The 144,179-nt window shown below is 39.4% G+C and overlaps 1 protein-coding gene and 1 long non-coding RNA gene across 2 annotated transcripts; one reads left to right on the top strand and one right to left on the bottom strand.

The window, feature by feature from the left end:
- Positions 1 to 41,972: 41,972 nt before the first annotated feature.
- On the bottom strand, positions 41,973 to 45,224 carry LOC124141147. Its single transcript, XR_006862014.2, has 3 exons — positions 45,095 to 45,224; positions 43,602 to 43,806; positions 41,973 to 43,140 (listed from the first exon to the last, which is right to left on the bottom strand). It is a non-coding gene; the product is annotated as an uncharacterized LOC124141147 (long non-coding RNA).
- A 49,824-nt stretch (positions 45,225 to 95,048) lies between these two features.
- Positions 95,049 to 140,474, top strand: LOC124141148. The gene is made up of 3 exons (XM_046509059.2): positions 95,049 to 95,918; positions 139,135 to 139,272; positions 139,673 to 140,474. The coding sequence occupies exons 1-3, from the start codon at positions 95,603 to 95,605 to the stop codon at positions 139,738 to 139,740; spliced, it is 522 nt and encodes a 173-aa protein (XP_046365015.1). The 5' UTR covers positions 95,049 to 95,602; the 3' UTR covers positions 139,741 to 140,474.
- The last annotated feature ends 3,705 nt before the right edge of the window (positions 140,475 to 144,179 follow it).

Raw genomic sequence — 144,179 nt, 5'->3', positions numbered from 1 at the left:
GAAATTCATTTGTTTGAATATGATAATTACAGAATAACAAAACGAAACAACATATATTTTTTCCCGAGTAAATGACTGATGTGAGCTTCGAGCCCCTGGTGAAGAACATTACTTCATAGTTTCGAGAAGGAGAACATATATTTTACCCATTGTAATTTAGAAAGAAAGAAAACAAAGAACGTATGAGCTATCAAGATGAACACGTCAGTGAGGCACTGTGTTTAGATGGCTTTATGTGTTACGTTTTAGACGTAACAAATAATGAATGACGTCCTCTCATATTGTTCTCAAGAATGAAACAATGTGGCATAATATCGCTTCAACTAATCAGACAGCACTGACAATGGCTAAAATCTACATGTACACATTTAGTAATTTTTTACACTCGGTCTTTTTAGTACCCTTATGAATAATACATATAATGCTGTTCGTAACGACAGCTCGTGGTCTGACGTGCCAGTTGGACATTACATTTTGTCCCCACGAAGAAAGCAGGCAATGCATGGTGGATTGATGATGACCGGAATATTCCAGAAGAGTGGATGACCGCTGCACTTGCTGCATTATCTGATGTTGACATTAGGAGGAATGTTTCTCCAAGAAATCGGATTCACCACAACAGAGGTTTTGCCAGGGTTCGGCGTGTGAGACAACCTTTCGAAACATTTGTTTCTCTGAAAGGAGATGCCAAACAGTTTTGCATTTACCTAAATGGCTTGATCTTTTCAGAACATCCAGCACGACCAGTAAAAGTCCTTAGCTGTCTTATCTGGAGATTGTTCAATAGGGTTTCACTATCAAGCAGTTCTAGCCAACATGTTAGGCGTGACCTTTGTGATTGTCATCATGACAAGACCATGAACTCAATCGGGTAAACTGCTTGACGTTTATGAATCAGGTTAATTGCTTGGCATGTAGAACAAACATTACAGTTTGAAATTGAAGTATCATAGATATTATACGTCTATGCACAGGCCTTTTTACAAAGTTGAAATCAAGGCATGATTTTGATGCAATAGATTTTGATATTTCTTTGATTTACTGTTCTGGTAGATACATTACGGATGACTTGAATGTACAGTCCATTACTTGGCTGTTATTCATGATGTCTGCCATTCGATATTAAGAGTATTTTTCATTTTTTCCTGAGATAACTTTCAAAAATATCTTTAGGATTTAACCAAACTGGCCATGGTCAATAAAGACGAAGATGGCTGTGGATTTTGTTTCGCCTGGCGAACTTGTTATTTGTTAAAATTCCATTTTACATTGGAGGCAAATAGGGCAATCACTCAACATTGTATGCATAGAATTAACATTGTAGCTGCCGAAAGAGATTTGATTCGGTATAAAAGGCAATATAGCCGTTAAAATTATATGCATTGGTCATTGGAAATCGGTGATGACACCAGGTATTCACGAAAAGGGATGCATTAACTTCACCCTAAATAGCTGGAATCCAATATGATGTGTGAGGGAAAAAGTGTAATATAAACCAGCCTTACTTTATGCTAGGTTTGGATGTGATAAACCCGTGTTTTTCTCAGCAGTACAGGAGTGAACACAGGAAGCTCACTTAATCTACTTGTATATGATGATGTGGAATATTGCTATGTTAATGTCTGTCGTGGTCAACTGCGTGGAGATTGTTATGTTTTATCTTACATTTTGCCTAACTATGGGAATGACAATACACGTATTGCATTGTCAGTGATTGATTTCCTCACACTTGGGGTCACGAGGAACGGGAGTGGCACACGTGGAGAATCTACCTAATCTTCGTCATGTTGATATAACACATACGGCTCCATAAGGCTCCACCTCACCCTTCTAATCCGATTTTGGAAATTTGTTAGACTTTTGGGTTGAATGATAAAGGATAACAACATAAACAGAGAGAAATACGTACACATATACATACACAGGAAAGAGAACATGTACGAAACTGATCACCGAAAATCTGTGAATTGTACCGCACCTCGGTATATCTGCAAGTTCAAGTCACCATGATTGATTGAGTGAGTGAGCATTGATTTACGCCGCTCTTAGCAATATTCCAGCAATATCACCAGACACCAGAAATGGGCTTCACACATTGTACCCATGTGGGTTGGGGAATCGAACCCGGGTCTTCGGCGTAACCACTAAGCTACTTCACCGTATCCTCACCGTGATTGAAGATTGCATATCAGAAGAAGATAGAAGGACTCTGGCAAGTCGATAAGGAGATGAAGTAAAAGGGGATCGTTGTTCCACTCCCACTTCTTTCGGTCTGTTATCTAATTTCCCCTTTCTCTGTTGACACGATGACTCCACAAACCTCACAATCAATAGGAAGCATTCCTCCCCGTATAGATCCCGGGCTTAAGTAACGAAGGTTTCACGCAACAGCGTAGACTAATTAGTACTCTAGAAACGTACCGACTGACTTGAGATTGGACTCATATCGAATAGACAGCAAGGGTTGCTTGATTTTGTGAATACGTCTTCCAGATTACTGTCTTTACAGTAAATACAAGTTGGAACCCGATTTATATTGATCGATTTACCCCATGGTACATCCTTGAATGTGCACCTTTAACTGTTTCTTTAGGCAACGACTTGCAAACGAGGAATGAAAAACAGAATTGAAAAGACAGCCAATAACCAGACCTTTCTGTTGCATCCAACAACTTAGTCATGTGTCATGGCAGTCTGACCTGACTTCTGCATGCAACCATTTGGTCATATGTGAACTTATCCAATGGCCTGACCTCTGCATGCAACCGCTTGATTATGTGTTAACTACATACTGAACCACGTGACATACTGAACCACGTGCATCACGGCTGTGACACACAACATCACGTGAATTACGGCTGTCATATCACACGTGAATCACGTCTGTCATATCTCACGTGATTCACGGCTGTCCAATACATGTATCGGGTGAAGCACAGCTGTCATATCTCACGTGAATCACGGCTGTCCCATACATGTATCAGGTGAATCACGCCTGTCACATATATGTAACACGTGAATCACGCTTGGCACATACATTTATCACGTTAATAACGGCTGTCACATGTATCATGTGAATCACGGCTGTCACATACATGTATCAGGTGAATCACGGCTGTCCCATACATGTATCAGATGAATCACGGCTGTCACATACATGTATCATGTGAATCACGACAGTCACATACATGTATCAGGTGAATCACGGCTGTCACATACATGTATCAGATGAATCACGGCTGTCACATACATACATCACGTGAATCACATGCATCTATCACGTAAATCACGGCCGTCGCATTAAATATTTGCTAAAACCTTTGATTCGATTCCCTGCAATTCCTCAGTGTTACAATTTTGAGATTTAAAGTGTCTGTACAATTTCCATTCAGAAGACATAACAATATGAAAAATGTTGACGCACTGCCATATCTTGCATTCTTTACGTCATTAGCTGTGTTAATGCTATTTATTGATCAAACATCTAGAAAATAAATATCTTAAATAGGCTAGAAGATTGGAATGTCTAATGCAATTATATGAGTTGATTCCCAACGCGAAGGTTAACCGAGATATTGGTAGGTTCAGAGCTACACTGTGAAATCAGGAAATAACGACACAAGATCAATGAACAATAAACACATTATATTGAAACGCTCAGGTTTGGGTTCACAATCACAAGAGGCAAAATAATGGATCAAATATGTGGTGGCAGTAATAATTAACATGCACTATAACACGTCAGTGCAAATCACGAATCCTACGCGTCATTGCGGATACTAATACACCTTTCTCAAATCTTCAAATGGATGTGGACCGCCTCCGTGGTCTAATGGTAGAGCGTCCGCCCGGAGAGCGGAAGGTCCGGGGTTCGATCCCCGACCGCGTCATACCAAAAGACGTTAAAAGATAGTACTTGTTGTTACCCTGTCTGGCGCTCGGCATTAAGGGGCTAAAAACAAGGACTGGTCGGCTCGGAGTCAGTATACTGTGTCTGAGTGGGGTATTCATGTTAAACTGCGGCATGGTATCTCAGTGAGCTAGCACTATAAATCGGCATCAGTCCGGAGTAGTACAAGCAGCCACACACATACATACACGTGCATGTACGTCGCTATATAAGTGCAATAATCTTGGACGCGACGTTAAACCCCATTTCACCTCACCTCACCTCAAATGGATGTGTTTACATTCGTTAATATGATACCTGGCAATTTCCAATATAACCTTAACTAGTATTTGTTATACCATTCGTCCTCCTTCACGCGGTATCTAGAATGATTAGGAAAAGTACACATTCACAATACTTGATAAAGCAATCTGTTAAATTGTTATCTGTTCTAACACTAAATAAATCTTATCTCAGGTTCGTCCGTCAGTGAATGTCGGATGTAGCCGCAAAGCGTGTAAAGGATGATGGGAGAGACATTTCATTACCAGAAACCAATTTCCTCGTCTTCTTGAAAGATCATGACACCTTCATTGAAGTGAAATAATGTTAATCGTAATTGAAGTTGGCATCAGCAGGAGCCGAGGTCATGGGTGGCCCAATCGTCTAAGCCAGGATTTGCTGTACAGAATTGCGTCCCTTTCGCATGTCAAAATGTTATTGTTCCTGGTTCGAATCTCAATAAGCCCTGATTATGTCATTAGGTTTGTCAGCAGCTTACTCGTGTGTTTCACCAAAGTCGTAAACATCTTAGAACTGCATTAGTTCGCACTTTCCTCCCAATTCAAACTGACACGACGTAGTATAACTGAATTAATGTTCAAATCAGTGTGAAACAAATCTCACTCATTTAAACATTGTTCATGAAATGAAAAAGTCAGTAACTCCCATAGTTAAGGAGCTGTAAGCAATAGTATGTCACTCTCTCCCAAAGGTAGATATAAACTAAAAACAATCAACCCAAATAGTCCACAAACATGTGGTGTATGAACTGTGGCGTTAACTACTGTAGGTGCCGTATTTAAATATAAGCGGCAATACCCTTTCCATAATCAAATATTATTTTGGCTAAAAGCAAAGTCCATTGATTCCACTATAGTATAAGCATCTGTTTATGAATCACTATCAAATAGTGATGATCCCAGGTGTTCGCAACAAAGGTGACCGTATCCACCGGTGGTACCCGTCACACACATGAGAAGGTAAATCAATTGTCCACCTGAAAAAGACACGGAAACATATGGAGTTTAACTGGTCTCTTTCATTTCCAGTTCAGGTGTGTAAATCAGTGGAAGGCAATTGACTATTTGGCCATTATTGAGCGATATCAGATCAGTGAAATACATGAAACGGAACTTGTTGTCAAAAGTTCCTTGTTTGATTTTGATTTCGAGCAGAATCTCTGACTCGTATGCAAAAAGAAACACATCATTAAGGTGTCCCACGAAAGCGAGAAATGAGTAATGGCTATAAAAACACCGGATTACCTACCTTTCGCCTAGTTGTTCTATCCTCAAATCATCGATTAATTATCTGTTATCTATAGGAAGTCATGCATGTCACATATTGTTCTCTCGGTAAACTTCAGTTGACATGTACTTTCATTTTAGACCAAATGTCCTAAACCTTTAAAGATACATGTAACTTTGACAATGGTCGTCACATTTGGTGACAAATCAAGGAATGAAGTTAATCGTAACGTTTGTCGTGTGGGATAGTGGTGTACAAAGTTGAATAGACCGACTCCGTGGTCTATCGGTCGAGCGTCCGCCCGGAGAGCGGAAGGTCCGGGGTTCGATCCCCAGCCGCGTCATACCTAAAGACGTTAAAATATGGTACTTGTTGTTACCCTGTCTGGCGCTCGGCATTAAGGGGCTAAAACAAGGACTGGTCGGTTGGGAGTCAGTATACTGTGTCTGAGTGCGGTATTCATGTTAAACTGCGGCATGGTATCTCAGTGTGCTAGCACTATAAATCGGCATCAGTCCGGACTAGTACAAGCATCCACACACACACACATACACGTACATCCACGTCGCTATATAAGTGCAATAATCTTGGACGCGACGTTAAACCCCATTTCACCACCTCACCTCACAAAGTTGAACATGCATCTCCCGCTCACAGGTAGCACCCGTCATTCACAGAATTTGCAACACCCTTTCTTTAAATATTATTAATCTTTGAGCTGGGCATTTAGTTGTACATTTGCTGTACCCAGTAATATGTTTTAACGGATTTTTATGGAGCTTTGAAATCCAGTACAAAAGAGGAAATTGACATATCGTTGGGTTTTAGAAGAAGCAAAAGTTAATAGTACTGATAACTAGTCTTATATGTAGCATTATATGATAGGTCAGTTATACTAATTTTTTTATCAAATAATTAATGTAGTGATGATTGCATTTGGTGTGTTATTTGAGGCCTTGTCAGCAGAAACAATTACAACCTTTTCATGTATGGAAACCAAACTTTGGATGACAGCTGGCTGGAGCAGAATGGGTTTATTCTAAATATGTCTCCTCCTTTTCAGTGTGTGCATTCTACTGATGACAGCATCATGCACTGATTTAACCCACTCTCAAAACATATTCAACAGATTCATTTTCTGTAGTACCCCATCGTTTGGTATACGCTTCGACAGCATCAAATATATCTTAATGTGATCCCAATGGATAGCAGAATGGACTGTTTACGATATTGTGGACCATATATGAACAGATAACAAAGGTTGTTATAGTCAACAATAGAGAAGTCACTTGTGATTACATAACCAACAGGTTTGCAGCAGGTTGAAGAATCGTGGCAACTACAAGTAGTGGTCTTTATATCATGAGCTGCCAGTTAAAGCTCTGCAACATGTTCCTATAATTAGACAGTTTGGATGAAATTATGTTTGTTTCGGAGAATAAAACTTTTCATTGTTCGTGAAATGTAATATATTGCAAATTTCACATTCAGGAACAGTCAGTCTTTTTCCAATTTTGAGGAGTTTCTGGTTTGGCAAAACGTATCAAAGCACTACCAAGAACTATACTCTCGATGCACTCACTTTAAGGCGAAAGACAAAAAGGAGAGCATTGCAATTGTCGACACACAATTTTAAAGGTGAGGTACCGAAGTTTGAAAAAGAAACGAAGAAGTTGTTTCCTAGCTTATTGCAGTATTATAGCCATACTGAAGCACTAATTCGGTGACTATATTCTGATATCATGTAGACGAATCTTGTAATGTCCCTTGCTAACAAAACAGTGAATGTTTACAGTGTTTTCTTAAATTTGTGCTAGATATTGACGTATCAAAACTTTTATTGTATCCAGACACAAGAGGCATTGTCTCTGAACGGAACTCTTTCGTCTCATTACCATTAAACAGTAGTCACTCCGTTGCTACCAGGATGTATGTAGATAAAACCTTGCTCCAAACTGTTTCTATACATACACTGAAACACTGAAAATGATTCAGATGCCATTCTCCAACTGGACAAAACTGACAGTTCTATGACTTTAACAGGGACAGGCTCATCACCCATGATCAACTGTACAAAACGCCGTGATAAAAAAAAATGTTCTTTACACAACTGAATTTCAAATTGCGCTGCATCACTTTGACGTGAAACCGTTCACTAGGCGGTACGTTTTTTCTCTCATTACCTCTCATAGTGGGCGTCCAGACATTGCCTGCAAATAGGAAGGAAAACCTTTGAATGGGTATAGATGCTGGCTCAGATATTCAGACTAAAGTTAACGAATTGGATGGATCCACAGTGAGGCGGATGAGTGTAAAGGCTGGTTAGCATTAGGTCGCTGGGTGAACCAGCGACAACGTAATACCAGCATTTGTTGCTGACACCGCAGTGGTGGGACATGGGATGATTGGCAATCGAGTTGGTATTGATGATCATGATATTCACTGGGGACCTGACAGCAGTACACTATGACTTTCAATGAAGTTTGCTTTGCACTTAGACAGGGAAGCGTATTACTCTTTGGCAATCACATTTGAACATTTCGCTCAAAAACACGAAAGAGGGCTTGAGAAGATTATTCAAATCTCTGTCCGATTTTAAAATCAATTATTTCAATCACAAAGGACTAGAATCTGAAATGTGGTTTGCATTTTGTAATGCATTATGTGTAAGCGATTTTCGAGATTAATATTAGTTTTCGTTGCCGAGAGGCAAATAGATACAGTTGGTAGCCTTTAGATGAGTCAATGGATTAGAATGCTATTCTGATATTGAAATGTAAATATTTCATAATTAACCAAGCCTCTTTCACAAGCAATCTATAAAGTTTATGGTTTTACATGAATTAAAAAGAACAGTTGATCATTTTCCTAAACGGATAAGTGGAAAAGCATTCACCATTTATTCAATCCTAGCAGCATGGAGCAGAGGTTGCTTTTAACTATACCCTTATCGCAGCGTATCTGCTTATGTTTCTGCTTATGAAGTTTCCTAAAACATTTAAATGTGGATAACCGAGAATTTATTATCAGAGCAAATCTGGAATTCGATCCCACGAGGTACGAACAGTGATTCCTCGCCTAACAAACCGCGTTGCTTTAAAACACTTGGTCACATGTTCTCATTTGATTCAAACACTAAACATATATTTTCATTAAAGTTACTATTTCAAAGTGAAATTTAAACACCCATGTTTACTCTTCGCAACCAATAATTGCGGATGATTTCTGAAAATGTGTTCTCCCTTAAAGCACAATGGTATTTGAATGCCGTTCGTTTCAACATTGCCGTGGATCCTGAGGGGTTACCATATCACTCGCCGTTACGCATATCAGGACAATGTGTCCCAAATGAAAACAAATGTAACCTGAAGGTTACTGAGGAAATTATGTGAATTGCGGACTTCCTCATCGATAACATCAATGTGAAATTTGGGGATAGGACATTTAGAAGGGAACAACCATTCGATTCTCGGAGGGGTGGGGTGGGTGGGTGGATTTATATATTTAGGAGTTCAGTTAATTTTACAGATTGCTCAATTAATATTTATGAAATCAAATTAGAGCACTGTATTCTATGGACACTTTTCTGTAAATATTAATGGTCAGTGCAGGAGAATTACCAGTCTAGATTATATATATTGTGAGCAAACCGCATGGTTCTTATATGCGAACTATATGTATCGCGAGCATAATAATTGTTTTCGAAAACATTCCGCCTCCCCATCGCCGGAGGGAAAAAGTTCCTCCATTGGGCAAAAAGGATGTATCCCCATGGGTACCAAGTGTGCTGTCCCACCTTGCTGCATTGTTGCTGTATACATACACGGAGCTCGATTTGGCCAAAGTATTTAGGGTTCAGGTTAGCTAATTCCGGTTTCATATTTATGTAATGAGATAAAGAGTGGCAGTTTATGGTAGCAGAGACTCACATTACGTTATCGTTAAAGAGTACCATTGCAATGTATGGTATCAGAAACTCACATTACGTCATTGTAAAAGCATACCATTACAATCTCTGGTATCAGAGACTCACCTTACGTCAACGATTGCAATTATAATGTCGAGTAGAAGTAGTGTGAAGGTATAGACAACATCGGATATTTTCTTTGCGAACAAAAATACCAACACTGGGCTAAGTTGGTTGGTTGGTTTGTTGTTTAACGCCGAACTCAGCAATATTCCAGCTATATGATGGCGGTCTGTACATAAGTTTGCAATAGCAGCTGGAAAACACACTTAAATTGTGATGTCCCTGAACGATATAAATATTGGAACTCTTTTCCCAACCAAGATGATTTTTTAATGTCAATTTCATAATCATAAGCTTTTAATAATATAGTTGCATGCGCGAGTGAGTTGGGTTGAACGCCGTTTTGAACAGTATTACAGTTATATCATGGCGTGTCAGCTTCATATTACTTGACATACCAACGTAACACGTTCACCTTGGCTCATTTCTTGGCACGACGATCTTCGCAATACACAATTTACCTATTCATATATGAACTAACTTCAAAATAAAAATTAACTTTTGTTTAATGCTGCGTTTAACAGTATCCCAGTTATAACACGGTGTGTCAGTATATAGTGGGAGGCAAGCCTGAAGTAGGTCTCAGACGTTTTCCACTTTGGTGAAAGCTAAACGCACAGGTATGGTGCTGGTAACCCAGGACATAATCGGGGCGAACCGCGATCCGAGCCCACAATCATAGGTTTCTGGCGTACCCAAGGGAGCCAACTCTGCACAGCGAATTGTGGCGCCTTAGACTCCCATGCAAACTATGCCCCCTAATCTTGTATGAAAGTCAAAAGCAGAATGAGGATGTCTGTTTTCGCATAACCTAATTAATCTACACCAAAAGCTAAACAAAGACTGTAACAGTTTACACATATTCTTCAAAGCTCTGCGATTCCTAAAACCTGCTTTCGTAGATGTTTCTTTACCAACGGAAATATAAGCTTTAAACATATGTGCTGTGAATCCTCCATGTGGCTATATTTAAATATATCCCAGGATTATCAACCTACGTAAAAGAGAAGAAGCAATCCAAGGATTGAAATCTTGTATAAGTTTTCAATATTGGAAAAATCGCTTTCCTTGCTTAGATAGGTCATGCATTGCACGCTTTTGTCCAAAGAAGCTTTGGGGAAGATGATAAACCAAAGTACTTGTAATATCATGCAACTTCAATTCGTGAACCTTACATTTTGTTTCTGAATTTTGTAAGAACCCACCATTTCTAAAAACTGATACCTTTGTATCATCGGAATTTTCTTTAAGGCCACATTTTTTACAGTAGGATTCTAAGGCCAATTACAATATCATGAACAAGGATCGACATTATCGGCGATCAGTAACAACGTGAATAGTCTTCACAAATATACCTCTTCACCCATCTGGGGCGGTCGGGTAGCCTCGTGGGTAAAGCGTTCAATCGTCACACCGAAGACCCGGGTTCGATTTCCGACATGGGTACAATGTGTGAAGCCCATTTCTGGTGTCCCCCGCCGTGATATTGCTGAAATATTGCTAAAAGCGGCGTAAAACCATACTTACTCACTCACTCACTCGCTTTCATGTACACATTCTTAATAAAAGGTATGAAAATTTCAAACGAATAAACAAATTAAAAATATTTCCTTGAAGTTATCGAATTTCAGACCTAGAAAGCCGTTGCAAGTTAATACTACTGTTTCACCCTATACACATCTATCCCGCATGTTAAATTGTAAGGGAAATTACATTCTGTAATAACCAGGTTTTGTTTCCAAGAAAGGAATTCGAAAATTTTCTTTTATCACAAATTTGACTGGATATTGTCAAATGTGAGTTGCTGGATTTCCTGATCGAAATTACCTTGGCAAATGAAATTACCTGAGTCTCCCTGGGTACTAATTGTGGCCCCCGTCTAGCTGATGTGTAATTCATTGCACACGAACGGATTTTTTACTACTTTAGTTAAATAAAAGAAATGACACATTGCCTCAGTGGGGGCACGGGTGGCCATGTCGTTTAAGGCGCCGCATTTCGCTGTGCAGAGTCGCGTCCCTTGGGCACACCAGAAACCTATGATTGTGGGTTCGAATCCCGGTTCGTCCCAATTATATTTCTAGGTTTGTCAGCACCATACCCGTGCTCGTGGGTTTCACCGAAGTGGTAAACGTCTGAGACCTGCATCACTTCGGGCTTTCCTCCCACATTAAGCTGACACGCCGTGATATAACTGGAATACTGTTCAAAGCGGCGTTAAACCCAACACACTCACTCACTCATTGTTTCATTCAAATATATAAATAACACCATACATTTGCCAAGATAAATGAGTATCTTCAGCTCATCTATCCACCAGAATTGGCAGTCAAAGAAACGACCGTAAAACCTTTTCAGTGTCCGTCTGGATCTTTGCATAGAAATTCAAAATGGTGGCAACCTTTGTACCAAGCTGTATGATAAGACTTCGATTTTCCCTTCGCGAATTTTCCCTTGAGCAATGTTGAGCAATATACCATCAGCTCCAGCTTAAGGAGTCTACATTCCCAAGTTGCTTACACAGTAATTACGAGCATGTACATATTATTCAAATATCATGGAAAGATACTTTTTGCTTACAGCTAAGCTTTGCAATAATGGTTCCCCAAGGAAAGGAAAAGTCAATTCATTCCCCAAAATGCATGGTAGACATTCAGAGGAATTTACTAAAAATGACACGTCGTTGTCAAAAGGCTGCACAATGTTACCCCATGTTATGCCCTTTGCAGGCAGTGTTACACCTTTTTACTTACTGACACTTAGCAATATGGCGTCTTACCCCGACAATGTGGATCAATGCGGCGGGCTGGAACGTGCATCACTTCCATCAACTTTTGAACTGACACGAAAACCTGAAGACATGTCATTTATCTTGTGTAACTGATTTGAAAGCCCCATAAGAATCCATACAAAGAGATATATATTGTTGGGTACAGCAGATGTTGAGATTTGGTGCAATGTTTACACTATGAGAACCCAGAATGAACTAAGTTCCATTCTGTCAAAACATTTGATTTTTCAACTTTGTACACCACAAATTGACACGACAACCTTAAGGGACAACTTCATTCCTTGATCAGTGGGGCATTTGTTACTAAACGTTGTGACCATATATACTAGTTACATCTCTATCCGCGGAAGTTCAGGACAAGTTCCAAAAAACGAAAGCAAATGCCATCAAAAGTTACTGAGAAAACAGTATTTGATAACATCTATGTAAAATTATGGGGCTAGACCTTTTGGCTAGAAATAGGTATCCTCATGGACAGCAGTTGTGATCTCCTTCTTGTTTCTTGAATCGGAATGTCTCGAAATAGCAAAATCAAAACAAGGAATTTGGCGAAGACGTTCAACTTATACTTCAGGACTATCAATGATCTGATATCTTTCAGATATTTCGTTAACTGTGGGGAAAAGACATTTCGGCAAGATATAGGCATCCCCATGGGCACCGTGTGCTCCCCTCCTTGCTACTCTGGCCACGATCTTAAATTCGATGATTTAACAACGTTCAATAATGGCCAAATAGCCAATTCCCCCACTGTGTTACCCACCTGAGATAGAAATAGAAGAGACCAGTGAAACCGCCTCATCTATTTTATATTTAAGCATATGCTTGAAGATTCAGTGTAAAAAGAAGCCTCCCCACAAGACTGTATGACAAGAGGGATGACTTCACCTTTCCAATAGTCGATCCAGCCAGCCAACCACTCCAGCCTTTGGTGTCAACATTTCACAACTTTTGAGATTTAGTCGTGCAACGAAAGATGTAAAATGAAGACACCAAAGGTTGGATCTGCTGGAAAATTGCTCGACATAAAGGTAAAATGGACTATTGGAAATTTGAAGACAATTTCTGCTGTCGGTACATTAGCATACGTGTGTATAATATCAAGAAAAGTAATCACTATTTGACTTGCAGTATCAGAGCTACATCGATTGTTCAAGCCGTCGTTACCAAAGTTATGCCATTTACACCTGACACATTCTGTTTATTTGATGCGATTCATTTTGTAAGTTACATGGACGTTCTGGGACACAAGAAAGAGGTAGATTCACTGATTCAAAAACCCAACAACAATTACTAGTAAGAGCTATGATATTTGGACCATGTGTGATGACTTTATTACCCTTGTTACTAACACATGTAAAACAATCATCTTTTTCACTTTGTGTCCTGAGTTAAACAATATGTATACACCTGTTTCTACATAGTTCAAGTGTTAGCCCAGACATATTAACAATACTGCATGCATACACCTGTGTTGACAGAAAGCGTTACTTGCATATTTATTACCAAAACTGGCTCCCGTAGTAGATATCGCTTGGGTGAGATCAAGCGTTAATCATCATTATCAGTGTCCACATATAGCAGGGATTTCTCTTGAAACTTGTGGTGCGACGCACTTTGGAATCTAAATGGAAGTTCCAGAACACGAGGAAACTGGTAGATAGTGTTTTCGTATGACTGAGAGACGTTGTCTGCTGACGGGTATTTAACTGGACTCGGACTCAGTGGACCACGGTCGTCTTTCTATCCTGAAGAAGCAAAAAGTGGATGAGAGTATTACTGTGAGCAACATCCTACGCCTTCGGGGTACGTTGACAGACAATCAACCAAGTCACCAAACATGACCACCTGAATAACATAGGTCGATTCTTATGACAGGATGCAGAGCTAAGGATCTGTACATCCCGGGTTTCCACGATGTATTTGATTAGGAAATGAAATATCCGACGACACTGATTTAATGGATATGTGTATAATCAACCTTTTATCTCCCAACAATACCATTCATAATACTTAATTAATCACTAGTCCTTATAGCAAGCTCTCACACGTTCACAGGGGAACGTGTGATCCCATCTAACCCACCCGGGGCTCTTCTCCAGGAACACAGTCTGCATCGCTAACGTCACAATCCTGGCATTGGATGTGTTGCCCTCCAGTCAGCAAGGAGACATACATGGCGTTTGTTCATTGCACATGATACATGGTACGTTGCTAGTGTTGAACTATGTCAACGTTACTGTTGTTGACGTTGTCTTTAATCTTGAAATTGCTGCCATCACAGAGAGAACAAATATAATGCCATCTTCCATATCTACGCCCTAAGTATACAAACAAGTAAGTATGGGACACCATTCTTGATATATCCTAACACTGTGTAGTAACATGGATTGCACGGTTGGTCAGATGGGACGTGACTACTCTGATATAATAAACTGATACTCTGATATGATAAAATAACTTATAATATCAGAAACGTAAATTCATTATTTTGTTCACCAAGATAGTGTTACCTGGACATTTAGTGCGTCTCTGACCACTGAGCAAGCTCCTCTTAGCTTTCCTAAAAGCAGCATTCCCAGCACAGGTATTGACTTACCGATCCATCAAGGTATATCACGACAATATTCCGTCTGTCAGAAGGAGTATAATGCTGAGTGATTCATTCGTCACAATACAATGTCAAATATTTTTGTGAGGAAGGTACATAATGGCATTTGTAGTCATTAATTCAAATATACTTTTGATTATAATATTATGTAAAGAATTTGGACATGGCAACAAATTACTTCTTTATTTAGAAATGCGAAAGGAAACCCGTAGATAGAAGGCAGAAGAAGACATTGCCAGAGCATCGCTGTTTGTACATCATACTGTCTAAACTCCTACTCTCACTTCTCAAATAACGATCTTTTCAAAGACAATAGATAATTGCCCCTAAACAACATGACGACGAGGCAATCAAGCTGAACCCAAAGCCTTTCATGTAACTGAAACATGTCAATTGTCACTACAAGGTCATTTAAACTTCATCATTTGCAATTAACAACCCTGCATTCTTATTGGTCCATTATTGATATAGCTAGACAACGATTGTTAATGTGAAGGTTCGATATTTGTTTTGATATTTGTTTTGTTTCAAAACATATCATAATGAAATATATCATTACGAAGTTATTTATTCAGAATGAAGTTGTGACGCTCGCAAAATATACTGAAACACATATGACGGCTTAAAGTGAAATTGATATACTTGATTAACTTGAGGATTAGGTACTAGGTTTCCAAAATCACTTTTGACAGGCTTATTCCCGTCGTGTCTACATTTAATAACAACAATCAACCGTTTCCTTGTGAGGAGACAGATCTATTTACATCATTATTTTGTTCCAAGACAGTACTCTGTATCAAACATAACATGTTGTAGATAACAAAATATTCTAGCAAATGTTATATTTGGGAGAACACTTTCTTAGATTCTAGTACTTTTTTGGGTTGAGTCCCGTCCGGGATTCGAACCCACACTTGCCAGAGTGAGGCACCTAGTCGCCAGCACACTAAGTCAGCGATCTAACCCACTCAGCCGCCGAGGCTTCCACAAAAATGAAAGCCCGACAACTGGTAGTCTAGATAACGTATTTTGAGCACCCCTCTGACAAGTGTAAGATTGTTACCAAATTTTACTTGGTATCTAGTACATAGAGTGATATAGAAGAGAAACTCATGAGTAAGCTAGCTTATCTATTTATAAATATCCCATATTCATGTCCATGTCTTGAAGGTTCTCTTCCCCTACATTTAATTTGGAGTATGAAGTGGCTGTAAATGGCATTTGCTCAGGGATCACATAGCTACTAGATTTTATTTCTTACCTAATCGCCTCCGCGGTCTAGTGGATAGAGCGTCTGTCCGGAGAGGGGAAGGCCGGTGATTTTATCCCCTGGATGGTCATATCAAAATACGTTAAAAGACAGTAATTGTTGTTACCCTCCATGGCGTTCAGAATTGGGGGATAAAACAAGGACTGGTCGACTCAGAGTCAGTATAACGTGTCTGGGTGAGGTATCCATGTTAAACTGCGGCATGATATCTCAGTGGCCCAGCACAATAAAACCGGAATAAGTCTGGACTGGTACAAACAGACACGTGCATGTATGTCGTCATATGAGTGAAATAGTCTTGAACGCGACGTTAAAACCATTTGACACCCCCCACCCCCCCCCCCCCCCCCACCCCTTCTTCATTTGTCGTTGATGTGAATCAAATATGTTTAAACCAAACTAAGCAGTTAACCTGCAGACAATATTTGGCACAAATGGAACCCACTGCTTTATGTAATTTTGGCATCGTTCAAGTCCTTTTTCATACCTGCTGTCCAACCAAGTGTCGAAGAAGCGAGCACATTAAACGCCCAAGTTATTACAAGGCTAACACGACACCAGGTGTCATCCACAAAAGTTATGCATTTTCGGTGTCAACATGCCAGACCTTCCCGCATAATGTTAACATCAGAATTAGATCATAGGTAAATTACGATATCATCGGCGCGGCAACAGGACCAGGTGAAGACGAGCCTTGCAACAAAACCGGGAACTGTTATGAACCGTCCCACCGTCAATAGCTTCGCAAATCATGATAGTAAAACAAAATATTTGGGTACTCTGAAAAAGGTAGCTTCCTACTTTCGACATTAAAAATAGGCAATGTGGCTGCCATTAACTTCAATAATCATTTTACACGTGTACCGTGAATTGCTTGGCGTCTATTCAAAGCAATTACGGCAAAGCAATTTTCAAGTGTCGACAATTATTGTACATCTTTATCTCTTCCTACATGATCAATGATGTCTAGACATACGGTATTTGTGATCAGCGAGGTCATATAGTGCGGCAGCTTACATAAAACCACCGACAATAATTTGTATGGTTTGTATTAACATTAATACACTTGGAAAATAGCTAAGCACCAATATATTATTTCCATATATTCTGACACTTACAATTAGATTAATATAGACTTTTTTTCAGATATATAGATGACCTCATTTCCTTCAACATTGTCAAATGAGCATCTTCACCTCACCGTCCATCAGAGTTGGAAATCAAAGAAACTGAGAAATCATGTCTCATCTGAAACTGTTCATATAAATTCAATATGACGGCAGCCTCTGTACCAAACTGTACGGCAAGCGGGATGATTTCCATAATTCGATCGTGAAGTTCCCCTTCATTTCTATCAAGATAACACCACTTCCAACTTGTGATGTTTAGATTTTTAAATTGCTATTTAAGAGGATGTTTAATTTATTCCAAATCCACGGAAAGAGTCATTGAGATAACAACTAAGCTTTTCAATCAAGGTTTCATTATCATAGCTCTGGTTAAGTCATTCCGAAAATGTTACGAATAATGGAAGACATTCAGAGGAATTCACAACACATAACACGGTTTTGTCAACATGATGCTATGCAATTCACTACAATGACAATTGAATGGAATGGTCACACCTCTTTACTCATTGTCATTTTCGAAAATATGTATGGCGTGTGCTACCGGCAGAGCAGCACACCCTTAGTCTTTTCTCGACTTTCAGTGATTCATTCATATTATCTGCGTTGGTATTTTGCCCTTTACACCCAATGGAATCTGCTTCGGTCCTCTACTCACAGCTCGTCATCGTCAAACGTCTGCAATGGGTCCTTCATCATTGACGTTATCGGCAATGGAAGACCATCGTCTTCACAGATGAAAGCAGGTACTGCATGTCAACTGCAGATGTCAGAGCCAGATGTGGCGATGGTGGGGCGAACAGTTTGCAAATGCATGCGTCATGGAAAGGGGCCCATGGGGAGGACTAAGCATAATGGTTTTGGATGCAATTGGCTTGAACCAAAAAATAGCGTCTGTGGTCTTCCAGAATATCGGTCCGGGCGGGCGTCATTTGGTCACCGATGTTCGGTACATTGACCAGGTTCTGAGACACCATGTTGCGCCCTGACCCAATCACACCTTCCAGCAGGGCAACGCCCGTGCCCACACTGCCAAAGCCCCTGGGGCGTTTCTCCTGCAACATAACATCAGGACCATGCCCTCAGTCCGGACTTGAACGTCATTGACCACTTGTGGGAGGAGATCCAGAGAAGGATTAAGGAGGTGCGCCCAAGGCCGACAACTGCGGCAGAACGTCTTAAGTGTAGCCTGCGTGAGGACATGGGCCCGGATCCCAGTGACGTTTATCAACCGCCTGCTACATTCCATTTACAGGAGATGTGTGTCCCTTAGCAACGTCAATGGTGTCCACACAAGGTATTTGCTTGCGCGCCAAAACTCTGGCCATTGTGTGACCCGCCCAAAAAGCGACCGTTCGCAAAACATTCTACAGCATGTGGCGATTATTCCTGCAAAGAATTGGCTTCCTCAGATGTCCCTAGTCACAGTAAAAAATAAAACTTTTCATACCCTCTCATTATGCGACGTGTCTTACGACCAGCAGAGGTTGCTGATTACAAAACCCTACCTCTAGATGGCACATCACATCATATGATATAAATTTAAAATATTGTTTTCTCAGTAAAATTCAGTTAAGAAATATAACACATTCCCTTTGGATCAAGGAGTGAAGCTTTTCTTTAAGTTTGTCATGTGGGACAGCGGTGTTAATAAAACAAATGTTTTGATATAATAATAACAGTGTAAGGCAACATTGTTTATACTTTGCCACCTGGCTATCTGTGTGCCATCATTGTTCATGCTTTCAACAGCTTTTAATAATAAAAGATCGATTACTTACAGGCTGCAGTGACATATGTACATGTACATACTCACGCATCCTCCAATAAACAAGTAGAATATATAAGGGTAATAACATGGTAAGGATTTATATTCCACATGGGTCAGGTGAATTTTTGCTGGCGACAGAAAACGCCAGAAATTAATAGGTATTTTCGCTATTCACTAATCATGTATTTTATATCCGTTTGGTACCCTGCATATGCGACTAGTGTGCATTTATAAAAACATTGAAAGGTGTGTCCATCATGTGTTTAACTGTGTAAATCAATCAGTTATAAGCTAAAAAAAGGTCAAGCAATCACGTGGTGAAACAAACACTCTCGAAAACTGCACTGTGCCTGTAAGATATAAATCGTGCTCGCATTAATACCACAATAACACTCAACTGCAGACTCCGAGACATCTCGTAAATCTTACCCAGAATTCATCAGCACGAAGTCAACTTAAGTTGGCGCTTTGTCTAATGATGAAAATCAGCAGGAGATAAGTCACACATGAGATCAGCGCAAAACAATTCGGAAGGAGGAATTGTAATTCTGTTGATTTATATACCTCCTTGTTGTCTGATTGGGAAATCGATAGGAAGGAACGGGCCTACAGCCATGTCGATTCTTTATAGAATCAGTTGACTTTTTCTAATGGGGTTGTCTGGTAGGCACTGTGATGGTAGAAACTTGATATGTCTCTATTAATAACGTCGGTATTCATCTGAACGAGGAAGCAGTAACCTGAGCTGTAATCGGCGTGAGAACATTACCCCATAAGAAATAATGAAGGCAAGCTGACCCGAGAACGTCCAATGAGAAATAATTTGGAAATAATTGGAAAGCAGTAAATATACGCAAATATACATTGTTTTGATATTACAAGTCCAATAAACAAATACAAAGATCATATTTGTCTGTCTGTATGCCTGTCTGTCTGTATGTTCATCTCTTCCTTGTCGCCAGCCTGTAGCAACCCTGGCATCTTCGACCATATAGTGCATTAAATCTCCATTGTATTGAGATAAATGCACTGCCCGAATTCGCGTTTTGTTCGAATGACAGCCTAAAAATAGAAGTCCAATCAAATTACCCTCCTGATATCAGCAGCACTCGACTCTACTCTTGCATGTCGCCCCAACAACAACCGGAATGTCTCAAAGCAAACTGATTTCCCCTGTCTTTGTACATCATTTCCAGCTGAAAGTATAACTGCCTTCAGATTTGAATAAATGTAATGAGGGCTCGCTCTGAGGAGGCCGTGGTGTTTGAATGGTGATATACGCCGAACTCGTGTTCGGGAGATGGGAGGTGAGGTGAAATTGGGTTTAACGTCGCGTCCAAGATTATTGCACTAAAATAGCGACGTTGTGCTTAGAAGAAGCATTTGGTTTGCTTACTGATTTCAAGCTAAGGAGCAAGAGCAATTCTGTGCTCAGTAAGTGATAAGAGAGCTGGAGCTGGAGCTGGTCCAGGGTATGTGTCATATCTAATGGTAACATGGATATCTGACACACTGGATAATCAAGGATACAGCACTGGTGTCTGTTTCAGCATTCTCTCATGTCTAAAATAATGTGATAAGACAACCGACTGACCGGCTTGGAGTAACTACAATGTGTGGGAGTGGTGTATCCATGTTGAACGTCGGCATGGCACCTCAGTGGGCTACTCTGTAAACCGGAATAAATCTGGAGTAGTACAAACAGCCACGTACACACGTACACGCACGCTACATAAGTGAAACAGTCTTGAACGCGACTTTTTTTCCTATCTCACCCCCAACCTCCTATGTGGTCTAGTGGTAGAGCGTCTTCCCAGAGAGCGTTGTCGGAGGTTACGTCCTTGCTGCGCCATACCAAAAAACGTTAATAGATGGCACTTGTTATGACCCTGCCTGGCACTCGGTATTAACAATGATCGGAGTCAGTAAACTGTGTCTGAGTGGGGTATTTATGTTAAAGTGCTCTCTCTCTCTCTCTCTCTCTCTCTCTCTCTCTCTCTCTCTCTCTCACACACACACACACACACATATGCATGCATGTACCTTGATAAGTACATATAACATATAACCTCGCCTATTTCACACCCACCCCAACTCACCTGAATAAACTTCCACATTCAGCTTCTTTTCTGATCCAAGGAGACAGGCACGTTACTGACATACTTACACTAACGAATGACTAATTTTCCATTCTTAAATTTGTTATTGTTTATGTTTTATTTCATAAAATCAATATATTCCATTTCCTAAACCGAAATTACAATATATCTCCGTGGCCTATTGGACATAACTTCTTCCCGGAGAGCGGAAGGTCGGTTGTTCGATCCCCTGGCCATACCTAAAGATGTTAAAAGATGGTTCTTGTTGTTACCTTCCTGTGGGTTATCCATGTTAAACTACGGGATGGTTTGGACTAGTAGAAGCCGAAACACACACACTCACACACAGACGCACACGCTCGCGCGCGCGCGCACACGCACGCAGGCACGCACGCACACGTTAAGCCACGAATGTACAATGATGTCATGTCATAGTTTAAAGAACGCTGCAGCGTAAAATTTGATTTCCTTTTCGTTTTGTTTGGAATAATACGCAGTCTGTTTTACGATTTGACTGTAAGGCCTCATTGCTTCATATTGGCGATGGACTGGCCAAAACTATGTCGGTAAAGAACACGACAGTTGTAGTTGCGCAGTGAACACAATATCACATCAGCCATCATTCAGGGAAAGACTTTATGAACACTTAGACGAATAGCCATCTGTAATTTTCACAGCAGGTATTTGTGTTACAATAGCTAAATACAATTAGCAACAGTATTGCAAAATGTTCATTCGTCAAGTTACAAGACAAAATGACATCTGTACTTTGCATTGTTCTGAAATGGTGCCTCCCAGTCATACACAATTTTTGTGTTGCAAGGATTGAATTTCAAATGTCAGATAACGTTGAAATCACAAACGTGTCATTAAGTCAATTTACCGTACTTCCTGTTTCAGGGGGTGGGAAAGCCCAAAGGTTAAAGCGTTTGCTCGTCACGCTTGAGGCCCGGGTTAGATTATCCACAAGGGTGCAATGTGTGAAGCACATTTCTGGTGTTCCCCGGGTGATATTGTTGGATAATTGCTAAAAGCGGCGTTAAACTCCTCTCACTAATTCTTTCCAAAAGACATATATGTCATTGTCAATGTACACTTTGATATCACGCAAACTGGTTAAACACAAATATACAAAAATGGATCTCAAAATCTGTGAGATCATTTGAGAATGGACCTTCGTAAGGTTAGGACTATATTGAACAATTTTTAAACTTATGTTCACATCTGGCGACATTGGCTGCATCAACTTATTAACAATGCCACAATCATTAATGATGATATATGACTGTGCAATAAGATTGAGGAAAAATTGCATGATCCCTGGAATAAAACTATACATGTCCTATTAATATTACTATATTTAAAGAAATTGACAGTGAATGAAATGATAAAGTTGTATTTCACAAGTCGATACTCCGCAACTCTGATATAAACAGTCACGCATTTACTCAAACCTACACGCACGTATCCCTGTAATCGTCATCTGACACATCTGACGGTAAACTGGTCTATTCCATCGATATTTACATGCAATGGGTACCCAATGGTGATCATGTCACCTTTTTCACATAATTCATTCACGTTCATTCATGGTCATTGAAAATGTGTGTTGATAGTTATACCATCATCCCCATAGGGATTCCAGCTTAAAACTGGTCCCCAGCAAGTCAACTGTCATTTGAATTACCTGTGCTTGTCTTTCGAGGCGACAAAAAGGACCGGGTGGTCTGATCCTCGTGCAGCGACGGTGTTGAACGTTGCTCACAATATCAATAAAGGTGTTGTCGTGTTTGCTTTCGACAATTTACAGGTCCCCGTCATAAGACTGTAACATTGCTGAGTGCGACATTAAACAACAAAACCACCCGATCGAAACCTTCAACAAAAGAATTACAAACTTGACAAGCAGGTGTTGATATGTTCAGCAGTGGCATTATGGCTTCAGCTTTTCTTTTTTATGCCTGTTACATATGTTTCCAATGCTACGGGCCCTGGTGGATTCCCAAACTAAACGGTCAATGACCAACAGCGCACAGGACTTCTTCCCAGACAGATCCGATATTCATTTCGGCTAATTAATCCCCTGAAAGGTGATGACCGACCTCTGATTAGATTTTAATCATCATGCGGCAGGCTCTCTTTGTTTGGTCGATACGTCTTCTAAATTGTCATCTGAGCCATCAATATAATCTTGAAGCTTATATTTGGGATTGTTTCTATATATGGATGTGATTATAGCCCATCATCTGTGTCACTGACTATATGTTTCTCGCAGTCACTTTCAGTTGTGGATTAGGCAAACATTAATATATACCCAGGGTACACAAGACCATCACACACTTGTAGTCATTAGATATGCCTTATCAAGATGACCTTCTTGAAGTTAAAACTAAACCATCCCACATGTTTTTTTCTGTCACAAGTGATCAGTGTGTTCCTGTTGTCTGTAGATGACAATGATCAAGAATGGACTTCACACATTGTAGTGTGGGGGAAGTCGAAGCCGGTTCTTCAGCGTGATTACCGACCACTTTTAAACTTCGACTACCCGATCTCACCGATTCATGTTACAGAGCTACGCTTCTATACATGTATGTCAACCTTTTCCCGGTTGTTTCAAAGACATTTCGGGTTCAAGCCCTTTCATTTATTTGTACAAATGGATCCACTTAGTGGGAATATGTAGGCAACTCTCCCACTTACCACGCTTATGTCTTGAAGGGGACTTTCTATTTTATTGACACTGTGTAGCTGAATAGGTCATTAGTTATCGCTAAGTACTGACAATACCATGTCAGAAATGTTGAATCGATTAAATGGAAAATGACGTGCACATGGATCTTTCAGCAGTGGAAATCACAAAACAATCAACCTATTATTTCCCCATCGTTTACTTTCATGTTCGTCTTGTCCTCATCCAGGCATGTACACTGTGGACGTGGTGACCCGCACTGATGAACAAGAACAATATATCAGCAAATAGAAATACTGAAAGTGTTTGAAGGATTCATTTTCATTATGTGACACTCCGTCATATACAATTTCAAGTAATTTACCTAACATATCAATTTATTGTTACGTCCAAATTGAAACAATACGTTAACCCAAAAATCTATACGTAAATAAAGCGACAAAACCCTTTCAATATCCAATAGAAATCTCTGTATTAAGAAGAGTCGATTGTACAATTCCGACTATATCATGAGCATATATTTTTGAATCACTATCAAATAGTAAAGACAGCAGGTGTTCACGAAAAGGTGGGCGTGTCCTGCCCAACCGATAGCACCCGTCACAAACACATGCAAAGGCAAGTCAAATGTTCACTTGAAAATTCACGGGAACATAATACAAGATAAGGAATTGCATCGGACATCATAAAAGAATTCAGTGTAAAAGCTACAAAAACAAAGCAATGGAATACAGTTGTGTTGTAAAATTAACTAGGTTTACAAAACAATACAAATTACTGCACAGCAATTGAAGTGGCAGTACACAATAGAGTAGCAGTACAAAATTCGATGTCAGTATAAAATATAATAGAAGTGGTAATACTATTCAATACTATTCACCGAGCAGCAACAGTGGTCAAGCTTCTAAAATGGACCAAGGGTGCATATCTAGGGCAAAAGCGTGACCTCACACAACCGCTGGTCTTGATGTTATGTGAGATGTAATCCAACAGAAATAATTAAACACATTTGCAACATTATTTAACAATAGATTACACAGGCATATAATATAATTTAGATCATTATCTAAGTTCGGGTTGCATTTGATGACGAAATGGACCACATTTCAGATGTAACCTGGCCAACTGTTTAACTAGTAAAGACCATGTATTTAGACCAAAATCAGTAAGTAACTCACAAATGGACATTACTGGAAGACCCCATTCACTCACTCCATTTTTATGATATTTCTTTTTGTGTAATTACATACCCGAGGTCCATGTTTTAGCACTTCCTGGTTTTCTTTAAACAATGACGACTGTGATATAACATTAGCATGTGTCACATATAGTTACCTCTTTTTAAATTTAAAAAAAGACCAGTCTAGAATATATATGTTATATCCAGATAAAACATAGCTGATATCATGTTTCATTTCTTAATGACAAAGAACACTTCAAACAAATTCCATTGTGTCTTTGATATGATATCAAATTTGAATCTGTTGTTTCCTTAGAATGGTAACCTATATTTTTAAAAGGAAATATCACTATACGGGTTGTCAGTCTGTTTTCTATTTAGCCAGGCGACATAATAATGACGTTTCTGTTTCTGTATAAAGAGGGTGTTTTTTTTCAAATATCACTCGATGTTTGCATCCAGCTTAGACTCTTCGTCTGAACGTTGACACGTCTGAATCTTGAGTACTGTGATTCAAAATATGACTATGCAGACATAGGTGTATTTGCTGAACATTTCCAGATTTTAGAAAACAATAGATATGGAATACACAGGAATAACAACATGTTCGGACTTTAAAACACGACACAGTCCAAATATCGTAAAGTGGCGAGTGCACCGTCCATAACATTTCCATACACACCAGAACGACTACTCATCTACATTTGTAGCTCATAATGCGGTAATGATTTACTTTTGGTGCTCAACCTTTATTTCATGCACGGTTAGAGTTTCTGAAAGAAAAGATTTCAATCCTTCAATAGTCAATGTTAATTTCCGTTTAGGTCAAGAAATATACCCTCAACCTCAGCATTGTGGGTAGCTTTTCACACATATTTGATGGCAAGTTCTTTTTATCTTTGACACCGCACCCGATGTAGTCCTCCATAACGAAATTCTTTTCCACCACAAAATCGAATTTCTGGACATTTCAGTTAATGTACAATTTATCAAAGTAACGCGTCCTTCGGGAAATCTTTGCATCACAGGCAACATTGAGAAATAGCTACTTCGTGGATGTTTTTTGGGTTGGTTGGTTTGTTGTTTAACGCCGCACTCAGCAATATTCCAGATCTATATATTCGATCCAAACAATTGGGATCGATGACATGCATCAACCAAGTCAGCGAGTCTGACCACCCGATCCCTTTAGTCGCCTCTTACGACAAACATGGTCGCCTTTTACGGCAAGCATGGGTTGCTGAGGACCAATTCTACCCCGGATCTTCACGGGTCACTTCATGGATGTGCAATGTTTGTAATATCATCTGGTAAAAGGCATTGTTTTCAGCTGTTTAATTAGTAACCTCTAATATAAGTTGGAGAATAGTATCATCCTCCAATTACTTAAGATGGAAATATTTCCAGGCCTAATGTTTTCTTTGACAACTTGTATATTTATCTCGATCTTCATGTGTGGATCGAGTAGGGCAGGACATGCTAAACCTATCTCTCTGACACATGACATATTTGTCATGCTCAGTTGGTTATTGAGTTTTCTGTACAATTTTGTTTCTTCCATATTTTCTTATTTGATCGATATGCGAATAGGAACCCTAAATGCATTGGCGTTTTAATATAACATACATTTTATGTTGGGTATCCGAAATTAACCTTATTCTTAGTGCCAGGTTCCTCCGTCAGTTTCAAACCACGAAGATGGTGATGAATTCGACTTGTAAAAACCTAGTGACGTGTTTGAATTGTTTTAACCCCTGTGCTTCCTACGTGATCCATGGTAACCATCCCATACCGACAGCGCAACTGCAAACTGCAACAATCTGCACGTTGCACTGTTCACGTATGCATGGAGCAATGAAGTACAACTTAATATCCTGGTTTTGATTTCTATTTTATGTTCCAAGACCCGAGTTCCGTGAGGTCTTATTGCAGCCTGAAAGCGCTTCGTGGTTGAAGACAAAAGTGGAGTAACATTACTGCGTGACAGTGTGTCCTCTGATGGCCAAGCATGGAGAGGCTGAAATATGTGTGCTGCTGGTATTACCTAATATCCATTTTTGGGACGATTGCTAAGAACTGAAGCGAGATGGATTGTGACTGAGCAGGGGATTCGGCAATTACCTTAAGTGATTCCCAAAACAGCTTAATGTTTGACCTTCGTGTATCCAATTTATTTTGGCCTCAGGCTCTGTATCTTGATTCTGGGCATGGAGCTGCTGCAGTATAAGTCTCGGGCCCGTTTGCACTAAAAAGCAGACTTATTGTGACTCGGTCGGCCTCAAAGTAATAAATAGATGCTTCACACTATAATTGATAATTATAATGATTTGAATGTCTTTGCTTGACCTATTTGTACGTCGTTTGTTATGGTAATTCACAATACTGTGCCATCATGAACGTTTTTAATGAACTTGAATGGATGTGGGAGGACCCGAGCAGCTGCTGACATTCACTTGATCATGGAAGACACAAAAAACTGAAACATGGGCACTTAATACTTTTCCTTGGGAATAAGAAGTGGAGAGATGCGGAATACTTAGGTTGAGTTGGAGAAAGGATGAATATACATACGTACTCAAGGGAACGATGCTGAGAAGAGGAAATGATCGTGATTAAAAATGTGTATGAATATTTATTTATCTTCAGGAATATTTTGTCAGTTATTGTCAAATAGCCAATTCCCTTCCAATGATTTACCCACCTGAACTAGAAATAAAATATACTCATCTGTTTTATATTTAGATTGCGCATAAAGCATCAGCGTGAATGACAAGACTTCCACTTTCCAATTGTCAACTTTCTCTTTATGTCGGGAAATATTCCAGTAGCTCCATCCTTTGGTTTCTACATTTCACAACTTTTATTTATATTATTTATATCTCCAAGCTGAACAGAAAACAGACTTTGTGACAGGTTTGAATATGTCCAACCAAGACACAATGAAGTTTGGAATATTTGATGTCATTAAGAAATGCTAAATGATATCAGTTAATGTTTTACCAAACAGTATTTGTTGCATATTTAACGAAAAGCTAGATGGCACATGACAACTTTCTCGCAAATGTGTCATTGTTTAAGGAGAGCAATGTCGTTTTTTTCTGCCACAAGAACATGCGTGTTGTACATACTATAATTATACATTATTACATAATTGACGTCGATACTGCTGGTCAAATGGCGATCATAACCAAGCGATCACCTTTTGTATAACCTGTTGTGTGTAAAACCCTAGACTTACATTTCAATTTACCCTTGAAGATTCGGGTTAGAATAGGTCTTCAGCAACCCATGCTATCGTAAAAGGCGCCTATGCTTGTCGTAAGATGCTAGTAATGGGATTGAGTGGTTAGATTCGCTGACTCTGTTGATCCATGTCATCGTATCCCAATTGCGTAGATCGATGATCATGATATCAATCACTGGATTGTTTGGTCAAGACTCGATTATATTCAGACCGCCGTCATGTAGCTGGAATATTGTTGAGTGCGGCGTTATACATCAAACAAATAAAATAAACAAACAAAACTTTTCTCTACTGGTAGAGCGTTCGATCCCCGGCCGCGTCATACCAAAAGACGTTAAAAGATGGTACTTGTTACCCTGTCTGGCGCTCGGCATTAAGGTGCTAAAACAAGGACTGATCGGCTCGGAGTCAGTATACTGTGTCTGAGTGGGGTATTCATGTTAAACTGCGGCATGGTATCTCAGTGTGCTAGCACTATAAATCGGCATCAGTCCGAACTAGTACATGCAGCCACACAAACACGCACACGTACATGCACGTCGCTCTATAAGTGCAATAATCTTGAACGCGACGTGAAACCCTCATTTCACCTCACCTTTAACGCAAATGTAGAATGTACGCAATGCGTTTGACTCATTGCTCTAAATCGTGCTCAGTTTCCATCAAGGGTGTTGATTTATAAATTGAATATTGTTCATGACAGTTGTTCAGCTGATTTGATTTGCAAACCACTTAAAATATATTGGGTTACATTACCCAAACATATCACGCGAATGAGTTATTGTGCTGTTGACGCAGCATAATTTTTGTATTATTGAGACACGCCCACAAACCTGATGAAAACGATATAACTTAAATCTAGCACTAATGTAATCTTACCGTTAATGGCCAACAAAGATCAGAAGCCACTATACCTTATCCAGCTTTCCAAGGTTCGTTTCAAAACGGCCTTTTCTTCTTCGTACAATTCAATATATCATTCTTAGCATCCATATGATACTAAAGTACATAGTAATATTTATATGAGAAACGTCATGGAATTTTACTGTGTGGAGTAAATGCTTGTTTGTTTCAACATGAAACTCTTACATGCATCCGCATAGTTGTAAACAAATGCGACAAAATCTAACCATATGCATAGGAGTCCGCTTGACTATATTGTGCGTAATTGAATCACCACCAATTGGTGATGATACCAGGGGGTCTATCCTGCCCAACAAGTAGCACCCGTCTGCCATAAAACCTTTTAAAAGCTTTACCAGAGACCATATACCGGTATATGGTCTCTGGCTTTACTGAGGCATTGAATGTTGTCATACTGATTAACTAACTTTTGCTTTCCTAGTCGTCCATCAACCTCATCTGTTCCATGTTTAGATCTATGTATAATATCAGAGTGACAAAACACTCTCCACACGACTGTATGACAAGAGGGATGATTTCAACGTTTCAATAGCCAACTTTCCCTTTATGTCGAGCAATATTCCCGCAGCTCCAGGTATCGGTCTTTACATTTTCCAAACTTTTGAGGTACAATCGAACATGCTCTTTCTTCCAAGCGTTCAATTGCAAAGAACCTCATACGACTCTTGCTCAAAACTTGTTTGATCACGGTTACTACATTCAAGGCCTCAGTAAAGCTCAAAACGTTTTTGGTAGACATGTGGAGGACATTTGCAAATTTGACGCATCAGTGAAAAAAATGATGTCCGATGCAATTCCCTATTTTGACTTGTACCATATGTTTCCGCCTTTTTCTCAGGTGAACAGTTGACTTGCCTTTGCATGTGTTTGTGTTGGGTGCCACCGGTGGGGCAGGATACGCTCACCATTCGCGAACACCTTGTGTCATCACTATTTTGATTCTCAAACAAATGCTCATGATACAGTCGGAGTCGACTCTGCCTTTGGCAGATGTTCTGATATGACTTTATCTGTGCACCAATTGGGTTAGAATTGGTCCCCGGGAAGACGAAATGGATCGGATGGTCGGGCATAGTGACTTTGTTAATAGCGTGTCACCCTACCCCGACGGCGTGATCGTTGTCCATATCACTAGGTTGTCTGGTCTAGACTAGATTATTTGCACGCAGCCGTTATATCGATGGAATACCGGTGAGGGCGGCGTAAAATCAAACTTAACACTCCATTAACGTAGCAGAGAAAGATGTTGTGCAAGTCTTGACGTCTTTATAGTTGGCCACGGTTGTTTATCATCTAGGAAATGTTGACAAAGGTTTTACACAATACAGACATCAAGAATATTTTTAAAGCACATACAATTACAATACACGCACGTAGGGGAGGGAGTATGTATTTAATCCAGTTTAATTATTTCAGTAAAAGCATCAAAGGCTCACTTTGGTATCATTGCCATGTGATAGTGTTTTATAAACACGTGTTCATGTTATAGTCGGATTCGTACAATCGACGCTGCTTTATGCCGATATTTCTATTGGGTTTGGAAATCTGTCGCATTATTTTATATTTCTCAAATTTCCCTTCAGAATAATGGTCAGGCACAAAGTAAAACTAAACTATCGCATATAAAATATCAAACGTCTACTTTACGATATTTTGAACTATATCATGTCCTTCTGAAACCTACATGGATTCTTAAATACTATGGTTTTTGTACATGCCAAACATTTAAATCGTAATGTATTGTTTTATGGTGTACGAAAATATACATTTCGAGTTAATGAATTGTACAATAATTATGTTCTATCGGAACTGAGTGATACTGCTGCACCAATCCATTAGAAAAAAAACAAAACTCACATAAAATAAGTAAGAAAAAGGAAAGTGCATTGAAACACAGAGGGGGCATTACAAAAATAATGGTACACCGGTTCCCTCAAGTGTAATTATAACTCCTTTAAAGTAGAACAATTTAGTATTTGTCTGTAACTTTGTTTCAATCAGCACCAAAATAGACTGGCCTTAAAGATACAGAAGCGGTACTCAGTTACATGCCATCTACTTAACGACATAATGAACACACTTATTATTATATCACCCGATAAATTTGCAACAATTCCAAACAATTCTGCATCAATTGGGATGCTTTAAAAAGTATTTTTTGTCTACTTGTCACGTTATTTCTCCAAAGGGCAGATCAAGATTGATCCAAATAATAACCAAGAAGAGATTATCATTATAAAAACGGGATGTACTTGCTGACAGTAAAATGAAGAAACCTGGCTGCAGTTTTATCCCTATATCGATTTCCCAATCAGACTCAAAAGAAGTATATAAATCAACAGAATTACAATTCCTCCTTCCCAATTGTATTGCGCTAAACTCATGTGTGACTTAGCCCCTGGTGGTTTTTATTATAGACAATTGAAGCTCGCTTCATTCAAATGAAATTTTGCTATGATTTAAGAGATATTGTGTGTAATAGACTTCACGTGTTATTGTAGCTTCGTGTCCACGCCATTTCTCATCTTCCAGACACAGAGCCTCTGGCAGTTGCAGAGATATTCTGATTGGAAATATGTGGGTTGTACCATGTGTTTTCTAGGCTCGCGTTTTAAAGCACAAACATGTCTAACCTGTGTTGTGCTGCAGACAGAATTTCCTGATATATCACAGAGACCAATGTTTATCGGTGACATTCTCAATTTCGATAACATACGTTATTGTCTTCTACTTCTGTACGATTGTAAAAGAAACCTTTACTGTTTATTTATACATGGAAACTATATTTATCTGACAAATACATCCATAATCCACTTGTGTGAAATTACACTTCTGCCGGAACTTCTTTCAGTCCACCTGATATTATCACTATGGGTTCAGACAAAGCCGTGTCATGAACCCGTGTCGTTCATTGCTGTATCATCAAGATGATGTGGAACCATAGTTTTAGGTATAACATTTGAAGTGAATACGAACCTATTTCAGTCGTTGACATTCTCCATTATAATAATAGGTGTCACTGAGCCATAACTTCATTATTGTTTGCTTAAAGCGAACATGAACCCATATGAAGATGTTTCAGTCATCGACATTCTCTATTATAATAACATGGTGATATAGAGCCATAACACTTCTATACACAGTTCGGTTGTTGCTTGCAAAAGGTTTTAGTATTCAACCTGTGTTTCTCAAGGAAAGAAGGGAAAGGAGCATTCCAGAATGGGTTTGTACCCGACTGAAAGTAACTGCCCTTGTGATGTACCTGATCATGGCAGGCGGGATTTCTAGTTTGTGGATGGGACAGTTTTTAACACATGGTTGTATAAGAGCGGCAAGAGAGCCATTCGGTTTTTGTATCATATTTGTTCTAATCTACTTGCAAAATGCAGTTGTAATACCCTTTCGAAAACACCGAATTCCTGGTAGGTTCCAAGGTTTTTTTGTTTGCTTTGTTTGTTGTTGTAATATTCAAGCTATATGACAGCGGTCTGTTAATAATCGAGTCTGGACCAGACAATCCAGTGATTGATATCATGAGCATCAATCCACGCAATTGGTATACGATGACATGCATCAACCAAGTCAGCGAACCTGACCAACCGATCCGTTAGTCGCCTCTTATGACAAGCAAGTCGCCATTTACGAAAAGCATGGGTTGCTGAAGACCTATTCTACCCCGGATCTTCACGGGTCCATTCAAAAGTGATAAAATTGTGAGTAAACTAACATTAATTCTAGGGCCGGTTACTTATTGCTGCTGACATTTATTTGACCCATGTTTTTAGCCGTTTAACCCCATACTGTTTGTATAAATAAAGTTTATTGATTATTCATAATTTCTTCTTGTATGATCATTTACTGATTTCCCAATTTAGTTCTGTGCAAGCTGATTTCTGGGAATGATGAAAACGTGTACGGTGATGATAAACCTCAATTTATGGACATCGCGAATCTCATAATTAATACTTTCGCAAGTTATGACTATTACACACAATTTGTATGCAACCGAGTTCAGCGTGCAGGGTGCCGAATGCCATTATTTAACTATTACGCCGCGTACGCTAGAGTAACGCCTCACCCACAGAGGAGCCACTCGTAATTAGGAAAGGACGTGAATACACACACGTGATTTCGAAAAATAATTAACTGGACAGACCGATTGCATAAGTTCGCATTGACAAAGATGTACCAACTAATATTTCAAGGATTTATTAACACTAATTAACACCTAATCTGAAGCATCAATGATTTACGCAAGCAATTAACAGTTGGACCCTCAACATATTCATAAGTTAGTAGCACTGAAAGTAACATGTCAGTTCAAATACACAAATGACCCGATCTAAACACACAGTAAAATCTACCGAGGTCAATATCTCCTGAACGCCAACCTACATTGATTAACATGCATTGGATCAACCACGTGTTTCGTCACCAGCTTCTGTATGCACAGCTGGACGGCATCTCCCATCTTGAACTTCCGTCGGGCCATCGATGCTGTCGTACGGACTAAAGAGTATGGGAGTATCTCTCAGACACTATGTTATAATAGGTGAGGTAAGGTGAAATTGGGTTTAGCGTCGCGTCAAGATCATTGCATTTATATAGCGACGTGCATGCACGTGTTTGTGTGGCTACTTGTACTAGTCCGGACTGATGCCGATTTGTGGTGCTAGCTTACTGAGATACCATGCCGCAGTTTCACATAAATATCCCACTCAGACACAGTATACAGTCTTTGTTTTAGGCCCTTAATGCCGAGCGCCAGACAGGGTAACAACAAGTACCATCTTTGAACGTTTTTTGGCATGACGCGGCCGGGGATCGAACCCCGGACCTTCCGCTCTACCACAAGACCACAGAGGCGGTCCTAGGTTGAAATAAGCTCCAACACTTGAGAGACAAGAAAGCGCGGAGGTCGGAACTGGCACTTCAAGCAAAGCCAAGACTACTGAGTGTGTTTTTCATCAAACTGTAATCTGATACCATGGGTTAGCCTATTAGTAATGAGACCACCAAGATAAGGTAAGGCCAAAGTGAAACCTCGTCACAACGCATCAATGCAATTATTTCATCCGCAAGAAAAATACCTTTTGCTTAATTCACAGACACGCGCACGCACACACACTAACACACACACACACACACACACACACCATAGTCACACCACAGTCACACAACATACATAGACAGACACTAACAACACACAAACGTATGCATAGAACAAGAAAACGACAAAACATTTCTATATATCAAAAGAAAAACTTTAAAAAAATACCAGTGTATGATTCCTACCATACCAAGAGCCTGTGTTTATGAATAAATGATGATACCAGATCTTCTCGAGAAGGTGAACGTAAAAAAATATCCTGCCCTACCGGTGGCGCAAATCACAAAACACATGCAAAGGTAAGTCAACTGTCAACTGTCCTTCCATAGTCCGCAACTTGAAAAAAAGACACATTCTTCGGAAAGGCAGTAAAGCAAAATAAGAAAGAAGAAATTAATATTCAATAGAACAACCGTTCCCAGTCTAATACAAAACACCATCTTACAGGTATCATGTGTGATTGCATGTATGATGGCTGAGGAATATCACTTTCATGAATGGTGTGTCCAAAAATTGCAAATGACGGTAATTGCGGTTATTCCCTTCCAACGATTTACCGACATGAACTACAAATAACAGATACGAGTGACACCGCCTCATCCGTTTCATATTTAGATCTGCGCATAAAGCGTTAGAGTTAATGACAAGAGGTAAACCAATACTCAACTTTCCCTTTATGAAGAGAGATATTTCAGTAGCTCCAGCCTTTGGTGTCTACATTTACAAGTTTTATATTGATTATTTATATCGCCTGGCGAGAAACTGCCTGACAACCTGAATTGATACTTCCTTTGTAGCATATGTTTCATGTGCCTTTCTAACGAAAAAACAGGTTCAAATGTGATATCTTTCATCAAGACACAATGGAGTTCATTAGGAAATGCAACATGACATTAGAAAAAGTTTTATCAAGATACATTTGTGTCAGATTTTAGAAAAAAATCACAAATGTGTCAGTTCAGAGATATTTGGACCTTTATGTCAAACTTTAATCTTTTTCAGCGCATAATCTAGAGTGGTTATTCTCTTGTGTTATCAATTTATATATATTCAAGGGAGCTATGTCAGTTTTATCTGCTACTAGAACATAGTTATTGCACTTTATATACCCATTATTATATAACTGACTCTGCTGGTCAAAATGGTGATCACTTTTTGTATAACCTGTGGTCTGTAAAACCCTAAACTTACATTTCAATGGAATGTTATTTCTCTTTTCTCTTCATGTGCCTTGAAAACTAATGTACAATGGACTCAGTGCGGTTGACTCATTGTTCTATATCGTGCTCAGTTGCCATAAAGGGTGTTGATTCATAAATTGAATACTGTTCACGACAGTTGTGCATCTGATGTGATTCGCAAATCATTTAAAATATAGCATTAGGTCATTCTTCTTAAACAAACCACGCGATGACGTTATGGTGCTGCTGACAAAACAACATACATTTTGCATTGATAAGACATGCCTACAAACCTTATATACCGATATGACTAACCTAATACACTGATGTAATGTAATCTTAACGTTAATGACCAACAAGTATCTGAAACCGTTCTACCTCTTCCGGGGGCACGGGTAGCCAAGTCGTCTAAGGCGCCGCGATTAGCTGTGCAGAGTTGCGTCCATTAGGCAAGCCAGAAACCTATGATTGTGGTTTCGAATCCCGGTTCGCCCCGATTATGTTTCTAGGTTTGTCAGCACCATACCCGTGCTCGTGGGTTTCACCGAAGTGGTAAACCTCTGAGACCTGCATCACTTCGAACTTTCCTCCAAAAGTAAGCTGACACGCCGCGATACAACTGGAATACTGTCAAAAGCGGCGTTAAACCCAACTCACTCACTCACTCACTCTACCTCTTCCAACATTTCAATGCTCGTTTTCAAACAGCCTTTAGTGTATTATTCAATATCTCGTTCTGAACATCGATATGATACTAAAATAAACAGTATTATTTGGAATGCTTGTTGTGTGGAATAAATTGTTGTTTGTTTCAACATGAAACAGTTACATGCATTTGTATAGCTGTTAGACCTTACCATAAGCATGGGAGTCCACTGTATAATGCTGGCTATGTCATATATCTTTCATATCACGTGTTTATGAGTCTCTATCAATTAGTGATCATATCTAGTGTCACGAAAAGGTGAGATTATCATGCCCTACCGGTGGCACCCGCCTACCATAACATCTTTTGAAAACTTTAAATTAGTAAGGACTTGAATGATGTAACCCTGATTAAATAACTTTTGTTTTAATTTCCTGCTTGTTCACCAACCCCGATCCTTTCAAGTCTCAGGTGTCTATTTTAGAAATATTTCAAACTTGTTCTGCTATCCCAGATGGTCTAAGTCTATGACTTTATCTGTGCATCACGTGGGGATTTCGGGTTAATATTGGTCCACTGACTACTTAATAGATCGGGTGGTCACCCTACCCCAACGGCGTAAATCGGTTTCATATCATTCACTGGATTGTCTGGTCTAGACTAGAATATTTTCACGCCACCGTTATATTGGTGGAAAAGTCCTGAGTGCGGCGTAAAAGCAAACAAACTAAACAAACTTTGAACACTGTGTGTTGGTGTATTCGGTTTTGTTATGCGTTGTTCTGTAACCAGATGTAGCCACATCATACTCCAGAATGGCATACTCCCTCGCAGTTAATTGTGCATTACAAACTTTACACAATATATCAATGCCTGTAACCTTTGCTGATCCCGGATGAATCATTGAACTATGATGTCAGTCAACGCATTGTACATTGAAACCAAATATTGTACCTGTCGGTGAATTGCCAAAACAACTTTTAACGGACTGGACACAATGAGCTCCAAAAGAAAATAACGTATCCGAGAGCGTGACTGTTGTTGTTACCGCACTTGATACCTACCACAATACGTGTACTCCCTACGGAGGAACTTACAACAGCACTGTGAAGGATCCATCTAAATTCTGACTTGTAGTGAGACAGATATATTTACAGCCTGTCTCAAGGGCACGAGTGACGTTCGATGGCTTGGACCAAAGCACCAACGACGATATAAAGGTTCAGCGTCTGCGAACCTGACGATAAGCAAGAATATATTGCCGTGTTATATCAGGATGTTCCTGAAATGAAACAGAAAGTTTGTCGCAAGAAGAGTACTCATTTAGTTTTATATTCATTTTAAGTGAGTTACAATTGGTACATGTTATGAATATGCAAATCGTCTAGATATCCTATCCTGGGGTCAATACAGAACATTGAGAGGGTGAATCTTGTACGTCACAGTCAGATATTCTGGTCACATCAGGCAGACTGTAAATACTGGAACCTGGGACAAGTGCAAATGCGGTTGATGAACAACGACCCACACACTCAGTAGATCAAACATTGCTGACCACCCGCTCTTTATTTTGGATGTCTCTTACGGCAACCATGGCGCACTGAGAACATATACTGCACCTGATAAATAAAGCCGTTTAAATATGGAATCTTTTTCGGAATTGTATGAAGTACCAAAAATCTGTTTATATTTGTTTCGTTCGTGACACAAGAAGAGTTCAATAAATTGTGCAGTGGTAAGGAACGATTTGATGCTACCCGTTGTGCAAGTCATAAAGTCTTTATAGTTGGCCAAGGTTGTTCAGCATCAAGGAAACGACTGCATAGGTTTTACACAATACAGAGATGAAGAATAATTTTAAAGCTCATACAATTACAATAGACGGACGTAGTTGAGGGAGTCTGTATTTAAGCAAGTTTTAATTATCCCGGTAAAAGCGAAATGACTCACGTATATTTCTCAAATATCTCAACAGCATGATTGGTAGGCACTTGGTTAAACTAAAATATGGCATAATCATTATAATTGTAAAATATCAAACGTCTACTTTAATATATTTTGAAATATTTTATGTCCTTCTGAAACCCATATTAATTCTAAAATACTATGGCTATTGTAAATACCAAACATTTGAATCGTAATGCATTGTTTGATGGGTATCAGAAACTATGCATTTCGAGTTAATGGATTGTAAAAAAAAATGTTATATCAGAACTGAGTGATACTGCTAAACCCATAGAACCCATAGCAAAAAACAAGGTACATACCCATTTACACCCAGAGGGCCATTAGAGAAATAATGGTATACCGAATTTCTCGAGTGTAATCAATCACTCTTTAAAAGTAGGACAATTTTATATTGGCTTTAACGTTGTTTCAGTCAGCGCCAACATACACTGGTCTACCAAATACAGAAGCTGTACGAGAACTCAGTTACATGTCATCAAGTTAATGACATAATGGAACACACTTATTATATCACCCGATTAATTTGCAACAATTCCAAACAATTCTGCCCCAAATGAAGCACTTTAAAAAGTGTCATTTGTCTACTTGTCACGTTATTTCTTAGAAAAGTATCCCATTTCCCAAAAGGGCAGATGAAGATTGGCCCAAATAATAGAGTAATATCAGGTTTCTAAATTTGAAAAAGCTATAAGATATAGATTATCATCACAAAATGGGAACGTTTTTGCTGACAGTTTAATGAAGAAACCTGGCTGCAGTTTTATCCCTATATCGATTTCCAAATCAGACAACAAGGAGGTATATAAATCAACAGATTACAATTCCTCCCTCCGAATTGTTTTGCGCCGATCTCATGTGTGATTTATCTTCTACTGATTTTCATCATTAGACAAATACCCAATTGAAGCTCGCTTCTTGTTGATGAAATGTTGCCATGATTTAAGAGATATTGTGTGTGTAATAGATTTCACGTGTTATTGTAGTCTTCGTGTCCACGCTATTTCTCATCTTCCAGACACAGAGCCTCTGGCAGTTGCAGAGATATTCTGATTGGAAATGTGTGGGTTGTACCATGTGTTTTCTAGGCTCATGTTTTAAAGCACAAACATGTCTAACCTGTTTAGTGCTGCACACAGGATTTCCTAATACATCACAGTAACCAATGCTATTCAGTGACATTCCCAATTCAAATAATAAACGAGAAAATCTTCTGTTTGTGTGTCATTATAAAATGAATCTTTACTGTTTATTTAGAGATAAAAACTAAATTTATCTGAAGATATGCATCGATATTTCACTTGTGTGAAATAACACTTTAAGTCGGAACTTCTTTCAGTCCATCTCATTGTCACTATGGTTTTCAGACATGTAATATCACTGCGAAAACACGGTAATAAATAGAACATTTGTTTTTCCGAAACATGTCAATCTCATCGAGCGTCCCGAAAAACAACATAAATCCTGAATATAAGTATCATTTAGCCTGTATTGATAATTTAAGTGAGTTTTAACCAGTGTCGCTGTCAAAATAATATATTATATCTATAATGGCGATGTGACGATATTATGTTAATTGCATTAATAAAGAATTAAAGTTTCACATCAAAGTCCTTTTTATTCCTCATATTAACACAGCAATATACCACAATAGTTAGCTTCATAATCTAGTATCCATTATAACTGATTATACGTTTTAACTGTGAGCAATGTTAGCATACGAACTGAGTGAATCAGGTATTGCACATAATCCCAGCATGTTACACGTATTATACACAATACCTGATTATACCGTTACGTCTTAACTATAACATACTCTCCTGTATACTGTTTAAGGTAGTATGAAACCGTGTCGTTCATTGACATGCAACCAAGTTGATGTAGAACCATAGTACTAGATATAATAGTAAAAGTGAATACGAACCTGTTTTATCCGTTGACGTGCCCTATTATAATAACAAGGTGTTACGAGCCATAAATTCATTATTGTTGTTTAAAGTGAACATGAACCCATATTATAACAAAAATGGATAGCATTATCATTCAACCGCTCGCACGTTATCAGAAATGAGCGGGCCACTGTAACTTTATAATGCCCTCATATTGCTTCACGACGGGCTATTATCAAGCCCGTTGTTAGCTGACGTCATAGGGTAGAGAAAGTGACGTCACGAATTAGTGACGTCATCTGGTTTGTTCTATGACGTTTCCATATTTGTAAAAGTGGGTCAGTGACATTCTAGACTGGTTCCCGTTCGTTCCTGCGACAGACTGGAACGACCGGTATTGGGTAAAACAACCTTCACCTTGACGTTACGGTAAACTGGTTTAGCGCCTTTCCTGGTTATATAGACAGTAACATAGTCAAGACAAGATGGCGACTAATGTGTCGTCTGTCAACAGTAACATAGAAATTGCAAATATTTTGGATCGGGCGAACAGGTACCAATCTTGTAATTTTTTCCAATTAAAGGCTAAACAACGTGATGCTATTTTGGCATGTGCATCAAGGGGTGTTTTGGTGTTCTACCGACTGGTTACGGCAAAACTGTTGTGATACAGTGAACGATTCCGCCAGCACTGTAGTGGTTGTGAATCCACTAAATGCGGTTCTCGAAGAGCAGCACAATCGCCTCCGTAGCCACAGTGTAATAATTATAAATAAATGTATGTTTCATGTTTGGAAAATGGTGCTATTTAATATGTAAACCTCCTGAAAGGGCGATACCTTGACGTGGTCAGGAAGCTTAATTCTCTTTGACTTTGATATGGTCGTGAGGGAAGACCAAAATCGCCTTGTTGTAGTGATTATTTTATTGCACATTTTGTTAAATGTTTTCTTTAAATAAACATGTCTTAGTGTACTGTGTCCCATTATCCTCACCCCATATTCAAATTTCAGATCAGTCACATTATTGTTGATGAGGCGCATTGTGTCATATCATGGGGGAAATCTACCTTTCGACCAGCCTTTCTCAAAGTAGGGGATTTACGTGCAAAGCCCAGTATGAAATTCAGCAGGCTTTGTGCATAGTGACTCCTCTAATTGCAGCTGAAACTCCTGGCAGGTGAAATTTGCAATCAAAATAGATTTATAAACAAAACAGTATACACCAGCGAGGTATCGATACACTTTGTTGATACCCAATTTATGAAAACTTGACATGTTTCGGAAACATTTCCCTAATCTCTATTAAATCTATTTAATAGTATCCCAACTAACATTTAGTACATTGAGTCATTTGATAACACTGATGTAGACATGGAGATTAAGTATAGCCATGGACTTGTATAATTGTATAGGTACAATGCAGCAACCTATAATCTAAAGGGCATCAACATTACTTACAAGGGTCAAAAGGGAAAATACCTCCCAAAAGGGTTATAGATTATTTGTTATTAGACTTTCTGCACATGGTTGACCACTGGACAAAAATGATGTTTTCCATGTACATTTTAGTTCAATAGTTTCACACATACATACATATGAATTTAATAATATTCTTAATGCTATTGGAAATGTGAAGTACATCCAAAGTAGTAGTACTAGTACAGTAAACTGTCATCTCAAGAAGAAAATTAACACCACAACAATTGCACTCAGAAATCTTTCAATATATTTTCGAATATACACACTACAACATGTACAATCTACAGTATGATAAGCTAAGGCAATTCATGCAGCGAAGCACTTTGACAATTACAGATAATCATGACGTGACAAATCCCAAATTTGAACAGTTACCATTCATCTCATCAACTCTTAAAATATGTGATAATAATCACATTTGTTAGTGAAATCATAGAAAAAATTGCTTACTTTTCTTATTCTCCATTCACCAATGTTTAGAAAACATATTGTTCTTAAATGCCAAGTTTAGTATGACAAATGGAAACGTAAAAACAATTTACAAACATTTTTCGTTTGAGAAATGGTAACATAAACTCAATATCCTGATTTTGTTTCACAGTAAATATGAATTATGTATTATTGCTTATGTCTGTATGTTTACACTAGTGATCATCAATCAACATTGTCACTAAAAACAATTGTGAAAGTGAAATTGTAGTCACAGAATAGGTATGTTTTTGCCACGAAATACAGCTGGGATTGATATTAGTTACAAGAATAAATAGTTATAACACTGAAATATCTTTCTTCGATACTGCACAAAACAACAGTACAACATGATCATAGAATTAATATCACACAATCCAATTTGAATGGCCCCAAATATATGGTGAAAATATACAACCAGTGAACAGTAACCTCATTAACAAACATTTGCAAATTGATAACCCATCTCAGCTTTTTCCTGAACTTGTGAAAGTATCCATGCCAAATGGCAAAGAAATCTCTTAATGCGATAATTGAGCATTTATTCATTTTGTTGTACATGAATACCAGTTTGACCAGATGAGTCAAAGATACTCTTCCAGGAACATTTCTTGATTGGTGGGTAAGAAATTCTGCCAATTAAAATTATTTTTTTCTGCCTTTTAATCTTTTTCTTTGATAAGATTTGGGTTCTCTTTTGATTTGCTTAGTTATGCTCAAGCATAATTGAACAACAGACAACTGGTGAGGCTGGTTCACTGACTGTAAGTGGTTGCAAGCAGTTTTGTTTAGGCACCAACGTAGAAGTGGCATCAGTTGACGGTATGTCAGAGACATGGCTGGTCTGTGAGCATATAGCAGGTGAGGCTGGTTCACTGACTGTAAGTGGTTGTGAGTAGTTTTGTTCGGGCACCAACGGAGAAGTGGCATCGGTTGACGGTATGTCAGAGACATGGCAGGTCTGTGAGCGTATGGCGGGTGAGGCTGGTTCACTGACTGATACATTTGATAACATAGATCTAATTAAGGAATGCGAATGAGTGGTATAAAGTGCATGACTGCTACATGCCCAGGTCACTTCAATCATAGGCCCAAAAGTTACATCAGTCTGTACACCCATTTCTCTGGTCTTCGGCACAGTCCTTCCACTCTTTGTATTTGATATTTTCCACCCCCCTGCTCTCCACAAACTGTCAAAAAGTTCTCCTCATCTCTAGTCCATCTCCCATTATAGCATGGTTCCTGCAAAATATTATATATTATTTTTTTTCAAATATTCTAAATTTAGGCAAATGGTGCAACATCAGTATGTTTATACAAAATTTGTGTCAACAGCTTAAAACAAAACTTAGAAAATAATGTAGGGAGTCTCATATAAAACTTGTCAGGATGGCCAATACTGTTTGCTTTGTCTTAATCTTTACCACCTAAACTTTGTATCAAAGACTATGTTATGGTACGGTCAGTCATGACTTCATTCTTATGCAAGTTCCTACAAACAAACATGTATGTGTATGCAGTTTGAATACAACTAATAATTACATGGTAATGAATGATTAAATATTAATAAATATAAATAAATATTACTATAAAGAAATTTTCAAATGAATAAAAAATAATAGTCTGCCGTATCAATATTTGCACGAAATTAGTCAAAAGATACACTGACATCAAATAGCCATTATGTGGGTACTAATACTCACCACTATTACTGCGAAAACTACAATATTTCAAGGCTCTCAAGCCTTGCCCAATGTGTTTTGTCAGCCGCCATCTTGTTTAAGCAGACCATGTTTTATGGTGGGCGATAACGGTCCTTTAATTCCTTGGAAAGCAGAGCAAGAGCAGCGACACCAAGCAGAGGATCCGGGAAACAGTCTATGGCCTTACGCGACATCAGCTGTTAATCTGGAGACAACAGATGTAATTACAGTTACTGTACATGTAGTATATTCACAAAGGCATTCAACAACATATTATTATATCATATGTACCTGCATAGGGCCTATTGTATGTTAAAGTAGTGCAACCTATTCAACTGACTCTTTATGTATTGTAATGCATTGGTTAACATGATCATCAGATCGACACATTTTAAAAGTCACATCAAATGATTAAATATTTATAAATAAAAATAAATATTACTATATAGAACTTTTCAAATAATTTAAAAATAATAGTCTAGTCTGACCCTATAAATATGGACAGATCTTTAATGTCCTTTCAATTAAATATGAAGCATTTGACGATTTATTCATTGTCCTGATTTTTTTCATCAGTTGATCATATTTATAATGTTAATTCTTTGATTTAATCAAGACATAAGGGACCAACCATTTGGTATTCTGGTGGTAGGGCTGGGATTTTATTGAGAAAAATAAATTGTCCCTGAAATATGCTTGAAAAAAATATTCATGCTTCAAACTGTTGAAAAAAAGAAATTGACTGCTACAAAGAATACATTGTTGCAAGAGGCCTATAAAAACATGATTAGTCTCATAGTTGTAATTAAAAGAATATCTGGTATTTCAGCTGTAGCTGATAATACAAATTGTCTCCAAACACAATCCTAGACCCAGACCACCATACTCTACCCCACTCTCCCACCAATATCAAATGGTCCCTCAGTATGCTCAGGAATTTAATAATATACCCACGAAATTAGGGTACATGACCATATCTGACCATAAACATAGCCCAGTTCAAATGATTCCCGTTTCGTAATTATTGTCACGATAAAATATTTGCAGCTAAATATTTATTCGTGCTTTCATTGCCTTTAATTTTTTTGATGCGGAAATCATCAAAACTATTCACAAAATATTTCTAGATATTATTTCGGTCAAAATTCAGTTTCATGTGTTATCATTGACATTTTGGCCGTGTCATGTTGTTGCCTAGAAATGACAATTTCGTACTACCAGACACAATGACAAGCATATGAATTATGAATATAAGTGCATATGTAATAGTCCATGCAACAGATAGTTGACAACACGGCAGTTTCATACAGAATTTCTCAGAAACTTAAATTGTCTTGCGTAAGAACTTCGTGATAATCTGTTCAGAAGGTAAATTCATAAGAGATTCATCGTCCTCCATTTAAAACAAAAACACTGCCGTGTCAATATTTGCACGAAATTAGTCAAAGAATACATTGACATCCCATAGCCGTTATGTTGGTACCAATACTCACCTCCATTACTTGGAAAACTACAATTTTCCAGAGCTCACTAGCTTCGCCCAATGCATTTTGACAGCCGCCATCTTGTTGTAGCAGACGATGTGTCATGGTGGGCGATACCGGTCCTTTGACTGAAAAGCGGAACAAGTGCAGCGACACCAAGCGGAGGATCCGGGAACCAGTCTAGTGACATTCGTGTTCATTGCAGTAAATGTTACAAAACCGATATTGTTGTTTCTTTTTATTTGATAACAAATTCCATCCATTTTAGCTATAGTAACGGTAACGCTCTTTTTCAGGGTATTATCATTTGCAGAAGCCCTCGGTCTTTTCAACTGCCCTCCTTTGTCGGGCAGTTAATGGAAGACCTCGGACTTCTGCAAATGATAATGCCCTGAAAAATAGCGTTACCCTTATATGAACATGCTTCTGTCATCGACATGTCGATTATGATAACATGGTGATAGTCATAACTCGTTCTTGACACATTTCAGTTGTTACTTACTAAAGTGTTTCGTGTTCAATCTTAATGACTTGTGTGGCAAATGCCAACGCGATTCTTAAAGAAATAACAGCTAGTTACAGTTACTAAGTCATGTTTTCACCCCTATGTTTTGTAAAACAGACCAAATCATATGCTTCGCGAAACCGTAATTTTTCTCACTCAGCACACTGAATGAATAAATGCCCATACTCGTATTACCTCATTTGGTTACAGATAGTGTTGTGTAAATAATTTAGTTGCCATAGAAACTGTTGCAGTTATATGTGTAGTAATTGTCAATGGCAGCAAATGTTTGAACAACAAGTTAAGACTATCTATGTCCATGGCCGGATTTGAACAGCAGTCAACGGCAGCGAGTGGAGCTCTCCAGAATGGTTTGTACTAGAATTTGAGTTGCTGCTCTTGTGGTGTACAGGAACATGGCAGGCGTCATCGTTTCTGCCTGAGATAGAAAAAAGAGATACACAATTTGTATGAGCCAAGGATCAGGGCCACCTGCCTCATCATTGCACCACCCCTTCTATAAAGATAAAAGGTCATTTATACATGTTAGTTTTCTAGGAACGTCCAGCTATTGCAGAAATATTTTGTTTGGGGCTATATCTTGTGATAAGAAAAGAAAGTGCTGAAGCTGCTGACACATTATGTCGCTGCTGATAACATCAACGGTCCTTTAGGGTGCACAGTTTGCAGCCCAAAACAGGACATTCTTCTGAAAGACAGAATCGCAAAACAAGACACGACAGAACAAATCATTATTAAGTAACAACTCTTTCCCAGTCTAACACATAACACCGTCTGTCATGTATTATGTATGATTGCATATAAGATGGCTGGGGAATATCACTTGCAACTATGGCGTGGCAACAATTCACTTGGAACATATGAGCAAAATGTTTGTATGAGTGTGATATATGAATATGGGAGCTTTGGATAAGTTCATTTCTTGTAACGCTCTATTCGTGATCTGAGTGAGTGAGTTAGGTTTTACGCCGCTTTTAGCAATATTCCAGATATATCGCGACGGGGAACACCAGAAATTGGCTTCGCACATTAATATTGTACCCATGTCGGGAATCGAACCCGGGTCTTCGGCGTCACGAGCTAACGCTTTAACCACGCTCCATCGTCTCTCGTGACATGAAACAACCAGTTCCAGTAGGACGGTGCATTCTGTTTGCCGCATCCACGTACACCTAGTTTCATGTTTGTAATATACATTGATGACGAGGGGAGTCTGTGTTTTGTTATATAGACCGAAGTGTAGTGCTGCGTCCCTTATTTGAACCAGGATCCACTGTGGGTTCGAATCGCTGATAACCAAATGACAATCATTGGTCTATCAGCACAGGGGCGTATTGATGTCTTGCACCTAACTACTAGCTATTCGGCGTTCATGACTTGGGGCCTCGCGCCATGCTAAAACTGAAAATCTGTAAACATATTGTTATATGGCAGTGTAATTCAGTGTTGCACCAAAGAAGGAAGTTGAATACATGCTGGGTAATGCCATTTTTGAAGTCACAGTGACTGTTGTTCACCTTGCATTTTTTTCCCCCGAAACTTGATTGTAGTCACAGATGCTATACAGACATGAAACAGGTGAACGCTGTTTCTGAAACTGATTCTTACCCAATACCTGCAAAGGACCCGTGCCTTCTTCGAGAGACTCAGAGAAATTACTCCATCGTTAGTTTGCAACAATTTGAAGTGTATGTAGGTAATATTTTGATTCCTATTCACGTATACACTGACACCAACCCACTGACTTCACTTCGTAAATTCGCCTAATGCGCTAGAGCCTGTCTTTTGAGTTTGAATTTGATTTAGACATCAAACATATTAAAGTCAAAGACAACATCATTGCTAGTGCATAAACCTGAGTTGGTTGAATTTGATCAGTTTTGTTCGAAACAGGATGTACATTTTGTAGAAAATTCTAATTATTACTATTATTTACTGAACTTAGCAGTTTTTGTATTTATATTAGCAAAGAAAGTTCTCACTATTTTCAAACTTTTTTTCACCGGTGGGGAGAGTGTTAAAAGGCAGTGTAATGTAGTGTTTAACAATATTGTATTACATTGTTTCTGTTGACATTCAGTAGAAATTCTTAACATTGTGTTTTGACACTAATTAGTTGTGAGGAATGTTTATTATTATCTAATGTAATTAGTGGTGTGGAAGTTACTATATTTAGAAGCTTTTGGAGTCTAGTGTAATCTGGAATCTTCTAGAACAGCTAGACTATAGCTATGTAGCACTGTATAGAGCTTTCTGGAAGGTATTTAGAGTGTTAGGAGCATGAGCGTGCCTATATCATTTCACATTACATCAAGACCAGCGGTTGTATGAAGATAATGTTTTTCATACTTGATGTCCATTCTAGGCCTATTTTGGAAGCTTGACCACTGTTGCTGCTAGGTGAATATTATATCGTTTTGCTATTGCCACTGGTATTCTATTTTTTGCTGCGATTGAATTTTGTACTGCCACTCTCTTGTGTACTGCCATTGTAATTTGTATTGATTTGTAAACCTAGTTAATGCAATAATACAATTGTTTATTTTATTCCATTTGTTTGTTGTTTGTTGGTGTCATAAATGGGGTAAACCAAGGACGGGCGGGCTCAGAGTCAGTACACTGTGTCTCAGTGGGGTTTTCATGTTAAAATGTTGCGGCGTGGTATCTGAGTGGGCTAGCAATAAAAAACCGGTATTTGTCCGGACTAATACAATAAAACACACAAACACGTAAATGAACGTCACTTAATGAGTAAAATAATCTTGAACGCGACGTTAAACCCCATCATATCTTACACAACAAATTAAATCTTTCCAAAATGGCAACACACATAAATAGATTTCATCACACAAGTGTGTTTGAGGATGGTCAATATCATGTATTCGGAATAAACATTGTACTTAGCGGACGTTGGCGAGCTGAATACATATTGGGCTTTTTTCTAATACAGGATATTGATCATCCCAAAACACACACACGTGATTATCTCTTTACCATTTAACGTAATTATTAAATTCCATTACCGAAAAATGTGTTCTCCAGTAACCTATGCTTGACGAAAAAGGCGACTATATTTGTCCTTTGAGGCAACTGACGGGATCAGATGGTCAGGCACGCTGACTTGGTTGATCCATGTCACCGTATCCCAATTGCGTGCATCGATGCTCATGATGTCAATCACTGGATTATCTGGTTTAGATTCGATTATTTACAGACTGTCGTCATATAGCTGGAATATTGCAGGGTGTGGCGTTTAACAACAAACAAACAAACAAACAACATGCTGAGAGTGACTGGTTTGCCAGTTCCAGACTCGATATAGCAAGAACATTCCTGATCGAGGCGTTAAACAAAATTCACTCGCTCATACATTGATGTGTTTATTCTTCACACAAGGAATTCCCTAAATCATTAGATTACATGAATATCGGTAGTCAGCATCTTCACACGTACATGTACAGTGGCTGTAATACTTGAATTCCATGGAACAAAATTTCATAAATATAGAATTCCGACAGACATTTGAACAAAGTTTTATCATAACCATAAACTTTGTAAACGTGGCAAGTAATTTTGCGCATTTCTGTAAAATTATTGGTAAAAAACAGAAACTGAGCACAGCTGGAATATAAATCGAGCTTTTCAATTGGTGCAAATAGTGGCATCAAAATGTTATATTGATTGAAACAAATGATGTAATTAGTTTATATAATTATTTGTTCATATAATTAGATAAAATTAGTTTATAAAACGATATAATTGAGTTTATTGATCACGACTGGTTGTTCGCTGGCGTTGGTGTTCTGTAACGTGACCCAAACTACATTCGTATCTGTTTCTATAATGAGATCTGCACTTCATCAAGCAATCGAAACGTTGCATCCATCGAACCATTGTATCCCACCACTTGTAAGTGCGAAGTTGGCCATTGATATTTGGATACGAAGGCTTTACCGAGACAAGTAAATAACCTATTTGTGCCCCACATACGATTTGGTTAGAATTCACAGAGGGACAGGCAGTGAGTGAATGTGTGATTTCGGTTTTATGGCCGTTTTGAACAACATGTAATTTATATCTACAGTACCTTTCTATATATTCATATATTATTGTTTTCATACTTAAGAGACCATATACCCATGGTATACGGTTTATGTTGTAATTGACTACCTAAAAAACTCATGTTTGTCTATACAGGTGTGCTAGATACAAATGCTTAGATATTTTTCAGCATGGTAAAATCTTGATTATAAACTGAGAATAAAGGGAATATATGTTGACAATATGATACTCATTTTCAAGTCTAATAAAGTTATACCGACCATATCCTTGAATTCCTTAACGTATCAGTATATCGTCCAACTTCAATTGAGGCTCATGGGAAGAACATCCAAATATATACAGAGCATACTAATATTTTGTAACATTGATATCAAGCTGAGACTTTTCTGCATACACTCTTCAAAAAAAGAAACGCACATGTAGTATGTAGTTTATTGAACCTGACTACACAGAAAATCCGGTATATAAGTTGGATATATGTTATTGGAAATATTGGTGGCCTGATATTCGACAAACGGGGCGACAAAACGCAACCATTGTCGATTTGCAATGTCTTTAGCGGCATTGTTTTCACACTTGCTCAAAACTGTCATGGAGGAAAACAGTAAAGCAAAATGCACGGGCAAGCTATGGATGGCATTCGTAACTCGTGGTAGTGGCTATAAAAAGGAAAGCATAAGCCAATAATTTGTCATTCAATTGTCAACAATTTTCTAGTTCCGAAATGCCCAGACTCAGCACTGTCGATCGGAACATCGCCATAGGGCGTTTCCAAAGAGGGGAATCCCAGTCTTCTGTTGCACGCCCCTTTAACGTCCACTACAGCACCATTTGCCGCCTTTGTGACTGATACACACAGTGTAATTCCACTGCAGACCGTCCGAAAACCGGCCGACCAAGAGTAACCACCCCTGCACGGGATCGCTACATTCGACTGTGCCACCTACGTCATCGCAATGCCACAGCTACGGAGACTTCAGAACGCTTCCTTGGTTTGAGGAGGATATCGGACCAGACTGTTAGGAACAATCTTCGCGAGGCTGGAATCCGTCCAAGAAGACCAGTTATCGTCCCTGTTTTGCAACAGATCAATCAACAGCGACGCTTGCGTTGGTGTCATACCTTACAGCCTTGGAATTTGAGAAACTGGACACGAGTGTGGTTTAGCGACGAATCACGAATTCTTTTTCACCGGCGAGATGAAAGACAACGTGTTTATCATCGTCGAAATGAGCGTTTTGCCCCACATTGTGTATGTGAATTCGACAAATTTGGTGGCAATGGTGTCATGGTGTGGGGGCCATATCCTACACCACGAGATCTGACTTGGTTGTGGTTCAGGGAAATTTGACAGCAAATCGCTACATGAATCAAATTCTTCAACCTCACCTTCTTCCAATTATTGACCGCCAGAGGGAACTGTTTCAACAGGACACACCCCACCGAACACAGATCGTGTCACGGTAGACTACCTTCATAGTGCCAACATCAACATCTCCAGATCTCAACCCAACCCAACACATCTGGGATGCACTCGATCGACGTGTACGTCAGCGTCAGAATACGCCGCAGACCCTCCCACAACTGGCCAACGCGTTACAACCAGAATGGCGCAGAATTCCGCAGGACAGAATTCGTACACTTATCCAGCCATTTCCGAGGAGATGCAGAGCCGTGATTGCTGCCCGGGGCGGTCACACGAGATACAGGGGTCATCGCAACCTTGTGACCTTATGTGACATGGCAATGAACAGTTTACAATGCCTTTGTACTACGACAACGTGTGACTATAGGGTTCCAAAATTTCATATTTGTATCTATGATATTAAATTAAATTTATCGACTTTATTAGGTACAATAAATATACTAAAAATCGACCCTTGCGTTGTTTTTTTTGTAGTGTAGTTATATACCAGTATGTGTTTTAACCTTTATTACATAAGGATTATAACTTACATATTGTTCACTCCATACTCAGCGATAACCACATTTAGATAAGTTATCTTACATTTAAAAATACATCATATTATAACACAACCTTTGACACCTCATGCGTCACATACATGTACTCAATTTTCGTAGTCATTATTTATAACTTGAATATAAGATAGAAGTTGTTTAGATACCAACCACATACATATAATACATCAGTTGGCGTATTTTCTATAACACACTTTTGACAAGCATTTAAATGTACCTTTTTTAATACTGGACCTTCAAATTTGTATAAACCTCATGCTTCTGCCACCATAAAATAAAATTGGAATTATTTTCATATTCAATACATTACAGAACACTTTGTAACCTAATAATTCCCTTGTTGCTTGAGTTGAGGCGTGTGTACTCCAAGACAACTATACATCCAAATATTTATAACACGGTGCAAGTTCTAAACTTTCCCCACTATAAAACCAATATATATTTATATCTTTATTACCTCCGGTTTTGTTAAAGTGGTTGACTAAACCAGAAAAAGGTACTTGATACCAATAGAATATCATCAGCAGAAAGTAACAAGTGCAACAGTTGCACAAAGCCTGGCTGTATAGTGTAATATAATTTGCACAGTTATTAAGGGTCTTAAGTTATATCAGGTTGTGCCTGGAATATGGAAGGAAGGACCGATGCTATATTGCAGCGATGGGGATTACTTGAGTACTGATGTTGACTTCAATCACCTGTTTTGGGATAATTATTATCGACGGCAACGAGGATGGACTGGCACTATCTCAATATAAACAGACTTGATGCTAGTATTACCTAATATGTTTTGACGTAAACTGAGAACTGAAGCGAGATGGATTGCGACCGAGAAGGGAATTCAGCAATTGTCTTAATTGATCCCTAGAACCCTAATGTTTGACCTTCGTGTCCATCTCCCCCTGTATTGTGTGACTATGGGTCTGGATAAAGAAATTGTCATGCTTGCAAGTCTCTATTTCACCACATCACGTAACATACGGACCTCATTTTTCCTTTTAATGGTTATGAGTTTGAAATATGCAATTTGATCATTCCTCTTTTTCATATCCATCCTGGGATTTGGTTTAGTTTGTTACACAGACAGGCTCGGTCTAACACTGACATTAAGCTCAATATAATAAAAGATATTTAGACAGGCGTATTTGCTTGGACATATAGAACATGAGTTGCATATTCAGTAGAAGTGGAGTGATAGGACACGTGTGTTATTACCAGCTGCATCTGGACTCAGAATATTCATTGCGATTCGTACATATCAAAGGATAACAGAAATGCTCTGGATGCGTTGCTTCCTTATTACGTTGTATGCAGGAAAAAGACAAAAAAGACATTTATCTACTATTCTGTATTCACAAATTTGACAGAAGCTCAAAGGAATATCAGTTGCCAACTTTCTACCTTGATTTTACTTGATCTAAGAAGACCGCAACCGAATTGTATTACTATATTGCTGTACCCAGCATATCAGTGTTATGTAGGCGTCCACACACTGTGGTTGCTGTCTGTGGGACGACCGAATGGTCTACCGTGTATCCTGTCTAAACTTCCCGTGTGATCAGGTACTTGATGCATGTTATAGGGGAACTGATGCTATAGATAGAAGGTGGATAATAAGTCGTGTATTTAATTATTTGGCTTACATTTTTAAAAAACTCATCAGCTCTTTAGTCGAGATGAAAATATACACATTGGCGTTTAAAAAAATGATATTTAGAAATCATTTCATTAACGTATTTGTCAAGATGAAATAAAAACCCGTTTTATCCCTTTTCCTATTGACATCATACACGTTATTTTATGCAAGTTTATTTAATTATTGAGACAATATCATCAAATTTTATTTTTATTCCAAATAGGTGCAGTTGGCGTACCACAAAAACAATCTGGCGTGGACATTATATCGCATTACTTTGTGGAAGGTATCATTTTAGTTTGTTTTTCATGGTATAATGGCATGTTAATCACGATTCTGTATTGATGTGGTTTGACTTCAAGAGGACCAAATGTCAAAGGCATCGCATTTTGTGATTTTATCAGCCGGTACGGAAATAAGCCATTCGCAACCAAATCATCAAAGCAGAACCAAATACAGTGACACTTTGATACATAATATCATTTGAATAGTATTAAATTCCACTTTCTATCATTAAAACATTGTAGTAAGATGTTGTTAGATGGAAGGGTGGTTACGGTATCAATGGCCTAAGGGGCCGACTATTTGATATTCTGGAACAAATTATGTTTGTAAAATATTACGAGTCAAAACGTCAGATCAACTGCCACGGGTAAAAAGGCTATTACGTCAGTTACATTACCAAGGTACGTTTAATGCGTAAACAAGGGTGGGTAAAGGTCAATTCTTTTAGTTTATAAACCAATCTATATATATGAACGACTATTTATTACATGGGAGGGCGGTCGGGTAGCCTAGTGGTTAAAGCGTTCGCTCGTCACGCCGAAAACCAGAGTTCGAATCCCAACATGGGTACAATGTGTGAAGCCCATTTCTTGTGTCCCCCGCCGTGATATTGCTGGAATATTGCTAAAAGCAATGGGATATTGGAGTGAGTGAGTGAGTAAGGTTTTACGCCGCTTATAGCACTACTCCAGCAATATCCAGGCGGGCTTCAAACATTGTACCAATGTGGGGAATCGACCCTGGCCTTCGGCGTGCCTGGGAATTTGGAACATCACACAACATTAACGACTATCAAGCAATCTTGCCGACGTCCTAGGTTACAAGCAGATGAATGCATTATTACTAGTTTAGCGATGTTGTGAGTCCAAACGGGAGGCGTTTGTGCTTAGTCAATTTATCATAAGTTAAAAAAAATGCCAAAATAAAAATAAAGCACCTGCCCTGCTTTTGACGTAAATCGATAAATGTGTATAGTGCTTCCACATCCACAGAACGGTCATACACATGTCACAATCATAATGTTAATTACTGTTCTTTAAACATGTATACTAAATTAAATAATTATCCAAACAATACAATAACATGTGTTGTTATTTTAATAAACGGACAGGTGAGGCGGAAGTAAAGATATGTGGCCTGTCCTGAAACCCCAGTATTTAATTAATTTTATACACGAAACAGATGTCCGCAAATGTAATGGTGGTGTTGATTTAAATTCGTTAGTTTGCTGTTTAAGGCCAGTCAGGAATATTTCAGCTGTATGATGGCAGTCTGGAAACACTCGAATGTGAACGGGTGACTGAAATAATGAGGGGTACGTCGGGGTACGATGACACGCAAGAAGTAAAGTCACAGATCTTGATCACCCGGGCCAATGAAATCTTACGACAGTAATATGGTGCTGTGAATTAAGTGTTCTAACCCGGATCCACACGTGCCGACACTGATGATTACTATACAATTATTATTAAGTGTATTATATTTCCATGATAAATACCCTAGACCCATTCACCACTGCGCTTCGGAAGTGACGTCACCATCAATTGCTCCAATCTCTTACTGAGCACATTCTTTCTCTCGCTGGTGAAAGTAATTAATTTGTTTCGACGGCTATTTTTTGCGTTATAAATGAATCTATGTCAGCAATGGATACAATTAGAATTGAGATGTAATCACAATATCCTGAAAAGTCGAGGATGCTTCACAATATTGTATCCTTGTTTCAATATTTGAGCAATAGCAATCTTAATTCAACATTGCCCCTCCAACCTTGATGGTTTCAGTTACATGTAAAACACTAACCACATAAACAGCAATGATACCAGGTGTTTGCGAAAAGATGAGCAAAGACACATTCCTCATGGTTTCAGTAGGAAACAAACGTGATTAAAAGCCATATTTTGCTTCCCAAATGTTTACGCTGATCCTCTCAGTTATTCCAATTTGATTTTGGCCACACACAACCTCCATACTTGTCCGATAAGCACTTGGTCCCTAGCGACACATGGTGGCATTACCAAGCTATTTGCTGTTGTGAAGTATGCCTGAGGATGACTGGTGTAAGCTGGACCTTCCCCTGGGCGGTTTGTGACAATTATCCTTGTGTCAGAAACATTAAACTTGACGTCCGAAGTGCCCTTATAGATTGCGCCAACAAGAAGTATCCTGTATATCCATTTAATAACATTCATGTCGCAACTTTGTAGCTTTGTAACGCTAGAGTCCACAAGATGCATTGACGGTATATGGCATATGATAACTGAAAACAGTCGTAACATGTTCTGAAACACGTGCAGCATATCGTGATAACAGAAAAGACATTCTGTGGTAACACTTGACTGATTGCTAGTTTTATCATTATTTGGAGGACATTGGAAACATCTCTTCTTAACCTAAATACTTCTCCATATGTTTCTTTGGTTCGCGTTTCTGTTGGTAGCATTTATAGTGGACTTCATAGATGTCAACTGGAATGAGCGAGTGAGTGAGTTTGTTGGGTTTGAAGCCGCTTTTAACAGTATTCCAGTTATATAACGACGTGCCAGCTTAATGTGGGAGGGAAGCCCGAAGTGTGCAGGTCTCAGAGGTTTACCACTTCGGTGAAACCCACGAGCACGGGTATGGTGCTGACACACCTAGAAACATAATCGGGGCGAACCGGAATCGAACCCACAATCTTAGATTTCTGGCGTGCCCAAGGGACGTTACTCTGCAGAGCGAATCGCGGCGCCTTAGACGACTGGGCCACCCGTGTCCCCTTAAAATATATAAATTAATTGAGGTAACTTTACGGTGCCCGTGGAAACCCGGAATAGTATAGGCCTATGCCATTCTTTTGCTTGCTGTAAAAGGAGACTAAATTGGATCGGGTGATCCTTGGCTTGATTGCGTGGCATCGTTCAACCACTCGTGTACCTAGCGTAGATTGGATTATTTAACAGACCGTCGTTATATAGCTGGAATATATCTGACTGGCTTAAAGCAACAAGCAAAAGAAACAATTTCCGTCAGAAGCGATTAATTTAGATTGAATTGTTTTTTAATGGGTAAGAACATTGGTAAATGAGTTAAATTAACGTAGTTACCGGTCGCACTGCAGTCATATGACGGCGGGGCAGTAATAAAATGGCAAGTCTCTTTCCAAAAGAGCAAGACCAAAAGATCAAAAGTAATTGTTTATCGATTAACATGAATACATGTATGTACTGAAGACAATTGTCAGAAAGGGTACTCTGTTAAGACGTAAATTGTACCAGCGCATCTGTTACGTCGTAACATACCCAATAGCGAACCTTTGCCACACGATATGTTTTAAATTTCCATTTTCTCTATAATCTATACGCTACGCTTGCATTACACGTGACCCGAGGCTTAATATTACCCTACATTTACATGAAAAAGAAATTAGCCAACGCTTTAAACGAACTATTTCCCGAGGCTAAACATGAAATATTACCTACCGGTTTACATTACCACTGACTTGTTTTATATCACACAATATATTACCCTACAATTTGTATTGCATTTTAGCCTACGCTTTTCATGAACATTCCCAAAGCTTCACATGAAATATACAATGTACGTACCTATAACATTTAACAAGAAACGTTATCCACAACTGTATACGACAAAGCTTAATGAGGCAAAGAGGTTTAACGGCACGGAAACAGGTTCGTGATCAGGATACAGACCTCCAAGTCAACTATGGAGATGCGCTGGTGTGTGTTTGTATTGGACAACCACCTTTGGATGGCAGATGTAAATTGACCACTTAATCCCAATGCCTTGTCTTAATCTACAACCTTTAAGATTTAACAAAACCTGAGCAACGGTCTTGACACACGGATCTTACAGTATGCATCTATACCATTCATGTAGGCACAAAGGGTGGTTGAAATGTGCTGACCCTTACACTATGATGGACTGCGTGGATGGAGTTGGTTGCTAATTAATGTTCAAAAACATTCCCAACGATGTCCAAGCACTTCTGCCAAAGATGCTGGAGCGAGTGAGCGAGTGAGTTTGATTTTACGCCGCTTTTACCAATATCCCAGCAATATCATTGCGGGGGACATCAGAAATGGGCCTCACACATTGCACCCATGTTTGGAATCGAACCCGGGTCTTCGGGGTGACGAGCGAACGCTTTAATCTCTAGGCTACCCGACCGCCCCAGATGCTGGAGCGTCGGGCGCTAATGGAACCGAAGGCTTCCTCCTTTGGTGTAAAAATGACTTCACAGCAGAAACTTATTTCAAGTTTGGTAAAAGGTGGAAATTTGACGATGCCAAATCTGATGAGTACGGATGATGTTCAATGAATTTAATGCCACAATCATGAATTGCAGACATGGCGACAACAGAGGTATGCACAGGTGCATTGTCCTTGTGGAACTACACACCTTTAGTGAGTTTCCCTTGACGTTTAGCCTTGATATTCTCATGGGGTTGAAAAAGCAGATTAGCGTAATATTGGACATTAATGGTCTGACTTTTCGGGAGTCCACAAGTAGGATTCCTTTTGTAATCCCAGAAAACCAGAGACATCACCTTGTCATAAGTGGAACAGACTTTTTCTTCTCTTACCTCTGAGCGGACGTTAGATGTCATTGATTTGACTGTTGTTTAGTTTCTGGCTGATAGATAGTGGTTAAAAGTCGCACAACACAATCTACTTTGCCTACTTCAAGATGATGTATATTGATGAACCTCCTGAGGAGTCTGAAGCCTTTGAATCTCACGTGCCACGTCCAGTACATTCCTCAGAATCTTCTCAACTCTCTCATGACAAATACTTACTGTATGGGCTATGTGGGGTGTAGCAAGTCGTCTATCATCCATAATCCTATCATTTTTTATCATCATTTTCCTGAGTTGTGGCAGTTGAAGGTCTTCCTGGTTCGTCTTTCTACCCTTGGAGTCCGCTGCCCACTGCCTAACAAATGAAGGAGCAATTTCCCCTAAAGTTGACACCATGTCCGCATGTATGTCTGTTGTGGCCGGCCCTTTCAGTTGGCGATACTTGATGATACTTTCCCATCAACAGAGAATACCTAGTCACTTTGATGCCTGCAGAAATTTGCTACCTGGTTGTGTATTTTGTTGAAATGCAGCCTGCAAGCATGAGCGATGCTTTACCTAATAAATGCTATCTGTTTAAAGTGTACTTTATATCCTTCGTAGTGAGGCTAAGAACTACTAAGAATAATGCTGAACGGCTTAGATTAGTCCCCGACCTACCCGTACTTTTTTGTATCTCATCAATGTTGAGTGCCAGGCAGTGTAACAACAAGTACAACCGTACCTTCGGTATGATAGGTCGAATCACTTTACGCTCTCCAGGCAGAGGTTTCATCCACTACACCGTAGAGGCAGTCTAAGACTAGCTTAAACCTTTTGAAACCTGAGATAACAGGCGAAGATAGAGTTCATTGGATGAGTAGATTTAACCTTAAGGCTGTCATTTATAATGAACTGATGTTTCACATAAGTAAAAGAACTGAGCACTGGAATACATAAATATAAAACTTTACGGTATAAACCGTGTAATTTGAGATCACATATTTTACTTTTGTTGTACATCAGAACACGCTACACGAATTGCTATTTTGTATACGCTGTGGAAGAACATTTCTGAACTGACACTGACTAATGCGCGTATGATAAAGTGGGTGCTGGAATGCCCGGATCTTCATCTACCATCATTCTTCCCCGAAAGGCACATATAAACCGTGTAATTTGAGATCACATAATTTACTTTTGTTGTACATCAGAAAACGCTACACGAATTACTGTTTTGTATACGCTGTGGAAGAACATTTCTGAACTGACACTGACTAATGCGCGTATGATAAAGTGGGTGCTGGAATGCCCGGATCTTCATCTACCATCATTCTTCCCCGAAAGGCACATATAAACCGTGTAATTTGAGATCACATATTTTACTTTTGTTGTACATCAGAACACGCTACACGAATTACCGTTTTGTATACGCTGTGGAAGAACATTTCTGAACTGACACTGACTAATGCGCGTATGATAAAGTGGGTGCTGGAATGCCCGGATCTTCATCTACCATCATTCTTCCCCGAAAGGCACCAGGGGACGATTGGATGTGACCTTCAGCCAGCAACCGAGTCAGTTACATTAACACGACAAACACATAAATCTTATTTTCAGCTGAGAGTACAGTATATTGCATTCTTTTAAAAACACGTCCCACAACCATGTAAAACGACATTTGCGAGGGCTACATAGAGTGTAAAACGAGCAATTTGACGGTTTACAGCATTCCAATTCCCGATGGTTAAAGATCTATTGGGTACTTTTAGCCATACGTCTACGCAGACATTATTCATTCGATAAAACATCCATACAAAACATGGATATTATTGTTACAACTCAGTGAACACTAAATAATCAATCAGTCCGATCCTCATGGGCACACTGTTTTCTGAAAGGCTGATGGCTAGAACAAATTACTGGCGTTGACCGGAAATGTTTTTCGTATAAATGTATAGACAGGAGTACTAGTGTACCACAGCTTCTCCTTTAAACTGCATAGTTTTGGACGCAGTTAGCGAAAGGAGCATTGTAACGAGTGGTGGTTGGCAGCTAGGTGAGATCATCGGGACATGTCCAGAGAAAGGGAACCCCATGGCCACTTGTAGCAGGAACAGTCACCGACATTTATTAACATTGGATAGGTCTAGTCTTAGAATCAGGAAGGTCATCTCTGATGATCACACCTGTCTGGAGGTTTGATATATGCTGAGTCTCTATTGATGGTAATTCATTGAAAGCGATACCTCCTTTGAAAGGCATTGCCAACAGAGGCACGTAACTTGTGGTTTTGATGAGAATGCGTTGGAGATATTAATCACGTCCATGGGGGCAACGATCCAAAAATATCGACTTCAAGATTTTATTTACGGTTAAGACGATAATTTGGATGCGATATTGACAAAATGAAGCGATCCTTGCCTCTTTACGATCCGAGTCCAATCTCAAGTTGGTCAGCACCATTTTAGAGGATTAATTAATTGACGCTGTTGCGTGAAACCTCCTCTTCCCTTACTTTGGATCCATCCTGGCACGAGTCCTTCAGGTTTAATTGTTATTGATTGTGAGGTTTGGGGATTCATTGTGGCAACCGAGGATGGGGGAATTAGATAACAGGCATAGATAAGAGGGGAACCGTAATCCCCGGGCTACTAGTATCTACATTCCCTTGCTCATTTGCCATTCCCCTTGAAAACATATGAACCGCCACCTGCATTTTGAAACGATCTCGCTGTTATGGAAACCATTCTTTATCACTTATAAACACATTGCCGTTTTGACCAGATGGTACATTTACTCAAACATATTTGCAGTGTTTCTGATCCGCTTTACATGTATGTATTCTCGAACATATATATACAACTAAACCCATTTATGTCTTACTTGCCTCCCCATGTTTTAAATACTTGATGGTTCGATATTATGTTCTTGATAAGGGTGGTTATAACTCCCATTAAATGATCGTGAGAACCACATAATGTAACAAAAATAGAAAAGCTTTGCTATAAATTCATCTTGACATTTCAAATCGTATGCTTATTTACGTATGAAACCGTGAACTACGTCCTTTGAATTCTTAACGTCAAACACCAGAAGATAATCAATCTCGAATATATGACGAAAAAGATAACATATGGAATATGAAAATATAAATCTTGAAAAAAAGTATTGCAACAACTTGTAGTAATGTTTTATGGCAAGTTTACCCTCCCCGTCACCTTTTTAAAAATCCTGGAATAGTTTCTGGCCTAAGCGTTTCCATTATTGATTTGTTTGGTGTTTAACACCGCACGCGGCAATATTCCAGCTATATGACGGCGGTCTGTAAATAATCGAGTCTGGACCAGACAGTCCAGTGATTGATATCATGAGCAATTCTCTGTGTGTGTGTGTGTGTGTGTGTGTGTGTGTGTGTGTGTGTGTGTGTGTGTGTGTGTGTGTGTTGTACGTGCCACACGGCTTCAGGTTTTTTAGAACAATCGCGTGTGTTTCTCGATCAGAATACTGCAATCCCGAAAATAACGTAGAATTAATAGTATCTGTACATTTCAGGCGTCGTGCACGTTTCCAGGAATACGTCATTTCATCGTTTTCTATTAACCTTATATCCCCGTGTTAATCATCGTATTGTTTGTGAGTCTCTTGATAGCAATGTGTAGATGAATCAAGGCAGTGTCACCAGATGTTAACACGGCCATCAAAGGGAATGACTCCTTTTGCAGAGTCGAAATCTCATATAGAACTCATGGCGTGTCAGCTTTTTTTGGAGGAGATTTTCAGAAATAGTGTACTTGCGTCGCATGAAACAAGACCGCCTCCGCGATAGGCTAGGATAGGCTAGTGGATAGGCTGTATGCCCCGGGGGCGGTAGGTCAGTGGCTCGATCCCCGGCCCCATCATATCAAAAGATGGTACTTGTTGTTACCCGGCTTGGCGCGCGTCATTAAGGGGATAAAACAAGGACTTGTAGGCTCAGTATACTGTGTCTGGTGTGGTGTCCATTTGAAATGCAGTATGGTATCTCAGGGGGATAACACTACAAAGATTGTATCAGTCCGGACTACAAGAACACACACACACACACACACACACACACACACACACACACACACACACACACACACACACACACACACACATTCTATAACAATGAGTACAATAATCTTGAACGCGACGTTAAACCCCATTTAATCTGACCTATGAAACAAAATTTAGTTACTGACTTAAATTAGAATCAGATCCCACGCATCTGCTCCGGGGTACGTATATTGAGATAAATATTTCTATATCTGTGGGCACCTAGTTCAAACCTCCAAGGAGTCATATCATGGACAAACGGCAATGAGCAATGCATAGACACGTGGGTAAAGCTTTCACATGTCACACAGATGAACCTGGTTCGATTCCCAGTCCTGGCAGGAAGAATCTTCCACGAAACTGAGAATGCATGACTACAGTTTCAATAATACCATAAAGCAAGCAACGAAACACAACACTGTGCAGCATTTGGTAACACCAACACAGACGATATGTTTCCCGATCTTACAAACTTTAAAACAGATACCGATATGAAATTAACGCCATGCATATTCACTCCCTCACTCGTTTAGATTTGTCTGTGCATTTAGATTTGTCTGTGCATTGGGATAACTAGGACAGATCTACAACGATATTTACACCTGTATCTGAACATGTTAGATCAGTTAGTAGTAGTGACAGTTTAAATGGATACCTCATTTTCCCCTTTTCTCCCCGTTTCTTTCCTTACTGTCGGAAGGAATTGGAATGTATATGTTTTATATTGTATGTGCCGAGACAAATTTTCAGCGGTCGTGCTAAAGTGAAGTATCTGGTTATTTCGTATAGTTTCCAATGCTATTTTGCCTGTTCCGGCTGATAAATCAAGATTGGTTAATATTCTCTGGCGTTGCCGTTTTATGTTTAGAGATTCTTCGTTGGAAAGTGAACTTTAGCTACCGTTGGTTACCACAACGTGCCTTGACAAATCGCCGTCAGTAATAGGTCGCATTTCACACAAATACATTTTTTGTCTTGAATCAGGTTAGATAAAAAGCATGCTCTCGCATACAAAAAACACTGTGCTAGAATCCTACTCAGTTACAGGGGCGAGATTTTCCATCAAATGCCTACGCAACTGTTATTCACGATGTACTGTCCACATTTGAGGACACGTTTTCGGCCCATTTGTCAAGATGTACATATATATGTGGGCACCATACTGCAACCTGATCTACTATTGCGTTATGTATAGGAACATTATCTTGGTGGCAGCCTTATACATAAACGGTGTTGTTCCTCGACGTAATGATGTGACAGTGAGTCCATATCAATGATGTCTGTTGATGTCACGACATATCTTAATTTAGAATATAGCGATGCAGCTTAAGGTCAAATAGTCGAAGACAGGGTATTGTATATAGCAAAAAGTGTATAATGTCCCAGTTGTCGCGTGGTGCTTATGGCAAAATTGAAAGTTCTGTAAGAAAAGACGTCACTGTTTTGCTACCTTGTTTCGTGACGTTAAACGCTGTGTTATGACATCAGTTGAATGTCGCTTAATGGTAGATATTGAGAGAAATTAATACATTTGTTACAAAAGAGAACGCTAACACAGAGAAATTAATTTGTTTTCTGATTGGTGAACGTTTAATCCATATGTTTTTCAAATATTTCAAAGCTACTATTAAATACTCGTCTTGAGTGATTTCCCAATAAATCTCAACAGTAATTATAAAGTGAGACGTGGTAGATAATAAGTAAAAATTAACACTCAGCCTTTTTTTCACTTGGAAAGTAAGATTAAAGCAATTGATCCTAAAAATACCCATCTTACATACTCAGACTACAGACCAGCTGTCGACGTAAGGTATTACTGTTGCTGAAAATTTAGATTTATGATGTAAATCCTTAGTATCAAATCCTTTGTGCAACATAACAATCATGAATTGAGAAGTAAAATCGATTTCCCTTAAAATCCAACCGGTGGTCATTCCTGTGTTACAGATTGCACGTCGGTCATGTAGAGATGTGTTGAAAAGAGCGTGGAATGTGAGTGGACAAATTATAACCCCTTCCACTCATGAAACGCCATAAACAGTATCCTGAACTATACGTTAAAATGTATGACATTCCCAGCGATAATTATAGTCAGCTCTTAAAACGATTCCCACGGAGTAAAGTGTCTGATAACATTCATCACAGGGTACAACTTATAATTATACTGCACAAGGACAAGAAATATACCGATTAGAATTGTCGCGTAGACCAGTATCAGACCAGTCAATATACAAACTGATAGATTTTAGAATGTCCATGCATTACGGGGATCCTTTCCATTTGCGTGTTAATAAAAGCGACACAACTATTTCCATGACCATAAGAAATCTCTGTTATCCATTATAAGATTCCGAACATTTGGAAAAACACGTTCCACAAATTTGAGAGGAAACAAAACATATATGATAGAAATACATGTAGGTATTTGCCATAAAGTAAGTCCAATTTTGCGAACACCAGGTGTCATCAGTGACTTTCAGAGGTCTATTCATTCATTAAATTTTCACCGCTATTTGCCTTTTAACCCGTATGGAATCTGTGTCGGCGGATAATCAAGACTGGGTATTCTTTTGCATTCTTAGCAGGAGCATCTCATACGTCAAGTGGTTCTGTACAAGCACAATGAGTGATGAAATGTATTCAACATCCAACATGGTACAAGTCAAAATGAGGAATTTCAAGGACATCATTTTGATCACTGATGTCAAAATTGGAAATATGTCCCTCATATGTCTACCATAAACGTTTTATTACAAATATAGTACACACCTTTCATCCGGTAGAAACCGATATGATGTCATATTAAATTAATGTAACATTTTAATTGTGATTGTATGGTTATGTATTGTGAAATTGGTAAACAGTCATAGTGGAGTCTTATTGGCTGCCCTTAATATAAAAATATGCAGTTAACATCCAAATGTTACACGTCTATAAATAAATGAGATAGACATGAGTTATTACGATGAAACTTGTACTGAATAAGTCGTGCTTTAGAAAAATTCAGTGGAAATGCAAGAAGTCATGCTCGATGCCTGCAAATAATATCATCCACGAAATGCAATATTAAATATGGCTTTGCAGAATGGTACAGTTCTCGTCTTCAATTCAGCATACACTGGCAATTTCTCAGTGGCAGCTACATTTAGTATAGGCATTTATAGTTCCAGTCACTTTCAATCCCAAAAAACTGAATTACATACATACACAAATGATCACACTTTAACTTCAACACACACGAATCTATCACGGTATTGTCTCGTAAGGACGTTATAATGAAATAACTATAGCGTGTTACACACTATTAACTTGAATTCGTCTTGAATGATAACTGTAATTTCCAATTCCACAAAGAAACCTAAAGAATTTTAAAGGATATTTACATTTTGGGTGTCACGCATATTAACTCGAAACACGACATTGTGTCATTTTGCATCCATGTCAGTGTGCAATGCCATCCTGTTCACAATGTTCTGGTCCTGGTTGTTTATCAATAGACCGTTTTAGTTACTGATAAATGTATAAAGCTGAAATGATATGCAAGGGATTGTACAGTGGACCCTTATAGCCACCGTGTCACATCATTCACCTCATGGCCAACTAGTCCATGCAGGAAGCAAAGGCACTGTAAGTCCCCATGGTCCCTAGTATGGTGATCTCACTTTAGTTACTGACGATCTCTAGCCCATTTTTATATTGTGTTGTTCACTAATACTCATGACTTTTATATATTCTCAACTAGTTTTAAATAGACTCTGTGATATTCTAGTTATTGTACTGTCCATCGTTGACAGCTTTTTATATTGTATAAATATATGTATTATTAATATACTTCTCGTCACGATATGGCTGAAATACTGCCGATGTGACGTTAAATCTTAACTCACTCACTCACTCACTCATGGCCAACAAACACGTATGTAAACTAGTAGTAATGTTCCACAGATATCAATGGTACTGTCTTTAAAAGTCCTTGATAGACAAGTAGGTGTCGTGCTCATATTGATAGACCGATAACAAATCCGCAGATGAATTTTTATGGCATCACTTGTGGCGCCATAATTAAAGCTGCCATGGTACACACCAGCATGATGCCACTTGTAGCCTGAAAAGTCACCTTAACAGGCTGATAATCCAAGGCCTTCTATTTGTGGACAGAACACGCTTCAGTTACGTCCTCTGGGAATATCCGTCATCTGCTCTGGCATGTTAAGGACTTCCATTCCTTCTTACTTACTTGCAATTGGAATAAAATGATAATATGAGTTAATGTGCATACATGTATTGGTAATGATACTTTTCGGACCTAAAGCTAAAAGGAACCGAGGTTAAAATTATTGACAATGCCAGTTTGAGAAAATCTCTATAGGAACAGAGCTCTATGTGTACGTCGGTGCATCCAAGATGGTTTCTTTCCCTCTTAAGTTGTCCCCATAAATACATGTGAAGCGTGTACCTGACAGAAGTGTAGACGCCAAGGAGAATTACTATGCATGTTTCTATACAACAATCAGCCTAATAGGCTGCTTTCAAGATGCCAGAAATAGATGGCACTTGTGGCGAGAAGAATTCTCTGGATGCAAGCAACACTTTCTCTTTCTTTAATTGGGCATCAGTTTAGCAAAAAATCAATTGTTTTATTGGCATCAAGAAGGCACGTTCTGAGATTGATGTTTGCCTGTATATCATATAAATATAAGCGCCAAAACAGTTTTTTAATAATCATAAGATACATCTGGTAAAATCATTTGCACGATTCCGACTATATCACAAACCTTGCGTTTATGAATTACTATTAATTAGTCATGATATCAGGTGTTTGCAAAGAGGTGAGCGTATCCCGCCCCACCCGTGGCACCCGTCACAAACGTGCAAGAGCAAGTCAAACGCTCATCTTAACAAACGTGTAGATATTGTAAAACACGTTGCACAAACCTGAGGGGAAACAAAACTGATATTGGAGAAAGACAACAGCTATTTAGACGTTAGCCATAAAGAGAGTTCTTCTTATATAATCTATTCACAACAGGAGCGTATCATACTTCAAATGCTTTTGCATATCATACTTCAGACACGTTTGCTGAGTGATAAAATATATTCAAAATCCAACATAAAGAAGACGTAAGGTTTCTGATAATGTCAGTTATGGAATAATGCGTTTGGTATATCTCGAACAAGAAAATAATATGACCTATCTACCTTATTGCAGCACAGTTATTGCAAAAGAGTCGCATATTCCAATGTAAAGGAATATACGTCTATATATGCAACCGATGCACACATAATGATTAAATACACGTTCTAAAGATAATATAAACCAGGGGATTGCGATCCTATTGTAGTCTCATCAGCCAAGTTGTTTTTGCAAAGCTTTTTTTCCATCTTAACAGTAGTCTACCTGCATGCAGGTGAGCGTTATGGGAAATATATAACCAGTGTGATGTTATGTAGCGTTCAACGTTTTGTCTATGGTGACACCATTGCTTGTAGGTATTTTGCAGGGCTCAGTTAGATGGGAGACACAAATGTTGATATTCTATTTATCGGGAGCGAGAAGAAGCAAGAATATTGCGCAACATATGAGTATATATATTGCGCAAATAATATCACGTATTCATTTTGGAGTGGGAGGGAGAAATGAATATAGGTTTGTTTTTTATACAAAGGCCAAATATGAAAAAGAAAACAAAGGATAGTAAATTTTATATAAATGTGATCAGGATTAACACGATTAGATCTATGTAAGATTGCAGTTGTTGATTCACATGCAGAAACTAGAAACGATACTCGGGATACTATGCATCAATGATGAACTGTAGATATATTTACCAAATAAAAGTTAATCAAATATAATATAACTATAAGGATTCCCTGCATCGAATTGCTGTTGAATCGAATTCCTCGGGAAGTCGATATATGATCTGTTTACAGACACTTCTCCAATTTTACACCCGGTCCTACAATATGCTTTTAATTAGATAGGGCTCATTCTTATTACACAATTCATATCATATCATATCAGTGAGTGAGTTGGGTTTAACGCCGCTTTGAACAGTATTCGAGTTATTATATCACGCCGTGTGAGCTCAATGTTGGAGGAAAGCCCGAAGTGATGCAGGTTTTAGACGTTTACCACTTTGGTGAAATCCACAAGAACGGGTATGGTGCTGACAAACCTGGAAACATAATCGGGGCGAACCGGGATTAGAACTCACGATGATGGGTTTCTGACTTGCCCAAGGGACGCAAATCTGCACAGGGAATGGTGGCGCCTTGGACGACTGGGCGACCCGTGCCCCCTCATATCACATTAGCATCATGGTGGTATTCAATAGTTAGTTTCACAAGTTGTTAGTTTATCAACCACTGATGCATACCGCATCTCACCAGTTAATACATTACACTGTACCAGGTTTTATTGGACCCGTGAAGATTCGGGGTAGAATAGGTCTTCAGCAACTATGCTTGTCGTAAAAGGCGACTATGCTTGTCGTAAAAGGCGACTAACGGGATCGGGTGGTCAGGCTCGCTGACTTGGTTGATGCATGTCATCGATCCCAATTGCGTGGATCGATGCTCATGATATCAATCACTGAATTGTCTTGTCCAGACTCGATTATTTACAGACCGCCGTCATATAGCTGGAATATTGCTGAGTGCGGCGTTAAACAACAAACCAAGCAACCAGGTTTTATTGGAAGAAGAAGTTTTACACAGCTTATAGCTTATTTCCCATATTGTAAACCCTGATTGTTTTCGTCCTACTGTTCTGATAAACAAGGAATATAACGAATAAAGAAAGCTGCAATGAGTGCAAACTCTTAATATAAATAAAAAGCGACAAACCCCTTTCCATTCCATAATAATAATAAAACACGGAAACATATGGTGTACGTCAAAATAGGGAATTGCATCAGACAACATATTTGTCACTGATGCGTCAAATTTGGAAATGTCTAAAGCTTTAGTTGGCAACAATCAGTTACAATAGGAAATACCCTTAAACAAAATTCCTTTCACATTGCTCTCCCTAAAACACACAACACTGTCAAATAAGATTGATAACCAGTAATAGGTAGTATTGTCATATACTTAAAAAATGATCACTGATGGAATGACCCATAAAACAGCTTCTTTCAAAATGTCATTATCAGCATTACAGCTGTCAGATTTTGATGAATAACCACGATTTCTGTTGTAATGAGTTAGTGTTTTTTATAGTCTGGTTAAACTAATTGATTGTGTGGAAGTGTGCATGCTTGAGTGCGTGTGTAAGTGTGTGCGTGTGCGTGTCGTAAATATGAGGATGTTTGGAGAGGAGGCATTGGAGAAAGTAAAAAACATCACGACATCACAATCGATCAATTACTTCTGACGTCTTCGCTCGATTAGAATCTGCGCTTATATATGCAACGTTTTAGATGCTCGTTGTGTGACACTGTTTATTTCTCGGAAAACGATGTGATGACATGATTCTTTTGCTGCAATGAACGAAATGTCAGTTCAGAGTTACCAGTCAAGTATAAATGTCCCTATCGTCACCTCTCAAGTATCGTAAATAACACTTCACTTCATAATAAAGGTAATGCATATATGCAGGTAAGATTAAACCATGATGTTATATGGCAGTTTTGTATATGTGAGAACTCTGTTTCAGCTCACTCTATTTTGTACATTAGAGAACATAACTTTAAACATTCCATTAACGAGACAATTCTTTCCAAAAGGACAAAACGCAAAAAGGATCACACATTGCTCATATGTTTGCATAAGTGGATGGTTGAATGTGGAATTTCACCCACCATCCGTCTTCCCGAGAGGCACCATGGATGTGACCTTCAGCCAGCACCCTCGACATACAGTTACATTTACGCAAACTCTGATATTCATTTGAGGGTTAGAGTTTATGTCTTTCCTTTGAAAATACATACCAGAAAGCAGACATTTGCTTGGGATATATTTAGAATTATATAACATGAGACATTTGGCGGCATACAGCATTAAAGTTTCGATGCTCGTGGATTCACTATTATCATGTCTGCTAGCACAGTTCGGCATTGACTGAAAATGTTAACAAAGACACGAGTTTGATATAGATACACTATTATACTGCACAGACCGGGTAAGGAAGCGTAAGGGTAAGTGTAACAAGTGATGTTTGCAGCTGTGTTAGACCATTGGGACATATCCTGACACAAGGAACCCCCTGACCATTTACAACAGGACGTTAATTAACATTGGAATGCTTTGGTCTCAAAATCAATATCTACCCAGTCTAGATTTTAATATCGTCGTATTGCTATGTTAATTGTGGCTTTAACATCTCACGCGATCAAAGAATTATTACATGAATAGTAAGGCAGGATAAAGATTAAAACATATTTTTCTATGCAAATCAAGACCACTGGCCACATCGAATTGTATACAACAGCATTGGCATCGTAATTACAGTGTAACTATGCCCCGGATGGTCGGATATATATTGTGTCTGAGGGTGAGCGTGACTCTCAGATGATGCCATGAACCTTATGATGAAACAAATCTATAAATGTTCCTTTATTAATTATTTCGTGACATTTGAGTGAGTGAGTGAGTTGGGGTTAACGCCGCTTTTAACAGTATTCCAGTTATATCGCGGCGTGCCAGCTTAATGTGGGAGGAAAGCCCGAAGTGATACAGGTCTCAGACGTTTACTATTTCGGTGAGACCCGAGAGCTCGGGTATGGTGCTGACAAACCTAGGAAGATAATCGGGGCGAACTGGGATTCGAACCGACACTCATAAGTGTCTGACGTGCCCAAGGGACGCAACTCTGTCCAGCGAATCGCGGCACCTTAGACGACTGGGCCACCCGTGCCCCTTTCACACATGTAATAAGCATGTTCAATGGGAACTAGTCCCTGTTGAGTTGGCAGGTTTTGCAAGTAACATTGAAAACCCACATTATTTCCAAACTTTTTTCTTATCTTAAGAAATCCTTAGAAAGCAGCCGACTTGTGTGTACTTTTTGTGTAAGTATATGTATGCTCACCACATATCTTTATTCAGTACTTTATAGAGATAAAGAAATATAGTGATCGAAATATTTCCAATACGACCAATACAATTCATATTCATTTAAAGGTTATAATTCGTAGACATCGAAATAACTTTTTGCTATTATTAGCTTTAAGATCCAGACTAAAGGATTACAGGACCACTAATGGACCTGTCAAAAATCATTCTCGAGCAAAATAAAGCTAAACCTGAATAAGGAGAAACATTTGGAGGTTTACATCTCCTTGAACACAACACCATTATGCGACTGTACGGAAGTTACATTAAGATACCCAGTTCTTCATAGGAGGTAAGTCAGTCGCAGCTCACTTAACCTAGTGTTCATGTCACAGACATATCCCTCCAGGAATATGAAACGCTGTGAACATGGATATCTTTTTATGGATTCTTGACTCTGGCAACAGCATGGCTCGTTTCTACATTCGAAATAATGCGGCTTTAACACACAAGCGTCTACCGCGGTATATAAGAAGGTGTTTTGTGAAGTAGCATTTGCGTGTCACACATCTATATGAAACAAGAACCCCCAAAATAATGTGGAATTAATGGGATATGTACGGATAAGGCGTCGTGGACACTGCAAGGAATCTGGTCCGCGTCTTCTATTTACCGTATGTTCCTTTCCTAATTATTTTGTTATATGGGATTTTCTCGGGGAGCATTTACAGTGTCGCCAGATGTTTGAAATTGCCAGAAGTAACACTAACTCCTTCTCCATGTTTTGTGAAACGTATCACTGACAAATAATCAGTACAACAGGGTGCCAATGGGGAAATCTTTTCTCGTGTTTCGGAAATCATGCCAGTCATTGTCAATATCCCAAGAGACCACCATGCTATTAGCTACTCGCAACATTTAACGGACCTCCAGACAAGGGTGGTGCATTTTATGTTTAATCAGAATGTTCTGATATAACAGCTTCTCTATATCTCTATATACCTAATCGTTTTTCTACAGTAACCGCTCGTCAATCCTAAATTTAATCTCGCTTTTGTTATGTTTTGTAAAACGCTCCCTTTAGTATCCACCTCCATGTGGGCCCCAAATCATTCGGTGTACCCAGGATGGTTTCTTTACCTCGCCTGCTGTCCTCATAAATATATATATAATGCTTGACAGAAGTGTAGACGCCAAGGAGAATTACTATGCATGATTCAGTACAACAATCAGCATGATTAGCTGCTTTCAGAGAATCAATAGACCAGGAATAAGTAAATGTCTATGAACAAATTGTGGTGCTATGAATAATGTCCAAGTAATCAACACTTTGGAGAATCAGGTTTAGGAAAAAGGCAAATATTTTATTGACAATGAAGACGTCACGTTTTGAGATGAAAATGTACCTGGCTATTACCGTTTAACACCTATGTCTATGCAGAGTGACAAACAACTATCCACAAGACAACACTTCAACTTTCCAAAAGTCAACTTTTTCTTCATATCGATTAATATACCAGCAACGCCAGCATTTGGTGTCCATTTTCACAATTTATGAGTTACAATTGACTATGCCCTTTACATTCGAGAGGTATGAAACGAGGCATTGTCGTGAAAAAGTGGAACTCGTACAGTCAACCTACCTCGCCGCTTTTCCTTAATATAATCTCTCAAACGATGAAGCAAATCAACATAGTAAGCACTGGTAGTTGTCATTTAACTTTCTAGGTAATCAACAAGGATAACTCCCTTGGCATCTCAGACTACAGTGGCCATAACTTTCTTCACTGATCTTGAGGACTTGAATTTCTTTGGTGCCGGAGAAGTAGAATGGTGCCATTCCATGGATTGACGTTTTGACTCGGGCACATAGTGGTAGACCCATGTTTCATCACCCGTTACTAATCTCTTTTTGAATTTGACGAAATTCTCCTCAATTAGCTCTAAATTTTCTCTGGCAATGTCAGTTCTTTTTTTACTTAGGATCATAATCTAGAAACTTTGCCATCCAACGAGCAGATTATTTATTTATCTGTAAATGTTCATGAATAATAGTTTCAATGGATCCATGGCTTAGACCCGTGTCTTCCTCAATTTCAGCAATGGTAATACGTCTATCTGACAGTATAAGTTCTTCTATCTCCTTGATTGAATCATCATTGATGGAAGTTCAGGGTCATCATCAAGGCTTCTTCCATCCTTAAACATTACTGCCCAACAATGGAATAGCTAAAGCACGTATCCCCATACACTTGTGACATGCTGTCATGGATTTGTTCGGGGGTGTACTTTTCTCTAAAGTCAAAAACATGATGACTGCTTGGTACTCGTGATTTTCCATTTCTGTTTCCGATTGGACCCCTATCACGTTTAACTGACTGTCACTAGTATACAAACGGCTTCAACAGACCACATACACTAGCAATGAAGCTCTTAAACAATGTACTTCATTGACTAGTTCACTTTGTTATGACCCATAGTTGAAAGTTAGTCAGTCTTAGAACTTTTTGACCAGCCCTCGTAATATTTTCTAAAGGGTCTTGTCGCTTATATATATATATATATATATATATATATATATATATATATATATATATATATATATATATACTGACATATACTGACATTGAAGGCATACTCGATTGGCAATAAGCAGTTCATATAGAACAATGCTTTGCGAAATGACTGCACATCAGTGATCGATCAATTATCACACGTGCATTAACTTTGAATGATTTGATCTTTGTAGCGTCATTCTTTAAATGACATTAAGAGCCAAACCTGAAAATGCCATTGACATTAAAACATGATCATGGTGGTCACGCTGTTTGAATTATGTCTCAACAGATGTAGAAAAAAGGTTGATTATGTTATTGATTTATTTATGTTTTTAATTTAAAGGAAAACGACATTCGATAAACTTGTGCTGTTTCAAGGCATTTTATTAAAAGGTATAATTTGTAAAAAATGTATCATTTTGCCTTTCATTTTCGGTACAGATTCAAAATATGTTTTAATCTAAAATTCCGAAACGAGAAACAAAGAATCGTTATTGCGTAAGAATCTTTCACCAAACAATCTGAGAATCCGGTTTCAATAGTACCAGTAAAAACTGCGCTGCAAAACACTGCAGTATAAGATGTTTGGCTTCACCAACGCAAGCGATCTGCGACTTTTCTACATAATTTAGAACAGATCGTCTAGATATATCGTGACTGATGCATTATCAATCTGCACTGGTCTGCCTTGTTATAGGATTATGTATGAACGCACATGAAGAAGATTGACGATTCTTTAATGCTGTAAAGTCAGGTTTATCATAATTTGCATTGGCGTCAATCATCAATACATTCATTCGATCAATTATTTTGCTTTTGAGAAGTAGTAATATAAGTTTTTAACTTTACTATTTGGGAAAGAAGTCATGACACGTGTCATCGGTGTTGAACACGCAAAGATATTCCCTTGTTGCAGATTACACTTTAGGCATGTGGCGAGAAGGACGCGTGGATCTAAAATGGCGTGGTCTGTGACTTGGCAATGCATTATCCTCATTCCACCAAATACGGTGCACCATGCACCACCCTGAAAGAACATGCACGGTATTATTATTATTTGTGTGACCGTCTCAGTCCATTCAACCTGTTCTGATTATTGTTGGCTCTTAAACAGATTCTTATTGATTACAATATTTGTATGGACACATCACAAGATACGAGTTATCTATTGTACAGTTTAATTAAATACAGTGTACATTTATTTCCAGCAATAAATCGATTAGAATTGTCTTTTTGTGTGCTAGTTGGTGGACCAGCTTCAGAACAGTCAATCATGCACTACAAATATAACATGACAAATGACATAACATGGATCATTTGCAGGAATTCCGAAGATTATTTTTTAACTTATTTTTTTTGTTCTGGAACACCATTCTTGCGCATTTAGTGACATATGACTGTGAACCATAAAAACTAGAACTTACTGTTCACATGAAAAGGCAATGTTTTATTGGCAATGAAAACGTCACGTTTTGAGATGGAAATGAACATGCATCCGACTAAAATATTTCAATTATATAAACTGGCATTGAAGACATAAACGACGGGAAATAAGCAGCTCATAGAACGATGCCTTGAGAAAGAACAAAGGCGTATGAATGTTTTGTTATACTTAATTAACAACGCAAAAAATATTTACATATTAATATTATTCATACATGTACATACATTTATATTATTTAAATAATCACACATGGAATATATTGTTTATAACATAAATATGTAGTACATACTCACAGGTGACAAAAAATGTGATTGTGTCTTCCTTGCGCTAAAAAGGTATTAATATTATATTCCTTCACGATGGAAAATATACAAAGTAAAACACAACAGAATACAAGTCTATATAATTAACAGAAATCAGGTAATCACCATGGAACGTCTAATGTAGAAAGAAAATAGGTGAGGAGGAAATTTAAGCAAGAATGCCAGGCGATATATTTGAAAGGGCAAATCAACCAATAATTAAGGAGGTTATGCGAAAATAGGTAGTGCTTCGTATAATTGTACAGATAGTCTAACCGAAGCCTAGCAATTCAACATAAAATGTTAATTCGTGACGTCTCCATTTAACCTTGGCACATTTGATGTAGTTTAAAGTTCAATTCAAAATTACTGGAAAAACCCTGACGTATTCTAAATGATCACACTTCAACAGCACATACATATCTTTCGTTGTATTTGCTCGTCAGGATCTTGTAATGAAATGGCTATAGCGTGTTACACTTTACACTTCAGTTCTTCTCGAAGGAAAACTGCACTTAAAAAATACTTCACAAAAACACCAAAGAATGAAAGGTTATTTACTTTTAAGGTGTCATGAACATGAACACGAAACACGGCATCTTGTCATTTTCCATCAACACCGACAGTGTGCAATTTCCCACTGTACACATTCTTCTGTGTCTTCGTTTGTTTATCAATTGACTGTTCAATTGCTGATAAAAACATGGTATTTTAAGTTCAAAGCCTGTTGTAATGTCAGGATGGTGTCAAAGTTCTCAGCTAATGGCCGCATAATGTGTATATATAAGTCATTATCAACAGATCATGTGTTGCTCATAGTGATAGAGAATCGGAGGCACGGGTGGCCCAGTCGTCTAAGGCGCCGCGATTCGCTGTGCAGAGTCGCGTCCCTTGGGCACGCCAGAAACCTATGATTGTGGGTTCGAATCCCGGTTCGCCCCGATTATGTTTCTAAGTTTGTCAGCACCATACCCGTGCTCGTGGGTTTCACCGAAGTGGTAAACGTCTGAGACCTGCAATACTTCGGGCTTTCCTCCCACATTAAGCTGACACGCCGTGTTATAACTGGAATACTGTTAAAAGCGGCGTTTAAACCAACGCACTCACTCACTCATAGCGACAGAACAATAACAATTCACATTCGTGTTGCTCTCCGCAGATGCCACAGTTGAAATAGCCATAGTACATGTCATAATGTCACTGGTACCTAACCAGTTACTGATGTGTCGCCTTTAACAGGCATAGTCATACAGCTTCTAGGGCTTCTATCCGTGGATGTCAAATGATTATAATATTACAAATTATTATGTGTAGAGCTACAATCATTAGTTACTGTATAGCGTTTGGAATAAAATGCTAATGTGAGCGGAGGTGCACAGACGTATTGGTAATGACATGTTTCGGACCTAAAGCCTACGTGAACCTGGGAACACGTTATTGCCTAGGAAACCCTGGAGGAAACAAAGGCCTTTTTCACCGATTGCACCCAGGATGGCTTCTTTCCCTCTTTAGTTGTCCTCATAAATACATATAATGCTTGAAGCTGACAGAAGTGTAGACGCCAAAGGGATTTATCGTGCATGTTTCAGAACAACAATCAGCATGACAGGCCCTTTTGAGAGGATCAATGAACCAGGAATAGATGGCGCTTGTGGCTATAGGAATACTCTGGATGTAAACAACACTTCGCTAATTGGGGCATCAGTTTAGCAAAAAGGCAATTGTTTTATTGGCAGTAAAGACGTCACGTTTCAGGATGGAAATGTACCTGAGTCATATATTTCAACCATGTGTCATATAAAATACGATGCGCAGACGTGAGAGGAAAGAAAATTGATATCGGAGACAGATAACGGCCATCTAGATATTAGCCATAAAATAAAACCTCAACCTCTTGAACTTCTCAGACGTTATTCTTTTGCACTAACAACTTTGTCGAGTGATGCACTGTATTCGAAATAAAAGTTATGGAAGAAGCAATCTATGTTTTGGTTCCTTGGTTTGGTGATGATGTTTCTACGCTGTGTAGACGAAGTAGTAAACCTCAGACAGAAATAACCGCTACGTACCTAATCAACCGTATTAAAGCACATGCATGTTTACCTGACAGTCATGAGCCAATTGACGAGATCGCGCATAGCCACCTAGATGTTTCAAAAACAAATGTTATAATTAAAATGTCATTATTATAAAGTTACTAGCAGTTCATCTTCACGTTCATGAATTATACATAACCTGTACGTCGAAACAAATGTACAAATCCTTTGCATTGAAAAATAAGACTAATATAAAAGTATTATATTCACTTTGAGACGAGTGTGAGTGCCCTAGAAAGTACAACCAATCTGACAAACATGTCATCTGTGTTTGCTGCCCCATTTCCTAATCTCAAACAGCATCTCACTGAAACAACAAGGTCTCTTTCAAACATATTTTGCAATGTAACGTTATCATGATCAATGACTCATTTCAGTGACTTGTTTAACTTAGAAGGTGACACTATACATAATATTTACAGCTCCATCCAACGAGAGATTAACAAACAAAAATATATTTACTGGTATTCTTACCTGAAGGTATTTAAGTGACTGGGATATTAAACAACAAACAAAAAGGAAATAAAAAAATAAGAATAGTTAATGTCCACATCATCTAGAAAAGCATTTTGTCCTTGAAACACAATGGCTGTGCCTATCCACACAATAATCTCGATATACTGTCTACATCATGTATCTCTGATACCAGCAGAGACATACAGCCCCTCCCCTGGGGCCGTGACCTAGATCATATAAGTATCTTATGTACACGGGGGACAACTCCTTCAATATTGTAGACGTCAAGATAACAGTTCTGTGACAGCCAAGACGCGCCCAGAGGATGTTATCTGTATGTGCACCTCGGATATAACCACATGGCAGACACTAGTAAATTGTTATTTCCAGCTCTTCCTTACATTTACTCAGTCATCTATTTAGTATGGCCATGCTGCGTGTGGTCATGAAACGTCAGAGTTTTAAGTTTTTACGTTGCTTGCTACATGTTAGAAAATAACGACCATGAAGGACGGATGTTCATTAAAATAGGACCGGACGTGTTAACCATTTTGCAAATACCTGCGCTCGTTATTGTTACAATAGCTTCGTAATCGGGGGAATTTGAAAATGTCAGGTCAAGTGATGGTAGTCAATTTAGGCAACAGGTGACGAGTTTGCTTCACCTTCACACGGGAGGGAAACCACTGGTAGGGCAGGACATCCTCATGTTGCCTAGCGTCGCCGGTACTGTCACAGTATGAAAGGCTTCTTCAAAGTTTCTTTTGCGCTTCATGACATTTCAATCAACATCCAAAAGGAATGGAGAAGAACTTTTGTCTTGAACTACTGCATACAACCATATTTTTCATTTTGCTTTTTTTAAAAAGAAAAACGTCACGTGATACTACATGTAATGGACACCAAAAGATATTGTATAGTCAAGTCTACTTCGTTGAATGAAATTGATATGAATTTGATTAAAGTTCAATTTGAATGGAATGAACATGAAAATAAATACGGAATACTATATCTCACATTGCTCTATGATTGAACAAAGAAATAATTGAATACTGTCAAATGATTACCCTACAGCAATTTGCTGCTTGTGAACAATATGGAGTGAGTGAGGGATGATTTGGTTTTTACGCTCATTTATACCATGACGTGTAAGATTAATGTGCGAGGACTGTCCACAGTGAGGCAGGTTCTAGACAATTACAACTTGAAACCCAGAAGAACTGAGCCAACCATACCCCTTTTAAAATATTGCTCTCATGAGTCATTGAGTCAAATGCTGTCGATGCTACACTAATGCTTTGTGAAACCCTGGACGTGTCTGTTGGATTTTGTTGGATGGTGTGCGTATGCGTGCGCGTCTGTGTGTCTGCATGTGTTTGCACGTGTGTGTATGTGTGTTAATATGTATGTATGCGTGTATGTGTGGATATATATATATATATATGTGTGTGTGTGTGTGTGTGTGTGTGTGTGTGTGTGTGTGTGTGCGTGCGTGCGCGTGTGTGTTGCGTTCTGTCTGTGGGAGTAAGAGAGGTTTGGGGTTGGGGATGAGTGTGGGAGGTGAGTTGATGCTGCAGGGTGAAGAATGCATGAACTAGTCATATTCATCAAATTCGGAAGGCAAACGTTGATTTATATAAACAATGTGTCAGTCAGAGATGCTCGATGTGCAATCTTCACATTAATATTCTTAAACAGGATCTCTGACATGTAATTGTGGTAACGAAACGTCTTAGCACCACGATGCACAGACAGATAACGGTAATCAAACAACGTTCAGTGACTTTATTTTCTAGTTGATAGCGTGGCGTCGTACACTGACGTCGCGGATCCTCGCTCATACCATCAATCACTGGATTGTCTGGCTCAGACTCAATTGTCCACAAGCTGCCGTGATATTACTGCATTGTTGCTGTTTGTTGTTTAACGCCGCAATCAACAATATTTAAGCTAAATGACGGCGGTCTGTAAATAATCGAGTCTGGACCAGACAATCCAGTGATTCACATCATGAGCATCGATCTACGCAATTGGGATACTGTGACATGCATTGGTTGCTGAAGACCGGAATCTGCGGGGAACGAATTATTACTGATCTCGGTGTTAGGCAACAAACACATACAAACGTACCAGTTTAAAAACAATTGTGCGAGAGGCGGGTTCTACCGGCAAAGTAGGACATGCTTACCTTTTTGTCATCACTAATTTTCAGTGACACATTCATATAATTTTCATCATTCATCATTTACGTTGCCTTTTTCGCCATATGGAATGTATTTTATCATATAATGGGTAGATTTCTCGGCAGGATAAAGCCAACGGATATCCGTTGGGGGTCATATGCGGATAGAGATGCAAATATCAAAGGTCAAGTAGGGACTACTTTCACTGTTCATAAACAAACATGGCGTCGCCCTTGTCATTCGGCAATCGAGTCAGAATTAACCATCGGGAATCTGGATAAACTAAAGGGATAACTGCTCTCATTATCAAAAGAATAGTCTAATATACCTAAAATCAGTGTCTAACTCTGACGTAGCTAAGGCATTTTATAAGTTGTGGCAACTTTGGAAATATAAATTTCGAAACAATTTTACGAGGGCACTAGGCCTAGCCAAGCGGGATCAGTCGCCATATCTGTGCTTGTAGACCTCTGCTTCTTGAAACCTTTTCCACAAATTAAAATAGTTGGATTTAACCGAAATATGTTTGAATTGTTACCTTGTTTCGTTTTGTCGCCGTGTGTACATCTGATTGCACTTCTTAACGTTATGACAGGAAAGGCCGACTGTCAACAACGTCTGACTGTGGCCGTGACGTCTCATAGACTAGGGTTAGAGTAGCTTCCCTTTGACAAAGGGCAGTTACTCTAGCGGACAGACCGATGGATTGCCGCGAAATGCAAGTAAAAACAATTGTTGTTTTGCGTATAAGTTGCTTCGCCACTGTATAAGAAACAGATTTTAGTTGGAACTATATTTGTTACTGTCACTGTCCGACTGACACATCACTTACTCTGTGACGTAATTAATATTAATGCGGGCATTCCAGGAAAACTGTTTAGGTAATGTTTGTGAGAGAGGGAAAGCGAAAAACAATGTTTATTCCTAATGCAGGATATGCTTGTAGGATATTTACCATCCCCAAACACACTCGCGTGATAACCTCTCTCTCTCTCTCTCTCTCTCTCTCTCTCTCTCTCTCTCTCTCTCTCTCTCTCTCTCTCTCTCTCTCTCTCTCATATGCCTTTGTTGTATTGGTCTATACACTGATTATGATAATTCTACGGCGCTGACGTTGTGAATTTGCAAAATATGTGACGTAATAAAAGACGATAAGTTTTCACGAACATACTCACTGATTGCTGTAGAATGTGCCCAGTGTTGCATTGTTTGCAACAATTGCACAATTCATATTGTTTATTCCTTATGGCTCTTTTCGCAAGAGGTATTTGTACATTTCACATATGATCTGAACAATAAATATCCATACATATCCATTTGTCGAGTAACATTGTTGTCAAAGAGAGAAAAAGAAATTACACTACAGTGGTCGACGGCAAAGATGAAACATATTAATTTAAAAAAGTTTTATTTACACATCTATTTACTAGATAGCACCAAATTCAGGAAATACTGTATATTATGGAGAAAACAGGACGGTTAGTTTTATAGGTAGTAACAGTAATTTCCAGCACCATCTGTCGACGACTCTGTTTAATCAACACGTAGGAGAACAATGCATCAGAAAACTAGAAACTCAAAAAAACATACGACACCATTTACTGAAACCTTTTTTTCTCAGCGTCAGGAAACAAACCGATGAGATCAATATATTTTATCCGACACTTTTTGTCTCCATACCATGTTCAGGCACTTTCCACAATAGAGTGAACGGAAATGAATGCGGCTTCTGGTAGAGGATTTCGGCTTCCAATAATTGGCTCAGTATTTACTTAAAAGAAGATAACAAAAATCTATCTCCGTTAATTTAATACTGTGAATATATTTCTATTTATCCGAGTTGACATTTTATCGATACTGTTGGTATAAACTGTAAGAGTCATTTGCAATTATGAAGTTCGGCACGGAGGTCACCCTGCTGTCCCCTGTGTATCGATCTAAAGATCAAGTGTCACATCAAATGATTTCATTTAATTTGATGACGAGAAATAAAACAACAACCCAAAACATGGGACTTGTTCACCGTATAAAAGGTCATGCCACACAATATCCATTAAAAACACACAAAAAACATAACATTATTAGCATTACCAGTGAAGCGAAATCTTTTTAAAATATTTTTTTTTGCAAAGGATGGTATCTATCTATCTATCTATCTATCTATCTATCTATCTATCTATCTATCTATCTATCTATCTATCTATCTATCTATCTATCTATCTATCTATCATATATAATTTTCCACACGCGGTCTACACGATGATCATACCTACAACGGTGTGTGTGTAGGGGTCATCACACCTGTTAGTGAGGGCGATATTCATAACGCCAAATCAAATTTACATAATATAAGCATATTTACATATGCATCGAGAAATGACTTACACGTTAAAGCGTCGAAAAATCGATTTAAAAAGACCCAAAGGTTCTGAGAACATTGAACTTGTTATTTACAGACTTTCTTCGCGAATACCTGGTATCATGCCTGATTTTCAGTGACCCATTCGTATAATCTTCACCCCTATTTTGCCTTTTACGCCCAATGGAATCAGTTTTGTCGGATAATCGAGACTGGTATTCTCTGGCGATGGCGTTTTATGTTTAATATTGCTGTCCTCCTTCTCTATGTGATGTAACTGATGATTAGACTAGTACATACATGTAACTGAGAAAGGAGGTGTCATACAATAGCTTGGTACAGTGCGTTCTTGTTGATAAGGCTTCACGGGGTTCCCTGGTTTGAGTAGGTCTCGATCAACCTATATGCTTGTAGAAACAGTCGACCTTGTGGATCGGGTGGTCAGATAGTGCCTTCTTGTTGATTGGATTTTTAACCCTGAGAATTCACATGATTCACATCCATAAGAAAACGACACGATAGACGCGAGTTGGGTGCATTCAGAATGTTGATCACAGTTACCTCACAGTGTTTTAATTATAAACAGAAGTCTGTTCGTGTGTATAAAACATTGCAATTTGTTAGCAGAAGTACGGGTTTCTATTCTACATTATGGAGATACATCTTCATATGAAATGTATACCTGTAATTATCAGATGAAAAGAAAGCATCACTTTCAATGTTTGCTGCAGGTCGTGTGTTGGTGATCAGCATCACAGAGCTACTTTCATCACAGTTAAATGAGTTAGATAAAAATGGAAACGACCAAAATATTTTCAATAGTAATTTGAAGCTTAAGGACATCAATATCACAAATAGATGGGATTGGATGTCAGGTTATTCGTGGCATTTTTGTTTTGGTTGTGACTTGGTGCTGCTGTGATCGTTTTATGTGTGTAGACTAAAATATGAACAATAACTTAAATTATTTTGTCAAATAAAATACTACTAATATGTATTAATAGTGATAAAACATTTTACACCTCATCACGAACATCATCTTTAAATTCAAGACGAATCTTTACATGTCTGCCATTGCATTCTACATGATACATCAATCTCCGTCATCGATGTGGAAAGAGAGCAACGCAAAATAATTTGTCTGCATGAAATATAGAAGTAAAGATGTATGGAAATACATAATTACAAGACACATTAAGTGCAGTGACTTAGCAGTAACCACTATGACATGTCTAGCCGAATCCACTTTGATGTGAAGATGATATTAAAATAGCCCTAAGTACCCTTCATAGCCGCTGATGCTGACGGGGACCCGGAAGGCCAGGGATATTATGGAAGCTCACGGAGACAAGTGTGTTTACCTTGCAGTATACATGTATGTCTGAAAGTTGGAGACTATATTACCAGAAAGAAGTTTGTCGTCACTGCGTATTTTGAACCTGGATAACGGCGAGCAATGAGATTAACGTCACTTCACGTCAACTCTTGTGTTTAGGTCACGTCTTTACGTTCCCATAATTCCATGCTTGTCGAAAGAGCGAACCGAAGAAAATCGTGGTAGTCACCTCGTCCCGGTGTTGTTCGATCGTAGCTCATGTTTTCATCACTCGTTTGAGTGTTCCAGATTCGAAAAGTGACCTCGCCGTGAAAACCTGGAAAATTGCTGATACGGCGTAAAACAACATTCATTCATTCTTTCATTCGAAAAGTGACATGTCGGCCGCTGTGACATCGATGGAATAGTGCTACTTGCAGCGTTAAGCATCATTCATTCGTGTTACGTCGCAGTTGCAATGATTGTACGAAATATATTATAATATACTGAACAAAAAAGGATAATGAAAATTTGTTATATACTGTACACATATAGAAACTCAGTCTTCACTACAAAATTCCCAAAAACAATCATGATCCCTAACTATTTTTGTTGAGTATAGTGGGTACACATGTACATGTCTTCAATATGTAAGATAACATTTTATAATGACCCAAAAGCTCTCTATGTAGGTTGGTTTTAAGAGTAGGTAAACATCTTGGAGTATATTCCATGAGTTTGCCTCGTTCAGATAACTATATTACATTTATCATCATGCAATACTACTTTCTGGAGGTTTGGGATGGTTGGTGGTTGGTGAGGTGTAGTGATGGGGAAATGGGGTTCAACGTCGCGTCTAAGATTATTGTACTTATAAAGAATATTCACGTTTGTGTGTGTGTGTGTGTGTGTGTGTGTGTGTGTGTGTGTGTGTGTGTGTGTGTGTGTGTGCTTGTTCTAGTCCGATTTCACAGTGCTCGCCCACTGAGATGCCAGGTCGCAGTTTAGCATGAATACCCTACATAGAAACAATATGGTGGCTCCAGTCCTTGCTAAAGCCCCTTAATGCCAAGCCCCAGGCAGGGTAACAACAAGTCCCGTCGTTTAACGTCTTTTGGTATGACGCGGACGGGTATCGAACCCCCGACCCTCCGCTCACACCGGGCCAGCCTACGTACGCTCTACCACTTGGTCTAAAGCCTGTATCATATTATTTTGCCGACCCCCCCCCCCCCCCCCCCCCACCACCACCCCCACCCCCACCCCCCCATCCATTTTTATGTAACGGTTTGTACATTTGTACATGTCATGCCACATCCACTATAATAAATGAACCAGTCCCTAAATATTGTTGTTTTCATGCAGTCGTTATACATGTACTTGTCATAAATGTTGGCGTCCCCATTTCGCTGTCCTTTTCTCACGCCCCCCTCCTTTAATCTCACCACTCCCCACCCCTTAATCAAATGAGCAGTCCATAGGTGAAAATGAATCGCATAAATTGTTTCAGGGGCCTCCTCTTCAATGACCCCGACCTTCACACATCCGGATGTCAGCCCCTGAGGAGAACAGACTTCCCCGTAACCCGGATACCCAGTTTCATCACTGATGGTTCACGAGGACCCTTGAGAGCCGGTGTCCTATTATGTTTATATTTGGAGATATTATTAGAATCTACCTGAAGGAAAGGACGTTTTTGTAATCATCATATCGCATATCATGACCAAAGTGACATAAGCTATCTGCAAAGCGTCGGGGAAATTTTATTGGAAGCCTTCATTGCTTTTCAGATTAACTGAGTCACATCGCCACAGGCCTGAACCATCTCCTGTGAAACTATATAAGATATTGAGATGTGATGCATGTGCCGTGGACACTACTTGTACAAGATTAAACTTTCACTCAAATCAATGTAGGAAATCAACTTTGACAGATATTATACATTTTTCAAAATAAATGTCAAGGCTCTGAAACCAAACCTTTCTAATCTAATGAACGCTATTGTTTAACTGTGTGTTATATAGTTGTAAAATAGCGGAGTCATGACCTGAATAACCATACAACGCTGCAGACAAGGAATATTGATCATACAATAACATATGGTTCATAGCCGATAGATATAAAGCCCTCTCCTTGTGAAATGAAAGTATTTAATTCTACAGATTTGTACAGCGCTGGGCATGCATCTGACTTTGTAGATAATTGATTTGCACATATACACAAGTACTCACTCGGTAGTACAACGCGAATATCATATAGGTTGGTTAACATATGAAGAATCACTCATATTCAAGAGATATTAGATTGGTTCGATGCACAAAACGAACATACTAGAATGTTGTGTGAACCGACGCGCATGAACGCAGCGCATGTAACATCATGGATCCATGACTTGAGATGCACAATTTGTCTCGTGTAGGATTAGTGTGTAAAGTTTGGAAATCACGTGCAGCATATCGTGATAACAGAAAAGACATTCTGTGGTAACACTTGACTGATTTGTTTAGTTTTATCATTATTTGGAGGACATTGGAAACATCTCTTCTTAACTTATATACTTCTCCATATGTTTCTTTGGTTCGCTTTACTGTTGTTAGCATTTATAGTGGACTCCATTGATGTCAACTGGAATGAGCGAGTGAGTGAGTTTGTTGGGTTTGACGCCGCTTTAAACAGTATTCCAGTTATATCAAGGCGTGTCAGCTTAATGTGGGAGGAAAGCCCGAAGTGATGCAGGTCTTAGAGGTTTACCACTTCGGTGAAACCCACGAGCTCAGGTATGGTGCTGACAAACCTAGAAACATAATCGGGGTGAAGCGGGGTTCGAACTCACAATCATAGGCAGCCGAATTGTATGTACTTTTTGTGTAATTTTATGTATTCTCACCACATATCTTTATTCAGGACTTTATAGAGATAAAGAACTATAGTGATCAAATATTTCCAATACGACCAATACTATTCATATTCATTTGAAGGTTATACTTCGTAGACATCGAAATAACTATTTGCTATTATTAAACCTAGCAACACAATCGGGGCGAACCGGGATTTGAACCAACAATCATAGGTTTCTGGCGTGCCCAAGGGGCGCAACTCTGCACAGCGAATCGCGGCGCCTTAGACGAACCATGCCCCCGAACTTGAATGAGGATCTGGTGCACCTGGTCTGGAAATAACGCCTAGTTTCTCGTGTGTGAACCGACCCGGAAGTCATGGGCTCGATGTTCATGCTACCTACCGCTGTTTTTTCGACCAGATTCGAACTTTTACACGCCACTGTAGTATAGCTGGAAAATAGCTGATCGTTGCGTAAAACAACATTCACTCTCATAGTCCATAGTACCATGTTTTTTTCATGATAGCCTAATGCTCGATGGTGATCAGTTAGTTGTTGACCGGATAAAATGTTGTTTTGATAAATCTCTCTTGTTCACACTCAGTTGTGTTTAAACATGAAAGTGTTGTGAAATATAACTGGAGAAAAATACTATTCAAGCTTGGAAAGATCATGGAATATGCACTGATTTCATGTCTTGTTTTCTTTATGGAAACGGCGCAATGTCGTTCGCTTGACTTCCGTTCAAACAGATCTTGATAGGGTTGGTTTTCGACTCGTATAATCTTGGATAGTCTGTATCATACACTAAGAAAGATGATACCTTTTGATGGTAACAACACAATTTAATAGGTTGGGGTGATGCGAACTGCTGCGTTTTAGGCGACGGGGCCACCCGTGCCCCCAATACACGGTATGGTCGTAATTATACAATTGACTCTCTCACAGTACATGTGTGTACAAAGAAAAGTGCTTGTATAAGTATATACCAGTACATTAAGTGTAAAATGTTGAATAGTCATGTTCTATAAAGTAGACCTTGGGTGGAAGCAATTCTATGTGCTCTGCTAAACACTCATATTACGAGAGCTGGTCAAAAAGTCCTTAGACTAAAAACCCAAACCAACAATTGTTAAAATGTGGTTTTAAGTCTATTTTTAGCATCTCCCTGCTATTCAATACATTTTTCAGTCCAGTCAGGAAGTAGTTTTCTGAAGCCACCATGAAGAACTCATTCACGTCATCGTTGTCGTCATAGCGCTTTCCATGAAGGTGTTCTTTCAGTTTAGGAAACATGTGGAAATTACTTGGTGCCAGGTCTGGCGAGCATGGAGGATGAGGAAGCTCTTTGAATTCACAGTCGCACAGCAGCCTTTGCAAGTTGAGAGGTGAGAGAAGAGGCACTGTCATGAAAAAATAGAACTCAAGCCGTCAGCATTCCTCGACGCTTTTCTTTGATAGAATCTCTCAGGCGATGAAGCAAATCAGCATAGTAGGCACCGGTAGTTGTCATTTCAGTTTCTAAGTAATCAACAAGGATCACATCCTTTGTATCCCGCAGAACAGTGGCAATAACTTTCTTCACTGATCTTGACGACTTGCTTTTCTATGGTGCAGGAGAAGTGGAATGCTGCCATTCCATAGATTGACGCTTGATCACAAACGAAGACCCACGTTCCATCACAAGTTACTAATCACCTTTTGAATTTGACGAAGTCCTCTCCAATTAGGTCTATTTTTTCTCTAGCAATGCCCCCCACCCCCACCCCCTTGAAGATCAGAATTTAGAAACTTTGGCAACCAACGAGCAGATATCTTTTTCATCTGTAAATGTTCATGAATAATAGTTTTAATGGATCCATGGCTCAGACCTGTGTCTTCCTCAACTTCAGCAATAGGAATACGTTTATCTGACTGTACAGTATACTATCTCCTTGATTGAATCTTCATTGAGGGACGTCCAGACCTAGGGTCACCATCAAGGCTTGTTCTCCCGGCCTTAAACATAGCTTGGAGAGTTCTTTTCTCTTCAGTCAAAAACGTGATGACTGCTCGGTACTCTTTTTTTTCTGTGTCTATTTGGACCCCTATATTAGTCAACTGGCTGTCATTAATATACAAACGGCCTCAACAGGCCAAATACACTAGCAATGAACTTCTCAAACAATGCACAACATTGACAAGTTCACTTTGTTATGGCCTACAGTTGAAAGTTAGTCAAGCTAAGAACGTTTTGACCAGTCCTCGTATGACACTACTGTAAAGCTGACAAACCTAAATGCTTTGCAAGTTAGGATCGCGATTATGTACACATAACAAACACATTAAAACCCCTTCTGCTTTCTCAGAGAAGTGCCTCATAAGTACGTTCCTTTTTGTGGACCATCGGGAGCAGACATTTGCAGAGCTATCGTTTACATAAGGAGACACTTGGGGGCTACTCTTGACATGAAAGATATTATTGGCCATAATGCAGGCCGACACCTATCAACGCTTTTGAAAAATATTCTATTTTGTGTAGTGCTCCGTTAGGAAGAACGCGCCGAGCGTTGACTGAACATTACAGATTCATGACCAAGTCAGCCACGCCGGCTACTGACATTCTAATCGTACAATGTCAACCGTATTTCTGATATTGATATTTCTTGTATTGCTGACGTAACTCTTCAATTGTGTACTTTGATGTTTAAATCATAGGGCAAGTTCCGAATTATTCACTATTTGACATTTTGAAGGACACGTCAAATACAATTTGTTTATCTCTGGGGCTTTCCTCGAGGAACGGTTGGTATACATGATACGTGCGGACATTTGCAATAATGTATATGAATCGTATACTGTTGTAATATATTTATCAATATCTTATTGGAGAAATACCATGGTTATAAAATCCCGACACTGGCATTCCTGACCCAATAAACACGAACACAATGGGTTATACTCAACAGACTCTCAATTCAGGAAAGTGTAACCGCTGACATGAAGGATAGGCCTGAACTGTAAATAACATTATCTCTTCTATGTCAGCATTATTCTGGGTCAATGTCATCCATCTGACAACAGAGAATGTCTGGGCAAAAGCACCAGGGAGCGTACGTAACATATTTCCAGGATTGTGTCAAACGTTATTTTATCTTGGTGTTCTGATATAGTCACACTGGGAATTCTCAACACAGCGTTTCATACATTTACACTCTCTTTCTCTGTTTTGTGAGTGCCAGGAGAACAAATTTATAACAGCGACCATAAACGTTACATAATCATAGGAGATCTTCACATCAGAGTCCATTGTACGATTTCAACTTTATCAGAAACCTGTACCTCTGACACTATCAAATACGACCCTTGAAGATCCGGGGTGGAGTAGGTCTTTGGCAACCCATGCTTGTCGTAAGAGGCGACTAACGGGCTCGGGTGGTCAGGTTCGCTTATTTGGTTGATGCATGTCATCGTATCCTAATTGCATGGATCGATGCTCATGATATCAATCACTGAATTATCTGGTCCTGACACGATTATTTACAGACCGCCGTTATATATACTGAACCGCAAAAGAAACGTCACCACAAGTAACATTGCATGAAAAGTTGCCATTTAAATATGACAATAAAACCGATCACCCAAACGCATCACAGCAACGGCCATGGTAACCCTTGCACGTGAGTTCAAATGAAAATTGAAATTCATATGCGTTTCCCCATTTCTTGCCCTATAAAAACCATCCAGATCGGATAACATTCATTCGTTATAGAATTGCTACCACATGCCATAATTGACAAGAAATCAGCGACACCCATCTTCCCGAGGCAAGGTACCAGACCACTATCACTACAGATGACCGACCACGTAGTCGAAGACCAAGGGTCACCACCCGACAGAGAGAGAGAGAGAGTCTGGAGACGCCGTGGGGAACGTTATTCGGATGCTTATGTTGTTGAGAAGGAGTTGTGGGGTGGTCCGGGCATCATGGTGTGGGATGGAATTGGTCTTGCACAGAGGGTTGGCCCTGTGGTCTGAACATCGGTCCAGGGAGAGGCAATGGTGTCACAGCAGCTCGGTACATTGATAAAGTCTTGAGACCACACGCCATACCTCATTTGGCACGTCGCCGCAACCACGAGTTTCGGCATGATAACGCCCGTGACCACTACTGCGAGAGCAACAGGAGACTTCCTCCAGCAGAATGGCATCAGAAACGTGTAGTGGCCTGCCCTCAGTCCCGATTTAAATCCAATTGAGCACCTGTGGGACGAGATTCAAAGGCTGAATGACGTCCGACCAATGCCGACAACTGCAGCTGAACTGCGTCAGGCGTTCCTCAGAGTGTGGGCTCAAATGCCTATGGCCTTCATCAACCGCCTCATCCATTCCATGTATCGACGTTGCACGGCAGTCATCCATGCACATGGCGGACACACGAGATACAGACTTGTGATGCCATTTTCTCATAGACTCGTGCTTTGTATCACTTTTAGAACATTTGACACTTTAATTTCAACCTTAATGATCAGTTTTGCCAAGTTTCATCTTTTTAATATGTCTCAAAGTATGTTTACAGTGTTTGCACAAATAAGGTTTCTCATACATCTATCCATGGTGACGTTTCCTTTGGGGTTCAGTATAGATGGAATATTGGAGTGTGGCTTTAAACAACAAACAAACAAACACTATCAAATACTGATGACATCAGTCACAAAAATAGGAAAGTCAACTTGAAAAAACAACAACCACAGGAACATGTCAAAATAGGGATCTGCACTCCCTGTGAGGTGCTAGAAGGTTAACCATCTCATCGTACCGGGTACCCATTTACTGCTGGGTAAACAGAGGCACGTTTTGAACAAACCATCTTGCCTAAGGCGACACCACATGTGCTTCAGTGTGGGGCAGCTATGTCACGGTCCTGCTTTTCCATTATTTCACAGTAACTCGTTCATCTCATACCAATGGCAGACTTTAATGAAAAGATCCCTTCTTGAAATGTTTAACAGCTCCAATCACTAAATGACGACTGTTCGCCCTGTAAACGAATCATAACTGCTTGGGAAATGTTGCGGTCTCCATTGAGCACACCAGTAAATTTTCGTCAAGGAAACTGCTCCGTGTATCTCTCCAAGTGTCCAAGCAACACGTGGGAACGATTTCCCACGCTCTGCTATGCCCACAGTTTTTTTTTCAGGAAGATAACGTTTTGCCGGACATCTGCTTGTTCCATGTTCAAATTCCCCGACACACCATCACGATCCATGCCTACACACATTTAGCGAGGCAAATGTGATGTTCAGAAATACATATGTGACACTGTCCAACAAGCGTGTGACGTTGATAGCACTCTTGTACTCTTGTACAGTTTTCGAGTATTTCTAAAAAAGGACAAGCACAGATTACAGCACTTTCTGGCCCAATGGGAATGACAAATCGAAACGTAATCTCTTCGGATAACATACATAACGGTTTCTCATTAATATCAAGTTGACAAAATGGGTCCTTATCATGTCTTGAATTGCCCTTTGATGATTGGGTCTGGTTAAAATATTACATTTTGATATGCTGGTTTGATAACATTTTACGAATTTGATTGTTTCTTTTAAAGACACACCAGTGGTTGGCTAGCATGTAGCGATTAAAACCAGGGGCCACGGGTGACCCAGTCGTATAAGGAACTGCAATTCGCTGTGTAGAGTTACGTCCCTTCGACATGCCAGGATTCTAATCTAATATCGTAGGTTCCATGCTGAAAGATTGCTGATGCGGCGTTAAGCAATAAACACACACTATAGCTAGCTCACTCGAATTCCAGATTCGCCTGTTAAAAGGTTTGGTTTATCAGTACCAAATCCGTGCTTTCACAAAGGTTGTATACATTTTCATCTGAGACCTGTTTTGATTTGGTATGACCTCACATATTGCGTTGCGACGCTATCATACAACTGAAAAACTCTTCAAGGGGCACAATGCTCAATTTACGTACTCCCTCTCACTATAAATCCTATTAAGTCAGTTCTTCCTATAAACATTTTGCCCCTCAACCACTCGATGAAAAGATACCATTAGATTTAGAATATCAATTACATTTACAGTCTCAAAAATGTGAATACAAACCGCAAATCTGAGACAACACGATTAAAACGTTTACAAATTTTGTCAACTTCAAGAACGGGTCACAGAAGTCGTTGTATTTTCACAGGTCAGCCTGCCTTAGTTTGGAGGGGGTGATAAGATACGCCAGCGGGGCCCTTGTTATAATACACTCCTTAGAGTTTCAAACATCCTCGGTTACGCAACCTGCTTCATGGCTGCCTCCTGTCGCTGGTGCACGTATAAAGTTTCGTTCAATCGATGTGGAAGCTTTTTCACAGTACGCAGCTTATCATTTGATGAAACAGCTGTGACAAGAGACTTAGCATCAGACAGCCACGTTCGCCATGACAGAAAAAGCTCCAATATACGGAATACTGCCGTACAATAAAACGTTTCGGCGTCAAATAATTTAGTTTAGAAATATTTCAGTTATTGATATCATGAGCATCGATCTACGCAACTGGCAAACAATGACGTGCATCAACCAAGACAGCAAGCCTGACCATCCGATCCCGTTGGTCGCCTTTTACGACAAGCATCTTAAGCTGGATCACGTCTTCATTTTCCATATCAACTAGGAAAAATGCCTATCAAACAATTCAACTAGGAACCGATATGTGATCAACAATAGATTTAGCGTGTGTTGGGGTGTGGTTTGGGATGTTAGAACTATTCACAGCTACCAACACCTTATGATACAAAAGCCTCAGGACATCAAATACCAAGTGCTTCGCATGCAAGTTATCGACAGATAAGGATGTCGTTTTGCTAAAGATTTAGCATGTGCGCTCGAACTACAGGTTTTATGAAGAGCGTAGCACGGGCATAGGATAAAAGTATGATGTGGTTTGGCATGTGAGTTACAGCATGTGAGGTTTGTTCTTTAATCCTGCATTTAGCACTATTCAATCTACATGACGGCGGCCTGTAAATAATCGAGTGGACCAGACAAACCAGTGATTAATATTGTGAGTAACGAAAAACGCCGTCGGGGTACGATCACAGTCTTAACCAACTGACCGAGCCGGTAAATCTAGTCAGTTACTTCTTACAAGCAGCATAGTTAGCTAGGAACCAAGTTTAATGCACAAGCATGTTTATTTGGACGGCTTAGCTTGTGAATTAGCAACGGTTTGGCATGACAGTTAGCAAGGGTGTATAATGCGATTTGAGGTGAGGTGAAATTTTGTTTAACGTCACGTCCCAAGATTATTGCATTTATAAAGCGACGTGCATACATGCGCGCGCGCGTGCGTGCGTGCGTGCGTGCGTGCGTGCGTGCGTGTGGCTGCTTGTACTGATGCCGATTTATAGTGCTAACTCACTGAGATACCATGCCGCAGTTTAACATGAATACACCACTCAGAGTATACTGACTCCGATCCGACCAGTCCTCTCTCTCTCTCTCTCTCTCTCTCTCACACACACACACACACACACACACACACACACACACACACACATACATACATACATACATACATACATGGAGCGCGGCTTGAAAACAGTGCGCGTTAAGAAAAGGCAGGGTTGTACTAATTCACCCTCCCGGTTAGGGCAAAACGTTATCTACATTGCACCCGTATAATGCTGTGATAGACTGGGAGGTACATGTACATGTACTTCCGGCTTCAAATGTACTGTGAGATAAAAGACAGCCTATACAAGTGTATTTTAGGCAAGCCGGGTGGAGCTATTCCAGGCTACCCACTGACTTGCTTATCTAAAGTGTGTTTGTGTTCGAGGAGCAGAAAATAGGCTTCCCCTTGACTCCTAGTGGTTAAAGCGATCGCGCGTCACCCCGATTCGAAATATTCTATTCCCCACATGGGTACAATGTGTGAAGCCTTGTCTTGCTGTACCCGTGACAAGGCTGAGCTATTGTTAAAGGCGTATAGCCCCTCACTTCCTGACGCACTCCTTCTGTGACACGAAGCTACAATAGTTGTCCTCTCAGTCAAATACTGCCGGAACATGATAATTCCCCTACGCTGAGTAGATGACAGATCATAAACAGTGAACAGTCTATCATGTTATATTTTCCACACTGTCGCAATAAATCGATGGAGGGTTTTGTTGGGCAATCGAGCAATGACATCAGAAATAATCGATACCTCTGTTAAGCAACTCACCTAGGTTGTGAATTAGCCAAATCAGATATGTCATGTATCAACTAGTGGCTGTACACGCCAGGACTTAAGCTGTTGATTAGCGCAGGCAGGAGACGAAGTGGATCGACCAGCCCGTCCTTATATATTATCCAACATATACCAGTCAACTGACAAAGCCTTCATCGGTATTTCCATTTTACATATGAACTTTCGTTCGTCAAACCGTCTAAGGAACCCATATCGCCCAGGTTTCTCTGAAAAGGAAGTAAAACGGGGCTTGGTTACTTCTTCCTCTGAGGGAAGCAGAGTCCATTCTTTCCACAGGGCGCTGTACAACTCTTCCTTGCATTTAGTATTGATTGTTGGTCGTCCATTCACTAGGCGGGTGATAATGGGCAGTCCCTTTGCTGTACACAGTGAGCCCGCCGTGCCATGAGTGTAGGGAGGGGAAACTTACGCTAAACTACCAAACATGCTAAAGGCTTCCCAAATTCTTGGTGTCATGGGGAAGTTTTGTTTCTACCAAACAAGCAGCCTCCATGAAAGTCGCCCGATAGCGTGGTATTGATTCTGTCATGACTTAACGCTATTGTTGAAAGAACACAACAATCCGTACAACGCCGAACGACGACCGGAGGATCTATCCTAACCATGTTCCTCTCACCATCAACCATTCACTTTACCCATTGTGAGGTGGGACAGGGACTTCCTGATATTACGAAGGACACAGATATGGAAGAATTGTGTAGGAGACTGCTGAAGAATGGCGAATGTCCTAAGCTACAGGTTGCAGAGAAAGACGGACAGTACTTCACCCTCAACAACACTCGGCTGCAAGTGTTTCGGTGGCTGGAGAGTGCTGGCAGGTGTAAAAGGGTTAAAGTGGACCGGGTACCATTACGGGTGATCCCGGAGGGTATTCGGAAGCTGATGACGGTAGGGGGGATGAAGGACGGCTTGGATGAAGGTGAGTGGTTAAGGAAATTGGGGCTAGCACGTCAGCATTATCGGCTTAAGCTAGGTCAATATCCTTATTGTATGGCAATCTCGATATTAATATTTACCCTGACTTTGTCAATATGTGGCATCTGGTCTATTCCAGCTACAATCCCTGTATCTATTCGCTATAGTTAACGATAGCTCAGTAACCCTATATGCACATTTGCACTGAAACTACTGTGGTTTAAAGGCCAACCTTAAAGGCTTACTGCGAGAGCAGAGATTAGGTGCTTCGCAGCAAACACAGTAAGAGGTTGCCTGGTGTGTTGTGAGTTTTCTTGGTGTTATCAAGTCAAGAGTTAATACTTTTGATCTGAAATTGTGTCTAAACAATCCAAGACCTATGCTGTCCCTATTTCATCTTCCTGAATATGTATTAAGACATGTATTCGATGTACGGGAACCGCATGTGTTTTATTCCTTTGGGGCCATACTCCAAGCTAACTAGCAGCACGTCCCATAATTTTGGACCAGAACGTTTGGGGTAAGAAGGAGGCCTTCAAGGTTCAATCAAATAACACGTTATTGCCTCAAATGAATGTCTAATTCATTCATTTGCTATGTTAATCGTTTAACCGGTTGGCCAAATTTATTTACGGAGTAGGAAGGGACTATATGTGTAATTGAGAAATTCTTCGTATTGTTAGGACGCTATATTGATAGTATTAAGTTTTACAAAAATCTCAAATATATTTTCTAGATGCTGATGATATGAATAGGGTGCGTTGGTATAATATATTTCCAGATGGTTTCCGGATTTCCCCTACACAGAATTATTTTCACTGAGTTGCTATACAGCACAATGACTAATAAACACCTGTACTGTTGTAAATCATGAGAAGTGAAGGTAAACACTGTTCCCGGCATTGCTGGTCCTATATATGGAACACAAATGATGTGAAAGGTTACACTTGTTGAGTTCCAGTTATTTATGGCAGACAGACAGAGTATTAAAAAATATAAATTTAATAACTGTGCCTTGGGCCACGTTTGAAGACCAATCGTAACTGTGGCTTATCAATCTCCATTAGAACTATTCGGCTTTGGAGACCACACGCCGCAGGTAATCATTAAACGTGTTTCTGTGTTTCTTTCACGCGGTAGTGAGCAACATTCCAGATATATCACGACAGTCTCTAAAAATCGATTCTGACCCAGACAAACCAGTGGTTGATATTATGAGCATCGCCACACACTTCTTGTATCTGATCATCCGATCCAATTTCGTCTCATCTGACAAGTAATATAGTGCTGGTGCCCGTTCCATCTCGCTTCTCAACCACTTGATAACTGAACTGCACTCATCAATGTGTAAATCGACATGTCGACGTGTCCTTTTAACTTACGGTAAATATAAGTTCAGAACGATGTTTAATAGATTAAATGCAAGACTCCTTCTTTTATTTCATCCTTTCTTGCCTGACATCGAGGATTGCCTTTCCAGCATTACGTTCATATCTAACATCTCGACTTAAAGTGCAATGCCATTTTCGCATAAAAGTCCATAAACCAGACATCTCTTGGGTATCCCTGCCTCATATTGTTGTGACATTGCATTAACACTCCCTACAACTCTACACTGGATGCTTGTGTTCCCATATGTCCGTCGAGAGGTCTGGTTAATAGCATTCTGGTTGCAGTATTTTACTGCGTTTTAATCTCCCTCAGTTTTAAAGGTAACATGTCTCAATTCCGTGTGCTGGTTGAGCCATACAATATCTAGCCTTGAATCAACGTGAGGATCCTGTCATATAAAAGCGACTAAACCCTTTCTGTAATCACGTGTACGATTCCAGACTACTCTGACATATGTCATCAATCATGGGATCGATTAACAGTTATATACAAAGTTATATGTCTATTCTAAAATAGTGACCTTTCTTCCGATTCCTACTTGTTTTCCACATCGTTTCTAAATAAATATACATCTCTGAGATAACAGAAACATTGTGGCTAAGTTATAATAAAGCTAGTTTTGCTTTTAAAAATATTGTAGAAATAAAATTCGTTTTGCGAAAGGTACTATATCACGTTTTAGCTGTCATAAGGTATTCATCTATGCGTTTATCTATTGACAAACAATATCCTCAAGGTTGTAAGACAAGAGGGATGACGTCAACTTTCCAACTGAAAACTTTCATGTTATGTCGAGCAATATTCAAGCAACTCCAACCTATAGTGTTTACATTTCACAACTTTTGAAGTACAAACGTGAACGCTCTTTCTAAGAAAATGTCAAAGAACGTCATACGACTGTTGCGCAAAAGTTGTTTGATCAGGGTTACAACATTAAAGGCATTAGAAAAGCATTGAATAAAAGTTGTTTGGTTGAAATGTGTAGGACATTCTTAAATTTGACGCATCAGAGACAAACATGATGTCCCTTGCAATTCCCTATTTCCACTTGTACTAAGTATTCTGGTTGTTTTTGTCAGTAATTACCTGACTTGCCTTTTGCATGTGTTTTGTGTCGTTGTGCCACCGGTGGCGCAGGATAGCTCACCTTTTTGCGAACATCTGATATCATCAATATTTAATATTAATTCATAATCACATTTTTGAAATAATATAATCGGAATCTAGAATGGACGTTTAGACAGACTTCTTATGATTATGGAAAGGGATTTTCCACTTTTATTATATCAGAATACAACACTATCTTATTTGCATCTAATGATATGTACAGGAATGTGTTGTTCTCATTATAATTAAGCGTGCGCAAAATAGGCATTCACTAAAATCACTCTTAATAGTGTGTTGGTGTTTTAATGATTTTTCAAAAATATTAACATGAAGTATCAAATTCTTGTGTCCTGATAATACCGAGTGTGTGGGATATCTGCCTCATGATACACAATTTATTCTCTGAAAGGAGGACCCGAACAATTTTATTTTATATTCACAACACGATTGTTCTATCCAGCATGTGCATTAAAGAACCTTGAACACGATTAATCAGTCATTAAAATATCAAAACGATTACTAAACACATACAGCATATAACGGCGTTTTCAAAGTGTGCCCGTATATGCTATTTTTTAAAGATACCCCAATTTGATTTTAGCCCACAAAGACTTCAGTATCTCAGTATACCTATCAAAAATGAATAGTATATAATTACTTGTTTGTTGTAGTTTTCAGCGGCGTTGTGTGCGACAAACGTTTAATGTTCACAGATGCTCACGAAGAGTAATGCCATGACAATGCAAATAATGTAATTAGCCGATGGTTCCCTTGGGTCTACCAATCTAGAATATCCCGCGTCTGTACAATGTGCCCATCCTTGTCATTGTATAATGGACAGATATTATCTGACGTATGATATGCCCAATATCCCCCGCCGGGATAATCAACTAGAAGCGGCATGGCTTCCTTCGCTTTGTAGGTAATGGGAATGAGATTTGTCACATGACGCAATGCAGATCTAAGAGAACTGACAAGGCATGGCCTTGGGACCTGCGTACCCTACTGTGTTCGCTGCCAGTTAGCATCGGCATATGTGACATGACTCATAGGAATTTAGAAGCGAATGTTACAAGTGAAATGGTGGAAAGTAACTGGCGTCTGGCAATCTGTAGCGCTTCCATTAAAAGGAATCGCATCTGACATCAAAACCAGATGTAACCTTATAACGTCCATTCTCCTGTCAGAACAAGCCTTTTACCGCCCTTCTAGAATTCGGAAGTGTATATCTGAAGGACGTTAATGAATACGTTTATAGCATAACAAATGTAAGGTATTTTGCAACTTTACATTTGTTGATGGCACAATATCTGATAAATTCGACTGCAGGATGTGGTGATGCTTGTCCCATCCAAAAGAGATCCGTGAAGATCCGGGGTAGAATAGGTCTTCAGCAACCAATGCTTGCCGTAAAAGGCGACTATGCTTGTCGTAAGAGGCGACTAACGCGATCGGGTCGTCAGACTCGCTGACTCTGTTGATGCATGTCATCGATCCCAATTGCGTGGATCCCAATTGCGTGGATCGATGCTCATGATATTTATCACTGGATTGCCTGGTCCAGACTCGATTATCTACAGACCGCCGTCATATAGCTGGAATATTGCTGAGTGCGGCTTTAAACAACAAACAAACAAACCAGCCAATAGAGATGACTCGTATAAATGTTTGACGTTTCTCATTCACGACTTGCGATAAATAATGTACACAGGGAAACATTTTATTACTCGTTATTAAATTCAAGGGGGGCTGTAGGTGACGTTTTCATTGGTCGTTGCATCATATATTTCTGCTGACTTAGCTTCACACTGAAGGTATGAAGTCGCATATAGAATCATATGTCATGATTGTAATAACAGACGAGTGTGTCAGCTTCGAAATGTCCATAAATCCGTTTCTTTTGCATTAGGAATAATCCATAATTATATCGTTCTGTGCCTGCCGCAACAGGTTCTAACGGCGTCTCGGATGCAACATCTGGCGTTGAGTAACATACAGCTCGATGCAATTAAAAAACCCAACATATACACCTCGGTACGCTTTAATTCGACTTGAACTTGGAATTGAACTTGGATCATATGTTTAGCATCGTGTCTGTAATATAGAATATGGTAATTCAGTTAATTAAGTTTTAACCAAACACGATGTACAACGTGTTCTATACGCTCTAGAGGATATTTACATATCTACATATGTATACATTCGTTTAACAACCAGCTGTTGTCACAATCATGTAAATTGTGATACATGAAGACAAATGCTCTGCTCAAATTGACAATGGTCTGTCAAATTAATACATTCAATTCATTTACTGATCTATTTTAATATTTTTATGTTGTTTGTTTAATCCCAATATGGTTCCAAGCCGTTTTCGAATTGTGCGTAATAGCGGAATGAAAAAAACCCTAGTTCTATGTCTATTGTTGATTGTCAACCCCAATAACCCCAATAACCCCAATAATCCCAGTCACCCACCCACTCATACCAATACACCCACTCATACCAATACACCCACTCTTACCAATACACGCACAATAGTACGCAGATACGGACGGACAGTCGTACAGCAGAACAACCAGGCTTAGCTCATGACAATTTAGTTCGACGTGTGAACGACTGAACTTCTTGAACGTACGTCAAACGTGACATTTGCCTTTATATGAAATAAAGGTACTGACAAGAAAACGATGGTGTAAAAATAACATCGCTGGTAGAGTTGTTTTTATTTCTACATAACGAGTTTCGTATTACAATTCTTATTAACATTATGGACAAAACATGGAAACACAGATGGCAGGCGTTTTCCTTTGCGTTTATATGGCAACTGAGCCACTGATGTACCGCTAACATAAGTATACAATATATGAGCGCTTCAAGTGGAGCTCATTCGCACTCAGATTGGAGTGTGTTCATGTGTATATGTATGGAAGTTTATAATATACACTTTTACATGTGACGTGTTTTCTTTTTTATATAACAGAGTTAGAATGTTTGTTTGCATGAAAACAGAGACATATTGGGTGTTGGTATGGGAACAGAGACACGTTGAGTGTTGGTATGGGAACAGAGACACATTGTGTGTTGGTATGGGAACAGACACATTGTGTGTTGGTATGGGAACAGAGACACATTGTGTGTTGGTATGGGAACAGAGACACGTTGTGCATTGGTATGGGAACAGAGACACATTGTGTGTTGGTATGGGTACGTACAGAGACACCCCTTGTGTGTTGGTATGGGAACAGAGACATATTGTGTGTTGGTATGGGTGCGTACAGAGACACATTGTGTGTTGGTATGGGTACGTTCAGAGACACGTTGTGTGTTGGTATGGGAACAGAGACACATTGTGTGTTGGTATGGGTACGTACAGAGACACGTTGTGTGTTGGTATGGGTGCGTACAGAGACACATTGTGTGTTGGTATTGGTACGTTCAGAGACACGTTGTGTGTTGGTATGGGTACGTTCAGAGACACGTTGTGTGTTGGTATGGGAACAGAGACACATTGGGTGTTTGTATGGGAACAGAGACATATTGTGTGTTGGTTTGGGAACAGAGACACATTGTGTTTTGGTATGGGAACAGAGACATGTTGTGTGTTGGTATGGGTACATACAGAGACACACTGTGTGTTGGTATGGGAACAGAGTCACATTGTGTTTTGGTTTCGGAACAGAGACATGTTGTGTGTTGGTATGGGTACGTACAGAGACACGTTGTGTGTTGGTTTGGAACAGAGACATATTGTGTGTTGGTATAGGAACAGAGACACATCGGTGTTGGTATGGGAACAGAGACATATTGTGTTTTGGTATAGGAATAGAAACACATTGTGTGTTGGTATTGGTACGTACAGAGACACATTGGGTGTTGTTATGGGAACAGAGACACATTGTGTGTTGGTATGGGTGCGTACAGAGACACATTGTGTGTTGGTATTGGAACAGAGACACATTGTGTTTTGGTATGGGAACAGAGACACATTGGGTGTTTGTATGGGAACAGAGACACGTTGTGTGTTGGTATGGGTACGTACAGAGACATGTTGTGTGTTGGTATGGGAACAGAGACACATTGGGTGTTGGTATGGGAACAGAGACACATTGTGTGTTGGTATGGGTACGTACAGAGACATACTGTGTGTTGGTATGGGAACAGAGACACATTGTGTTTTCGTATGGGTGCGTACAGAGACATACTGTGTGTTGGTATGGGAACAGAGACACATTGTGTGTTGGTATGGGAACAGAGACATACTGTGTGTTGGTATGGGAACAGAGACACATTGTGTGTTGGTATGGGAGCAGAGACATATTGTGTTTTGGTATGGGTACGTACAGAGACATATCGTGTTTTGGTATGGGTACGCACAGAGACACGCTGTGTGTTAGTATGGGAAGATATGCACATCATGTTTGTCTGTATGGAAACAAAGACATATCATGTGTGATGATATGGGAAGAGTGAGTGAGTAAATACGCCGATTTGCACCGCTTTTAGAAATATCCCCGCGGGGGACACCATAAAAGGACTTCACACATTGTACCCAAGTGGGGAATCGAACTCGGGCCTTCGGCGTGACGAGCGAACAGAGGCACATCCTGTGCGTCGCATGAAAACCGACGCATCGTGCGTGTTTGTTTAGAACAGGAACACTTTGTATGTGTACGTATATGAACAGAGACATTGTTTTATGCTCTACTGAGTGTGTGGAATGGAATACTGGATGAATATCCCATTGAGTGTATTTAAGTCGTATTTGACCACTACATGTTCTATTTATAACAGCTTTGTACGTCCAGAAATGTATCCGGTGTTGCGCTAGCTGTCTAGTGTGAGGGTTTGTGTTGCCCACGGTGCTCCCTCTGAAACATTCGCTTTGTCAAATCTTGTCAAAACAAGACGCTGTTTGATGAAATGGGAATGAGATTGGCCAATTTTGCTGCCTTTTCTGTGGTCCTTCCCCTTGAGAATCGTCATCTAATTAGACCTGAGACATGGCAGACCGATAGCCGTCGTCCACGACGGCAACAGACGTCTTGATCAGATTGTGGTCAGAGCTGTTGTTGTCGTCAGCTGTGGCCGAGTACCAGACGTCAAGGGACAAACTCATATACTTGTGTTGTGTTAATACAGGCAGCCTGCCACAAATTCACAGTTTATGTTGTGTTCTGTATACAGTTTGGAACTAATGGGACATGGATTCGTGTCAAATCAGTTTAAGAAACGACAACGTGCAATATTATGTTTCTTCTGGTGTTCGGTGAAGATATACCATAGAACATTATTGCAATATCTTATGTTATGTTTGTGTCGTCACTATTATCCTAAAGTGGCACTGATGTCAATCGGTCGTCACTTTCAGCGTCGGTACTGCGTTAGAGAGCGTCGTGTCATTGTTCTCGTCTACTTGGTCCATACTTTCAGCGTTTGTATTGTCTTAAGTAATAAATAATAATATTTCTCTTATATGCAATACAGGTACATGTACTTTGACAGGAATATGAAGTCTTAATTATAGCAACACTGGAAGATTTCTTTAAAAAAAATACATTATCGTCATACAATTGTTATCAACATATGAACAGAACATGGGAACACAGATGGGAGGCGTGTTTTTTTAGTTTCATTGGTAACGAAGCCACCGATGTACGTCCAACTTATATACGTGTGTTAATACAAGCAATGCTGATTCTTCTTCCACAAATTTACAGTTGATGTAAGACGCGGTTGTGATCTGTATACAGCTCTGAAACTAATGATCCATGGATTTGATCTTATGAGTAAGGTCAAATCAGGTCACTTTCAGGGTTAGTATTTGCTAAAGATTCGTGTGTCTCTTTTCGCAGTTCGTCGCTCGTCATTATGAGCGTTAGTATAGTGCTAACTGCTGAAGATTGTTATATTGATATAACCTCCACGGCATTTTTAAAGTTAGTATCAGCATAGGATTGACGTGTCACGACTGTTAACTCTAAATAGTTGGATTGAGTGGTAGATTGATAATATATATCTATAACTATATAGTCGATAAATAGTTGATAGATACAATAGGTAGTTGATAGATACACTAAATAGTTGATCGACACCATAGTTAGTTGATATAAACAATAAATAGTTGGTAGATACAATAGTTAGTTGATAGAGAGAATAAGCCGTTGATAGATACAATAGTTAGTTGATAGGGACAATAAAAAGTTGATAGATACAATAGTTAGTTGATAGATAGAATAAGCCGTTGATAGGTACAATAAAGAAGTAGGTTGGTAAGCGGATTGGCACACTGTTTTAAAGGGTAATAGAATATTCCTAACTTCACATAAATAACGCTCAAACTGAATTTGTAATAGACCCCGTTTACTATAAGTGTCGCTCTAATCTTTACTGAACTTTAATACACCCCACTTCCTCATTGGAGTTTACCATTAGTAAAAGATAGATAATAACTGACCCTGTGTTGTTCTGGTGCCCCTCCTCTTAGCCGATGGCCACACTGACAGCTGGGAAAACTAATCAGCGATACCAATACGTCCTCATCGCCTGCATACTGCTGTGTTATGATTCAGAACCTACCAACACCTTCAATTTTACATCCAGCTATCTGGCTTACGTGTCATCATGACTTATTGTTCTAACGTGACATTTTATTTATTCCGATGGGGACTATAAAACGATCATACCGATACCGACACGACACGAAACATTCGGAGCTGACCCGAGCACTCTGGAAACCTTCGTGGAAACACGGCTAGATTAATGTTGTTTTATGTATTACATGTTAAATGTGTTTATGACTGCATTATTGTTGGTTTATGCTAGTATCCACACGTCTCTCTATACCGTGACTATGCCTTATCACCAATGTACAGACAAACAGTCCGAGGGCGTATCTGGTGCTTTAGTTCGTGAGAGCTTCATGTTCTACTGATAGCCTTGCCGGAGCCTACATGCATCTCTGTTGGAACGGAACTGGTGAACTGAGTAATTTGGAAACAATATTGTTCAGTAAAGATGTGGAACAAATTATCTGATAAACAACAAAATAGTTTACTTTTAGTGTTATAATTCAGTCTTCATTTACCAAGTCCAACTGCGCCGTTATACTTCTCATATGGTTTGAGAAAGAACAACATTCTGCACACCAACATGGTGAAGGTGATCTTTGAAAATAATTTATATGGGAACGGTTTGAACGATGATATGAAATGTTGTTGTAGCCGATGTGGAAACTGTTATCTTTACTTTATCGAATGTTCACACCCTCATCACGTCATGGGTGCTTAGTCTAACATGTCAATGCAAATGTTAATATTGTGTAATGCATGGTGATACTGAGTTGGGTACAGTGGATTAGCCAAATCGTTAATGCGTTTAAAGGGACGCAAAATGCATCCACTGACCGAAATAGTATCTCAAACACAAATCAAAGCCACCCAAAAAACCCCACCCCACACCAACCCCAAGTCATCCCAAAATAATAAAGGATCGGTCTAAAAGTTCTTTTAATTCCTCCCTCATTTGTTGTAAGTTAACCTGGCTGCATGGTTATGCATTATCTGGTATGGGAGATAAAGTCTCCTGTATAGTCATGAAAATCCGATCATAAATATATAATGTAGCACTCACACTAGAAAAAGAATGTCCCCACATATTCCAAGCTTAGACGGGAACCAATTACAGTTTTCTCGTTAACTCTCCGTAATGTTACGTAACACTTACTGTTCATACTCACTTAGATTGAGCCTCTTAGGGACCAGGGTTAGAATATTCTCCCAAGCACTATATTGCTTGTCGTAAGAGAAGACAACACTAGATCGGGAAAACAGATTCAGTGACTTGGTTGATTTCGGATTATCGTACCGCGATAGTATTGGACTTTGTTCATGATATCAACTACAGGTTTGTGTGGCCAAAATTCATTCATTATTTAGAGACGTGATGTAGCAGGACTTTTACTGAATCTGGTGTAAACCAACCAATAATTTAGTTTGCATTTAAGCCAGTACGCTTTCACGACTTCTACCTTCTTTTAACCACTTTCATATATCTTCGGTCAACGTCTAGGTCTGAAAACTATTCCTTATTTTTCAGAAAATGCATATTTAATTAATTTTCTAATATAAGACATTGTTGGTCATGCGACATGGCTGCGATAAACCGCATCAGATACACGCTATGTTCCGACAGCAGTGAACCCTTACTGGTGATAAAGGCAGTGCCCGTCACAAGATCTCATCTGCAGTGACGTCTATAGACATGGTTATTGTATTAGACTCGGTGAAGGAAGTACGCTTATCATACAAACAATCAACCCATACAGCCTAATACCTCACGTTTACAGGCGTCTGTAGGAGGCAGAAGCGTGATAGGACTGGGGTTATTCCGGTGCTAGCTAAACCCAGGGTGGGAAAGTATTTAGACGGATCGCGATTGTCCTAATGCATTATGGAACTCATTATTCTTGGAAGGGGAATTTGTTATTTTGTCGTAAATGGAAAACGTTTATGACCATGGTGATGCCCATTGTGGATGTTATTATTCTAAAGGGTGATATGGCTCCATTGTTGCTCTACCTTGACCTTCTTTGTAATGGAAGTGGCAAAGATCTTTGGTAGCAGCAAAGGAGTATACCCTTGATATTTGTTGGTCAAAGATGTTATCAAGGATCAAGTAATGCAATTTCATCAGGTGATTACTAATTCACAACGTGACCACACTCTCACTAAAACTGATTTCATTTGAAGTAAATAGCAGGTAATGTACATGATGTCAGAGGTCACCTAGTCAGTGTATATGCTTCAATCTTAAAAAACCCAGCAAACCCCGTTGAGTGTGAAATTATAGAGAAGCGTCCTGACACAATCTTCTGTAAATAATTTTGAGTTAAATTATAGCAAAATGCCGTATAACAGTAATCTTCTACTTCAATGAAGGTATTTTTAATACAGCTAAACCTATAAAACTCGACGTAAAGGATTGTTCTCCCACATATATCAGCTTTATCGTCAGGGACATACTCAGGGCCATATGGAACAAAAGACTTCAAGATCCTGAAGATAAAGCTGAAACATGTAGAGCAATCCGTTTCGTTTGATTATTTTGTGTATTTCTTTACATATGTGCTGCTGTACACTAGTGAATCTTACCACTATCTATCTATCTATCTATCTATCTATCTATCTATCTATCTATCTATCTATCTATCTATCTATCTCGTCCTTCATATCGTCCACAAGTGAGGTTTCCATATAAACAGTGGTCCTAGTTACGTGGTTTCATAGTATTGTGCAGTATTGGAGCATGTTAATAGTGTGTCGTCTTCGGATTCCACATCATGTACGCCACGGATATCACATCGCAACTGGATAAGAATTTCAAACAGATGATCACACATTTGCTATCAACTGTCATCTGAATGACTGCTCGTGCCCACTTGACAAAGCCTGTTCGTTGCTTTACTTCAACTACTGCCTTTGGACGGAGAATACCACTGTTCAAATAAGGGAAACGAAATCAATCAGCTTTTGGTCTTGAAATCCCTGTTTCTTCAGGTCCGGTGGTTTCTGATGTTACCTCGTGCAGTTCATTGATTCAATTGTATGCCAACTGCATTGAGACAAATCAGATGAAATTGGCTTCAATCTCAGGCGGAAAGGACAAACAGTACGCTGGGGATAGACGCGCGGTGTACAGAGTTCAAACACAGACGCAATCGTTAATTAACTCTTAAGATTAATGCTTTTAATGGGAATGCTTGGTCCAACAGGTATTCGGGGAGCAATTTATTAGAGTGGGGAAATGTATTGAGGTAATGATCCGAACTGCAAGCGGCCAATTACACTCATCCACTTTTTAAAGCATTTTTATGAAGACAGTTATGTCTCTCAAAGATTCTTGCTCGTAATCCGAAACATGGAGAACTGATTAATACCGTGCCGTAAGGATTGATACTGGGTGATGAACACTTTCACAAAGCAATACATCTTCCATACTCAATATAACAAGACAGGGCATAGAAGAGACCCCTGCTCCACACGATGCGGTGCCCAGATTGCAATCAGCACGATCAGTCTTGATTTGGCTCCAGCTGACATCTTGCAGCGGTGTTTGTTCAATCTAATTCCTTTCTTTGTGATCAACAAATCAATAGAGCGTGTGATGCCACCTTGCACATTAAATATGTTGTGTATTGTATTCAGGTCACGTTCAGTAATCGACTGTCATCAAGACAGGGCTTCCGATTTTTCCACCGACGGTGCCAGACTACAGGAACCACAGACACTCATACTTTCGCTATCTCAGAACCATTGATCGGAAGGAGACAGTGCGGGGCAAGGTTATCCTGATGTTACGTGTTGGCAGTAATATAAACCCTGAATCATATGATGAAGTATGCTTTTAAGGTTATGACAAATGAATATGAGAGCTTCTATCAAAGGTGGACGGTGACTTTTATGGCTTAAGTGTAGCATGTCATTGTGTATTCTTTCTGATGGAATTGTTGGCATTTAGAACACTAGAAACCATATTTTAACGGACGCATTTCCAAGGAAACACTATTCGGGGATAGTGCTTTATAGCACTGGAATCATATCATATTAGGGGAAATATTTTATTCTGATGCCACCATGTAAACATTACAGACCATTTTACTCTCAATTCCTTGTTATTTAGACATTTATAGTCGGCATGAACACGGATATAAATAGTAATGCCGATGAACCGTTCATTGTTTTGATCTTACTTTATGAAAATGATACGAAAGGATATTTGTATAAATTTGGTTACCCTTTCTAGCACGGAAATGCCATCTTTTAGTCTCATAATCACGTATCTTCGTGTACGCACTAAATGACCGATAGAAGCCTACAGTGTACTACATTGATAGCAAGGCCACCATCTCTTGCACCATCTTCATCAGCATATAAAACGTCTGCAATCTTTAAATGTAACGGTTGGATTTACTTCTGCATCTCCAAGCTCAAATAAAGCGTTGAGCTGCAATAAAACCCCGTGGCTTACATGGAACATCAACATCACCAGCTGTTTGATCTTCTCCCATGTCTGGATTTACGGTCGTCGTCTTCCGGTGTTATGTTCCTTTAGGCAAATCGTGGTACTTAGCTTTGAGTTTCAAAACTCATTTGAAGCAGACATTTACACGCACGTTTTATTTAAGAAATGATCAAACGGAAATTGTCACTTACACGTTTCCGTTAAGTTCCTGTACAGCGTTAAGAGGGAATATTATAAAAGGGATTTTTTATAAGGTTAACGGTTAAATATCATAACCCACTAGAACTATGTATATATATCATGTTGTTAACCGAGTGTCATTACAATGTGGCCATTCCAATAACGACTGTCACATTACACAAATACAGTTAATAAGGTTGTCAAAAAGGACACTTTCATGCCAATGGTACACGGCATATCATAGTGTCGTGAAGCGCTGAGACAATAAAGATCACATTGGCAGTTTGATTAACGCTGGTTGTAGACGTATACCCAATGCTGGAGGGAAACGTCTGACCCGTCTTTGATGTAGGACTTTTACGTACTCAGCAACTCCATAATGTCTTGGTGCCGAGAGTCTGGCGCGGGATGTTGAAAGCATCAAACTGTTCAGAACTTGTGTAATTAAAGTACGCACTTTGAAGTCAGCCCCGAAGAAGTCCTGTTTTCTATTGATTATGGAGTGTCTGTCTTCTGTGTGATTTCTACCATTAGATTAGGATGAAAAACTCAATAGTTTATGGTTTTACGTTTCTTGTCTTTCCGATATTGTTTTAAATATTTATCAAACAATGAAAAACATAAAGTAGTTATTATTATAGAACATGTTTTCACATATTGGGTTTAACGCCGTTTTAAACACAAAAACACCACGTATCTATACTAGTATAAAAGACATAGTATACTACTGATTGCATATTGTAAATATAAAACGTCAACGCCAGAGAATAATCGCCGATTCCTTTCGGCATAAAACACAAAAGAGTGATGAAAATCATATGAATAGATCACTGAAAATCAGTGATGACACCAGAGAGCGGAAGGTCCGGGATTCGATCCCCGGCCGCGTCATACCAAAAGACGTTAAAAGGTGGCACTTGTTGTAACCATGTCTGGCGCTCGGCATTCAGGGGCTAAAACAAGGACTGGTCTGCTCGGAGCCAGTATACTGTATACTGTGTCTGAGTGGGGTATTTATGTTAAACTGCAGCATGGTATCTCAGTGGGCTAGCACTATAAATCGGCATCAGTCCGGTCAAGTACAAGCAGCCACACACACACACATACACGTGCACGTGGCTATATAAGTGCAGTAATCTTGGGCGTGACGTAAACCTCATTTCATCTCACCACCTACTGGCAGAATCCGCCACTCACATTTTTTGCATAAAAACGTGTTCGTAAAGCATATTAGTTTTAACCAACTATCTCTGAATTGATTCATACTATCCGCACCATTTTTGTTAAGTTCGGAATTCAGTTCACTCTCATTTATTACGAAATTAAAACGAAAATAGGCACTTTGATGACTTACTGATTGTGCATTCATAACACATCTTTTTTATGCGATCTATCGAAATATCTCCCGGCACAAACAGGTCCTGCAACTGATTTTATCGGTGTCGGTAACAGTTTTCACCATTCTAGTGTAAACATTGCTGGGATGATTTTCAGCGTTATATTTCACTTTTGGTAGCATGAACTGACGTTTATTTCACAGAATGCCTTTACGACGCTGCTATATTAAATGAACGCAAATAGAGGTATAGGCCAGTGTTCCTCCTGACTCAATTAGCGGCGAATCCCGGGCGTCATGCAGGGCAGTGCCATCCGAGTATCGTGTGAATGCCGAGTGCCTCTCTGTGCTCGAGTGGAATTGAGCAGCAGCCAATTTCAACTCAACTTTCTAAAGGAATCTAGAGAATATGTTCCTTCGGGAATAAGTGCGTGTGTGAGAGGGGTCGCTTTTTGCCGCAAATGGCGCTCGTAAGTGACGTTAAGACTAATATAAAGTTGTGAGGAGATGGCGGAAGGTCTGAGATCGTTACCAGGGAAATCAACTTGTTGGTTATTGGGCAGAGGACATGGCTGGCGATGAAGCCCAGCATCACAAGTTTAACGTCAGCGAGGAGTTGAGGGGCTGCAACGTCGAAGATTAACAACTAGGATCAATTTGCCCTCATAAGATGAGGCTGGGAGATTAGGATATTGACGCAGAGACTGTATCGACATCGCCGGTTCCATATATTTGTCCAATCCATGTCATTGTTGCAGCGCCAGCAGACAAGGTCAACACCGTTCCGTGTTAAGGCGGTGTCAAGGAAGTTTGGGTGACGTTCTTCAGACCCCGTGATAAAGTCATGCACATCCATACATTGACGTTGAACGGTTGTGTGTACTGGTAGCATAGTACAGTGAGCTGGGGAGATTTCATTATTAAGAACCATTGAGTTTAACATTCATGAGCATAATGGGAAACCAAAAAGGTCATACGTAACCGTGAGACGCCCCCTACGTGGAGTAGCCACTTCTTGGAGTGTTGATGGTAGATCGATGTGATGAGCAGGGGTTACATAATTAACATGGGGAGACAGCCACTTGGCCGAACAAGTGCCAACATTGCCTGTGTAATCGCTCACGCTCTACATACCAGTTTCGATCACTGAAAGCGATACAATCTAAGTCTCCCATTAGCAGTGAGAAAGAAGACAGCCTTGGAATCAACAGCATCAAACCCGAATTGATGCGTGGTCGTCCTTGAGGATCATATTACAAACAAATCACACACATACCCTTGTGGGTTGTAGAAAGAGGTTTCATTTGAATCTGTAAATGATACTTCCAGGCATAGGTGCATTAGACTTTATTTATCCCTTCTCCACATGTGTGTGGGCATCTAGAATCTGAAAACTCCGTGCAGACGCATAATGTAACGATAAACGTCTCAGACACGACGTAGCCGAACATACGCCGCAAAGTGATCCTTTTAACACCGGTTTCAAAATCCGCGATGGTATAGTTGAAGGGCTACATGAGCCAAAGTTAGGCCTTTTTTGCGTTGAGTCACTGTGTAATGCCAAACAGCATGGCCGGACTAGAGAAGTAAGAGGTTTATATGAGTATTACTTCATTGAAACGCACAGAAATGTGGATGAAATCCAGAATAAAACGAGCACAAGACGTCTTTAAGAAACAGAAATACCCGTTCAAAATACAGGCCTTTCTTCAGGGATCCATTCGTATTATTTTCCTCATGATTTTGCTTTTTAAGCCCTAAGTTCACGATACATGATGGCCTTGTTTTTCAGCTTCTGTATATGAAATCCTGACAACATTATTTGAATTTACTCTGTCTGAAAGCTGTATGAAACAGTGTAAAGCTGAGCACCTCCGAGACTTTGTTTTATGTTAATGATGCCAACTGAATAGGTCTCAAAATTGCTATGTCTATTTACAAGGGTGCTTTATGAACAGATTTCATAGATGTCTTAAATAGGTACACATATGGGTTGCTGCAGAATCCACAAGTGTTGCAAAAGTAGATTTAAAATATTTCCTTCAGGGTTCTATGTTCAATATTTTTCAAGGTGATTCTCCATCTCACTTCCTTACAATCCAACACGATCTGGAACTCAGAATAAAGCTTATTTCATAACTATCGAACTTAAATTCGTCGTGAACAATTTCACCCCCATTTGCATCAACTTGAATTTCTCCCACTGCATCTGTTAAACAATTTGCGTGTAGTCCTGTTAATATCCCTTTCTTCGAGATAATAAAATGGTCATAATGCCTGCAAATAGTGACAGATAATCAGGAAATTGAGAATTGTTTACTTTGAATTCATTTTCTCACATCTGATTTTTTTTTCGCTAGACGATCATATTTCTTTGCATGTCATTGTTTAACATTATAAATGAAACCCATTTATAGAAAGTATTTTGAAAAATGCTTGGGTATTTCCATCGCTATATTGTTGAAAAATATAACTATTATTTTCAAACTCCGAAAACCAAGGCAAGGATGTCATAACACCAATGGACATTATCACTGCAAATTCAAAAGTAACACATCGTTTTATTTTCAACAAAATCAGTAAATGCGCTATCGTGTCAATGGATTTACTTTATCCGTCACTTGCTTGCCATTTTAAGGCTTGATTGTCAGGTCGCCGTCGTATGGCAGGAGGACTGCTGTGGGAAATCAGGCAAAAATTACAAACACTTAATTTTTCATGCAAATTGTGTGAGTGACGAGTGCTACCAGTAGGGCAGGACATGCTTAACCTTTTCGCGAATACCTGATGTCATCACTGATTTTTAGTTATCCATTCATATTATTTCCAGGCTAGTTTGCCTGATTATTTTCTGCCTTTGACCTTATTCATTAATCCGGACTATTGTGTTTGAGCTGTAGCGTCCGGACTAGCAAGGTTCTCTGTAGTTTATCCGTTCCTGCAAGGTAACTGTTTGCCTTTCTATACTTTCCGGTTAATTTATCTAGAAAAACATATTGATGAAACTATGGCGTGTCACGGACACAGGCGTATTGATTAATTGTACACGGACTTCAAACGTGCAATATGTGCATGTAATCAGGTCTAGTCCATGCGCACGGAGAGTAAACTCGCAACGTATGTATGTACCGAAGGCAAAAATATTAGAATGATCTAAATACTCATGAGAACTTCTGCTTAATGAAAGTACCAGTCAGTCATCTTTAATCATTAACATGTCTACGATCCCTTTCCTGTAATATAACATGGTAAATTGCCGACAGCAACTTATCTGTCCAGCCAGTTCCTCCTCCTTACGTGTAAGTAAAACATTAACTGGCTTTATATCTCTCAAACATCCGGCCAGGTTCCGCATAGACAGCTTGGAATCAGATTTCGCATGTAGTACTTTTTTTCTGTTTCTCAAATGATATAGAACACACGTTTTCCTTTCAACAAAAAGAATAGATTGTTTACAACAGCTTAATTTATTTTTTTTAAAGACACTCTTGACATTTAATGTCTTTTTAAATGTCACATCTCAGACACAAATGTTAGTATTATGCTTAAAAGGAAAAAGACAACCGCAGGGGAACATATGGCTGAAACATCTACCTGATATTTAGCACAAACACATATAAATTGTTTTAGGTGTGGTGAGATGGGGTTTAACGTCGCGCCCATATTATTGCACTTATATAGCGACGTGCATGCACGTGCATGTATGTGTGTGCGTGCGTGCGTGCGTGCGTGCGTGCGTGCGTGCGTGTGAGTGTGTGTGTGTGTGTGTGTGTGTGTGTGTGTGCGTGCGTGTGCGTGTGCGTGTGCGTGTGCGTGTGCGTGTGCGTGTGCGTGCGTGCGTGCGTGCGTGCGTGTGTGTGTGTGTGTGTGTGTGTGTGGCTCCTTGTACTAGACCGGACTTATGTCCACTGAGATACCATGAATAGCTCACTCAGACACAGTATACTGACCAGTCCTTGTCTCAGATCCTTAATGCCGAGCGACAGACATGGTGACAACAAGTACCATCTTTTAACGTCTTTTGGTATGACGCGGCCGGGGATCGAACCCCGGACCTTCCGCTCTCCGGGCGGATGCTCTACCACTAATTCTGTAACGTATTGGAATTGTACTATTATTATTATAGAAGATATTTCTAAATTTTACGCTTCAGAGACCAAAAGTATGTCCAATGCAATTCCCCATTTTGACTTGCACCATGCATTCCCGTGTCTTTTTCCAGGTGAACAATTGACTTGCCTTTGCAAGTGTTTGTGGTGGGTGCCATCGGTTGGGTAGGATACGCTCACCTTTTCGCGAACACCCGTCATTATCACTATTTGATTGTGATTCATAAACACATGCTCATGATGAAGTCGGAATCGTACAATCGACTCTTCGTATCATTTCTTGTGATTGTTAAAAGGGTCTTGTCACTTTTAGTTAATTGACTATTCTTTTGAAAATAAATCTCAAATAATCAAATGTTCAATAACTGGTCCAACATCACATGTAATTAAAGTACCATTACAGTTCGAGTAAGCATACATATCTTTATACACTTGCAATGACATTTGTGAAACTCGTTAATTGAAATAATGACTTCTAAATAATATACTTTGCTGCTTCGCTTTTGCTAATTATGACAATAACAAAATAACATCATGTTTGTAATACATAATAATGATTATGACAGTAACAAAATAAAACCATGTTTGTAATATATAATCCATGATAGTGTTTACCAGGAGCCCCTCATGGAGCCATATCTCGCAGTGCAAAGCCAGTGGAGGACTATCATTCCCTCTGGCGCACTGTCCGGCTATATTAAGCTTGTATTGACCATCTCCCCTGGTATTGACTAGGGAGCTAGTGATATCAGACAATGATTGGGTAGGCTGGCAGGACCGGGGTTCCATAGATACAAACTTGGCTCACTTAATACATATTAATTCCGTTTAACCCGTTGGGGGTAGGCGGCATTATGGCAATGGCTACTTGTATAGCGATTGCGGAGCGTTAGCAACAAGGTGAGATGACGCTTATTTGTTGAATTGCGTACATATAAATCGAATTTTGATTATTCTAAATTTGATTTTGAACTGGGAAATCAACGAATATCGAGTCAGGTTCAAAAGTGGATTTCTTATTTGTAAAGAACTCAGAACATAATTTGAGCGCGTCAAAACGATTTTGTCTGGAACGATAATTTGTAAGAATATATATACTTTTTGTACACGTAAATCTTTAGAGGTACCTGTAGGAAACGCGGAAATATATATGTGTTTGCACATAGCTGTACCTTTATATTTTACATATTTTCTTCGGGGTTATATATATTAAGATACAGCAAAGTGCCTTTTGCGGACAATTCAATTTGTTTGGTCACACTTGGACATCGGTATATGCAGCCCAAGATGCAACATAGTCACTATGAACAAACAGGGATACTCATGTCGTCAAACACAACGGATTGCAACGGTTTTCCTCACTTCCTCACACAGAACCAATGACATCTTTGGCTGGTTGCATGAGTATTGGTGGGTCCGGCATTAGGAAAAAAGAAAAAACACCTACTCTTTTTGAAAATTGTCTGAATGGCGGATGCTATCGGTAGAGCAGGACATGCTTACCCTTTCAGTGAACACCTGGTGTTATCACTGATTTTTAGTGATCCATTCATTTCATTTTCATCACTATTTTGTATTCTATTAATGTGTCCTGTAGTACCAATGAAGACGGATCTGACTTTTGGATAACATTTCCTTGATAAAGACACTAAACTCAGGGGCAAAATAAAGTATTTTTTATGTAAATGAAAATTGAAAGAACTGTTGTTAAGTTTGATTATGTCTATCTAACCATCGTTCAATCCTGTAACAGTTTGTAGAAAGTATTCTATGGCTGGGTAATTTTTTGTGACAATAAATTGGTTCAATAAAGACAGGGGTAAAAACTGAATTTGAAACCATGTTACGAAATATGTTTGAAATGTAAATTTGTTCCGAAAAAAGCAAACTTATTTATTTTCAAAGATAAAATGTCTAAGGTTCCCATCAACAGTTGAATATTATGCGAAATATATTTAAAAAACATTTAAAATATATTTTAAGTTTGTAATCAAATAATGTTTTACCCATGCAAAAGTAGTTTTTAAATGCTGACTAAGCGCCAGTACACTTATTGGTTTGAATATAATTTCACTAACTTATTTTCAATGGAAAATAAAAAGAATATAAAAGAATTAAGTGAGAGGTATAGTTTCTCTTGCTTCACGTGATTCCGTTCACTTGACCGTGCTTTGACTGACGAGTTCAGCCAACAAATAGATGCATAGTATACACATCTTGATATGAGAAATGATCCACATCGTCGGTACACGAAGACACACCATCAACCAAGTCAACGAGCCTGATTATCCGATCAGTTAAGTCGGCTCTTACGACCAGTATAGATCCCCGGGGACCAGTTATGACCCAGAACCCCTACGGTTTCGTGAACAAAGTTAATATATCTAAATCTTAGTTAACAAATATTTAAACTTTCATGTATTTTTCTTAAACTTTTACGTAAGGTTCAGAGCTAAAGTTTCTATTGTATCATATCTGTCTATTTGAAATACATAATAAATACATGATCTATCATCTATCCCAAAATGTGCCTTTCTCGAGCATTAATTTGTTTACAAATGGCGATGATGATGTATGTAAGTGTAAAATGTCAACGCCAGAGAATAACCAATGTAATAGTGAGAATGTCGGAAACAATCGACCAACTGCAACATTAAGAGCATTGTGGTAACAACATTAATTTGTCATAGGCGATTCGGCTGCCACGTTAGCACGTACCAGGGGTTCCTGGTGCCATGTTACTGATTGATAGGAGTTCCTGGTGCCATGTTACTTTGTGATAGGAGTTCCTGGTGTCATGTTACTGTGTGATAGGAGTTCCTGGTGTCATGTTACTGTGTGATAGGAGTTCCTGGTGTCATGTTACTGTGTGATAGGTGGTGCCATGTTACTGTGTGATAGGTGGTGCCATGTTACTGTGTGATAGGGATTCCTGGTACCATGTTACTGTGTAATAAGAGATCCTGGTGCCCTGTTACTGCGTGATAGGGTTGCCATGTTACTGTGTGATGGGGGTGCCATGTGCCGTGTTACAGTGTGATAGGGATTCGTGGTGTCATGTTACTGTCTGATAGGGGCCCCAGGTGCCATGTTAACGCCGCACTCAGCAATAACGTAAATGAATCTGGATCAGAGAGTACAGTGATTGATATTATGAGCAATGATCCACATCGTGCAAGCCTGATTATCCGATCAGTTAAGTCGTCTCTTACGACCAGTACAGGTCACCGGGGACCAATTCTAACCCAGAACCCCTACGGTTAAAATATCTAAGTCTTAGTTAACAAATATTGAAACATTCATGTATTTTTCTTTAACTTTTACGTAAGGTTCAGGGCTAAAGGCTCTTTTTGTAAAATATCTTAAATTACATTGCGGTTATTGCTGTTATTTGATGCTAGTTGCTTATATCGCGATAGGAATATCATTGTTGTTACAATTATCTAAATAAAAAAAGGGCATTCTGATGTTGAATCATAGGGTGCATGTAAATAAAAGAAGAACAGCAGCCACAAACAAAGGGGGAAAACAACCCATGAACTTCCACGTTCCTGGAATCAGGTCAGGCGACATCTGGGGCTTTGGGTGTGCTAGATGCACCACTTGTCCTGTCTTGTCACTCAAGTGTCCGACATGTGTTTCAGAGTTGCAATAAAGACCAAAAACACGCAGTTATTTTATCAGCTTGACAACATCCACTCTCCAGCCTAATTGCAAATGTGTTAGCATTTCTTTTAAGTAAACTTGACTGACGTGTAATTTGGATTTTCTGTTCCCAGAAACGGCATATAACCCTCACAAAATGATTGCCAACTCTAAAGAAGCCTATAACATGCTGGTTGCGCATATTACCAAACTAGTCCCTCAAAATGAATAAAACATGTCGGCCAATACCAAATAATAGCCGTTGTATAAGCCCATCTTTACGATATCAATGCGACGCAGCTTGGGCCAACTTATGGATTCCTTGCCAGACATCATCCCAAGGGTGTAGCTTTATGTAACTGACTGAGGTTAAACAATGTCAACATTGATCATCAGTTATGATCTGGGTGTAGTGATAGTATTAATCAAAACGTTATGAGCGCACAGAGGAGATTGGGTAGGATATGTGCCACAGCGAAGAGATTATGCAGTAACGACAATATTCGCAGTGATTATTGCGCACGGTATGGTGTTCTTGTAGTTACGGAACTATATATAGGGTAGCTGAAACGAATACCTAAAGTCGGTGCGTTTTGACGTCTGTTAGCGTTAATAACTTGGCTGCCTCACACCGCAACACACACACACGCGCGCGCGCACTGCCTCTCACGCAAACATGACAAACACGCAGACACACATACACAAAAAAAACACACACACGCGCGCCCCCTCCCACACAGACATGCAACATACACACACGCGCGCGTGCACGAACATCGTTATAAGTGCAATATTCTTGAACGCGACGTTAAAGGCAAATTCAATTCACCCCAAGATATTAATTAATGCACTCAAACACAAACACACACTCACAGACATACTCCCTCCCTCGCTCCATCTCACAGACATACCACACACAGGCAAAAATAAACAGGAACACGAAAGATACTGATGGCACGCACACACACACACGCACTCTGCCACAGACACAAACACAATCTCACACACACAGGCAGATTGATGTACTTCATACAATATGAGTTTACAGACAAAATAGGTTTGGGCAGCTGCCAGGTGGCCCCTGCCTTGTCCTCCTGTGACATTGCCTGGTGACATTTCTATTCCACTTATATCGTTTTAAATTTGATGGATACATAGGTCAACTGCCAACCAAACACCAACTAACTAAGTACTGCTTCACCACACCACCAGGTTGGTCTTTATTAACACATATTGATTCTTCCTCTGTGTTCATCGCCGTTTTACAACGCGAATGTTGGTAAAGATGAAACAGAACATGGGAACGAGCAGCAACTGATGGCGTCCACTATGTTCTCTAGCAACAGTGATGTTGAACACAAAACAAACACCGCCAGTTGATGCGAAGCCTGTTATTGATTATCTCAATTGATAACTTCCAATATGAATCAAAGATTACCAGTAATACGATGTTCATGGAGACTAACGATAGTTTGTAGCAGGGACTGGGGAATGGAAGTAAGGCGGGTACCAATATGTCATTATTTGCCTGCTTGTAAGGATTGATCCAACACAAATTCCGTTATCGAACGGGGCAAATCTATGTTTATTAGCCGACATAAGCGTGCACTTGCATTGCTTGCTTGTCAATCACACGTTCCCATCATGGAGAAATAAACTGTATAGCTGCGAACATGGTTCCAGCTTGATTTGGTAATTAAGGTGGCTACACATTGGAGCATGATGTCACCTCGCTCCCAGTTATATTACGGACGTAATTTATTTTCTTGTTTGGTGCTCAGATCCTTGCAGCGAACCGATTTCCTAGGGAAACTCACACGTGATAGAGACGTGGCATGTTGGTAAAATATATAACTTGAAGGATGTTTGAAAAGGTGAACAAATGTAAGCCAACTACACTGTACTGGTTTCAGGGTTCCTGCCAGCTTGAGCCCGCAAAGCATAGTTTTGTAAAACTCTTGATGTAATGTGACAGATTTGTAACGATAAAACTCCTGATGTAATGTGGCAGATTTGTAAGGATAAAACTCCTGATGTGATGTGATATGACAGATTTGTAAGGATAAAACTCCTGATGTAATGTGGTAGTTTGTAAGGATAAAACTCCTGATGTAATGTGGCAGATTTGTAAGGATAAAACTCCTGATGTAATGTGACAGATTTGTAAGGATATTACTCCTGATGTGATATGGCAGATTTGTAAGGATAAAACTCCTGATGTAATGTGGCAGATCTGTAAGGATAAAACTCCTGATGTAATGTGGCAGATTTGTAAGGATCAAATTGCTGATGTGATATGGCAGATCTGTAAGGATAAAACTCCTGATGTAATGTGACAGATTTGTAGGATAAATATCCTGATGTAATGTGGCAGATTTGTAAGGATATAATTCCTGATGTAATGTGACAGATTTGTAAGGATAAAACTCGTGATGTAATGTGGCAGATCTGTAAGTATAAAACTTCTGGTGTAATGTGACAGATTTGTAAGGATAAAAGTCCTGATGTAATGTGACAGATTTGTAAGGATATAACTCCTGATGTAATGTGACAGATTTGTAAGGATAAAACTCGTGATGTAATGTGGCAGATCTGTAAGTATAAAAATTCTGGTGTAATGTGACAGATTTGTAAGGATAAACCTCCTGAGGTAATGTGGCAGATTTGTAAGGATAAAGGTCCTGATGTAATGTGACAGATTTGTAAGGGTATACCTCCTGATGGAATGTGGCAGATTTGTAAGGATAAAACTCCTGATGTAATGTGGCAGATTTCTAAGGATAAAACTCCTGATGTAACGTGACAGATTTGTAAGGGTATACCTCCTGATAGAATGTGGCATATTTGTAAGGATAAAACTCCTGATGTAATGTGGCAGATTTGTAAGGATAAAACTCCTGATGTAATATGACACATTTGTAAGGGTTAAGCTCATGATGTTATATCATAGAGTTGTATTAATAAAATTCATAATATAATGCCATTGAGTTGTATTGATAAAACTCATAATATAATATGATAGATTTGTATTGATGAAACTCATAATGTAATATCATAGAGTTGTATTGATAAAACTCATAATGTAATATGATACAGTTGTATTGATAAAACGCATAATGTAATATCATATAGTTTTATTGATAAAACTCGTGATGTAATATCATGGAATTGTAATGGTAAAACTCTCCATTTATATAATAGATTTGTAATGGTTAATTACAATTTTCATGAAGTCATTTTCAAGACTTATGTCATATCGGGGATGTGTGATAGGGATCCAGTAAGACATGCTTAACTTCAACTATTTAGATTCAACATGTTTGGCGGAAACGCGTCATTACTAACCACATCTATACCATGATGTGAATAACGTCACGAAAATCATCTTTATTTATATGTAAAACGTTTTACGTTTCCATATGTGTTCGAATCCCGTTTCGCCAGGATTACGTTTCTAGGCTTGTCAGCACCATAAGTTATAAACGTCTGAGCCCTTCTGGCAATTCTCATAATTACCTAAATTCACTCACTCTTCGGAATTAAGATTTGACTGATGTATTACTGAACACGTTTAGATTTCATCCTTATTTACGTTATGACCCAGTTAGCGAAAAGAGCAGGCGAAGCCTAGGCCTGGCGCTGTGTAATGAAATATTGACTATTCCACCACCGCCAGGCAACGACTCCCATACACCAGTGAAGGGAGATGTACACATTGACATTCCCATCTACACAGGGATAAGATGCATTCATATCAGCTGTTTTCATATTTTAACTCTTACTATTAATGAAAATTGTGTGAGTGGTGGGTGCTACCGGTAGAAATATACATTTAACTATCCTCCTAGTGAAGTATGAATGTATCTACTTGATCTATTCCTTCGTTAAATCCATAAAAACGACCCAAATGCATTAATGGTGTTGAACTGATAAATAAAGCCAGAAATACCATCAATAACAAAACCAGGTGATGACAGACGATAGGTTGTTTTTTCGGTTCTACTTCGACGTGGAAAAGTATACGAATAGAAACCCCTACATATCAACCACATGACAAACCTTTGATGCAAGTTCATTATCAGTTACGATATTAATTTGGATCCCTTCCGGGATCTAGTGGTAGAGCGTCTGCACGGAGAGCGGAAGTTCGGGGCTCGAACCTCGGCGGGCGCGTTATACCAAAAGGCGTTAAAAGATGGTCCTTGTTGTTACCCTTACTGGCGCTTGGCATTAAGGGGCCAAAACAAGGACAAGTCGTCCCGGAAACAGTATTCTGTGTCTGAGTGGAGTCTTCAAACTACAGCATGGTATATCAGTGGGCCAACACTGTAAAATCTGCATTAGTCCGACCTTGTACAAACAGACACACACACACGCACGCACACACACGCACACACCACACACACACCACACACATGTGCATGAATGTAGCTATATAAGTGCAATATTCTTGAACGTGACGTTAAATCCCATTTCACCTCACCTCACGATATTAATTATTGCATTAATTGTTTGATAAAAGAACTTGGTACACGTGACACATCAAAACATTTGATTTTTCAACTTAGTTCACCACAGTCGCACACAACAAACTAAAGGGAAAACGTAATTCCTTGATGCATGGGGTATTTGACCTTATGCATATGAATCGGAACAAGGTAATATTACTTAGAAGTTTAACATAAGCTTCAGGTATGTCGAAGATCGTTCTATAACCAAGAAGTTTCATATAAGCTTCAGGTATGTCGAAGATCGTTCTATAACCAAGAAGTTTCATATAAGCTTCAGGTATGTCGAAGATCGTTCTATAACCAAGAAGTTTCATATAAGCTTCAGGTATGTAGAAGATCGTTCTATAACCAAAAAGTTTCATATAAGCTTCAGGTATGTCGAAGATCGTTCTATAACCAAGAAGTTTCATATAAGCTTCAGGTATGTAGAAGATCGTTCTATAACCAAAAAGTTTCATATAAGCTTCAGGTATGTCGAAGATCGTTCTATTCCTTAGACGTTTAATATAAGCTTCCAATCCAGTAACAGTCAATTCCCTTCCACTGATATACCCACCTAAACGAGACAAAAAGGAAACCAGTGAGACCGCCTCATCTGTTTCATACTTAGATCTATTCATAAAGATTCAGAGTGACAAAAACGCTCCGCAAGACTGTGAAAAGAAGGATGAATTCAACTTTCCAATTGTCAGCTGTCCCTTCATGTCGATCAATATTCCAGCAGTTCGTGCCTTTGGTGTCTACATTTCACAACTTTTGAAGTACAATCGAGCATGCTCTCGATGATTTCAAGGGTCGTCATGGGATTCATGCCCAAAAGTTGTTTGATCAGGGTTTCAACATTCAAGGCCGTATTAAAGCTTTCAAGAGGTTTTGATGGTAGACATGTTGACGCATCATACCTTTGACTTGTACCATAATTATGTTCCAGTGCCTTTTCAGGTGAACAGTTGACTTGCCTTTGCATGTGTTTGTAATAGTTTTATACAGTCGGCATTGTACAACAGGAATTTCTTATGATTATGGAATGGGTTTGCTCGCTTATATATTCAAAGACACTAGCAGGGTTGGACATTTACAGTACTTGTAAAACTTCTGTCTTTTCGGGCGATTATTCGCCAAGTTACTATAGTGGACCCATACGATGCTAATATTTCAGCTGATTGGTTGTTGATGTTTAACCTTGTTGAAAACGAAACAGTGACACTCAGTCTGCAATTTGTCCATATATTTCATTAGTTTCTTTACTCAGTATTTAACGAAATCATTCACTTTCAGTTTGTGTCGCGTAAATGACACATCATCCGCCACTTTGTAGAAAATATTGCCATGGTTGTGTATCACCGGAGATTACGCGAGATCACGCGAGATCGCGATTCTGACATTAGGTATTTCTGTCAATAACGAATTGCTGATTGCAACGCGACTCCAACATAAAGTCAGCATGTTTAATGAGTAATCGGCAACTTCAAACACAAACTGAAAATCGGCAGAAATTCTGCCACTTAAGCAAGGAAGAGCATCCTTAATTTCCGTTACATTTTGTAGCAATTTGTGAAGTAAACTTTATCACCTTCCGGTAGTTATTATCGTCGAGGGGAACGGGAATTATGACATTAGAAATCTTCCGTTGGAGATTGATTTGCCATATCTTGAACTAGCTTAACATAAAGAGTGGAATGAGCAAGACACCGAGATATGAGGACAAGGTTTTAGTGTGAGAGATAACGTAAACGTGATGTTCTTGGAGAGGGTTGCACGGAAAGTTCCGATAATGTTACTGCTTGCCCACGTGGCAAGTTTATTGAAAGGCTCACTGATATAATAAGAGGTCGATGTTGGGAACTGTTTATTACCTCTTGCCAGGGGGCAATGATAAACGAAGTAATCTTAGGAGCTTTTACCACATGTAAATCAGTTCAATCAATATTGTCACATCAACTGATCATCAATGCTCTTCAGTTGATCATCATACATAAATATACTATTTTGGGCATAGGTTCATGTTAGTGCGTTCGATCGTCGTGCAGAACGTGGTACATTTTGTAAAGCCGATTCTTGATGTTGGACTTGGTAATGTGGGTGCATATGAGAGGCCCTCATTTTGAATATTTTCCAATCACATTGAGTAGAGCAGGACAGATTAGAGCAGAGTTGAGTATGATAGAGCAGGGAATAGAGGAACAGATCAGGGTAGAACAGAATAGAACTGGGAGGAGCCGTGTAGAAAATGGTAGGTCTGAACAGAGTGTGACACTGTAGAGCTGGGTACAACGAAACAGGTCAGGGTAGAGCAGAATAGAACTGGGAGGAGCCGTGTAGAATATGGTAGGTCTGAACAGAGTGTGACACTGTAGAGCTGGGTACAACGAAACAGGTCAGGGTAGAGCAGAGTGGAGCAGAGTATGGAAGGTCAGGGCAGGGGAGGTGAGGTGAAATGGGGTTTAACGTCGCCTCCAAGATTATTGCACTTACGTATATAGCGGGTATACTTACGTATATAGCGACGTGCATGTACGTGTCTGTGTTTGGGTGGCTGCTTGTACTAGTCCGGACTGATGCCGATTTATAGTGCTAGCTCACTGAGATACCATGCTGCAGTTTAACATGAATACCCCACTCAGACACAGTATACTGACTCTGAGCCGACCAGTCCTTGTTTTAGCCCATTAATGCCGAGCGCCAGACAGGGTAACAACAAGTACCATCTTTTAACGTCTTTTGGTATGACGCGGTCGGGGATCGAACCCCGGACCTTCCGCTCTCCGGGCGGATGCTCTACCACTAGACCACGGAGGCGGTCTCCAGGGCAGGGGGGTGTTGAGTAGAGTAGATAAGGGTAGAACAGGAACCAGAGTAAAGAAGGCTATAAAAGAGCAGGACAGATCGTTACTGATACAGACCAAAATACCTAAAAACTCGAGGACTGAGTTATCTCTTGTTTCCTCACTCCACAGACAGTTGTGGAATATGTAAAAAACATCGGTGCTCCTATCTCAATTGATATTGATATTAACATGGTAACCTTTATTTGTCACGCCTACATTATGAATCCTTCTCATACACAGCAAATAGTGTGTTGTTGGGACTCTCATTTTGAAAGTAGTTCGCTCGTCAGCTAATTAATAAATGTAAACACAGTCCAGCACACATTTTACCCCTGTCGTGTCGAAGACGATACGCGGAGGTCAGATCAATTCAGTCTGTGAAAGCAAACATTTGATTCCCGTGCCTGTGATGGCAAAGACTGCTGTAGACAGTTGTGACAAAGCTGCTAATTACGATGAGTGATAGGAGTGCCATTGACTGCAGACAGGGGTCTCCTCGCGTAAAGATGGGGGAACTTGACTCATCTCCCCTCAACTTCCGAGTGAAGAGTTGATTTCCTCCCCTGATTATCTTACGGAGACGACCCATTAGCACGTACGTGAAGTGGGAACTGCATTTTTTGGTGTGTGCATTATTTGTTATATGCAGGATATGCCTGCTCTGTGTTTTAGATACAAACGCCGTTCTTTGGGTTTCTTTCTAAGACCATGTTAAAAAATTCAGAGCCCGGATTCGGAGGCTAAAGGGTAATGTATTTAAGTTTTTGAAGTTTTGAGCGTTTTTAAGCCAGAACTATTCCACCCTGGACTGAATGTCAGACTGTGATAAAGGGGGGTTTAGGTGCAACATGAATTCTGTCACCAGGGAGGGCAGACAACACGTTGTGTATCTGGAATCAGACGATAACAGTATCTCTCTGTGGAAAAAAACCCATTTGATTTACGGGAAATCACATTGACATTGGGCCCACGTCTCTTTGTTAGATATCCAGGGTTTAGCATGGGCGAGGAAAGCTTTTCTAAGATTCGCCTGTCAGCAGTTTCGTGATGTTTGAAGCTCACTGCTGTATTACTTTGAACGTTTGGATTACAAGAGGCACAACCATATAAAACAGCGATATTTCATTGCAGATCTAAATGTGGAGTATGAATCGCTGCTTCTTTTAACTTAAATGATTTCAAATAGTCAATCAGATCAATTATTCCTAATGGGTTTTTAGATCCAATCAAATTACATGAAAACATCTGCTATTGGATTTTTCATTGGTAAAAACAATATCAAATATTTGTGTTGTTCGGAATGTCATGATCTTGTGATGTGACTCGGCTTAACAACCTGCTCCGTAATCAGTGTTGCGCTAACCTGTTCGAGGAGAACGAATACATAAACACAATTTCCCATCAAAGAGCCAACATTTTATTACAAAGTGACTCTACAGTTTAGGTTCGTTAAAAAGGAGCTTCTTCGATCTGCAATATCAAACTCAATTGGGGTTCTCTTCAGCACAGTGAGTATGCGTTATTGATGTCTGAAAGTGATTTCAGAAACAACAAGCCACACAAACTCAACAAGACAGTCTATCTGAGTGCTAGCATATCACAGTAAATTGTAGTCATACTGTAGTCTCTAATGTTGGCGCTGGAGCTTACTCACTCACTCACTCACTCAGTCACTCACTCACTCACTCACTCACTCACTCTATTTGTTGCGGTGTCAAGTTGGTCCGGGGGTTGAATATCTTTGTGACCGTTGTCATAATGGCTGGTGTTTCAGGGGGGTGAATATATTTGTCATAACTCTCCATCATAATGACAGGTACTTCAGGGGGTGAATATCTTTGTCATAATGACAGGTAATTCAGGGGGTGAATATCTCTCTGGCTGTTGTCATAACGCTTGATTTTAATGGCAGGTAATTCAGGGGTTGAATATCTTTATGACTGTTGTCATAACGCTCCATCATAATGACAGATAATTCAGGCGTCGAATATCTCTGTTACTATTGTCATAACGGTCAGTGTGATGCAGACGTGTTTTGCAAACCATGAAATATGTTGCTCTTTCCACACAACGTTTTGCAGACACTGGTTCATTATTTGACGTGCACAATTTGCAGACGAAATGCCAACAATACAGGTATCTCAGTTGAACAGGTATCAAAGAGTTAGTCATCATCATTTTTATTGTTTGATGAGAAGAAGCAAGTAAAAGAAATTGTTATGATCAAAGCCATAATATGAGAAAATTTAGTACTTTTTATACATAAATGTATACTACTCAATGTTCAATAAGGATTAAAAGACAATATTGTGGAATACAATACATATCTATGTCAAAACATGAGTAGAGTGTTTGCAAACCGCTTCATTTGTATGTTCGTATGCAACTAAATAGATGTTCCCCGCCGTTATATTGATGGAATGTTGCTGAAAGAAACGTTATACTATACTCACTCACATATGTATAACATCATCGAGTTAATAGCAAATACTTTGTCTGGATGTTGGGGGTTGATGAGAATGATGAGAATATTACTGCGTTCATATGGGGTTCTTATACAGAGTTCAATCTGGATTCCCCCTTCCTGTTTAGAGACTAATGTCAGCGGTTGTCTCATTTCCAGCTCAGTGTAATACTTGATGATTTCAGTTAATCCGCAGGTCTGGATCGTTATAGGTCGAGTTTCCGGGGGCCATGTTGCCTAATACGGCGGCAGTATGAAGATGTCCGAACACCTGCAGGCTCAGTCAGAGCGCCACTCTCACACCCTCACTTTCCCGCCAAGATTAATGCTGCTCCATTGACCACTAATACTTCACTGACAGACAGTTTTCACGAGGGGTGTGATTGAGGCCAGAGTTCAGGCAGAGGGAAATTACTTGACGCAAACTGAGCTCGAGGGAGAAGCTATATTGTAGCATCTGACACGGCACAAATTAGGCAATTCCGTATGTATTTGATAGTGGATTGATGATGAGAAGTCCCACAGCCGACAGCACTGAAGAGATATTTACCAATGTGTATCGGACATTGGTTAATCTGCATATAGTTCCGTGTCTGAATGAAAACTATAATATCGCCCCCACTACGTTTTCTCCCCTTCTCCATATTTTCTTATAATCTGTTGCCTGAAGCTGTAAAGTGTTTGGAAGTGTAAAAATTGGTATTTATTTACAGTATACATTTTGATCGATTCTCCAAGAATCAGCGGTATGTTTTAAATTAGTTGTCACGTCTTGACAAAGAAAAAGCCAATAATGTCTCCATAGCAGACAGTTTGAACACTCAGGGGAATGGTAGTCATGCACGCACTAGAAAGATGACAGGTTCAATAAAACCAAGAGCGTGAGTTCCATTTCGTTCTTAAAAGTGTCTGGGTAAATATCTCCTCAAGAACACTGAACACTGCTTAACGCCTTATGTAGACACGGTCTTTTTTATCATGGCATTATGTTTGGATCTATCAGTTTTGACATTAAAACGCGTGTCTTGTAGAAAGGTACCAAAGCGAAAGACTCACGGAATTTATTGCCATCCATATTCACTTATAGAACGACGTCTACCATCTTTGGCACCTTTAGATACAAGAGCAAAATGTTATGCCACCATTTTAAAAATTTCTTACATCTTGAGCCCGCCCGATTTTTTTCTGGTGCAATAATCACGGCCAATTTGACGTTAGCGACGCCTGTTTTCACACGTTAGCCGCCCAACAACTCGTCAAACGACGTTGCAGAACCTCCTTCATTGTGCTGTCCTAGTTCAGCCGCTAATACGTTTTGAGATGGCTTATACCGCATCTGAGGCCTTAGTTCTGACCAGTTCGGCACTCCCCGTCTCCTGACCTGTAATCCACCTGTCCAAAATCTGATTGTGGTCATCGAAGGCATAGATCAATACACACTGCTCATAGAGATAGTCAGAGTGTGCGTATTAACTTAGCACACCAAAACAATGACAAAAACAGACATCAAAGTATGCCCCGTCACGTATGCTTCATTGATTTGGTATTTGCAAAAAGCTTAGGGCAAGCTGTGTGATAGGGAGATAATGGTTTTAGTGCTTCAGTAGATACAAGTTAATAGAGCTGCATACATTAGGGGTTAATAATTCTTTTAAAATATTGAGGACCGAAATTTCCATGGAAGTTGTGTTTTGTGGAATTGCTGTATATTTTGAAAAGGGTTGTTACGACTGGGAACAAAGCTTTAAAGAATTTGTCGGGGAAAGTCGAAAATGCAATTCTTGTCTATAGCAGATTCATTGGATTCTTATAAAATAAGTAACATATGTACGAGATCCCATTGCTTTGTTGTAGATGCATTATCAGAACAATAGCCTTGACGTTCTGTGAATGATATTATTCATTGTCATGGTTACTGTAACACGAGTATTATCCTCTTTAGATGTAGTGCCACTGGTGTCTTCGACGGTCACGTTTGTTCATGCATGCTTTATACTTAGTATATCCAGATCACATATAAATATGTCTCTCTAAAAGGGAGTAGACTGGGGACAGTCCCTGTTTTCAATATGAATTAATAAATAATTGTATAAAATCCGAAGCATATTTTCCCCATCTACCCTGTTTTGTTCCGAAAAAATGAAAACGCTTGGAACAATGTTTAACCTTTTGCATGTCGTTTGTTTGTTAAGGGGTATTTGATACATCGTTTACATGGCATTATCATCAACTGGAAACTGATCCAGTTTAATGTGATGTATGCTTGATGCCACGATAGCCTGACGTGTTAAGGGTAAATATTACATGAGTTTTTTAAAAAGAATTTCGGCAAGTGCCGCCATTGGAACACGCATCTCGCGTTATATATATAGACTGGCATGCACTTCATCAATGTGCACCTGCCGCGGAGGCAATCTCCCGGGAGTCTGACAGAACGAACAGGGGGTGTCAGGGGGACTATACAACGAAGGCCGGGTCAATCACCATTAGCTTGCTGTAAGTGAAATACTAATCTTCAATTTAAGCTGGATCCGAACACAGATCCTCTCAGGAGACATGGCGGGCGTGAGGTCGCCAGGAAATTGTCAGGCGTTTCTCGTGCCTTCCATCTGACCCGAGGAGTCAATTGCGTCTCTGCTCTCACTTTTATCTGTAGAAATTAATAGATAAATTCGACCTTTTGATGCTCCTCTGTGCCTTAAGGGAGCTTCGGTGAGATTACTGCTGTCCCCAGCGAGGCTGGAGAGATCCCCAGTGAACGACTAATGCCAACTGTCTCATAGACGTTTATTAACAGGCCACCAGACATGCCAAGATTTACTGCTACCATTTAAATCGAGGCTTTGAATTTTGAGCAACCCGCACAATCCTTGAGACACTAAAATCCCCTCGTACTTAGAGAATGATTGATATAGTGTGCTTGACGTTACAGGGCGATGTGTATGAGGAATACCACATGATTAATATGTTTGTAACAATCCTGTCTTTATTAACCCATTCAATAGAATTAACAGTTTACAGCAGGAAATCTGTTTCATTAACAAGCGCCCAACAGAACATTGCATTACTTCCAGAGCGTTACTTGAGTATCACCGTGGTCAATTAATGACACCGTATATTGCCTTTTATCTGATTATCAGATTCCCTGCATTGACAGAGATTTATGTTTCCATCTGTTGCAAATACACGCCTGTGTCAGTATATTATCGTATGTCAGATACACGACCAATCACTGTGTAAAGTCAGGCAGACAGCTTTAGGTACTAAAACACCAATCCATTACAGCGTATTCTTGTTAACTTCATGTATTTCCAGATTCGTGAATTTACGTTGCAGTTTGGTTGCAGTAAAGATATAAACATTGGAAACATATAGTCGAGAGGATTTGATGCTGTTAGTTTATAGTTGACAGTCATGAAATCCAACCTTTTAATGCAACGAGAGAAAAGAATTATGTGACTCCCTGTAATGTAACACTTGTACTCTTTGCAGAGATGGTGGGGCTAGTATACGCAGAGTACAGTCACAGAGCTCAATACACTGGGAACAGAATCTACACAGAGAATTGTAGTCACTATACAATCTGACAGAATCCACATACAGAACTCCACACACCATGAATAGAATCCACACATGGAACTCCATACACTGTGAACAGAATCTACACAGAGAATTGTAGTCACTATACAATCTGACAGAATCCACATACAGAACTCCACACACCATGAATAGAATCCACACATGGAACTCCATACACTGTGAACAGAATCTACACAGAGAATTGTAGTCACTATACAATCTGACAGAATCCACATACAGAACTCCACACACCATGAATAGAATCCACACATGGAACTCCATACACTGTGAACAGAATCTACACAGAGAATTGTAGTCACTATACAATCTGACAGAATCCACATACAGAACTCCACACCCCATGAATAGAATCCACACATGGAACTCCATACACTGTGGACAGAATCTACACAGAGAATTGTAGTCACTATACAATCTGACAGAATCCACATACAGAACTCCACACCCCATGAATAGAATCCACACATGGAACTCCATACACTGTGAACAGCATACACACCGATAATTGTATACACTGTGATAAGAATGCCTACAAGGAACACCACACACCATGAACAGTATCCACACATAGAACTCCATACCCAGTGAACAGCATATACACCGAGAATACATTATGATGGGAATACGCACGTAAACACCACATATACACCACGAACTGAATCATGACGCTTTCTCACATCACCGGATCGCACTTTCAAATTATTTTACATTGAGATCAAACAAGTTGAGTACCAGCTTCTACAGAATTTGGCTGTGTTGATATATCATGTAATCTACAACTTACATGTACCACTCACCCATTATTAGGTGAAATTGGGTTTAACGTCGCGTCTAAGATCTCACCCATTATAACCATTGTACTTATACTACGAGGCTTTGGCCTGCGGTTCAGAAAATAAACAAGTTGATATTTTGCGACATACGCATATCCGAACAACTAATGCCTATTGCTTACATTGGTGCTCTACTGTCACGTCTACTGGCTACGGTGACTGTTACAAAACAACATGCAAAATGTCATTATTCTCTTACATGCGGGGTAGCCTAGTGGTTCAAGCGTTCGTTCGTCACACCGAAGATCCGGGTTCGATTCCCCACATCGGTACAATGTGTGGAGTCCATTTTTGGTATCCCCCGCCGTGATATTGCTAGACTGCTGCTAAAAGCGGCGTAAAACAGTACTCACTCACTTTCTTACATTATACAAAGATGTATGGTGACAGAGTCATGTCAATATGCCTTCTTCGTATATACGTGCATGTTTTGCAAAGACGTTGCATTTGTGTACATCAAAACGACTTTCGACCAATAATTTGCTTAAATAGTCGATTCTGATGAGTCAAATAGAGGTTTCAGATCATAATAATCACATCCGATTGAAACATTTGACGGTCGTCCGTCCCCCAAAGGAGGCTAATATTTGTAGACAATTACTTCTTTCTCATTGGTCGTCACGATATGGCTGAAATACTGCCGATGTGACGTTAAATCTTAACTCACTCACTCACTCACTCTTTCTCATTGGCGGTTGGCATTTTGAAATATTAATATGTACAACTATTGCTAAATGCAGATCACTTCAATGATGAAAGAAAACACGATAGCATACGACTAAGAGGGTGTAGTTTAAGTTTGGGACAACAGAGAAATGTGGCGCATATACATATGCGCGTTCGGTTCTAGCATCAATTCAGAGCGGTTATATCTCTAGCCAGTTCTACGTCGAAAACTCATTACATGTACATTTATCTCCTGAATAATTCCTGGGAGGTGGCACTGAATGTGACCACAATATGAAGTATTCCTCTCCACGCCTCATGCGGTTTCTTATTTTCTCAGCTAAATATAGATACAATATGACCATTGGTCAACTACAAGCTGACATTAGACTTGTCATGTGAACATTGGCTAAATGAACAAATAGTACTAAATACAAGTGCAGCCGGACTATTGACAGAATGCACACCTAACGCTGCATACACCAGCGACCAGAACGCACACAGACAACTAAACACAGCTTTTACTCGAACCAAGAAAGAATACGCACACAAACCTGAATCAATACCAAATCAATGTAAGTAAATTCTCAGACATGCAATCGTGAGTACAAACAAGAACAGTTCTTACATTAAACCTGCCCGTGCCATCATTGATTATTTGTCAATGAGCATCTTGTAGGTATTGTTCCAGTTCCTTCATAACAGAACCGTGTACGCTAAGGACAGAGATATTTCACTCTGCTTTCAGACAATATTAGCTAATTTGCAGTTGCCATTAGTAACAAACAGCTGCAGCACAATGCGGTATTGATGCATGAAGAGTAGGGGAGATATTACCTCGTATGCCCTAACGTAGTTTTAAGGGATCGCGTGATGGTTAATTGCATTTCACCGAAGACATAGCTTGAATAAGTGAGTGAGTTTGCCTAAAGCCACGCGAACATAATACTTGTTACAGCATAACAGTGACAGTGGTAAGGTCTAGTAATAGGTAATATCGTTGGTGTCACTAAAAGACGGCCAGGCAACAATTTTCATCTTGTAATTCAATCGCCAATATGATAAAGGTGCACTGTCGATGCCTTAGAAAGAAATAGGAAAATATACAACAAACACATTCACGAATGTGTTTTGAATATGATAAAGACATCATGTATCTGACTGTCAATATGAAATGGTGAATAAGAATGGTCATGCAAGACACATTTAGTTTCCATCTATTAGAATTAGTTATACCATACAACTCAAAGTTTCACAGGGAAAACTCAGTTGCAAAATGGAAACTGAATTCGAATGTGGTCGATTGCTTGGAGGTGATGTATGGATGTTGATCAATATTGCGATCGACCTCGCGAAACTTATCTTCCATTGAAAATAACCATAAAGCTCACGAGCTTTAAAATTTGTACTTTGATCTTTGTAACAGAAATAAATAAACTAGTATCCCAACCAAACATCATGTGGCATAGATTAGAACAAAACGCACGTAATATTTGGGCTGCTATGAAATTGTCTTGATAATGATATATCCTTATCATAATCGGTATTGATATGTGTTATGAAATAAGTCGGAATGAACCCTTAATGTGAATCCGAACTAATTCACATTATTTTTACTTAATGATTTCCATTATTACGATAATCAGCTCTCAAACAAACCCTTAATCATTTTTGGAATGAAATATAGTAGGAAAATAACGTTTTTATGTATGCCAATGATGTATAAAGCATCCTACTTTTAATAACTATTTGAAGGGTTTCTGTAACATTTAAAATACCACCCATACTTGAGGGTTTAGAGTGGTTCTAATCAGATGTGATGAGGACGAAGCAGCATAAAATAGCACGCGCAATCCGCCGTGTAATGAGTTGCCTCAGGCAGGCCGGACTGATATCTTCCAGTAGAGGGGGAATAACATCACATGTCACATGCTTCGCTGCTCAACACCCTATCACATGACAATTAAGAGCAAATATAAGGCTGCGGGGAGTTTTAGATGTTTTTTCCATCAATGCCAGAGCCAAGATAAAATACCGGTTTCAGAACCGTTCTTATTGTGTATTGACATAAACTATTTAGGAAAATATCTCAGAACTCATGACCTATTTACCGTATATACTAGCGCAATAAAGAAACTGTGCTTCATATAAAGGGGTGTAAATGTTATGTTATTAAAAATAACAGCATGATATTTGGTCGTTCGTCTGATCAATGTTTTATCATAACGTCATTAACACAGCCCACAGGAGACAGAGCGACATGTCCTACAAGAGCGTTTGTGTCACAACTCCATTTACAATGTCAGTATCGAGTATGACCAATATTTGAGTTGATTAAGGCGAGGCAGCGGCGCTGCATTGAAGACACCAAGTGATTGAAAACAGCCTGCGGGTGTTGTTTCCAAAAGACAACCAAAGATTATCCCAAGTGAGCTGTCGTTAATGGCTGGTTTCGGTCCTATCGTAGGTGTCCCATCTCATTCCAGGCATATTTTAATGGGGAAAGGTATGGAGAAACAACCGACCATGGCAGTACAGCAATGTTATGATGTCTCAAACAGTCGGTTACAACACGTGCAACATTATCCTACTGCAAAGTGTGGTAACGTCTCTGTATTTGCACAAAGGGTAGAACATGATCTCGAACAATGTCGTCCCGGTAGCGCAGGTCATTCAAATTGCCATTACGAATGATGAGTTGGATTGTCCCATGAGTCTTGATGGCACCCCTTGCTATGACACGTCCACCTCCAAACTCACGAAGTTGGGAGATGCGCGCGTTGCTAAAACGTCCTCCCAGACGCCAGTCGACCCCTGTACGACCATCAGAGCTGTCAAGATGAAACCCGTGAACAGTATACCGTCCCAGTCTTGTCTTCTGAGCCTCAGATGCTGTCTTTAACAAGGCAGTCGTGTCTGAAGCAAAATCGTGGAAGCAGAATTGAGCGTAGCGCTGCGTCGGGGATGGTTACGTATTGTGCTGCCACTAATTGGCCTCAATCCAAGAATTGTTCGAACTGTTAATGAGGCAGTTTGGTATAGAGACGCACCAACCGAATGTGGTTGTCTTGTTGACGTGAAGTCTCACGTGGACGACCGGCCCGTTGCAAGTCATGAGTTTTGCCCTGCTGTAAATAACGTCTCCAAAGAGATGATATTAAGTCTCGGTGAAGATTAAACTGTCCATTCCTGTTTGATGCATAAACACAGCGGGTAGATGTTGATTTTCAACAAGCCGTGGCATTGTGTAAGCGTGAATTCCGGCTAAACAATTGTTTATGAGCAACTGCTAGCTAAACGATCATTGTGTGCTGTTCACATAACAAAAACCACGTGAATGCGTATCATGCTCCAAAAAACACGCAAACATTCAAATTGTGAATCACGACCTCTAATGTATGGGAGATCTCTTCATGAACATGTATTGAAAAATGCGAACGTTAATCACAGTTTTTTCCATGAGTAAATATACACTATTCTTGGAATGTTTACAGTGTTATCACTGTCTGTGAATTCAGTTTCACAATCAATTTATGCAAATGGGGATCCAGACTTGACACATGTACAGTTATAGCAAGATATTCCTGATACCAATTTACAATATGTTGTTTCTCTCAATATGTGAATCTGATATGTGATGTAGTGCATTCAACGATTGTTTTATTAGTGAGGGAAACTGAACCGACGGTCTCGAGTAAAAAAATACGCTTCAAATCTGTCGGCATCAAAGGTTACATTTTGCAACTTCAGTTGTTTCTCTTTTAAGATAATTAACACCGAATCCTTTGGAAGCACTTTTTAACTCGTGACTTGAATGCAACTACTGGCTGACGTCTTGAAGAACATAAAAATATAATATAAAAAGACGTTGTCTCTATTTGGCGTAACACGAAATAAAACGTGTAGTCATTATGTCCATTTCAAAGATTACAGATGATTGTGTTCAAGGGCTTTTACATCAAAAGTACATACCGGTTATTTAGCATAATTGACTCGTACTCCATGTTAACGATAGCGACGTAATCACTGATCGTGCGAAAGGCGAGTAAACACCATTCAAAGCTTCAATCAATGCACATCACAAGCAGAGGGAATTAATGGATGTGACAGTCAACTTGACGCTGCAACATCTTCTTTACATCCACCAGCACTGGAATCGAATCTTTACAATCTTTTAGAAGAACATCAAACACTGTATAACCAGCGCGTTCTCCAATACACGTTCTCTTGCCAGCGCTGCTATTTTTGCCCGTGAATTAAACTCTGACCGAAAAGCCATCCGATGCTGCCCCATTTCAGTCTGCGAAGAACCTTCTTCTTTCTCATTGTTCTGGTTCTACTTCCTGTCTTGAAGGTTCCTTCCTTCCATGAAACATATCCCAGTCACCTGGCTCAAGGTCTTGATAAGAGTATCTCTTCGTCGTAATAACATTACAAGATACTGGTGGATTCCACCCTTCTTGGAGGATCGGTGCCAGATGCAGGTGCTGCTGCATAACATTAATAAGAATATTATGGTTACTAGATGTTTGAAAGTATGCATGTCGATTAAGTGTAGAACTCAGAAGTCCGTGTATGCCTTTAATGTTGTTGACGAACCAAATGCTTCCTTAAGGCTAATTAAATACTATAAAGGGACCATCAAAAGAAATTTTCTATTTTCCGACCAACAAATATCCGCATGACAAATCCCAGGATGCTTGTTATTCAACTGCCTCTGATTTAATATTCCAATCAGTAGTCTTGGTTTTCCTCTTACTTGCACATTTTCGTATGAGAGACAGATTTGTGTTTCAATTTTCCGAAAGAATTTTTTTTTTGTCGTTTAAGATCAATCCAAGAGGTTGGTGTAAAAACATATATGATATGTGTATGGTGTTAGTGATTAATGTCAGCCTAGCTGTTTGACGTTGTCGGTTCTCGCGGGAGCTTTATATGCTACAGACCTGGCAGGAAATCAATAGGGTGTCTACCTTATTTCTGATGTTTTATACATATCCCATACAAACCGGGTTATATTTTTCAGAATATTCACTTCCTAGGAAACAGTTTTTTGTTTGGTATTGATTTGTCGAGTGTGGTTCTTTTAAAGGGGGACTGGGCACGACCAATTGGTAGTCCTAGCAAGACTTGCACGCCCACTTGTTGCCTTCTAACACAAATTGTAGAATATATATGTATGCATATCTGTATAACAGTTAAAAATAACCTTATTTACACAGAGACGATGTTTCTCCGTTTCACACAAATTTCAGTATCAAGGCTGGAAATAGTAGCTAGAGTGTGGAGTTGAGTCCCTCTTGGAAGGCTGGGTGAGCTACTTCCTCTAAGAGAGTGTCAGTCAGTGTATAGGAGTTGAGGCGAAAACCAATTTAATCTGTATTAATCCATTTGCCGTAATTTGACAAATGTACATATTGAGGGAAGCATGAGTTCATTACCGTATTTGAGTAAATGAAATTTCTGAAAAAATAATACATAACTTCCCTGAAAAACAAAAAGACATTATTATTTTTCATTTTACTCCTAGGTGAAGGTCGGACGAAGACAATCACGTATAAACCAGTGGAACAACGTAAGACATGTTGGAGTAACGACGACGACGACGACATGGAGGATGGCAACGGCAGCGACGACTCGGATGAAGAGGACTCAGACAGCGACGTAGGCAAGTAGTTCCAGGAGGTGTCTTATTAATCAGATTATGTAGGGGAAATGTTCAGTTTGATGCAAGGCCCATGTACTATAAGTTACAGTTTACAATCGAATGCTAAGCTCATATGTCAGAGACGTCGCTATATAAGTGCAATTATCTTGGACGCGACGTTAAACCCAATGTCACCTCACCTCATATGTCACAGCGAGGAAGTCCTCAGGAGCGATAACAATGCGTTTTCCAGATCTAGCTATAGGAGTTTCATTCTTCTAAAAACTTGTTGGTTCTGATCTTTCTTGAGTATTATTTGTCGAGGCATTATTAGATATATTAAGACTAAATGCGACGTTTAAACTCAATAGATTGTGGTAAGAGGAAGCCCTATCTTTTATATTGTTAATCGACCTTTCAGGTGGGGAAAATAATGGCCCCGGGCGCTCTTCCGATGAACAATCTGGTGAAGAAGACAGTCTCCTATAGGTTTCCATAGTGATAAAACTTTGACGATATTCCTGAACTTCAAACTATCCAATCAGCGAGTGTCTAACCGCTTGAGTGGGATGGATGTGATGGCTTTCGGTGAAGGATGCCCCAGAAATCCTTAGGTTAAGATTAACCAAAGAAGAAGCGCTTGGAGATCCTGGAAATTAATCACACAATCTTATTCAAATGAGAAAACAGTTTTAATGGGACTAATCCCATTTGTATGGATGTTTTTGTTGCCAAAGCCCCATACGTGTACAGTTTAGCGCCACTGATGTCCATTCTGTGCGTTTTAATCATGTTATATTGCTTCCTGGAACGGCTACAGAGGGTTGGAGACGAGGGATTCTAGGCAGAGCCTGGCCAATCAATCATACAGTCAGACTTGGCCTCAGAGACAACAGTCTCACTGTGGAGGCTTGTTTTCATCAGACTATACTTGTTGCTGGCAAGGGAACAACCCAGTGGCGTTAAAACAGGCAGAGTATATGGAATGACTGGTTGTGAAGAAATACATTTCAGAGTATGTCAGCAGGTTGAATCGGATTTGTTCGAAGACGCTGTTGACATTTACATTTGTCAAAATATTATAATTCCAGTTAGTCAAATATGAACGTGTATATACCATATTATCAGTATTTCCTGTAAATTGACATTTTGTACATAAGGACACAGTTGTGTTATCATTTCTTTACACTCGCAGAAATAAATATGAATTAGTGTTGACATCATTTAACCTTTCTGTGATATTGAGTATTATTCTATTTTAGAGGCATACATGACTAAATTCCCTCCAGACACTGAGAAAGGTTAAAAGCTGAATCATGACAGAGTATTAGTGACAATGCATCCAGCGACGAGACTGTCTGGCTGTTCTTTCGAACAGGCTGAACCTTCCTGATCACACACAAAACAGAATGGAGGAAATGAATACTTTAATTAGAAAATGGAAGTCCTCTCTGCATATTGCACTTCCTCTCATGCCTCGGATATTAAAACATGTGGTACTCAGGCATCAGGCATAGAGCGTTATTGGAAAGCCAGCCCATGAGGGGATATTGCACCATACGACCTTCTGTGTTGCTTGTCTTGTCAATGCTGTAGTCAGTCTGTCATAACACCCCAGCCTATATATGTGCAAGTAACATGTATGGCTACTGTCGAGTAACAAGTAACATACTCGTCTTCTGTCGGGTATCAAGCGGCATACACGTCAAGTGTCCAGCAACAAGTAACATGCAAGTCTACAGTCGTGTAAAAAAGTGACTATCTTCCCGAGGCAAGCGTGGCCACTAACCGATAACAAAGTTTCGTTTCCTACCTTGCCATGTCAAACCTACTTTTCTGTGCTAAAATATGAGTGTATTATCGCACATATTGAGAATGTTTGACAAAATCAACATCCGCGTTCCGGAAACCGCCACCGCCACCGCCTGTGCTGATATTATTCCAAAAGTTAAGCTAAGACAAATATGTTCGTGGTCGTTTAAAGGTTTCAATCACATATCTGACTGCAAACTTCATTGTTAGTTTAATTCAAACGACCGAACGCCTATCACAGTAACTGAAATGCAATACTTATTTGAGACGACCCCCGCAAAGCGTTTCATGTTGTGTGAAGTGTCACTTGATACTGTGCAGTCTCACTGGTCTGTATGCCCTGTTGTTGTAAGAGCGAAATGGGACAGTAATACTTAACTGTAATCTGTCATTTTGTTTCTCTTTTAGGCATGAAATCTCAAATCTTTTCATAATCTGATCGAACAGGTCGTCTGCTTTGGAAGTCGTCTTACTTAAAAAGCAATTCGAAATAATAACAGCGATCTGATTGGATATCGCGTTTTAACTACAAGGAACACAACTCATGTTCTAAACGGGGTGGCGCCACGTCGAGCCAAGCAAAGAAGGCGTAAAATGGCAAGGGTAGAAACTAGGCTTTGTTATTGGCAAGTGGACATTGTGGCCCATGGAAAATGACAATTGACATGGACGTCGACAATCGAGTAACAGGTGACGTGCACGTCTACTGTCGAGTAACAACTGAATTGCTCGTCTACTGTCGAGTAACAAATGAATTGCTCGTATACTGTCGAGTAACAAGTGAATTGCACATCTACTGTCGAGTAACAAGTGAATTGCACGTCTACTGTCGAGTAACGAGTGGCATACACGTCTTCTGTCGAGTAACAAGTGAATTGCAGTCTACTGTCGAGTAACAATTAAATTGCACGTATACTGTCGAGTAACAAGTGAACTGCAGTCTACTGTCGAGTAACAAGTGAATTACGTCTTTTGTCTAGTAACAAGTGAACTGCACGTCTTCTGTCGAGTAACGAGTGGCATACACGTCTACTGTCCAGTACAAGTGAATTGCACGTCTTACGTCGAGTAACGAGTAGCATACACGTCTTCTGTCGAGTAACAAGTGAATTGCACCTCTACTGTCGAGCAACAAGTGACATGCAAGTCTACCGTGGGGTAAAAAGTGAATTGCACGTCTTCTGTCAAGTAACAAGTGAATTGCACCTCTACTGTCGAGCAACAAGTGACATGCAAGTCTACCGTGGGGTAAAAAGTGAATTGCACGTCTTCTGTCAAGTAACCAGCGGCATGGACATCTACTGTCGAGTAACAAGAGATAGCCACACTTGTTGTCTAGTAAGTACTAAAGACAGTCACGTCTGCATATATAAATACTGGCATTAAAGGAATATGCACATCCGCTGTTTAACATGAATGCCATCGATATAGACTGTACTGGAGTCTGCATGTCGACTGTGGGGTCAGGACTGACATCAGTGTCATGCTGGAACCAATACGAACCCCTGTCTAATTGGAACTGGCATTGATTTCATCACCCGGGACATCGACACTGACAGCAATGTTATCTGTGTAGATTGTGCTGACATGAGCGTCACAGCTTGCAAAGTCGCCATGTCGACTGTTTGGCACTGACACACATAATATCCACAATGATATAGCCTGTCTGGGAGTACTGGTCTAAATGTCATGGATAGATTGAATGTTGCGACCGGTCCAGAGAGGCTTTGCATTAATGACATCGGAATAGACAGAGTTGGCTCCATGTCTCCTGTCTAATCAAGGATATATCATTTATGTTCGGCTGTTATTCACACAGTCTTATGATTGGTGGCATGTATTAATCAACAGTCTTATGATTAGTGGCATGTATTAATCAACAGTCTTATGATTGGTGGCATGTATTAATCAACATACCGCCTTATGAATAGTGGCATATATTAATCAACATGCAACCTTATGAATAGTGACATGTATTAATAAACATGGTCTTATGATTGGTGGCATGTATTAATAACCATACGGCCTTATGATTTGTGGCATGTATCAATCAACATACACTCTTATGATTGGTGGCATGTATTAGTCAACATACTGCCTTATGATTGGTTGCATGTATTAATAACCATACGGCCTTATGATTTGTGGCATGTATTAATCAACATACAGTCTTATGTTGGTGGCATGCATTAATCAACATACTGCCTTATGATTGGTGGCATGTATTAATAACCATACGGCCTTATGATTTGTGGCATGTATTAATCAACATACTGCCTTATGATTGGTGGCATGTATTAATAACCATACGGCCTTATGATTGATGGCATGTATTAATCAACATACAGCCTTATGATTGGTGGCATGTATTAGTCAACATACAGCCTTATGATTGGTGGTGACCTGTAGTTGTCACATCGTGGTTGTGAACACACGTTATGATCGTTTTACAAAATTTGACATTCGATCGCCTTTACATGATATGGCATAAGGCATTCGATAACCTTGACATAGTTTGACATTCGATCACCTCTACATTGTATAACATTCGAAATTCGATCACCTTTATATGGTAATGACATTCGACATTCGATCACCAACACATAGTATGACATTATTCATTCGATCACAACCCAATAGTAGGACATTATACATTAAATCACAACACATGACATTATACATTTGATCACCTTTTACAGTATGATATTAGATGTTCGATAATGTCTCATAGTATGACATTAGACTTTCGATCACCTCCACATAGTATGACATACATTCGATCACCACCCCATATTATAACATCATACATTCGATCACCTCTTACAGTATGATATTAGATATTCGATAATGTCTCATAATATGACATTATACATTCGATCACCTCTTACAGTATGATACTAAATATTCGATAATGTCTCATAGTATATTAGACATTCGATCACCTCCATATAATATGACATTTTACATTCGATCCCCTCTCATGGTATGAAATAAGACATTCGATCACCTCCACATAGTATGACATCAGCTATCGATCACCTCCACATAGTATAACATTATACATTCGATCACCACCCCCTATTATGACATTAAACATTCGATCACCTCTTACAGTA

The sequence above is a fragment of the Haliotis rufescens genome, unplaced genomic scaffold, assembly GCF_023055435.1.
Source record: "Haliotis rufescens isolate VD_foot unplaced genomic scaffold, xgHalRufe1.0.p SCAF_11, whole genome shotgun sequence".
NCBI classification, from domain to species: domain Eukaryota; kingdom Metazoa; phylum Mollusca; class Gastropoda; order Lepetellida; family Haliotidae; genus Haliotis; species Haliotis rufescens.
Note: the sequence above shows the minus strand (reverse complement) of the source record. Positions and strands in the feature narration are given on the sequence as shown.

Bases quoted from the DNA above. Each gene is read 5' to 3' on its own strand.
- LOC124141148 (XM_046509059.2), top strand. From the start codon at position 95,603: ATGTTCCTCTCACCATCAACCATTCACTTTACCCATTGTGAGGTGGGA. The intron at 95,919-139,134 runs GTGAGTGGTTAA...TTTTACTCCTAG, and splicing joins GAAGGACGGCTTGGATGAAG to GTGAAGGTCGGACGAAGACA. The intron at 139,273-139,672 runs GCAAGTAGTTCC...TCGACCTTTCAG, and splicing joins GGACTCAGACAGCGACGTAG to GTGGGGAAAATAATGGCCCC.